At 37.9% G+C, this 117,966-nt stretch overlaps 4 protein-coding genes across 7 annotated transcripts; 3 read left to right on the top strand and 1 right to left on the bottom strand.

Moving 5' to 3' along the window:
* Positions 1 to 16,187: 16,187 nt before the first annotated feature.
* Positions 16,188 to 21,972, top strand: cd79a (CD79a molecule, immunoglobulin-associated alpha). The gene is made up of 5 exons (XM_036558516.1): positions 16,188 to 16,315; positions 19,157 to 19,516; positions 20,708 to 20,823; positions 21,198 to 21,257; positions 21,525 to 21,972. The coding sequence occupies exons 1-5, from the start codon at positions 16,276 to 16,278 to the stop codon at positions 21,642 to 21,644; spliced, it is 696 nt and encodes a 231-aa protein (XP_036414409.1). The 5' UTR covers positions 16,188 to 16,275; the 3' UTR covers positions 21,645 to 21,972.
* Positions 21,973 to 22,194: 222 nt separating this feature from the next.
* On the top strand, positions 22,195 to 63,413 carry lipeb (lipase, hormone-sensitive b). Of its 4 annotated transcripts, XM_036558273.1 has the most exons (15): positions 22,197 to 22,300; positions 23,797 to 23,864; positions 28,883 to 28,932; positions 35,730 to 35,971; positions 37,159 to 37,443; positions 39,574 to 39,664; positions 46,392 to 46,537; positions 46,748 to 46,933; positions 47,407 to 47,559; positions 48,918 to 49,062; positions 50,769 to 50,996; positions 51,534 to 51,680; positions 57,124 to 57,380; positions 57,900 to 58,160; positions 59,899 to 63,413. In XM_036558273.1, the coding sequence occupies exons 3-15, from the start codon at positions 28,908 to 28,910 to the stop codon at positions 60,223 to 60,225; spliced, it is 2,493 nt and encodes an 830-aa protein (XP_036414166.1). In that variant the 5' UTR covers positions 22,197 to 22,300; positions 23,797 to 23,864; positions 28,883 to 28,907; the 3' UTR covers positions 60,226 to 63,413. The 4 variants fall into 4 exon arrangements, with proteins under 4 accessions (XP_036414164.1, XP_036414163.1, XP_036414165.1 ...); XM_036558272.1 differs by lacking the exon at positions 23,797 to 23,864 and having other exon boundaries at positions 22,196 to 22,300; XM_036558271.1 differs by lacking the exons at positions 23,797 to 23,864; positions 28,883 to 28,932 and having other exon boundaries at positions 22,195 to 22,300; positions 57,130 to 57,380.
* A 1,094-nt stretch (positions 63,414 to 64,507) lies between these two features.
* tmem145 (transmembrane protein 145) lies at positions 64,508 to 110,953 on the top strand. Its single transcript, XM_036558892.1, has 15 exons — positions 64,508 to 64,709; positions 85,024 to 85,098; positions 86,248 to 86,325; positions 87,847 to 87,933; positions 88,220 to 88,321; positions 92,191 to 92,275; positions 92,652 to 92,723; positions 93,495 to 93,563; positions 93,884 to 93,964; positions 99,037 to 99,115; positions 100,736 to 100,829; positions 103,209 to 103,381; positions 103,660 to 103,780; positions 104,547 to 104,732; positions 109,368 to 110,953. The coding sequence occupies exons 1-15, from the start codon at positions 64,614 to 64,616 to the stop codon at positions 109,599 to 109,601; spliced, it is 1,632 nt and encodes a 543-aa protein (XP_036414785.1). The 5' UTR covers positions 64,508 to 64,613; the 3' UTR covers positions 109,602 to 110,953.
* A 4,246-nt stretch (positions 110,954 to 115,199) lies between these two features.
* mrpl17 (mitochondrial ribosomal protein L17) lies at positions 115,200 to 116,974 on the bottom strand. Its single transcript, XM_036558828.1, has 3 exons — positions 116,576 to 116,974; positions 115,899 to 115,967; positions 115,200 to 115,553 (listed from the first exon to the last, which is right to left on the bottom strand). Exons 1-3 carry the CDS (start codon positions 116,747 to 116,749, stop codon positions 115,296 to 115,298), a joined length of 501 nt encoding a protein of 166 aa, XP_036414721.1. The 5' UTR covers positions 116,750 to 116,974; the 3' UTR covers positions 115,200 to 115,295.
* Positions 116,975 to 117,966: the final 992 nt, after the last annotated feature.

The raw sequence follows: 117,966 nt of genomic DNA, 5'->3' as shown, positions 1-117,966 counted from the left end.
ATTTTACCCCTTCTAGACCTCTGCTCGAGGAAGCCTTGTATTACTTTTATCATCCAATACCTGGTTTATCTAATCAATACTTCATTATGTCAAATCAGGTTTGCTGATGGAATGTAATAAATCCATGTAATGGCTGGGGGCAACTAGGAGAAATCTGGAACCAAACTTAGCTCTTTAAAGTAGGTCACAAATAAGTAATTCTTGTTAGAAATTCTTTTTACTTTATTTGAGCTTATGACAATAACATGTGGTGTGGCATTTTCTGCTACCTAACACAGGTGTAATAGAAGATTGTAGATGGCAGCAGTCTGTAGTCTTTCCTCTCTTTGCTGTCTTTCCTGTTAAGCCACTTGGAACTAGCATATCGCTGCTGTCGGAACAAAACCCATTTTTGTCTTTTTTCAGTTTTTGACATAACTTGAAAATGCCTGTTGCCCTTTGCGTTGTGTGTGACTTTCACAATGAATGGAGCTAAAGAAACGGCCCAAAATGACTTGGAAAAAAATCTGGTTCCACTGACTTACATTAAAAGTAAAATATGTTTTTGCTTCTCCTGTAAAGTTACGGGGTTTTGTTTCCAACAGCAGCGATATGCACAAGTGGCGTGTTAACATTAGCCAGGCAGAACATTAATGACCCTGCTCCACTGAAAATATCTGCGTTCTATTAAGGTTATGGTCACAACTAAGGAGTTTGCTTACTGGTAGAACCAGTCAGGCAATGGTGAACAAACTCTATAACCTGGGGGGGAAGGACTCGGCTAGCAGCGAGCAAACTCTGTAGCTGTGAGGGGAAAATCTTCCTCAGTCAGTGGAGGAAGCCCTTGCCACCATTCGTGTAATCAGCCAAGTGAGAGGAGATGTGTTTCATTTGATTTGTATTCAGTTTCCCAGAATTCCTAAAGTGTTGCAGAACTTGAGGACTCATTGAGCCTTGCAAGATCATCTGAGATTGACTCCAAGTGCATATTTTTACCACATCAGCATCTCCAGCAAAATAAAAATGTTGCATAATTCTAGCTATTGCTCGCTATGACTAGCGTGTAACACAGTGGCTAGAAACTCCGGTAAATAACTTTGACTCAGAATCATTCATTTTGGCAATAAGAGTGTTTTTGCTTGTAAAAAAAGAAAGTGTATATCATTAGAACAAATAAAAATAAGCTAATACCATAAAAAAGTAGTGAATATTTTGTGAAGAATAAAATTTGGTCCCAGGTCTCAAGCTTCCAGCAATCGCATACATTTATTGAGCTCCATTAACTTTTTAAACCTAAATTTCTCAGGTGTCTAAAACTTGTACTGTATATATTTTTGAAAAAAAAATACACACACACACACACACACACAAATACCTGCTTCTGTAACATTTCAACCCCCATTTTTCTTATACTTAATATAAATACACCTACCACTAGAAGCCCAAAAAGTTCAGGGAAATAATTCAGTAAATATGTTAAGATTAGATTTGGCCCATCATTTCATCAGGAGAGAAAATAAGGGGGTGGCATCCTGACCTGGGGGCTTCTTTCCCCAAACTTCCATAATTGTGAATTATTTAAATTATTTTGTAGATTACAAACATAGGATTGGCTGAAGGGAAAGATCTGAAAACAACAACATGGAGTGGGATAGAAATGCTGCTAAGAAACTGGCAAAGGAGGTCAACAGGAAAGGGGTGAATGGGAAAATGTCTTTCCAGTCCTTGTTGATGCGGGCCCATTGTCAACAGTAAGTAGTAAAATTGTTAAATAGGTAATCTTTAACATTTTGATGGAGCATAATCACATTATTTGTTCAAGTAAAATGAAAAAAAAGTTGGTGCATAGGACCACCACTGCTCAGATATTTTATATGGTTGTGGATCATTCTTAGCACAGCAGTGCGTTGCACTGATATAACAGTGTTTCTGAAGGTTTTACACACTATACACTTACTGGCTACTTATTACATACCTGCATCGTTGGTACAGTGTGTAGCTGTACAGTTAGAAACTATAGTTTAGCAGTTTCTGATCACAGGACCACCATTGGCCGGATAGTTTAGGGTACTGGGCATGTCTCACCCTAGCAGTGATGCCTCAGCAATGCTGCTGTGCCTGATACACTTGTACCAGCGTCGCACACACTACCATATCACTACAAAGCATGTAAATTTTAAAGACACTTAAATTTATTCGGTAATTATTATGAATGTTATTTGTATTTTAACACTTGAATAACAATGTGTTTTTTATTCTAAATTTTGCAGAGAACTGATCTATATATAAAGCTTTATGTTCATCTAGCCTAGTTCTAGTTGTATTTTTGCTGATTTTGGCACTGTTGGCTGTCTTCTGGGAAAGACATGGGGAAATGATGGTGCCTCTGCGAGTTTCGGCTCAGTTCTGGTCTGTAGTCGACTACCTTCTGGCTCACTTTTGGCTGCAGGCATCTCAGGGCTGGAAAAACTGCAGGAATCACAGAACTTATTTGCTAGGTGGGTAGGGGGTCATGGACCCCTCAGGACACCCTCTATTTCCCCTCCACTGATGCAACAATCGTCCCCTTCTTTACCCCAGAAAACTCCAGTAGTGCAAAGGATCAGCATTCCCTATTTTCTACAGATATTCATAATCACTCACAGCTGTCACACCTGGTTAAAAAAAGAGCAGCCCTCTTTTCAAATGGACACAAAACACAAACACAGATGACACAACGCAACAAGTGTTGTATGACTTGGAGCCTGGATCAGAATGGGCAACGCTTAGTGGACATCAGTAATGGTACAACGACTATTTTCTTACTCCTAGAGTAAAATGACATTTATCCCTGTTCACTTGAGGCAAGTAGTTGCTTTTCAGTATTTGCTAAAAGAAGTGACAAGTTTATACCTTTCTGTCACTCAGCTGAATTACATTTTTTCACTTAGATTTGTTTTTGTAAGTGCACTGAGATGATTGTGATTTGAAGAATTTGTATAAAAACAAATTTATGTCACATAAAAATAACTGTAGCATCAAATCGATAATTTATTCCATTCCATCATTGCATTGATCATTTATGTTATTTGTGAAGGTAAATATCTCAGTCAGAAGTAGTAGTAGAGAATAGGCAAAATGTGTAATTGAAACAATTTTAAACATTACTTCATAAAATATGTTGCATCTTTTAGATTGAATTCCTATGTTTTGGCTGTTCAGAGCATTGCTGTGTCCATACTGCTGTCATCCTACTGCTCTTATGTGTTTACTCAAGTTTGTTGACAGCGGTGCGGAGGGACACAGACATCTTAGGGAGCCCTTATATCTATGTTACCTTCTGGCTCTCCCTTTTAGTTAGACTGTAAAAGCTAGACCTGCCTGAGTCTTTGCTGAACTCTGTTCACACTGTATACTGTAATCAGTCTCTTGACAGAATAAACTGTGTGTTTCTTTGCCGAGCTGAACAACTGCCCATCCTGTGTGGTCTGATGCTGTTGCTTGATATGCCTTGATCAGGTGCCCACTGTTCACCTACCCTCTGGACCACCATGGAGCTTCCCACTGTACAACACTGTGCAAACCTCACCTACATGCCAAATATAGCCATTGCTTCACCTGCTTTTCCCCTTTTCTGTATTTTTATATTTTATACTTATGGTAAAAACCTAATTCTCTGTTCATATTGCTCTTGTGTTATTGTTTCACTATCTGTTGTCGACCAGAGGAGGATGGATTCCCCTTTTGAGTCTTGGTGCCTCTCAAGGTTTCTTCCTCTTGATCTTAGAGAGTTTTCCTTGCCACTGTTGCAATTGGCGATGCTCATGGGGGCTTGGACTCGGATTTTTCTGTAAAGCTGCTTTGTGACAACACCTGTTCTCAAAAGCACTATATAAATAAACTTTGACTTGACTTGACTTGATATAGTTAGAATTAGTTAAGATATGTCTTTGAACTTTATGTGTACAAGGCTATACGTAATGAATAAATACATAATACAAGTACCAAGTACCAGTCTACATATACATATATGACCAAGAGCAGTGACCATACAAGCACATGAAAAACTGATGTTAACTGTGGGTTTACATGATCCATCTTAGATCACCTCATTTTGCCAGGATACTTCACCAGTTAAGCAGAAATTATACATGCAAACATTCTGTAAAGTAATTGACATGTTGATCAGAAGGACACAGTTAGAACACAAGTTACATTCCTCTCGCTTCACTCCAGTCATTACATGGATTTGTTAAATCTCGCTGACAGCACCTGATTTAATTTACTGAAGCATTTTATGAATTCAGCGATTTGAAGTTGCTCTTGGTGCTTCTGCTCATTTAGAAAAAGCAGAGCCTCTAGACTTAGCGGCCCTGTGTTGCATACCGGCAAAGTTTACTTCAGTGAGTCAAGACGGATAATCGCCAAGCTGAAGCTTGTTTGAGCTTGTTTTTTTGGACGGACCCCCATCTTGGCTGCTTTCCAAACACACTTGAATGCCTGCCCTCCCTTGCTGACCTTAGGAACCTTTACAGGTTTATGCTGATGACCTCATAACTTTGTGGCTGAAAGCTTTTTCCCCCAGTATGGCCCAGAGGTGCAGAGTTATGACATTTTTTACCATTTTATGACTGGGCAGTCACAGTGTCACACTAAAAGGGGAAGCTTGGTGTGAACAAGTGTCATACCAAGGAGATGGTGGGTCCAAGCATCTACTGCTTTGGCTGAGGCTCTCTTCTTTTAAGCATGCTGCAGTGCTGTGTCCCTTGTTGTCTGAATGGTTTAGGTCCATAAAACTACTCAATTGTCATTCTATCGTGCTTTTCTTGTGATGAGAAAGAGAAGTGGAAATGGCTGCAGTTGATAAGGTAAGTTACCGTTCTTAAACAAGTGAAGAAAAAAAATTCATGCCAGTGGCAGAAGCCAAACTGGCCCTTTGTGGATATCTTTGAGATAGGCTATGGGTTTTATGGGGTGTTTCTTACTATGAGCCCACGTCTTCATGTTCTGGTCGTCGGTCTTGTTGTTTAGACAAGGGCTGACAAAGATAGCTAGCTAGCTAAGGCCAGCTATCTTCACCTCAGCTGAGCAGCGAAAAGTGAAACACAAAGAAGTGGGTTCATAGCAAGAAACACCATAAAACCCATAGCCTATATCAAGGGTGTCCACAGGGCAAGTTTGGCTTCTGCCAGGGGGTGATGAACATCAGAACATTAGGACCAAATTTTAAGAACTGTTACTTACCTTATTAACTGCAGTCATTTCTTCTTTCTCATCTCAAGGAAAGTGGTAGAATGCCAATGGGACAAAAAGAGAAAAAATCCTCCAAGGCATGCCTTAAATAAAAATGTTTAAAAGTATTAGAATGACAGAGCCCTGTATGTAGAGTATTTTTTGGACACAGCACTGCAACATGATGAAAAGACGAAAGTGTTAGTCAATGCAGAGGCTTGGACCTAGACGCTGGAAGGTTGGTGCATCACATCTTAACAAACGGTTTGGAGTTAAAAAAATAGACCCTTTTTAATCCTAAATGGTGCCTTACTAAAGAATTAAGTGATCGTGAAAAGTTTCACAGGCTCCACCATTGTTTGCTTTTGGGATCTGAAACAGTGTTTGGACACGGAAACAGCTATTATGTCACGGGTGGCGTCAGACTTAATAAGCGGATTGCTGACCTCAAAACAGAACTGCATGACTTGAGACGCATCTGAAATACACTGGGTGTCGTTAGGGTACTGCCCAGGGAATCAGACATTTTCTAAGGTATCTCATTTTAAGAATTGTTCAAGTGCAGTGGAACTTTCGTTCACTGATAGTTACCATGATGGGCTACAAAAATCAGTGAGCATCAATTGTTCACTATGCTCCCTAACCGCAAATAGCACAACGTCTCCAGCTCAACTTTTGGAAAGTTATTTCACTTGCCTCTTTGTCTGAAAAGTATTAAATGTGTATATTTCACACTTGCGAATAAAAAATGCTGACCAACAATAAGGGTTTTGGTCTAGCAAGACACTTTGTGACAGTTTATCATTCATTATCAGTTTTCTGCTAACTGAACCTCTTAGCTACTTAGCTAACCAGTTACAGTGTACTTATACGATTTAATATTAATGTTTGCCACTAACTACTTAAACTACCTACAAAATAATATCATATACTGCATCAAGCATGAGAACACAATAGAATACATTGTATTTTACAAGCATTGCCCTTTATTTGTTCATTAAAGTACCCTGACTTACTAACAGGCCCTTTTGCAAGTATTTAGGAACAGACTTTAGATCTTAACTGAAAAGATCAGATGTAATGTCTGTTTAGTCATCAGTTGACTGTGTTTTAGCTACAGCTGCTATGAATTGCTTAGGTGAACTATGGTTAGCTTGCTGCTAGCGATGCTAAAAGGAATTAGCATTTACACTAGCAGAGTTAGTTGACTCTAGAAATGCTTGGTTGCATTAGACATTGCTGAGTGTGGTGTACACACTGTTGTATCTGGTTCTCACTCGTTCTCATGAAATGACTGAAATATTCCATTTAAAAATGACAGCATGGCTAAGCACAGCGAATGAGCTTCCCAGTCAATGTTGCTGGTACTCTGTCATTACATACTGTTTTCACATCTGTGTCACACGAAACTGAGTCATCACTGTTCCAATGTTTCCATCTCCAGGGGCCTAACCAGTGCCTGAATTTGTATTTACTATGTATTGATTCACTGCATACTGAGTTCGAGAGGGAATCAAAACACAATCACTGACAGTAGACTGGATCGTCTCACAGAGCAGTTTGCTGACTTTCAGTGGGGGGCTACGAGACAGTACTCACCCTGTACTCCAAGTACTGCAATCACCCATGTTTGCCCAAGTGGATATCAGAGCAAGACAGCCTTCATCACTGCAGCAGCGTAAACTGCTGCGTCACCTCTTCACATGCTCATAACAAGGAGCGACAACCTCTCCATGATGAATTCTCAACACCTCTGTGTCGATCTTCATCATCTGACTAGACTCTCACTCTGCTTATCAATATTTCACCTTCTATGACACCCCATGTCAGGTATCACCATGACAAGTACTCTACAGGTACTCTGACAGGTTCATCAGCCCTCTTACACATCCCATACCTCTAAGCCCCATAGTGCCTGGTCCTTGTCACCTGCTCTTGGTGCCTCAAGTGTGTTTCTTACATGGGCACCCTTCTGCAGGAAATTATGGTTTGGCTAAAACAATGGACAGGGCTCTATATGTCCTTGATCATCTCTAATTATTGCCAACATTGCTGTGTGTCAATCATGGCATTCCCTAGTGCCCCATCCCCAGGCCCTACTGGACCCAATTTTGAACCCTTTGAAATTGTGGCCGCTGATATCACAGAGCTTCTACTATCAACTAAAAGCAACCATTGGTTCTGATGGACCTGTACCTGAAATTTATCAACCTCTTTTCACTGCAGACTCAAACAGCTGTTTCAATGGCATGTTCCATCTTTGAACAATACATTCCTCAGCATGGTGTCACAGACGCTCTACACTTTGATTGGCGAAGGCAATTGGAGTCAGAACTCATAAAGCACTTTTGTAATCTGAAGTCACTTCACAAGCTTTGGACATTGGCCTACTACGCTCAATGTTATGAAGCAGTGGAGCATTAAAATTGTAAACTTAAAGAGGAGCTAGCCAAATATCTATTTAACTTGGGCCAAGAGTGAAATGATCATCTGCCGCAAGCCGCATGGTTTACGCCAGTACAGGATTTACTCTTTTCTGCTTAGTTCTTGGGTGGGAGGCTCATGTCCTAGCGGTCATTCTGTTCACCCCAGATTCTGACTCATCAGGGACAGCTGCATTTTGTGAGCTGTCTTGGCCAGGTTAAATAAAAAAAAAACTCCAGCTGCTTCACGCTTCCCTACTTCTCTATACACATGGCTTAGGATGGCCTATAAATCAGCTAAGGCTTTCAGGGACAAAGTCCAGTTATGCCAGCGAAAGTACTGTAATCGCAGTCTCAACTTCGCCCCCACACATCTGGTAACTTGGCTTAGATGGATGACCCAGCCCACTACTATAATAAGCTCGCCCCTCATTGGCTTCGCCCATATGAGGCGTTGGGCCCTGTAGTACCAGCGGGTCATCCCTAATTTGTAGACTTTCAGGTTTGTGACTTGGCCTTCAATTCAATAGCCTCAAACCTTTCGTTCCTGGCCCCCACAGCACAACTGTCCCAGCCCTGCTGCCCAATCCTAAAGCCCTTAACACCTCTTTGATTGATTCCTTATGGCCTGTCCTACCTGTAGCTCCAGAGCTAGCCCATCCTCCTGCAGTCCTACTAAACATGTTCCAATCTTTTGACCACAGGGACCACACAACCGCTTTACCCCTGCCTCTTAACACTTTCACTGGCCTAAAAGTCATGGAGCTCAGGTGGCGATCTATAAATAAACTTATTGCACTTCATATTTATCTGAAAAAATGTGAGTCTGTGCAGATCATCATTAGGTTCTCAAAATTCACCTTTCAGGAAAAATAAGAGTTAATTGAAATATTTTCACAAATGCATTTCCATTTAACTTTTATACAGTTAACAAGAAATCTTAAGACTACGATGTGGATCAAACCTAGATTGTGCCCTTTTAACTAATTTTCAAATAATTTCAAAAAAGCAATAGTTCTTCTTGTTTTTTTTTTTCAGGTGTGTACTTTGTCAGGTGTGAAACAGTATTTTTCTTTCAGTATTTTTTAAAATTTAGTTTCATGAAAGTTTCTTTAATCAGTTTGTGATGTACTGGTCATAGCTGCTTTCATGTAACTGTGATGGGCTGGAGAAGTCTATCTTTCCTTCAGATGCGGGTTAAACTGGTTAAACCTGGTGTTTGCTTCATACAGAGGACACTGTAGACAGAGAGAGAGAGAGAGAGAGAGAGAGAGAGAGAGAGATAATATCCAGCAGACTGCTAAGTGTTGCCGTAAGGTTCTAAAACACACCAACGAAGAGGTGAATGGAGAAGTATTTTATTTACCATGATTATTTTTCACTGTCTAAATGTCACTATTTAATTCAAATGTTAAGTGCTGTTTCAGAAACCAAAAAAAGGTGTAGCAATGCCATAGCCCTCAACCAGAGTGGTACTTCCTACTTCCCTCGGACCACACACCAGCTACTCTACTGTAGTTACATTCTTACTCCATCATGCTTCGAACAACACCACTGGAGAAGTTGTGAAGATTTCAATAAAGAATTACGTGGCATTTATTTGTCATATTCTTTTCATATTTTTTCTTTGGCTTTTGCCACAGCCTTGAATATTTACCTAGTTATTTTCTGTAATTACCCACTCACGCAATCAATTAAAAGGTTCATACTTTGCAGTTTCAATAAGTAAATGTATATAATGTATCTCAACATAATGTATCAAACATATTTGACGTCCTTTGTCGCATAATTCTTAATTTCCTCCGTTCTTCTATTTGTTGATTCTTTACTCTTTGTTCCCTCACCTAACTCATATATCATAACTCTTTTTTTTCCCTTAGTTGTTGTTAGACTTTAAAAGACTACCAGCGCAGGTTGGATACTTCAGGACTGAAGCCCAGCAATGAGCTCTACCTTGAGTATAAGGTAAGACAACTGTGTCTCATGTCTTCTGTCAGAATGTAAATGTAGATAAGTGAACTTAAGTGATCTGTCACTTTCTTTTAGAATTTTGACCTTACCACAAAGAGCATGCTTTACGAGGGGCCACTGACCTGGAGAGTGACTAAAGAAAAATCTATAGGTAACTTCTATCAGTGCTAGCTTATTTAAACAAAAGTATGCAGTACTATTAAGTGAAAGACACACTGTCATCTTTTTAAATGTTCCAAATAGTGTTCAATTTTACTATAACTTTTCAGTCAACTAAAAAAAATACCTGCAGGGATTTTGTTAACGTGTTACTTTAAACATCTTACAGCATTCAGCTTCATGTTCATTACTGTCTTTCTCTGAATAAAGACTAGATTTTGCCTGTATGTTGATTTGAATGTTTGCAGATAAATACTGACATCAAAATGAAGGGGGATCAAGCAATGGGGTCTGCCACTTTTGGAAGTCGTACCTTCAGTTTTATCAGTTTTGCTAAAACAAAGATGCACACTGTCATTGATATAAAGCACTCAAAAACTACTGTTTGACTCTTAATGGCACCCATTTTGACAAATGTAGGTTGTTAGTTAGGTCAGTAGGTAGTTACAACTCAGGTCCAAAATGGCAAGATCTAAACTAGAGCCTGACCAATATATCAGTTGGCTGAAAACCTAGCCAATTTAGATCTCCAGACAACAGGGCAAAATCTTAAACAGCTGTGCCACTATATGACAATTATTTGACATTAACACAGGCTGATATGGTGAATTTGAGCAGAGTTTCAGACTGAAATGTTTTTCCCTCTATATCAGATCGCAAAGCCTTCTATGTTATCTTCACCTGGGACAGTGGAGCACAGATATATGAACTCGTGGCCCAGTCTGTGAGGGAGAGGAAAGTGTGAGTGTACAGTCTTAAAAAGATAGTTCAACATAAATTTTAATTCACACAGTTTTTACTTAAGCCTAATATAGTCAATAAGCCGAGACATTTTTGGATTCTGAGTTTTTTTGTATGTACAACAAGTAGCATTGTGCAAGTTGCATGCCTTAATCATCACAGCTTGTCCCAGTCCATGTTGTTGTTCAGTAATGGGCATAAATGGACAAAATTATGGATAATGTTAAGCTTGCTACATCTAGTTTTAGCTATACAACATGCCTTTGTCCATTTTTATAGTTTGAGAGCTTAAAAATGCAAATCCTACAGTGCTTAACTAAAGAAGCAAACTTTGGACGTCAAGCATCTCATATCAGCATATTTTGATTGATCAGCTACTTTGTGGTATATTGTAATATATATGAAAATTGGCAACTGGCCAAAGTCAAACTCAACTTCTATGCCTTGTAGTTGGATAGAGAAGATAAAGTCAGCAATGAACGAGTTAAAGAAGAGTAGATGTTCCACCCTGGATACAACGAGGCCTGGCAGCATGCCAGCAGGAAGCACCGCAATGCATCATTGCTCCTCATACGTTTGTGCTCATTAGAGCCATTCAAGTTAACATCATAATTTTCCATGTTTTTATGAATTCAGTTTGTTCAGTATAGTTTATTTTAGTCACATTCAAATTTAATCAGTTAAACAACATCTAATTATAGTTTTATGGAAAAATAGGGTGCTTGGCAGTCATTTTTGTCATGGCCACTTTTGCTACCTCACATTTTTATCTATGAATAATAAATATTTATCACAATGTTTTTTGAAAGAATACACATTAAGCAAAGAGCACTGTTTGCATTCAGCCTTTACACCACATTTCCATTACTTTGTAAATATGATGCCAGCCACACCTAAATTTCTAAGCTCATTAACAGTTAATTTCATTCACATTTCACTTCTTTCTCTCCTCTAGGCCAGAACCCCCTCTCAGCTCCTCTAAAAATGAACAGGACCCACTAAAGAACAATATTGGTATGAATGTGTTCATTTTTAAGCATTTAAACAAGTGTCTGTACTTTATAGGTTTTTGTGACTTTTACTTTCACTGCTCTACATTTCAAAGTAAAATATTCCACTGTTTTCTGCAGCATGTGTCATAATCATTTTTCTAAACTGAAAGAAAACTATTTTCTGAAATATCTCAAAGAATATGATGCACTTTCAAATTGAAGCAAACTAGTCATAGGGCACCTTTCACTAAATTCTGCCCCTAAATATTGGTTGTACAGTTGTAGCTTAGCCACATAGAAATCACACAGTAGGCAGGCTAACTAGGTTTGGCAAAACAGGACACAGAAACAGATGGAAGTCAGTCATTGGATACTACCTGCATTATACTCAGTATAACGCGGTAGCTGTGAAGCCCATTCACACTACATGTTTTGTTTTGTTTTTACACAATTTTGCTCAATTTATTTAATTCTTTATTCTTAATCCTGTGTGTTATGTGAGACCAGAAAAAGAAAGTATCCAAATTAGATACAAAATGAAAATAAAAGACTATTAGTAGTATCATGAGAATGTTGATTATTTAATTGGGGAATACATATGGGTGCTTGAATATTGGAGTGGGACTTGGGCAGAGGAAGTTAGCATCAGGCAAGAACACAAGAAAACCTAAAAGGAGCCCTGTTTCACATTCCCATTTCTAGATCATCATGGCAAATCATGAAGGGCTAAAAGATATTATGGGTACATTCCCAAATGATCTTGGACTTAGATTTTGTTTAGACACTGAATTTGTCAGGAATGCTAATGCTGTTGATATCCAACACCAGTTAATATCAGTAATCTCCCTCACTGAATACCTTTTCTTAAAAGAGGGTTCCAGCAATTGTTTCTCCACTAGTCCTTTCACACAAGAGTATGAAAGAGGTCTGCAGGAATCTGGATAAGCTAGAAGACAAACTGAAGAAACCACAGGTGAAACTGAGTCAAGAATAGGTCAAGATGGAGTAAATTAAAAGAGAATTGGAGTCAGGCTATTTGAACCGCTGTCTTTATATTTGTCTTATTAAAAATTAAACTCATCAAGTGTAATTATGTCAATTATGTTTTTACAGAATGTTGAGGAGGAGTAACACAGGCTGCAGGAAGGCCTTACTAAATTCACCATGCAAAGAAGCAGCTACAACTGAGCATCATCCCTGCTGGTCAACAGGTGACATTACATGTGGTACTGTATGAGAATGACTCATTATAACCAGGGCCATCACTATATGTGTATATAATCAATTAATCTACCATTTTATTATCAAGCGATCAGAGCTTTCTTTTTTTTAATAAAAATGGACTGAACAGTAACAGATCATATCCTTTGAAATATATTTTATTGGAAAAACAATGAAACATTTAAAGACTTTTTGCCCATTTGTTACTTTGAGAGATCTGAAGAAAAATATAATATATACAGTACCACCATGCAAACTGCCAACTAGTCATTGCCAATTCATCAAGAAAGTACATTTTAATTGATGTTTTTTTTTCTTCCTTTTTTCATAATCAATTACTGACTTTAGAGTAACGAACACATGCAGGTGTTATTTATTTGATGTATAGCAGTTACACATGCTCCACGTTTGGTGGTCACATGGTCACTGAAGTTACATTCGCTCATGAGAGGGTCCAGTCGTTAACATTCTGTGGAGTGCTGTTTGGAATAAACAAAAAATGTTTGAGAGGTTATTTATTTACTTATTTATTAAATGCTATTTATACATGTTCTGTCAGGTCAGAGACAAAGATTGTATGGTCTTTCACATATCATGTTATTTATCTCGCTTATTGATTCGTTATTTTCAGGATGATGATAATTCTTTTATTGTTTTCAGATGATTTACTTTTAAGGGGTAGCCATAGATATTTTGACAGAAACTGGAAACTGTTTTAGGCACAAACAGGGTTTTTCGCCAGCAATCAGTAAAGCTTGTCTAGCTTCACAAGAGTAGCTACCAAAGAGTGCATTTGTAGGCGGAGCATGACTAGATCAGTTGTTAAACAGGAACATAGACCATAGACCATAGTTCTGCAAACTGTAACGAGAACACAAGCATCAGAGTTTGGGAGCAGAAATCTGTAGGCTGTTTTAGCCAGTACTGATGATCTTAATGATCACATACGAATATACAGTTGCATTGCAAAGTTTCATGGAAAACACTTTTTACAGAGTATACTATGCATTATGGATCGTGTAAAAGGGAGCAAAAAAGAAAGAAATTATGCTCCAGACAAACACAGACCACACAAAGAATAGCTGACTTATGTAAGAATGGTCTTATTGAGGCTATTTAAGTATAATATGCATTTTCATGTTACTACTTAAAGTATTAACAGGGAATTCTACCAATTTTTCATTTTTTCATATTGCAATTCCATAGTTGCAATGTAAGTCATTTGGAGTGGTTTGATGTAAAATGGTTAATTGTAGAGAAAGTTATAGACTCAGATTTCTTTACAGTGGTGGTGATAGGTCATAGGTAATGATGGTAAAGTAGTGGTAATGAAAATATAAGTTTTCTTTGGGGATTATTTTGCCTCACAACACCCTGCGCGTATCCCTCTACTGTGAATGGATTAAAATAAATAAATTAGCAAGATGTTTTAGGCCAAAGCTTTATCACAAAGCTATCGTAAAACATTGTCTCAGGCATCAGGCAGCGTATTCATAACCATTTTGTGTAATAACTTTCTGTGAGGAACTTTTAGAGGCGTTAAACTTTTCAGACGTTTGGTTGCTATCACCACCACTGTGAACAACTCTGACTTGGTAAGTTTCTCTAGAATGAAGCCACTCTGAATGACTACATTTTAAAACTTTAAATATACAGAAATTTTGAAAAATTGGTGAGTTCCTTTTAAGACCTTTTAAGACTTTTTTTTTAAGACAAAACAGTAGTTTTAGTGACATATCTTTCTCTCTTACTCTACATTGTGAGCTTTTATGATATTTATCGAATAAAGACACAGGCTCACAACATATTGGTAAGTATCAGTGGCGGCTGGTGAAAATAATTCTAGGTGGGGCTGTTTGTGCCATATTCAGTCAGTTTCAGCAACCATCCCAATACTATTTAACACAAACTGCAGGATACCAGCTCTTTGTGAAATAGTCAGTAATTATTTAATTTTTATTTAAAAAAAATTAGCAGACTGATACTTAACAGAAATTATCATTATTTGCAGTGCTAATGTGCTCAGGCTGGGTGATATTTCTATGGCCCTAGAAGAGAGAGGGAATGAAGAAGAAGTTCATTTCCCCCAATACAGTTTTATATGTTACACATGATGGTATAACCCAGGATGGCTTGTGCTAATGATTTAGTGTTCTATTTTTCATTCTTCCTCTTTTTCTCACCAGCAGATGAAAAGCAAATGTGGCTGTTTCACTTCCACATCAACAGGCTGTATTGCCCATCACACAACACACCCATGTACATATATATATATATGTGTGTGTGTGTGTGTGTGTGTGTATACACACCAATCAGATCAGGCATAACATTATGACCACCTCCTTGTTTCTACGCTCATTGTCCATTTTGTCAGCTCCACTTACTATATAGGTGCACTTTGTAGTTCTACAATTACAGACTGTAGTTCATCTGTTTCTCTGCATACTTTGTTAGCCCCCTTTTACCCTGTTCTTCAGTGGTCAGGACCCCCATGGACCCTCACAGAGCAGGTACTATTTGGGTGGTGGATCATTCTCAACACTGCAGTAACACTGACGTGAGTTGATTAAGCAAGAGTCTTGTTACAAAAATGATAATAGGACATCAGAGTCATAATTAATCTTTAATGCTTTTACTTTCAATACTTAGGTACATTTGAAGGCAAATACTTTTGTACTTTTACTCAAGTGGAGGTCTAAAGGGACTTCCACTTTTACTGGAGTAATATTTTACCATGGATATCTCTACTTTAACTCAAGTACATGATTTGTGTAGTTCATCCACCACTGCTATATACTAAGGGGAGCTTATAAAATGGACAATGAGCGTAGAAACAAGGAGGTGGTCATAATGTTATGCCTGATTGGTATATATAATATATATATATATATATATAATATATATATATAATATATATACATATATATACACCAACACATCCAAAGTGTTAATAAGGCGTGTCTTGAAAGGCTTCTTGTTTGTCACATTTTTATTAATTCTTCAAATTGATAAAATTTTTCAAATCAATAAATGCTTCACTTTCATTGTTCCTGTAATCCTGAAAAACATTTTCCTTAACATAATTCATCATAACCATGTTAATGAAATGCTTACAAAATGCAACAAGCATGCCTATTGGCTCACAGATTCCAAAACCGACTACTTGACTGTATAGAATGACACAGAATCTTTGTATACTCTGTAGTATTGAGGTAATTTGGCCAGCATCATAAAAGTATTGATTTCAATATCCAACCCTAATTTGGAATCATTTGTTTTGTTTTTTATTTTTGTTTGAAAAAAAATGAAGAAATGGTGCCATATTTTATTAGATATTACTATAATTGATTATATTGGTTCTAACATTCCAAAACTGATGCAGCTGGGATTGACACATCAAACTGCATCAATGGGTTTCTACACCCCTGTCTATTAGAGAGAGGAGAGTAGTGGGTGGGGGGAAAACAAATGAGTAGGAGTGAACGGAAAATGTCATCATATCAAAGTGCGAACATCTGAGGAAGAGGCATTATTTTAGAGTCTGTATTTTGGCACCTGTGTGAGAAGTATAATCAAAGATGGAGGCAAGAATGGTCTTTCTATTCTGTTTTTTGGCAGGTAAGTATGCACAGAAACTCAAAATATGTTAATCGGTTTTTGTTTTATAATGATCATGGAACAATTGCATTGATTGTGGTTGTGCAACTTGCACTGGATTGGCTTATTACCCAAACATATTGAAATACAATGCTATGCTAATAGTGCTAAAGTTCAAAGATAGAAAGATTGCTTTTCAAAGCTCGTTTATGCTTTCATAGACTAATGCATTCTTCAACAAGTTATAACTCAATCTAGTCTGTTATATTTACTTTGCTCTCATTTGCCACAGTCCAGAGACTCTAGTTCCTGTCTTGCTCCAGTGGAGCTCATCTCCTGCTAAAACAGGTGTTAGATGGCCTTAGACTTGTACAATCATATTTCAGTTTTTTTAATCTTTTTTTAACAAAGGTGCATAATGTGCTCTTCAGTGTGGTTTAATAAAGAGACTTTTGTATAGTTTGTAAAACTTAAAAATTACGGTTAGTGATTTGGCAAAAATATAACAAATAGACTTTCATGATACGTGTTTGTTAGCACAAATGCACATTTTAAACTGCTTTTTTTATTCAACAGTAGCAAAAACAAATAAGATAGAGGCATAGCAGGCTGATATCAGCTAACTGATCAGCGAATTGGTCTAAATCTTTTTTATGCCTTATTTTATAAAATACAAACTGAAATGCTTCTTAAAAGCATTGCGTCTCGGCTGTCAAAACTACTGTATAGATTACAACCTTGTTTCCAAAATAAGAACAGAACACAATGATGTGCAAATCATTTAAACCCTATATTTAATTGAAAATAGTACCAAGACAACATATCAAATGTTGAAACTGAGTCATTTAATTATTTCATGAAACATATGTGCCCATTTTGAATTTGATGCCAGCAACAAATTTAAAAAAATTTGGGACGGGGGAATGTTTACCATGTGTTACATCACCTTTAACAACACTCTATAAGCATTTGGGAACTGAAACCAATTGCTGTAGTTCTGGAAATTGCTTGCTTGATCTAGGATTTCAGCTGCGCAACTGTTTTAGGGTCTACTTTGTTGTATTTTTTGTTTCATAATGCAGAGGTTTTAATGGGTGACAGGTCTGGATTGCATGCAAGCCAGTTTAGCACCCAGAATCTTCTGCTACAGAGCTGCTACATGCTGTTGTCATACATTCAGAATGTAGTTTAGCAATGTCTTGCTGAAATAGGCAAGACCTTTCCTGAAAAAGACGTCATCTGGATGGCAGCATAAGTTGCCAAAACCTGTATATGTCATTTAACATTAATGGTGCCTTCACAAATATACAAGTCGCCCTTGCAATGTGCACTATTTCACCCCCATACCATCACAGATGCTGGCTTTTAAACTGTGCCCTGATAACAAGCTGGATGGCCCCTCTCTTCTTTGATGCGGCGTCCATGATTTCCAAAAAGAATTTCAAATTTTCATTCGTTGGACCACAGGACACTTTTCCTTTTTCTTCCATCTTAAATGTGCTCAGGCCCAGAAAAGTGTTTCTGGATCCTGTTTATGTATGGTTTCTTGTTTGCCTGTTAGAGTTTCAACTTGCTTTTTTTGGATGCAGAAACAAACTGTGTTCACAGACAATGGTTTTTGGAAGTGTTCCTGAGGCCATGCAGTGATGTCCACTATAAAATCATATCTGTTTTTAATGCAGTGCTTCTTAAATGTCTGAAGATCAAGGTCAGCCAAAATTGGTTTTTGGCCTTGTCCCTTGCATTCAGAGATTTCTCTGGATTCTCTGAATCTTTTCAATGACATGATTTTATGTAGATAATGAAATCCCCAAGTTCTTGCTATGTCCAAGCTATTTTACACCACACAGAGTGGTGAACCCCTCCCCATCTTTATTTCTGTAAGACTCAGCCTCTTTGCGTTGCTCCTTTTATACCCAATCATGCTGACCTGTTGCCAATTAAACTAACCCGTGGTGAGATTTTTTTTTAGCATAATACAACTTTCAAGTCTTTTGTTGTCACTGTCCCAACTTTTTTTAACTGTGTTGCTGGCATCAAATTCAAATTGGGCACATCTTTTTCAGATATCGAACCTGAATATTCTGAATATTGCCTGAATTCTCTGAATATTGTCTTTACTTTTGTCCAGTTCCACAGATATCTTATGTTATATATCATATAGTGTCTAATATCTTATAGTATAAAATACCTTATAGTATCACATATCTTACAGTGTCTAATTAAGATTATAACTATAAGATTAACTATAAGAACTATAAAATTATAGTTCTGGTCCTAAAATCTGATTGGCTGTGTTCGAATTAAATAATTATCTAAAACATCGTGTATTTTAATATATTTTATGTTGGCTGCCGTTTCATAAAAGCAATAAGCCACTCAAGGCACTGAGTTTTTATCTCAGGGAAGGGAGTTTTAGGCACTCCGCTTCACATCATGCCAAAGAACACCCTTCCCCATGATATAATCGCAGTAACCCACAGCCTCTTATAGTATAAAAATACTACTGTAATAATTAAATAATAAAGCAATAAGCCTATTGCTTTTTTATTTAATTATTGCAGCGGTATTATTATTACAATATTATAGATTATTACAGTATATACCTTACAGTGTCTAATATCTTAGACACTTATCTCTTATAGTGTCTAATTGAGATTATTTAACAATTCAACACAGTTTATGACAAATGTGTGATGCTAATTGGTGTACATAAGCTTTCACTGCTTATTAGCTACATTAGCCAAGTAGCTTCAGTGTAAAAATAAGGAAGAACACTTTGGACACCAAACCTGCCTTCTTGGCTGATTGATTACAGTTCAACTGAGGGGAAAACTGTGTGTATTTGATTTTTCTCATTAGTTGATGACAGTGCTGCACAAGCGAAAACAAGCCTGATGGATGACCAGCCCTCCTTACGGATCCCTGTCTCAGAGACAGCCACTATGCAGTGCTGTTACAAAGGCACACCTAGCCAGGTCACATGGTCCCTGACAGTTATGACTTCCCACGGTAACAGTACGAGTAACCAGATCACCCTGCCTAATGAACGAATGAAAGTATCAAATACTTTCATAAAAGAGACGGAAAAGGATGTCAAATGCAGTTCTCTGGAGCTAAAAAATGTCAGCAAGACTGATATTGGCCTGTATTCGTGCACCCTAAACCTCACTCAGCCGCCCTACATTCTTACTACGCCCGGCACCTTCCTGCAGGTGTTTGGTGAGTTTTAAACGATTTAAAGGTTTTTGTTTTTTATGCATGCAATTGGGCTCTTTCTTTACATTACCTACTTTTATGTTACTATTGCTTGATGGTTAGGACTACAATAAAGAAAAAATCATATTCACTGTCCACTTCATTGGAAACACCTACCTTACATTCCAGCTCCATCTTGCTGGTGTGCAGTTAGAGTCTGTAGCCAAGCTGTTCACGTACAATTTCGGTTAGCTGTCTTCTTGTACTTCCTTAATGGTCACTTTCTGACCACAGAGCCACAGGGCTAGATATTTAGGACTGGTGGACCACTCTCAACCTATGAGTGACAGTGTTGTGTTTAAAAATCCCTTTTAACACGCTGTGCATGGGGCACTCATACCAGCACCAATGCATAGCTATCATGCCACTACCATGTCATTGTTGCTGTTGAGTTGAAAATGGCCCACCACCCAAATAATATGTGGTCAAAAGCAGTGCTGACAACAAATTGTGCCTGACAGATGGGCTACAGTCTGTAATTGTACACCGGTAGCCAGTGAGTTAAAGCAACATGTAAGTGTAATGGCTTGTGAATTAACAACATAAAAAACAATATTATCAACTGGAATAATGTAGTTTCTGATGCATATTAATTTTTTGCAGGTTTTGTTCCATTGTTTGTAATTAAAATACAATTAAATACACAAATAATCTTTGTCTGATCTGCATATTGCAATAAATATTTTAGAAAATATGTTGACAATGGTAAACGTGACAAGACATGAGAAGTTTATAAGTTAAATAAAAGCAAGAATAGCTGCTTCAAGTGGCCAATCTTTTCAGACAGGTAGGTGGTAGAGATTTGCAGTTACACACAGCCATAGACTGTTTTACCTACAGGTTTGTGTGAATGCAGTCATTGTGTTTTGGCTTAGTGACAGCGCCATATTGTTGGTGTGGTTGATTATGGAAAAGTTAAAAACATGCCATCAGCAATATAGACTATGCACATTTTGTGACAGTCATCCCAAGTGTTTTAACTGACAAAACTGTATTGCTTCAGTCATGAAAATTCTCAGAGACTCTCTTTTTTCTCTTCTTCTAACAGTTCTTTTTCTCTAACAGTTGATGGAGTTTATGTAGTAGTGCAGTATAAAATGGATTAATTTTCTATCATGTACAATGAGATATTCCCTGCTTTATGCCCCTCATTAGAGCCCATTCGCAAGACACTGAACATCAGCGAGACGACTAAAAACAGCATCATCACTGTTCAAGGTGTTTTTCTGCTGTTTTGCGTGCTCATTCCTGGCACCATGCTCATCTGCAAGGTCTCACGCACACACATACACACACACATGAACACACATACACACACATACATATTTATATATATATATATACACACATATGTATATATATATATATATACACATATGTATATATATATATATATATATATATATATATATATATATATATATATATATGGTAACTCTTACCAGAAAAGAAGAATAGAAGAATTTAAAATGTGCATCATTATACAAATTGTCTACTAATCACTGCAGATTCACCCATAGCATAATCCATATTCAAACTCAAAGCAATGCTATATTATCGATCATCAGTCAGTTGATTTAGTGATGATAAGTGATCACATTTGGTTACTCTCACATAAATGTGTTATCCTAACTTTTTTATACAGTCAAGGGGACTTCATGAGCTGGAGAAGAGAAAGGGCAAGGAGGAAGAAAATATTTATGAGGTTTGTCTTCTCTTTCTGCATCCTGACTGCTAGCATTTCTTGTATATACTATGTTATTTCTAAAATGTTTTTCTTAGTTGCATGTGTCTACATCATTTTCCTGCACAGGGAAGGGGGGAGGGTGGTGTAATTGCTTGCAATGTTAGATATACTCTACATTAGATCATAACAGCAATTGTTCAGTTGAGGTATTATTAAGCTGTAATAACATAATGGTTAATGATTAGAACATAAACAAGATTAACCAACACCCATTCATGCCTTTAGGGTCTAAATCTGGACGATTGCACCTCAACCTATCATCAGATCCAACGCTCTCAAGTACAAGGTCCTTACCAGGATGTGGTCAATACTGTGGAAGATGACATTCTGCTGGAGAAGCCCTGAATAGGTGGCAATGGAGAGGCTGAAAGTAAAAAGAGTGGATTAGGTTGCTGTCTTTATAAGGGTGGAAAGGGGAAATGACATGGAATCATATTTTAAAGCTATTAAAGAAAACATAAATGTGTCTTTATATATATTTTTTTCTTTATCTGTGGATTTTTATCTGTTTGTCTGTGCCTTTGTATCGTTAAAAGTGGTCTACTAACAAAGCCTATGTGAGTTTCTGCATCACTGTTGAAATAAAACAATATAAAAAAAACATCGCCAATTATATATATGAGTACAAAACCATACACAAAACCAGAAAGAGAAAAAAAGAAATGAATAAAGAAACTGTGGTAGTTTTTAAACTGTTGCTGTTGTTTATGTCTAATTCATTGTTGAGAAGCAACCGTTACAAACCCTGAGACACAAATGGGCAGCTGACTAGAAAAAAATTCTAACAGGATTTGATAGGTTCAATAGACATCATCTGATCCGTGATTGGTTAGGATTTTGGATATGGGCGTGGCTCAATGACAGGTATGAACTGGCAGGAACAGAGGGGGCGGTAATGATTCACATCAGAAACATGGCGTCGCGGAGGAAGTCTGGAAGCGGTGTTCTTGAAAAAGGTGCAAATGGAAGACGGTCTTCAAAACTTAAAGATGGGCCCATAGGTAACGTTGTCCTGTACATTTCAACTCTTGTCGTGAAGCATTTTGAACTTCACATCGTGTCGGACATCTTTTTCGCCGCTTATCCCAGCATTACAGAGCTGTAAACAAGATTAGGCACAGAGTCCTAATAGCCTGACAGCTAACAGTAGAATATTACATTGCTTAATCCTTTAGTTACGTGGTTTAAGAATGTTTATGTTTAATGTGATAAATTATTTCCCAGATTATGAAATAGGTTACGGTCAGCCCTTGGAGTCAGTTGTGCTTGCTAAGCTTCTGTGTTGTAGCTAACGTGTCCTTCAGATCAAAAGAGTTGATGGTATGCCGTACTCAAATCCGTATCAGTCTCAGGCCAACGTTACTGGCTACTTTATAGTCTGGCACATATGCAGGCGGCCGTTTTTCCGTCTCGGTGTTCTTGCGTCTACCTGTCACCGGATGGCAAAAAGTGCACTTGCGAAATAGCTAATACGATTCTCGATTCTCGTCGTTATTTGTGATTTAAATGATTAGGCTTCTCGGTTTCTTTGTAGGCTTACCAGCACACATTCACGATGGATGGATAGGCTCTAGATTATGGTGTGTGGGAATGGACTACTAATGGCTGTCTTGGCATCAATGCAGTCTGCTGAAAAATAAAGTTAGTCTGAGACCAGAGGGATTTTCTTTTGTGTTTCAGGAGGTAGCAGAGAGATTAAGGGTCACTGCTTTCTGTTTCCAAACGAAGATTTACTTCATTGCGTCGGCTTCGTTGCGCCTGTACGAAATGAATGGTATTTTTGTAATCCTTATAATCTCCAGTCATCCTCAATGAATGGTATTTTTGTAAGCCTCATAATCTCTCCAGTTAGACTGGGCACAGGTTAAACATTTGAAAAGGCGCATAGAATACGAGAAATATATCACAAAAAAATCGTGTGAAAGACTTTGAACACATTAAAACAACCCTTTACAATTCCCTTCGTGCAACTTGAATAATAAACATAAACAGAGCAGATAGTACTTGGCCTTGTAGGTATGCTGGTATTGGTCACGAAACAATACTGATGGTTATGTTTACTGTTATCACTGTATAATTAACAAAACACATAACTGCAGTATAGCCTATATAGTTTGCTGCAGTTTGAAAGAATACAGACAGTTTCCTTTTAGGAAATGTGGATTCTGTCTGGTGAACATTTACACCCCTGTGTAAAGTTCCTTTTGGTGTAATATTAAGAGAAGAAGATGGGACAAACATCAAAACCAACTGTGTGAGGTCCAAGCCCTCAGGAAACGTGAGATAATAACTCTTGAAATTTCAAGAAATATTTATAAATGTGTCAAATGTGGTGCTAGTTTAATGTTCTGCTGAAACACCTCTTCACAGGAAACACGAAATCCTGATGGAAACATTGAAACCAAAAACAGTGGTGTCTACCAGGGTGTTTTGTCTGGCAGACAACTAGACAAGCCAGAACTGTAAACTCTCTCTTTTCACATATTCTTCCTTGTAGTTAAGCCTACTGAAGGACCTTGCAGTACGTGGATGGTGAATGAAAAATGTGAAACCAAACAGTAAATGGCAAGTGCTTCTTGGAATGTACTGTATATCTGAATTGTTGTGCATGCTGCCAGTTGTCTGTAGTGCTTCCTATAGTGTAATGTGCAGGTGTGAACATTGTAGAGCGTTATAGAGAGCTTTTGTTCTTAAATAGGCCAGAATGCCTGCAGAGTGCAGTATACCTTGAGTAAAAACTATGGAGACTAATACGTACTAAAGCTACAATGACTGGCTAGTGTAACACTCTCACCTCACACTTTCCTGTCCAGAGTCTGTGAACAAGACAACCACCATTCTTATCTCTCTGAATAAGAGTGTCTGCTACAGTGGTTTGTGGCTATTGGAAATTGTTACTATGCCACAGCAGAGAAAAATACATTTAGATATATGATATATGCAGCACGTCAAACCAGAGGACTACTAATGAGATTTGAGGCTGTGTCACTGGCATATTCAACAAATCGGACTGTAATGTCTTTATTCAGCACAAAGTGGATATCAGAGACAAATTTGAACTCTTTCAGCAGGAGAAAGGCGCCAAACTGAGGTAAGATATCTAGATAGCTAGCTGTCCAAATTTAGCTTTTAGCTTCTTGTTCTCCTCCTTTGGTGACTCATTTCTCTCACCCAAGTAATCTGTTATCCTAATTGTATTGCTTTAAACACAGTTTTACCACAGTTAAACAGTTGTGTGCAAGATATTTGGCTTCCTGGCAGTAACATTAGCTATCTGGCTTCATTCTGCATTTGTCAGGTAACTAAAAAGAAAATTGCATGCCTTCATATAGTTAAAATACTAAATAATATGTTTGCTTTCTGAAGATGTGATTTGTGTCTGGTAATGTTTACAATACTGTGTAAGGTTCCCTTAGGGGTCATTTTAAGAGAAGCAGAACAGAACTAAACGTCTGTTCAAAACAAGCTGTGTCAAGTTTGTAAGATATTCTTCTAGCATATAGTACTAGTCCTTAGGAAGCATGGATTTGTTATTTTATGTATTTATTTATAATAAGTAAGCATACAGTGTAAACAGCAATAGAGATGTACAACATACTTAAAATCTAATAATTAAGCTAAGAAATGTGGGTGAAATTGTGTATATGTAGTTTTAAGATTTGAAGTAGTTTTTGTTTTTGTGGTTGGTGGTGTGGATGATAAGGAAAGGAAACTCATCATTACATGGATCCTGCAAGGCATTGTTAACAGCTTCCTCTCGAACTTTGTGTGGAGTAATATGGGGCTAATATCTGTCTCATTGTTCCCTTTCAGTAACAAAACATGTAGCCAGACACTTGGCACAGGGCTTGAACCAGAAAAAAATAGTTTGTAGTATACTAATGTGAAGATTTTGAACTTAAAATAGAACATCTACTCTAACCTTAAAAAAATATGTTGCTAGACTCATATATTAGGTACATAACGGTAGCTAATACATATCATTCTGTGCCAGGAAAGCAGTACTTGACAGTTACTGCAAAATAATTAATGAAACCTATGGCATTTGAAGCTGCATTTAAAACGGAGAATCAGGGCCATCTATATTTGGCAGAACTGACACGTAGATTTACCATACCCTGTCTTTATCCAATAAACCTTTATTTATAGCACTGTTAAACAAGATTATACAGGGTCCAACTGCCAAAGTTATTTTTTACTGTCTAATGAAGAACAAAACTGATTTATTGTAAACTCATTTGGCAGCTTTTGTGCAGTTTTAGCTAGTGCTCACTCACTGCAGTTGACTCTAAAGGCACAGCAGTCCCTTTGCAGGCATGTGTTGTTCTCTGAGGCCATGGAGTGCTTCCAAAAGATGCACTTTGATATGGTGAGAATTTGGTTATGTGTTTGGGTGTCAGGTTCATAGGTGAAGCATTTATACATGGGCAAAATGCATTGTATGATAACTAGGTTTGGGCAGTATCCCCTTTGTAATGCATTGTCTCCAAATATTATTGTAGTGTATTTCATGCAACAAATGTCAACACATCTATCTAACAGGTAATGCATGTTAAAGAGTGATGCTTCCTAGCAGAGAGGAGCTGGTTAGTTAGTATCTTTGCTGGTAGTGTTGTACTCAAGACCACTAAAGCTGAGTCTGGTTCAAGACCAAGACCTAGACACATGGAGCCTGAGTCAGGACCAAGACTTTGTAGTAGTTGAGTCAAAAAACAGTTTGCAGCTTTTCTCTTATCACCCTGATATCCAGTACTCTGTAGCTGTCAAAGCAGACTAGCTATCTAATTAGGTGAGTCAGACAACATTACCTGATCGGTTACATTTGGACCGCAGAAGCTTGTGATCGTTTGTGTGGTCTGTGAGTTGCAAAAGGTTGGGAATCCCTGTTATAGAAAAGGGCAGTTTTTTGTTGTCTGAATGTATTGTTGATACTGTATAATATACAAAAAAAAAACTGTACAGTGTATAAAAAAACTTTTCTTACCGTGAGACTGAGACAAGGCGGAGTCTAACTGATACAGAGACCATGAATTTATGGTCTTGAACATGCATGGTTTTAAAGGAGTGCCTTGTTGCTTTTAGACACTTCCTATCAGCTAAAATTAAACCTGTTCTGGGGTGAGTGCAGCTCTTAGCTGTTGCTGAGCTGCTATCATGCTTGTTTTTCTGAGGTTTTTTGAGGCTCTGATTTTTTCACTCTTTCTAACCATGCCATCAAAATGTGAGCTCCCACACCACCAATCATTGAGCCCCTCTTAAAAAATATAAATGAATGAAATCTGTTTATTTGGCCTTTTCAGACATGGAATAGAAATTTGACAGTATAATTTTGAAATGCTGTCATCACTTTTTTCACCGTGGTATACCGTAATACCTCATAATAATACTGTATTTAAAATTAGAGAATAATTTTTAGGCCATCTTGGATTGGTATCCATACTGTAACCAGGTTTACATTCTGCTAAAACAAGGATGAAAGTGTATCCTGAATTGCCCGGTTGCAGGGGAATAGCATGTCCTGTAAATTTCATGTTTAGCAAAATAATAAGAATAATAGTAGTATAAAAACCTAAAAAATAAATAAGCAACTGCATTATTAGTAAGCTTAAAGGGAACATTTTAAAGCTAAAAGGGACATTTAATGTCGTTTTTGTTGTTTGTTAGCCTAAAGGTATGTGAATGTGTCATTTGTGCTATTCTGTGTCGGGGGTGTGATTGTTTTGTGTTTGGGCTCACGGGGTGGAAGCCTATGGTTAATGGTTTAGTGCTTTGTATGTACCTTTTTGCCTTGGTGGTTAATTAAGTGCACTTTCTGTTCAGTTTAACAAAGTAAAGTCAGCATATACAGACTGTAGTACTGCAAATGTTGACTTTTTTTAACCTCCGTTTTGGTAGCCATGTGTCTCCACCCGTGTTGGGGAAGTGATTGTGGATGTGTGTGGTTAAAAATGTGCTAAAATCATACAGTGTATGTCAAGCGGGAATCTGCCAAGTCAGACGCAGATGTTTAAAGTGACCTGCAACTTTCTATTGAACTGCCACCGCGTAAGAAACTTGTGAGTAGACTCTCGTTCACAGCCAACTTGAGTCGTTTGTTCATTTGCGCGGTAGCGTAGACTAGACTTACTTCACATGGTATCTGGTGATATCGGATGTTAGTATCGATGCATATTTTATGAGTAAGTTAGCATGGTATTGGCTGATACCCAATACCAGTATCAGTATTGTTGCATCCCTAGTTATCATACTAATGACACAAGACCTGGCAGGCCAAAGGAGTGCTGGAGTGAGTTGTTGCTTGGTGCTGATTGTTTACAAACTGGTGTTTAAACAATACAGTTGCATTAGATGGCAGAAATAATAGGATGTCAATTCTCCACCGTGTATTGTAACGTTTGCTTTGCAGTATCACAGTGTCACAATGCATCGTTACACTTCTACTTGACAGACTTTAGATTAGTATGGCAAATGTGTCGTAGTGTGTTTCTGAAAGATTTTATTTTTTTTTTTATTTTTTTTCCACTTTGTCATTCAAATGTAAACACTTGTCACTGCAACTGGCCCGAATAAATTGAATAGTCGAGTATTCAGTCATCACGTTGATTTTCATCAATTCTTTTGCAGCAACACAGTGCGTGAGCAGATGGGCTTCAGTATGACTACTTAATATACTTGCTGCCATAACAAATATGCTTAAAAGTATGGTGTATTATTGTTTTATTTTGAGAATGAATCTTTGAATACTTGTTCGGAAATACAACTGTGCATTTGAAGCCTGTAACATGCTTTTCAGACCTTGGAAGACCTAAAAGTTAAAATAATAATAATAATAATAATAATCATAATCAAGCAGTGAAATGTGCAGTTTCAGTATTCAAACACTTTGACTGGTGGATGCCTTTTGTTTATTAACCCTGTAAATGTATTGCGTTTAGGAATTCGCTATGCAGATTTTAAAATTTCAAAGTAGCACTCATGCTAAATGTTTGAGTTTCATTGCTGTTTCAGTAGATGTTCCTTTGTCTGTAGCCATTCTGACACACATACACACCCACACAGACAGATTGGCTGCTTTCCCTAGCACTGAAGCTTCCAGTTATTGTGCTTGTCATTGGCAGCCTCCATATGGAATAGCCAATAGCAACGAATGTTAATGAGGCAACTTGTGGCTGGCCGCCTAGAGGGGCATGAAGGCAGAGGGCATTGGGTATTAGGGCACTGTTAGTTTAGAAAAAAAAAAAAACGTATTACCTTGATATGTGATTTTTGTGATTTAGTGGGTAATACGACACATTAGCAGAGCTGGTAATGCATTTGGTATGTGTGTGAAATCACCATGCCATGCCCTTGAGGGTGGGTGGGTGCCTGTGTGTGTGAGTGGTGGGAGGTGTAAATAGAAAAGGAGCGGATTAGTACGAGGTGACCGAAGAAGAAAAAAACAGACAGTAGAAGAGAAGTTAGAGGGTGTGGATATCCCCAGGGAGGGGAGAAGAGAGACAGGGTCCAGTCATAGCACCCCATAATAACTTTCTTTCTCTAATAGTTTCACCCTCCACACATTTTATTTCTTCTCTGGCTTTCAGGCTGAGCTTCTACTGAGTGGGCAGGATGGACAGCATGAGTTCAGACAAGGGTAAAACCATGGCTCCTCTGCCTAAATCCTGTGTGTGCATGTGTGTGTCTTCTCTGTAATGCATGCAGAAATGCTGTTGTTAGCTTGCCGTGTTTTTTATGTTTCATCTCTATAAAGTCTGTCAGTGTTTGCAGTAAATCTTGAGTTATTTAGTTTGTTATATTGAAAGCTTTACTCATGTATCATCACTGCATAAGAAAAGCACCTATGTTTCCTTTTACTAGGGCATATTATTGGCATAATAATTGATTATTATTATTATTACTTGCAGTTGTTTTCGTAATCTTTAATATCATTAGGACTGACCCCAAAATATGAAGCCATGAATAACATTGAGTATGCAGAGATTAAAATACATTTCTCTGTTTACCTTTAACTTATGATCATGAATGTGATTATGTTCAACCTAAAGAAATTACACAGTTTTTTACACAATTTGCATTTAATTCTCATTATCCAAATAGATGGACTCAAGTTTACCTTGTGTGAATGTATTTTGTCATGTTTCTGTGCTAGGTCATTAATTGAGTAATGGGATCAGGTGATGGCCTAAGCTGTATAATTACTTATGGCTGGATGCAATAGTGTTTCCGTAATGAAAGATTTAGATAAGCCTCAAGTGGTTTTGTAACAAGAGCAGTACTGCCTTCTACAGTCCTCCAAGTCTTACCCTTTTCTTGCATTTTTTTCCAGACGGGTCTTATGTGCGTCATACCATTTTTGCTTTGATCCTCTATAATGCTCTTCATGTATTTTTGGCATTGCTTTTGGTTGACTATGTGAATGAAATGGACTGATAGCCAGTTTTGATGCCACTACACCAGAATGCCACATACCCTGTTTTAAGGCCTTTACACACCGAGCATGATTTACTCGTGATTTTTTTGGCCATTAGTACACATCTATAACTGATGATGTCTTCCACACTGAATGCGATTGCGGAAAATTAATATGCCATTCTGTTACGTTTTTGTGACCTGCTCGCACTCAATTGCTATCTCTAGTATCAGCAGTGTTCCAGCAAATGTCACATGTGGTGCTAGCATCTCCAAAAGCAGCTTATACTGGTCTACGGACATCTAAGATATGCACAAAAGCACTCCTAAAATTTCAGCTAATTATTGAGGCTACACTAATTCTTGTGGCATTCATGGTATAATAGCCTTTAGTTGCTCAAGGCAGAAATAATGTATAGAGTCAATCATCAATTTGCTAGAATTCAGAAAAAAAAACTTTCTGACTGCAAAATTCAGATTTGCGGAATACTTACGGTTTGTATTGTGCACAACTTGACTCATACCTTTTTAAATTTCATACAGATACAAAGGCTTTAAACAGTGGTTATGGCCTTCATTGTTAGAAGGCCGCATTGTGGACCTGACTTGTAACTCACTCACCCACTCTCATATAGCAGGCTGAAGATTCGCCACAAGACTGTGCTGTTAGCAAGGAAATTGCATTTGATGCATCATAAGAGTGGTGCTTTGCATCAATGATATGTCCTTGTGTATTTGAGAGCCAAAGAAAATGGTTTTTCATTTTAACTGTCGATGCTTGTTGTGTATTCCAGATCACTAATGGCTCGCAAACTCCTCCCAAAAGTATTTTGATAGTGCTCAATCAGTCTAGTGACCTGACCCACAGCCCAGTTCCAGGGAGGTTTATACCCCTTTAGCTGATACTTGGGATTGGACTAAGGCCATGTGAAAGTATTCAGTCCTGGTGGGCCACAGCTCTGCAGACTTCAGTGTTCTGCCTAGGTTTGCACAAATCATACTGTTACTGGCACTTGAACACAGTGTTGTTATCAGCAATAGAGAGTTTCTATAACATGTAGCAATTTCTGTACACCAGTACATGAAACTTACCTGGAACAAGGGACACATTTGCACTGTGGCAGTAGTATTGGGTGATATGCCATTTGTAATTATTCCTTAGGTGTTAGTTTCACCAGTACTGCAACAAATGAGCTAGATAATGCAACATAAAAACAGTGCAACTTAAACAATGGTAGCCCTTTACCTGAATCCTTCATCTCCTACTGTTTAGACTGTTACGCCCTCAGGTAATGTTAGTCCAAGTTCTTATTGAGGACGCAGACATTGGAGAGAATAATGGAAGGAATGACTGGTGTCATGGCGTAAAAATAGCTTTTAGCCTAAGTTTATCCTTTAGCATAGCAGCCCACTAGCCGGGTTAGTGGTGTGCCTTGGTCAGTCAGTTGCTTCATGCAACAGCATGGTTTCAAGTAAATGTTATTCATTTAAGCTTGATATGTTTTGTTAGTGACAAGGAGCATAGCTTTTACCAAACTACTTAAAAAATCAAACTGCATAAATATCAGGACTTATAAGCTAGTTAGGTAAATAGAGTTAGTATTGGTATCCGTACTATGTATCAGCCAAAACTCAAGGATCAGGTATCGGTATTGGAAGGGAAATAGTGGTATTGGTGCATCCCTGCCTTAAAGTAGCTGGATTCACTAATTAGAGGGGGTTGTCTTGGATACCTCTGGACGTACATGTTTAAGAGATTCTCAGAGATTTAGAGCCTCCTAAACTGTTCTTCAGGGCCCCCAGATGGTCCACATTTTTGCTCAAATCAACTGTCAAATCAAATCAAAATAAAAAAAAACTGTCTTAAAGAGCCTGAGGTCTGGTTTGAGATCCACTGTTTTAGACTGACGAGGAGGATGCATATGAGTCGGATGCATGTTTCATCCCACATCTGACATTACATTTTCTCCTCTGATGTTACAAGGTAGATAAATATAAGTTATATGTAAAATGTCAAGTATGTATTTTGTCTGCTTTTGTCATCTCATATGCATTCTTTTGAGCTTCATTGCTTTTGAGATTTAGTTGCTGCAAAATTTTGTTTGTGTGGACAGTTGGCACATGTCTGCATATGGTAGAAGAACATATTGTTGTACACATTTTGACATTTTAGCCTATCGATTCAAATCACAAGCATTACAATGTTCTGGCATCTATCTTTAGCTTAGAGACCTTGCCAGCAGTTTCTAGCTGTGTTTTGAAATGATCCACTTGTCATGAAGATGTCAGTGTCTGGGGCTGTGTTGTTATGTGTTTGTGACTCAAACATTGAAAGGGGTTTGCGTCACTTTTTTGCTCTGTACTGAGGACATCAATAATTCATTTGTGCTTGTTATTAATGGTTCAGTCTGGTCTGTGACCGCTATATTCAGTATTGACCAGTGAACTGAACAGCTGAATAGACTACACTAGACTTTTCACAATTAGCAGCTTAGCCACTCAGTAAACTTCTATTGCGAATCTGTTACTAGATATTTATTGCTAGTCAAATAAATAGTTAAAATGCATTGGTGTTGAGAGCACAGATCGCTGTCTATTTTATCATACTATCCCATTATCAATTTTTTTGGCTTATGTCTGGTCCACACTGTAGGTTCATTGGGCTGAGTAAGAGGCAGATTTGCCCTTGAGGACGATTGAAAAAAGTGTCCCAATTTCAATTATTTTTCCAGATTGTCCTGTGGTGTGGAGTGTACATAATCCAATATTTGTCCCTCTGATCTATTCTCAGCTGTGGCCACCTCAAATTCAAATCATTAATATTAAATATGTTCAATATTTTTGACTCAGCATTCTGTACGGTGGATGAAACCCATTCTCTTAAATGAAACACAACATTGACGTCATGCGTGACAGACCGTTAACCAGCGAGAGCCAAGCTGGAAGGATAAATGTTATTTTGTCTTAATCAACACTGTGAAAAAGAAATAAAATATACTGCTGTCCAAAGAAAAAACTATATCTCGAAAATAGTAACTTTCTAGGAGAAGGCCAAAATGTTCTTACCTTTTAATGTGAGTTAATTTTAAGAAGTTTTATTCTAGGTGATTTTTGGGGATTTTTTCAACTGGTCCATTCATCATATATATCTACTATATATCTGTATTATTTAAATGTGTTATACATTTTTATGCTGCTAAATGCACACATGACTTGCTGTGTCACGACTGCCATGTTTGATTTGCTCTAAACACCTTTCTAGTATAGTGTAACACCACACTTTTACACTACACAGAGAAGTTTACAGAGCAGGAGACAGTTTGACCAAGTTTGTGAGGAGAGAATATTGCAGCATCTTGGAGAAAATGGAAACATGCAATACCTCACAGAGGGGAATGGAGTATTGGGAAGGACTCCGTCAGACTTCATGAGAATTGGGAAAGACATGAAAAGCGGCTTCAGTGGTGTAATAAAGGGACTATTTAGGGCAAAGAGCAAAAAACAAAGGCAAGAAAAAAGCTTTTGGTGAAAAAAGCTTGGAACAAACCTTGACCAATAAACAGAGGTGTTCTTAGAGTTTAATCCAATTTTGAGATTTTATGTGAAAGGGCAGCTTTTGACAATTTGGCAAGCTGTGGTAAATGCTTGATTAGACAGTTTCTGAGCAGGTATTGCATATATTCAGAACTGAGTTTAGATCATAACAAACTTAACTTTGATATCAAACACATTATTACTCTAATTGAATAAAATGTAAGTGAAATATGTGTAATTATTTGCTGTGCATTTGTTTGCTTTGTCACAATGATACAGAAATCTAAACCAGTTTTGGCCCATGAGATAGTTCTTTTAATATCACCATAGGTGCAACAATATAGTTTAGAGTAGCACTGTTGATATGCCAATACTTCTATAATGATAATAAACCTACAATTATGATTTTCATTTATTGTATTACAAACTTGACTGCCTGAAACCCAATTCAACAGAATTTTTCTGCTGAAAAATGTAATGAAAGAATATTGTGACATAGTTTGTCATAATAGTAAAATATTGTCATATTGCCCATCTCTAGTTTAGAGATTGTTAATTAATGAGAAGAGAATTTTAAAAATACAGTGTAGCCATTCTTTGCCTCTGCATCAATAGGTTACTTATTCCCAACTAAGATAGTTATGAGTTACAGAGTTAGAATTTGATGTTTAAAGCCCCAGGGAATGTGTTTTCTAAGTGTTTCTAAGTACATTCATCTGGTCTTGTGGGATCACACCATAGATCCCATGTGTCAAACACAAGGCCTGCAGGCCAGATTAGGCCCGCCATGCAATCCTATCCGGCCCACAAAAGTATTTTAAGTTTCTATTAATATTAGCCTGTTTCACAACATGCTGCACTACAGTCCCCAGCATTCACTGCAACGTACTGTGCGCTGACTCTCCTATCCCAACAACAATCTACGGGACAGGGGTTACACCTCAATTCTACACAATTCCGCACCAGTCGCATTGCCAAAATGCATTTCAGCTGCAGTTCAACCAATATAAACACTTAATGACAACTCAACAGCTCGGAAATTGAGCCCAAGTCTTAATGAACTTGCAGCTAAGAAAGGATGCCAGGTGTCTACTTCAAACAATAAATTACATTTTGAATATTTCAAGTGTCTATGTAATATTTCAAGGTCTGCTACAAGTGTCTGTATTTTACTGCTAAAGTTTTTGCATATTTTGAACAAACAATGGCCAGTCCGGGTTACAGCACAACATTAATTAAAAATAAAATAAAAACATTTTTTCCTCTGGCCCACAGACTTTGAGATTTTTTTAATATGGCCCTTTTACTGGTTGAGTTTGACACCCTGGCCATAGATGTTCAAAGTATGGCCTAAGAATAACTTTCCAGTGTCTACTAAATGGCTAATGAATTAAGCCAAAATTCTCCCCATAAACTGGGCAGTACCTTTATCAACCACAAATGTCCTGTGATAATGCTCAGTTTGAAAGGTGCAGAATTTATAAAGGAACAATGCATAAGTAAATTTTACATGGCAGCTTAAGTATTATTATGGAGGTAGTATGATTCTAAGAACCATTGCAATTCAAATTATTTCTCCTCTGATGATAAAGATCATTAATAGTTTAGTGTATATAAAAAGATTATTAAAAGAAAAAAGTTTGTGTGGTCAGTAACTCCATGTAATCAAGCCTAATATTGTAGAGCACACAGTAACAGTCTGGTCCTCAGCCATGTTAGACACACAGTACCAAAGGCACACTCAGTCCACGTGAAACAGAGATAACCATGCAAAATTAAGTGAGCTTTAGCATGTAAATTTTAATGATCTGTGCAGTTTAGACCAAAATGCAGCTCATCCCTTCAGCCTATGGTGTTTTGTTTTGCTAAACCAAAACAGAAATTGCTGAAAAGCACAGAACCTCATGCTGTTTTTAACCTTTGACAGAGGTTTTGCTATGGTTTCAGTAGTTAAAAACCATGCTGAGCTTTTGCCATTTTCTGCCATGAATGTCTTTTCTCTCTGATGCTAACACATGGCAATCATGCTGTCATGTTGGGTGAGCTCGGTTTTACACATATCTTACTGGAAACCATCTTTTTAGATTATGTTAAAGTGAAATGTTCCCATTTTTATTTACTTTTTTGGATCATGCTTAGCCCTGCACTGATAAGATTCGTTGCCAACCATTTTTTTTATATAATCAGCATTTGCAATTTTTTTTTATTAGTTGTTGTAGCCCTAGTTCCCTGGGACTCATAGATATTTCAGAATCACTTCAAAAAAGAGTAGTGTACAACATTTGCAAATGGTAGCAAACTGCTGTAAATTCCTGTAGATCCCTTATTGTGGCTTTTGTCAGAATGTTGCATTACTGCTACTTAGATAAGCCTTGTGTTTTCTAGCCTAACCTGTATATGTTAACTGATGAGAAGATATTTTGTTAGGATGTTTAATCTCAACCTCATCTGAAGCCCTGAACCTCTGTGTTTGTTTTTTTTTCCCAGTGATGGACACTAAGGCGGTGTTTACAGCCCTGTATGAAGTATGTGAGGAGAATGCTACCTTCTTTTCTGGAGGCCCAAAGGGGCCAACGGGAGATGCTGCACAGAGACTAGTAGATGCTATGCTGACCATCCAGAAACATGCTCGCAGTTTGGAGCCTGTTATCTCTGGCTTTGCTGCCATCTATCACCACTTTGACTTTGACCCTCACATTCCTGCCAATGGATATCGCTCACTAGTGAAGGTACAAGTATTGATCAGATTATTGTTATTGCAAAACATTTATTCCATATGGCCAAAAATAATTTCAATTTAAATCATTGTAATTGGTGGGTTTGGCTGGATCAGCTCCACCCATTGCTTACAAGTTCAAAGCTGTGGCAGTAGAATGAGTCGTGCTAAAGAGCTCATTGACTTCCATAAGCACCATCATAGGATGCCATCTTTCCAGCAGTTTGTCAATCTTCTGCCCTGCTAGAGCTGCCCAGGTCAGTCGTAAGTGCTGTTATAATAAAGTGAAAATCATCAATGAACAACAACAGCAATGCTGTAAAGAAAAAGGCCACCAAATCTCACAGAATGCAACCGCCATGCGCAGAAGCAAGTAGAGTGTAAAAATTGTCTGTCCTCTGTTACAACACTCACTTCCAACCCGTCCCTTGAAGCAACATCAGCACAAGAACTGTTCATCTTGAGGTTAATGAATTGGGTTTCCATGGCCGAGGAGCTTACCATGCGCAGTGCTAGGAGCTCTCTATAGTGGTGTCAGTAGTTTCTGGAGCAGTGGACAGCTGTTCTCCATTGTGATGAAGCAGACAGATGAATCAGTCTGATGAAAAAACCTGGGTTTGATGGATGGAGAACACTACCTTCCTGAATGCAGACTGCTAAATATAAAGTTTGAGGGAGGAGGAATAATGGTCTAGGGATGTTTTCATGGTTTGGGCTGGGCCCCTTACTTGGAGAGTTGTGGTCTTCCAACTTTGTGCCAACACTTTGAAGCATGATTAATCCCTCCAGACAAATTTTTACTGCTCTAGAGGGCAATGGTAGTGTGCTTGTACATCATTTCAGCCGGCTTCCATATACTTTTGGCCATGTAGTGTATATGATTCTAGTATTCCTGATAATTGCTGATAATTGTTGATAAGGCGGGTGCATTCTTTCATGACCGTATCTTATTCTTCCCACTTGATCTGACCTCTAGATATTTAAATAATCGATGTATCAAGAATGTTCTGTAGAGGGAGCTCACTTTTTTCTGTAGATTTCTGAAGATTTTGAGGGTTAGGTAGTGGTGGTGGTGGTAGACCAGGCAAACACATGAATGTATATCTTAAGTCTTTTTTGGATGCCTTTCTGCTGTACATCATACTTTAGAACTCTGCTCTGTAACTTAATTGTAATGACTTCTCTCTGGATTTCTATCAGGTGGTGCGCTGCTGTCTCCTCCACATTATCCACAAGGGGCGCTACATTGCATCCAACAGACGGAGCATCTTTTTCCGCGCTGCCCATAATGCTGGAGAGATGGAGGCGTATTGCAGTGCTTTGTGTCAGCTTAGGGCTCTGCTCTACCTGGCGCAACGGCTGCTCCACGATAACAGCCATGGCAACCTCTTCTTCCAGGAGGAGACAGGTCTCAGCCAGAGCTTTCTTCGAGAGTATGCGTCCATGCACAAGGGCTGTTTCTATGGCCGCTGTGTCGGTTTCCAGGTGCGTATGCATTAACTGGTCTCTGTATTTAGTTTCTGTATTTGTTAGGGCTGCACAATGTACACAAAGGCCCAATCCCATTTCACCCTTTGCCCCTACCACTTAGCCCTACCCCTCAGTTTTGCGTTCACGCCTGGGGGAGAATATCTCCATTTTTGTTGCGATAGAGGGGTAGGGCGAAGTGTTAGGGCTACAGAGCCCTCAAATGGAGGTTTTTCAGAGGCACACTCCAAACAGAGTGATATGAGAAAAACAGAAAAACGGCAAGATGGCTGCGCAAGTGACGAAAGAAACCCACAAATGTGTGTATTTTCTCTGTTAAAAATGTCAATAACCATTTTGTTATCTTAATTTGATGTCATTTCAATGTATTACAGTCCTTTTCTTCATAACAAGCACAAAAAATCGCTAGTAGTATGCTGATGTCTTAGTAGCTAGCTAGCTGCATATCCCGTTCCACTTTAAATGGTGCAGCAGTTAGGTTCTGGCGCCTCAGGCTCAGAACTGCCGCACCATTTAAGGTGAAACGGGAAAATTCAAAAAAGAAGCTGGTGAATAGTTGACTTCAGCTTCATATCAGTGAAGAATTAGGGGTAGGTGATAAATAATTATTATATCCCCCCTCTTTGAAGGCATATGATTCCCTAAATGTAACTAAAGCCCAGCAGTGAGGTTGCTGAACTTTACCCTCCTCTGCTGTCACTGCAGACTGGCAGGGTCGCCTCCAAGCACCGTTAGCAGCCTGTTAATGAAGTAATGTTCTTTTATATTTGAGGGTCCCATTTTGTAAGGGAAGATTTCATCCACTACAACCTGCATTATTTTGACAAAAATGATTTATATTTTTTAGATCATGTGAATACTGTGATTTGGTTAAACACCTAGTGATCTATGACTGGGCAGAATACTAGGTTTGGACCAAATATTTAGTGCATTCTTTTTTTCTGCATGCATTCAGCTTTCAGCAGCATAACTTTTTTATCTATGCCAGAAGCCGTAAGGTGTGGCCTGCACACATTTCCGCAATGCTTTTGTTCTACACCATTTGCAAGTACAAAATGCTGTGAGAGTATTTTGCATATGTTTCTAGTGGCGTGACACTTGCAAAAGCAAAATACACTGAAAACATTAAACATGTAAGCTTGACTGCTGTAACAGTCTCTACCCATTGAAATATTTGTTGCACTTGACTTGTTAGATTCCAGGCTTCATTATTTATATTACTTGTAGCTAATTTAAAACATGATTGTGTTTCAGTGGTTGCCATGACCATAGGAAGCAGAAACTAGCTAATCATACTTTTGTTTCCAGAAATTTGTTGCCCATTCTACAATTACATGTGCAATGTATTTATTTATATATTTATAACACATTTATTTTTGATAAAAGATTAGTTTTTAAATTGTTCAGGAATTGGGACCAGTTTGAGAAATCAGTGGTATCGGCTTTTGTATGTCTCAAACAATACCCAGTCCTGCTCACATTACACAATAAAACATTTAGTGATTGGTCAGAGGCTCATTTGCATATTACTGAGTTTTGTGAAGGTCTGTATTGGCAAATTATATATTGTGCAGCCCTAATATTTGTTCTTGTCTCTGTATAATAGCGCAAAGGGTATTGGCAGAGTCTGTGTGTGCGCATTTGTGCGCATGTGTGTTATGATTGGTTTTCATGCTTTTCTGTGATGTTGGTCAGATGTATGAACACGAAAAAAGGAAAACAAAATCATGTGGGACACATTTTATCTAAAATGATCCTAAATGGCTGTAGGGTTCAAATGACTGCAGTGGTCAAATCATGTGGTGTTTTGAGCCTTATATTATAGTACAGTTTATCATGGTTTACTTGTTCTAAATAAATGTTGTCACATCCAAATACAGTTGCGTGCAGTTCCCTTTGGTTCCTGATAATCTGCTGGGACTTTCCCTAAAACAGCATGTATTTTATTTATTATACTCCAAGTTCCCTTATTCTCTGTTATTCTTTGTAGTTTTGTTGCATTTTAAAAAGATGGGATCTTTGTGTGTTGTTTTCCTGCTTACTCAACGGATTTGTTTTCTTGCATTTTAAAACGAAGATATTTGTGTGTTGTTCATTAACCTTCCTTTTCTCATTTGTTATCCATAGTTTACTCCATCAATCCGTCCATGCTTGCAGAGTATTGCTATAGGCCTGGTGTCCTTTGGAGAGAACTACAAGAAACATCAATCTGGGATAGGTCAGTGACTTTAAAATTCATTCTCAATGTCCATGAATATCTGCTTTTTCATTGACTGCTTAATAAATAAATACAGTATAGGGTATAGTATAACTGTGCAGATTACAACAGCTTGTGTGTGTTGTTGGGTTATATATTAGTGATTAAAACCACAATAAAAAACATACACCTCTCTAAATTAAATTGGGCACACGCTTTTGCCAGGTGTTCTAACGTTGTGTCTTGTACTCACTGCTGCACTCTAGTGGAGTCAGGAGCTATTACATCATATGGTGAGTCCACACACCCTCTTTTCAGCTTCTGAGACAAGCTGAAACCCTTTGTGTTCTGTCTCGTCCCTGCTGTCACAATATTCCTTAAGTACTCAGACACCATCTCACTGGCTTAAATAATGTGAAGAAAAAATAAAGAGCTTACAGAGGTGCAATATTTGAATATTGCACATAAAAAAATATAGACCCTAACTATATGAGACATACATAATGTGTCCTGATCTAATGACAGAAAAATATGGTCCATATGTGTTCAGTACATATAAAAGTAAACCCAGTGCAATCTGCAGGTTATCCATGTTTTTTTTCCCCTAGTGGTTCCATGTTTTCTAGTGATTTGCTAAAAATAAATCAAAAGTATTTAAAGGGAAACCTTGTGTCCTAATAGTGTGAGAAAATCTGCAGCAACTGTAGTATCTGAAGTGAGTATTTGTAGTGAATTGTCATTATTATACTGAGTAAATTGTAAAGTAGACTTTTGTCCTCATGTTCCTCCTGTATCTTAGTTTAGTGTGCAGGGGTGAAGTTGAGCAGTGAAGACAGAGCTCAAAGCAATCAGATAGTGGGTGATGGATTACATGTGTCTAATTTGCCTGCATTATTTACTGTCCGGTGTACTTGCGGTAGGTATGGAGTCTAGGGCTTTTGGACAGCCTTATAAAGGTATCAGTAGTTCTTAGATGTGCAGCTATTAAATATTTTTATTTTTGCCTGTTCTACTATATATGTTGTCTAGATTTGAGAAGCACTAAATCATTATTAATATAGTGTGATGGACTGGATGTCAAATCAAGTCAAACCAAGTCAAATTTGATTTATAAAGCACTTTTTACAGCAGCTGTCGTCACAAGTACAGGCAGTTTTTTTTGGATACAGATATCTGACTAACCTCTCTTTAAAACAAATAGCAAAATACAAAATTACAAAAGCACCATTCACTATAATGCAAAATAAAAAAGATGAAGTACTAACAGGTATTTACATCAGAACTGCAAGCATATTTCTCTGTGCACTGGAAGGCTGAAAAACATTCAGCGTCAGTAAATATGTTTGCTGATAGTAGCCATTACTGCTTCACACACTTAAAACTGGGTGTGAGAACAGTCTTAATGTTTGATGCATTTTTACAGTTTTAGTTGTGCGCTGCTCTTCAGCCTAATGATTAAATTACTTCTCCCCCACCTGAAGCAGGGTTTAAACCTTGCTTAGAGAGGCTTTCATTAGGCTGCTAACAGTTTGTGCAGCTTATGTAATGATGTCTATGAGTGTATGAGGTTATTTGATTTGTTCTGTCATCATAGTTCATAATGATGAAAACTCATAAGGCGATAACAATAAAAAATATGATTTATCATGCAGCCCTGGTCTAACGTCTGAATATTCAGTCTGTGCATACAGTACTGTTCAAAACTGAAAAAAACACCTCTTATTTCTTAAAATTTCAGTCAAAAAGTCATTTTTAGGCAATATTTCTGAGGAGGTTAGAAATAAGAAAAAAAATCAAAGGTAAATACATGAAAAAAACAGGAGTTTTCAAAACTAGAGTAAAAAATATCATAAGATACAGAGAAAATTGGACTCCTAACACCCATGCAAGACCTGGCAGACCACCTTAGTCGCCATAAGAAACTGCACCTAAAGCAGTTCAGTATTTGTAAAGAATATTACAGAAAGAAGGGTTGGCAAAGACATCAATCCAAAAAAGAAAAGAGGATGCAGATGGGGTAAAAGCAAGTCTCTTCTGATCAAGACCAGACTGTGGTAGACCTCAGTTCACCTATATGAACACACTTAGTTTCCTATATGGGAAGAGAACACATTTAAATGTACATAAAATGAAGACAATTTTGAGCACGGAAGGATATGCATTCTTTTCTAAAGGCTGAACTAAACATCATGGTGGAGGGAGAGAGTTGTACATCAAAGTGTGTATTCCAGCATTTCTCCTTACTTGTATAAAAGTCCCAGGCCATCTGTAATGTTTGTGAGTGAAGGTACGACCTCAAAGACTACCAAGACATATTTCTCCTGTTGCAGTGTGTGGTGTACTCACCACCACAGGCACCACATCAAAATGAATTAATTGAGCATTTAACAATCTCGTCTGACTTGTTTCATACAAAATGCCCAGATATTTGAGTTGGTCATTTTTGTAGATTTAAATTGGTTAAACATCCTTGACATTTGCCTTGGCAATAAACTTTGTCACATTGTTCAAAATAACACCAGAGGTGAAGCCATCTTGAAAATGATCATCACCTACATGAAATTTTTACATATGAGGCCCAAATCCTCCCTCCAGTCAGCTCGAGTGATCATAATTGAGTTCTTTGGAGACCTGTTGTTCTAGAAAGATCTCCACAGTGCACCAAGCAGGTGATGGGACCCATAAAGTAGCCAGGTTTGAGTTAATTTAGTAGGTGGATTACTAGTTGCTTGTGGCATGAAGTGCTGATGAAAAAGCCAAGGCCTTTTATGATACCATCATGCCCAAGACTGACAAGCATTTCCCAACAAAGACAATACAGTTCTTTTATTCTGACAAGCCATGGATCACCCCTAAGATTAAAAGTTTGATCCACTTAAGACAACAGGCCTTTAGGGCTGGAAAAGTTAGTGTCTGGGCAAAGTATTACAAAACAGTGTACAAAAGGAAATCTGCAAAGCAAATAAAAAATACAAGATATACAGAAAACAAATTCCAAAGTTAGGCACAGTAAAGTTAAGTCAATGTGTAATTTGGGGAAAAAAAAGGTGAAAGTAATTAACATTCCTGGCCTTAATTCTCTGGATAGGACATCCTTTGCTAACAAGATTAACAAATAGGTTGTCAAAGGTTCCCAATCCCTTCTGCCATTTTTGCCAGCCCTCCTGTTATCCTACATTCCAGTGTGGGAGGTGTGTAATAAATTCTATTATTCATTTCTACAAATCGCAATGACCAGACATGATTCCATCTAAAATAAAAGGGTTTGCTTGTGAAATTAGCTTCCCACACTGTGACATCATTAATAGATCTTTTAAAGATGGGAAAGTTCCAATACGCTGGAAGACGGCTGTTGTGGTACCTATACCTAAATGTACACCTCTGAGCACTGATGAGCTGAGGCCAAAATAATTACACCCCGCTTGCTTATGCAAACTGCATTTTAAGTGATATCATGCCAGATCTCAGTGACATGCAGTTTGCCAGCAGAGTGAACCATTCCACAACACATTGTCTTGTTAGTTTAATGGATTTTATGTACAAAGTTTCTGAGGCTTAATGCAGTGTGTACCTTGAATACAACTAATATTGCCAAGGCCTTCAATTCTGTCAACCACACAACAGCAGTTTGTTGTCTTCTAGATCTTGGAGTAAGACTAGGTCGGGTCCAGTGGATCTGCAGCTTTGTGACTGATCATTGCCAGAAAGTGTGTTACCATAACCATTTTTCTGAGTGGCAATATCCAAGCTGTGGAGTTGCGCAAGGAGTTCTACTGGGCCCCACTATTGTTCCAGTGCTAATTAATGATGGCCTTTTGAGTAAAGCAAATCACTGTAAACATATGGATGATGGAGTCTGGCCCAGAGATGGACCTCTAGGACATATTGTACTCTCCAGCAAACAGTAACTGGACTTGTGGGTCATTGACTACAAAATAAACCCAAATTGGGTCAATAACCACAAAATTGAACCCAAAATTAAAGAAACACAAAGAAGTGTAAGGTTCTACATGTAACACATTTAAAGCATCCACCTGTACTACCAACCTTGTCTATCAGAACACCTTTAAAATCTGTCAGGCTATAAAAGGTTTGACGATCACCATTCAGGATGACAGTCAGGTGGATCACATCATGTCTTTGGAGACCTGCTACCTTCCCCTCAGACAGACGGTTACAGGCTGACAAGCAAGGAATTCAAACAAGTTAGGCATTCCAAGTTGCCGGACTGAGAGAGAGATCTCCAATACCTTGTATGTGCAGTCTCCTGAATGATAATAAAATTTAGATAGTAGAATTAAGTAAGATTTTTATACTTCATTGTAACAGCAAAATAATTCAGTGTTTTAATAACATGGCATTTTTAAAAACCACAATGAATTGTGAATAAAAGAAAGGAAGTGTAGTTGTGGACAGTAAGTTGCACAAACAGAATGGAAGTAATAAAGCCAAGGTTGGACAAGCTAAATACTGAAAAATGTGATATGACTTTTATTTAAAGGCTGTAATAAAGGAAGGGTGGTCTCTGAGTTTTGCACAGTACTAGATGAGAGGAGCTCAAAAAACACATTTTACTAACATAATTTATGTTCTCACCTCTTGGCTTATATTCTGACTAACATAGTTGATTCTAACTACAAACAAAAGCTCAGCAGGTACATCAGTTAACAAATATGGAGTATACTCCCATTCCAGTTTGCAATTTACTAAATAGTTGTTGAAACACAAAGTTGTGCACAGTACAAGACAGACCTTTTGTTAACTTGCAAACTTCATTTACTTTTGCCTTTGTCTTCCAAAATACACTATGAGAGCAATCCAGACACACATGATTTACCATGGTTAGAAGCTTTACTGGCTTGCAACCGGACTCTCTGGCTCTGTTTTGTATTAACTGGAGAGGCCAAGTACTTGCTTGCAGCTGTTGTAGTAGCTGCCTGTAGCCTTCCATTAGAGGTCATCCATCTGAGAAGGCAATAATTTATGCATGGTACAAACAATACCTCAGAGACTGTTGCTTTAAATTCTGGCTTTAAAATTCGCTTTTAAGCCATAGTTCATAAGGCAGAGGACAGCTACCCTCAAAAAGTCATAAATAGTGTCGCTGGACAATGCCAGGACAAGAGTATTGAATTTACTGGAAGCTTTGCTAAGCAGTCTTCATGGAAAGATGCTGGTCAGCATTTTCGTTTTTAAAGTTCTGCAGCTGGGTACTACATGACTCACTGTAACCCAGTTGTGTAGGATCAGATAAAACGCTAGACTGGATAAAAACCTGAGATTATTGTCCAGGCATTTGCGATATTCACAGGTGATCTTGCCCCAAGTATCAAGTTATCAACCATAAAGCACCACTGGTCCCTCTACCTGATCACCTTCAGAATTAGACTAAAATAAGTGGACACAGCTGATGTCTTATTTGTTTCAGTGTATTATGCACCACAGTATCATGAAACAGTGCTTTTCCAGGAATGCAAACATTCCTGTTTTTGGACGCATTGTTTCAGAATCCTCATTGGATTCCCAAATTAGATTCAGATGACAAGCACTGAGCATTTCAGATTTCAGTACTGTTTCGAGAGGTTCTCAGCATGCCTCGGATCTAATTAGTGGAAGCTTTGCGGATGGTATAAGTGAAAACAAATGTGAAATTCGCACTGAACTGCAGGGTCAGTCTATGTCAGAATACTGGTGCTCAAGATCAGCAATCACTGATATTGACTATCTGCACTGGAAGGTGAACAGCAATGTGCAAAGCATTTGTTTCGCGTTAAATATCTGTTTTTTTCACAAAACAAGTTTCTCCTCTTGACACAACACCTTGTTTTGCTCTCAAAAGAAGTTAATTCTCAGGTGAAGTCACTGACTCTGCGGCAAGCAGAGATGGGGGTAAGCTGGGTGGAGATTTTTGGGTGATTTTATTATTTATGTATTTATATATTTTTTGGGGGATGAACCTTATAGCTACACAGAAACCAAACAACTGAAATGGAATTTTCTGTCTGATCTCAGTTTGGCTCCTGGTTTTAAGGTCTGCATGGACATGCCAAAGCCTCTATCCTGTCAAACTCGCAGTGGATCAGAATATTCAGGGTGATTGAAAAAGATTCATCCGTTTTCAAAGCGCCATATTTTTACAACCGTGAGGCGCCTAGGAACCAATCACATACCAATTGAAAGAGGGGGTCATAGAGTTTCTGTCACCTGAAGATGGCTCCCTTCAGTCTGCAAGGAGATGGCGACCCCTGAGCAGAAAGCATTTTGCGTTCTCCACTTCAATTAAAGTGAACCAGTTGTAACTGTGCAGCGTGATTTTTGTCAGCAGTGAACCTCCAACAGCTCAGAGCGTTCGTTGTTGGTTCCACAACACTGGATGATCTCTGAAATCACATTGAAAAAGCCGTGGGTACAGCGACACTCGACATGCTCAATAGAGCATGGGATGAATTTGACTATCACATTGATGTTGTCTGTACAGCTGGAGGAGGTCATATTGAGCACTTGTAAAATTACATAATAAACTTTTTGCTCACTTAAACCATTTACAGTTTACTGCATTGTTCTGTAATGATTTGCAAGTGAAATAAATCATTTTGAAATTGGATGAATCTTTTTGAATCACCCTGTGTTATAATAACTTGTCTTTCCATCACTATGTTTTATGGATATGCTTATAGAATTCTGTTATATCATATTAGAATAGTAATTCATGCTGTTTCTCCTGTCATTTCACTTTGTCAACTCTCAGGTGTTGCTGCTAGTTCTTTTTTCACCTCTGGAAAGTTTGCCATTGATCCGGAGCTGAGGGGTCAGGAGTATGAGCGCATCACTCAGAACTTGGACGTTCATTTCTGGAAGACATTCTGGAACGTTACTGAAACTGAAGTTCTTGCAGTCAGTATAAACATTTACCACGTTTTGCATATAAAATTGTGTCAACATGTCCTCAAAATAAACTTGGATTTTAAATCTTAATATCTACATGTCTCTACTTAAATTATGTATTGATTTTCTTGGTGGCTTTTTGGTTCAGCACACCATGCAAAAAAAAAAACTGCGCTCTCTTGTCCCAGTGATGGGCACTCAGTCAACTCTCTCTTTCAGGGTTTGGCCAGTATGACATCTGCTCAAGTGAAGGTGAATCGTGCCCTCTCTGTGCCACCTGTGTCCTTTGACCTCCCGCTGGCAGCTGATCCAACACACACAGTCACAATCTCCCCTCCAGTTGCCCATATTGGCCCTGGCCCAGTCCAGATGAGACTCATCTCTAACGAACTGAGGGAAGGACAGGTAATGTACTTCACACCTGTTTCAGCAATGTGTTTCACTCTCATAACTGGTTAAAAACAAAACTATTGCTTTTATGCGACTTAAAACACTGCATTGAAAACCAAGAGAAAGGATGCATGAGAGAGAAAGGAGAACATGCGTGTTGCAGTGATATGATATCAAACTGAATCATAATAAATGTTAAACATACTATAAAATTGTCGTTTTGAAAGACACAGTCCAAAAACAAAACTTAACATTTCAGATTGTGGCATTATGCACATAGTAGAAAAGAATGTGATTTTTACAGAGGTGTTAAATAGCAGAGTAGCATAACCTAAAATGTGTATCGAAACAAATCAGTATTGGCTTTTACTCAACATTTTAAGCTGCTTTAATCGGATTGGGAGACAAAAAACTGGATGAGTTTTTTCGATGGATGCTGTACTTTGATACAGTTGTTGTTATTGTTGTACTTGTTATTTTCTCACCAGGACAGTGAGAAATTGTTGGCAATGGCTCGTTCTGAGGGTGGTCCTATCTCTCTCTCTCTGGGTCTGAAGCCTAAGAGGAGCCCCCCATCGCCTTGGCTCGTGGTACACTACCATGGAGGAGGCTTTGTAGCACAGACTTCCAAATCACATGAGGTACAATCTTTCAGTCTGTCTGTCTGTCTGTCTCTGTCTGTGCCTTTTTTCTGCAATAATTCTTTATCAGCTCCACATATCATATAGGTGCACTTAGACCACCTGTTTTCCTGCATATTTTGTTAGCTCCCTTTCACCCTGTTCTATAATGGGACCCTCACAGGACCACCACAGAGCAGGTATTATTTGGGTGGTGGATCATTCTCAGCACTACAGTGACACTGACGTGGTGGTGGCATGTTAGTATATGTTGTGCTGGTACGAGTGGATCAGACACAGCAGTGCTGCTGGAGTTTATAAACACCTCAGTGTCACTGCTGGACTGTCCACCAACCAAAAAGATCCAGCCAACAGTTTCCTGTGGGCAGCGTCCTGTGACCACTGATGAAGAGCTAGAGGGTACCTAACAAACTGTGCAGAAACAGATGAGCTTTTGTGTCTCACTTTACATCTACAAGGTAGACCAACAATGTAAGTGCGTTTTAATATAGTGGACAGTGAGTGGACACAGTGTTTAAACACTTCAACAGCGCTGCTGTGTCTGATCCACTCATACCAGCGCAGTACACACTAACTAATGAAATGCTGAGAATGATCCACCATCCAAATTATACCGGCTGTCCTATCTATCTATCTATATATATAACTACTCTGCACTGCTCTGGCTGAGTATCATTCTATACCACGCAGTAGACAGAAGAAGTAATTACTGTCTCAGGGCATGAACTGATGTTGCTTTTCTCAATGACTCATTGATCCAGGCAGAGGATAATGGATGAGCTTGATTTAATCACTCCACCACGCAGATACAGGCCTTAGTGTGCTCTCGGAGAAATCTGTGGAGCATGTGGCCTATATTTTCAAGCAGGTTTATTTGTTTTATTATGTAAAGAAAGCTAAAGCTTAGACCAAAAGGGTAATCTAGAAATAGCATTGATTTATATAGGGCCTTCTACACAGATTGTGCATAGTAAAGTACTTACAGGCTGCTGCTGCTGATGATGATGATGATGATGATGATGATGATAAGACTTAATAAGACACTTAAAAGCAAAAGTAGCAGGTAATCAAATAATTTCAAAATTTGAAATTAATTCAGAAGAGATTATACTACAATAAAATACAATGAAATGTTACAATAAAAGAAGCAGATTGTTTTCTACGATAAAAGGAAAAAATATCTCCTGGTAGTTTCTTTATAATTCCCATGCAGCAAGGCTGCCACAACTGTGAGCTGTGAAGAGTAAATTTACATGCGATTGAGAAACCTTAAAACGCAATATGATTCTTTTAGTGTGAAATAAAGCAAGTAATTAATTAGTCTTCCCATGCTGACTGTGGTTTCCCACCCCTCCTAGCCCTATCTGAAGAGCTGGTCTCAGGACCTGAATGCTCCAGTCCTGTCTGTAGATTACTCTCTTGCCCCAGAGGCCCCGTTCCCAAGGGCTCTGGAGGAATGTTTCTATGCCTACTGCTGGGCCATTAAGAACCACAACCTTCTGGGTAAGTAAAGCTGAGCTCTGTTAACAAAATTTACTACAGGATTTACTACATGTTTTGGAGTGTTATAACAATCATGAAAATTACTAATACAGGGGTCAGCATCCCAAATATTAAGAAGAGCCATTTTGTCCTCTGAACTTTTTATATTCATTTTACCATCTTGGCTGTAAATATGTCTCAGTATGTGCTCATATACTAGTATAGGCTAAAAATATAATAAAACGCAGATTACTTTGCTCTGCTTTAAGGTTTAATACAAAGTCAGGGTTTTCTCACATCTCCGATAGGAAACAAAAGTAGAATAGTTACTTGTAAAAAGTCTCTTAATGTATGACTTTTTACGAAGCTGAAGTCAGCTCCTCATTCGCCAGCTTTATGCTCCAATTTATCTGTTCCACCTTAAAAGGTGCCTGAGCAACCAAAATGTAACTGCTACACCATTTAAGGTGGAATGGGAGAATTTGAACAAAAAGCCGGCGAATGAGAATCTGATTTCAGCTTCACAGTGTTTTTAGTGTTTGACAGTTTCTCGTTCCAGATTAAACATATCAGGAAAGCAGCGGGAGTGCTTCTAAATGCAAATAAGTCAATTCATCACCAAATTATCAATGTCCGTCTAAACCTAAAAATTTAATTCTGCTGTGGAGCTGCAACAGGACTGTTAAAGAGCCGCATGTGCCGACCCCTGTCGTAGTATATGTGAATGGAAACACATAACAATAAATACACAGAGAATCATCCTACCAATATCTAATTCTGTTTAAAACAGAAATAATTATAATATTTTATTAGAATCACCAAGCAAACATTCAAAACACAGATGGAAAATTATAAATGATCTGTAAGCAAAGTAAAGAAGTAAAAATACTAAGACATTGAGATGAAATGGGTTATAAAATCTGTATTCTATATAAAAAAAAAAATAGCCTGTGACTAAAGCATAGATTGTCAGCATTTTGTTTCTGGGTGATGTTTTCCATACAAGATGAACCATATTGTTTTTGTCATTTGTCATTGTGTGAAATCTGAGCATATGTTTTGGGACAAATAAATAACAGGTTATTTTGCCTGCTCAAGTGTTCCATGTTCCTGTAATTATAAACACATCGACTCTAAGATATGCAAAATATGGGCCAAAATGAGTCTTTCAAAGCCCTTCACTGCAATTGTAGACAGTGCAACTAGTCTGTAGTCACAAAGATAAGCCACTGTGATTTGCTATAAAAGGAACAAACTTAAATTTCTATTTATATTTATTTCCTTAGCACAGGCCATATTTTTGTTATATTTTCTTCAAATATATCAAATTCAGCAAATAAACAGTAATTGTGTATTTAAAAAGTACAGAGTACTTATTTTCACTTAGAACATTTATAAAGCATGTAATTTAACCAGGGTCTGGTAACTTATTGTATATGCCTATATAACAAAAATAACTAATTTCCATGGTCCCAGTATTTTTGCTTCTTAATTTAATAGCGTCAGATGTTCCACACAGTCACAACTCTTCCTTAATTCCATTCTGTGTAAATCAATATTTGTTTCACTTCACAATAAGAGTAGAGTAGAATAGAATAAGAAAAGAGTTTTCATGAAATTTTGGTTCAAATAGTTAATGTAATTGAAAGATGTTTTAAGAAATGTAATCCATGTTTCTTTGTCCATCTGCTCTTTTTCTTCTTTCTCCATCTTTCTCACATTTTCAGGTTGGACTGGTGAGCGTGTGTGCTTGGCTGGTGATAGTGCAGGAGGTAACCTATGTGTGACCGTGTCAATGAGGGCTGTGGCCCATGGAGTGCGCTTGCCGGATGGTATTATGGCCGCCTATCCTGCCACCTTGCTCACCGCCTATGCCTCTCCATCTCGTCTGCTCAGCCTTATGGATCCTCTTTTGCCTCTTAGCGTGCTGTCCCGCTGCCTCAGTGCTTATGCAGGTCAGAGACAGAAATATATATTTTTCCATATAATTACGGGCTGGGTGACGCCAGAACTTTCCGCACGAAATTGTCCATTAGTTGTGCCTTAACTTTAAAAAACATAATCATTATGTATTGTGTCTTCAAATAACATAATTAAAATGAACATAATTGGGAAGTAATTATTGATCATTTGTTTTATTATTATTATACATTGTGTCTGTATTTAACACTGCATGAAATAATCAACAGATATTTAGCGGTCAGCATGGGTCTAACAGTGCATCGTGACATTGCAATCAACACCAATCAGCTCACTCCTCCAACACTCTTCCTGCCTCCCAGCCCTTGTGTCTTCATTAAGTTGTGCAACAACACAATTATAGTTTAGATTATTCCTGATCTAGAATAAATTATTTCATGAATTTATTGTGAATAGAATCTGATCTTAGTATATGTTGCACCCCTTATGGTCAGGCTGTATGACTTTCTTCATATGTTTTTCATCCCCTTTTCTTCTGATTCACACTCTTCCCTCCATTGTTGCTGGCATAGGTATGGACTTGCAGGTGGAGAAGCAGGTAGAGAAGGTCAGCACTCTGAGCATGGTAAAAAGAGACACTGCCCTGCTCTTAAGAGACTTTAGACAAGGAGCCTCCAACTGGATCCACTCTCTTCTGGACCCCAACAGAGCAAATGCAGGTATATGGTTTGATTCCCAGTGAAATATAGCACATTAAATGTGTGCATTTTAGCTTGCAGTAAAGGAAAATTCCAATGCAGAATATATATAAATGCATGTGTTTTATATGCAAAAGTATTTCGTGACCTGTTTACTGTCAAAAATGCTTCTGTGGCATTTGCTGCTGAACCTTGAACCTGTTCTCTTCAGATTCGGTTCAGATATATTTGTATGGCACTTTTTACAGTGCACATTGTCACAAAGCAGCTTTACAGAAATCTGGGTCCAAGCCCTTAAGGAACAAACTGAGGGGCAGCAGTGGCTGGAAAACTCCCTGAGGGCATGAGGAGAAACATTTAGGAAAACTAATTCTCAAAAGGGGAACTCATTCCCAAAAAAACAATAAACAAATGAGAATTATTAGACTTATGATTAAGTAATGAACCTAAACACTAAAGCATCAGAATCAAACAGAGGGCAGATTCATGAGACTACCGATAACTAACGTTAGAAATATATATAATAGCAGAAAAAGACGGTTAGAGCTGTTAGGTCTGGTGGACTAGTATTTGAGTTCACAATAATAAGTGATAGAACTGAAAACATGTTGATTCATGTTTTCATAGCTAACAGGGCAGATAAAGTTCATGCGGGGATCTGCAGTCGTCAGCCTAAATATGGATAGTAACAGGAGTTCAAGTGAGAAGTGATGATGGACTAATCATTAAAGTATTTTGGTCCATGGTCAAATTAAAAACATACTGGCTATCTATGCAGTTTTGTGACCTTTCACATATCACTGAAAATAGCAGGGGCAGATTCTTCTGTGGACCCAGCTTGGATGGTGTGCAACTAGAGCTCAAGTCTGAGTGAACTCCAACAGACAGTTTCATTGTATGTATTTTCTGAAGAAGCTGACATTGTGTTGTGTTCAGACTATAAGCGCCAGTCTTTAGAGTGGCAAGCCGCTGTCAGCATCTGGGGACATATTCAAAAAGGCAACCACGTCTTCAGTTAAAGCTTTCTTATCAGAAACAAACAGGACCACCACATTATATCAGCAAAGACTGACATTCCACACAGAAACTGATCTGTTCTTGCAAGCCAGAAATTAGAACTATATCTAAGATGACTTGCTAGGTTTGTGTCATGTTAGCAATGATAGATTAATCAGTTTAAAGTTACTAAACTTTGTCCTTTCTATCATGAATTCCACAAGATACTTCCATAAGATACTCTTAATTTGGAATCAAGTCTAGTCCAACTGACAGGGCCTGAGTGCCTGCACTAATGTAATTTCTACCAGGAGTTGTGATGTCTACAACACACATGCAGCCGTTTTATTTACTATCCTAAACCGTCAGTGAATGTACTTGTTTGTTTCTTTCTATTTGTATGCAGTGTTGATTGGGCACTATTTTGCCTCACAATGCCCGGCACGTACCTCTCTACCATATATGAATTTCAAAAATACATTGTAGTCTGAAATATCATAATACAATGTCTCAGTCATGCTGCAGCATATTTATCACCATTTCACCTAATAACTTTCTGTGAAGGAGCTTTTGGAGGCATTAAACTCTTTATGTCTTTTCCTGTCACTACCACTGTACCACTGTGAACAGTTCTGACATCAGACCACTCTGCATGACTTTGTTTATGTCTTAACCTTTTAATTATGCTCAAATTTAGAAAAAAAAAATGGTGAGATTCCACTTCAAAAAGATAAAATTTGGAACGCCATGTGTGTCTCCAAGGCTATTTTCCAGTGGCCCCACATAATCCCTTTTCTCCGAGCACGATCACCAAATGACTCAGCAGCTGTTCAGTGATTCAGTGAATGATCGTCTTTTGAGACTTGTTGACCTGAATTGTGGACATGTTCTCTCTCAGTGCATTGCATGAGTCTGCTGAGCCAGTAGGGTTTTGGGCCCACGCCATTGCATTTCTGCATTGTATGGCCTCACTTGTAAACACTAACAAACACAGAACATACTAACAAACTGTAAATTCCCAAATCAATTTTTTGTTTATATTTTTGTAGTAATTTTAGTAGGTATAATGCTGGCCCCTTCTTCTGCAGCCCTGTATGTCAATAAATGGCTTTCTTAGAGTGGATTAGGCTATTTAAACTCAGTGCCGGCCCTCCAGATGAATCTGAGGTTTGTTGGCACAGGAGATAGCATTCTGTAGTGCGCAAGAGTTTTTACATTGCACAGCCAACTTCATACATGAGTCATGTGAGGATACACAACATCAGCATAAAGTAAAAATACTTTTGTTAAAATACAGTTACAAGTTGAGGTCGGTTTGTGTGCATCAAGCAACCAGTCCCACTCCCGCCCTGGTTTTGCACTGCAACTCCTTGTGATTTTTAATACCTTTTTAAGGCATCAGCACATCAAAAATAACATTTCCACTGCATGATAATACATACAGTCACTGTCACACTGTCTTTTCCAGTGTGTTTGACTTTATCAGTTCTGCTGTCCTCAAGTCCTTCATCTTCGGTCAGTTTAAATAACACAAGACTGCTTTTGGCTGAATATTTTTGTTGGGGGAATATTCTGGATTAGTTTAATATACAAGGTGGCTCAGTTTTGAACATGGTGGTTTGACATCATCTACCAATTTAATTAGGGATATTCCAAATCATGGTTGTTAATTTATTTATTTTTTTTGTTTTGTTTTTTTTGCCCCCCGATCTAGTCTGAGTCGATAAATAATCGATCATGAGTCACAGGTGAAAACTATTACAGGAGTGCATTTAGTTCATGCAGATATGACACATTTTAAGCTTTCTCTTAAAACAATTGAACACTGCAGTTTAAACCACCTTATTACCTTCTGAAAATGCGCCTTACTTGTAAAGATTGTGGATAATATTCTATTATTATTATTATTCTCATTTCTTACTTACTGTGCAATACGTTTATGGTGATGATAATCCTCCTACTTTATTGATCCCTAGAAAAGATCGATATAATGGACTGTCATCTTAATAATATTGTCATTACAACAACAATGGCAACAAAATAACAAGAACAACAAAAGACAGGCTTGCATGAACTATTAAATATTACTAATAAAGTAATTACAATTACAGTGTAAAAACACTGATGCAAACTTTGTTGTAATCCAAAATGAATGGAACCTTATGAAATCATTTTTTTTTCACCATGGTCTTGAAGACATGGGTTTAGGAGCATTTACTGTGGCACAGTCTCTGCAAGGCACCTTGATCACCACTGAATAAGCAGGCTTAGCAAAAGCTAATCATTGTGAACTTTGGTCATGTGTAGAAGACAACAGTGTGCCTTGGAGGCCCTCTACAGTCCTCACTGAGCTTTACAAAATATCAAATCCACAGATGGCTTTCATAGAGTGGATTAGCCTGTTTAATCTCACCACTGGCCTTGCAGATGAATCTGAGGTGTGTTGGCACACCAAATAATGCGCAGTAGATTTTGCATTGCAAAGCCAGCTTCATAGGTGCATCATGTGAGGATGAACAAACTTTATCAATACCACATTGATATTCTGTGTAATTTCCTAAATGGATTAGTCTTGGTCCCTTTGAATAGTCTTCTTACAGTACCCACCTTCAGTCTTTGTGACTTTTACATTACATGTATTAGAACAATAGCTAGAGCCAAATAATACATTGTTTTAATTGTTATCGTCATATTGCCCTTTGTGATACTGATATCAAAAAAGGAAACAACGTGCAAATGAGCCCTCATAAATTTTCATTGTAGTGGGGAGCATTTTAGATTCATTTCGATGGCAATTTTGATAACCAAAGGTATTAATGTGATCCGACAAATGTAGATAATTTTGTACAAAATAATGCAGGTCAGTCTTAAAAGAATAATTTGGTGAGAAATCTAATTGACATGATTTATCGCTTTACCCCAGATGCCTTTGATCAGCCAAGACATGTTTGATAGCTGTTGGGTGCTTCTGTAGTTTACAACAGGAGATGCTAGGCTAATATTGCTAACAAACACTGATCTTAGACTGTCATCAATCTCATCTCAGTAATTACATGCCAAAATCTTAATTTATTTGCTTCACAATTTAAAAGCTACGTAAACAAGCTTAAAATCCAGTTTAGTACAATGGTTAGACTTCATTTAAACATTTAAGCTAAAATTAGAACTGCATCGTCAGTTGCAAATGCTTTGCAGTACTGTTCCACTTCAAACTGCACTGCAAGGGGCGTGTTGTACGTCAAAACATCTACACAGATATATTTTTTTGTTAGCATAGCTAAGGCTTCATAACATGTTATTTGGTCTAGCAGTGATCAGGTGCTTCCTTCAGTTTTTCTTAGGAATATGGAAAACTCCTAAAACCCCAGAGCAGCAGTATTTATAAGAGGTGAAAATCTTCAGTGCCAGTTTGCTTAAGTGCTGGCATCAATAGCTCCAATTCCCCACAGCAGAGACACTCCCTGATTAGTCGCAGGTATTGAATAATCCTCTTCTGAGACTTGTTGACCTGAAATTTGGACATGTTCTCTCTCAGTGCATTGTAATCAGAGTCCACTGGGCCAGTAGGGTTTTGGGCCCACACCATTGCATTTCTGCATTGTATGGCCTCACTTGTAAACACTAACAAACACAGAACATACTAACAAACTGTAAATTCCCAAATCATTTTTTGTTTATATTTTTGTAGTAATTTTAGTAGGTATAATGCTGGCCCCTCCTTCTGCAGCCCTGTATGTCAATTTTTTTTGTCAATTTTTTTTTCTGGAATGATACCACATAGTGTGTTGAGGTAAAAGTGGTTCCAGTTACTCAAAATGGCTGCCACACCATTCATCTCTGCAGAGAAGTTTATATATTTTTGTTTTTATATATGACATCTTTGAAACTACATTGATATGTCTGCGAGAAAGAAATAAAGATCTGGTTGTGTTTGGGTAGGTTGAGAGACATTTTTGGGCATGTATTTACAAAGATGAGATTGGACTTAAACGATCACCAATCTTTGTTAGCCTTCCATTTCCTATTGTAAACTAAAGAAGCAAACTTTGGCTACCGAACAAGTCTTAGCTAATCGATTGCATCTAGGGTAAGAGTGCACAACTCCAGCACAGTTTGGTGATTTTTCTGCTCAAACACACCTGAATCAACTGAGTTGTTAATTGTCAGGTTTAATGGGTGTGTTTAAGTAGAGACACTACCAAACTGCTGGACACTGGACCTCCAGGACCAGAGTTGTGCACCCCTGACCTAGGTTACTGATAAATTATGTTAATTTCATTTTTCGCCAAACTATTCCTTTAAATAATGGCACATCAAAGGTTCACCAGTATGCTGCATATTGTGTATAGCCATTGCGGTATGCTGCATTATAATCACAATATGATATTTTAATTTTATGATTTTATGATAATACTAATAAACTCATCCTCTCTTCTTCTTTTTCTGTTCTCCACCTTTTTTTCCCCAGATACAGTGAGGAAGAGTGTCTCTGACGGCACTCTGACTTCTCCACACTCCGACCCTTCGGTTCCAGTGGCATCGTCTGACTTCTCAGGGGTGAGAGAGTCCCTGAAAAGTCAAACTTGTCAGAACCTGACCACCCACACCGAGGGCACATCCACCAGCAGCAGCCACAATAAAGCCAACCCTGCTAGCACCCACACCACCACCCTCACTGACCACCATAATCCCATCCTCAATACCACATCACTCCCTGAGAGCAAGGTACACATGGAGCCATACTTACTTCTGCATGGAGAGTTACTGTCAGTATGCTTGAATATTTTTCCACTGTGTGACATCTGAACAATTCTTTTTGGGGGTTATCATAATAAAGAATACTTTGTCATTATTTACTTTTTTTTTGTCTTTGCTGACGGGATGCCAGTTGCTTCAAAGTCCAAGCAGTGTTTTTCTTAGCACAGATTCAAAGACTTGAGGGTTGAGTCCAGCAGGGAGAGAGAGAGTTCAAGTGGCTAAATTAAGGAATGTTTCTTGATCGTATAGATGTTCATTTGTTCTCCATGTTGCTTAAATGCATGGGTTAGAAATATTGCTTTGCTATTTGCTGATTTCCTTTATTTATATAACTCAATTAAACTCAAAGAAAGAAATCATTGATTGATAATAAATTTGGCTTTTGTTTAAAAAATATTTATTTAAAATGTTATTTAAAAAAACACTTAACCATCAGAATGCTAATTAATTTTTATTAAACAATTCTCTTTTCGTTTTTTTTTCCAGCCAGAGGATGTCAGCTTCTTCCTATCCAACGAAGTAGATCCCTCTGTGTCAAGTTCGATCTCCGCCGTAGCTGTACCTCCCCCAGAAGGAGAGGAAGACTCTGAAAACCCAAGAGAGTTTCCTGAGGGCTTTGAGCCTCTGCGCTCTGAGCAGCTTGCTGAGATGAAGGTGGACTCTTCCCCCATCTTCAGAAACCCTTACATGTCTCCGCTTCTGGCTCCAGACAACATGCTAATAGGACTTCCTCCTATACACATAGTGGTAAGAGACTGTCAATTATTGCCAGATTGGGTGGTTTCCCAAACAGCTATTTGAGCTATTTTAAAATGATGTGCATAGAAAAATGTCATTGGGTGGGATTTTGAAGACATCCCATGTGTTCATCAATTGCCTAAGGCTGGGGCACCGAATCAGCACTGATGGGATTCTATTTTAAGTTTGAGAGACTGGAGACATGAGCCAAATGGCCCACTTTCAGAAGACACCAAGGTGACTTAATGAAAAAATCAACATTCAAACACATTTAGAAAGTGTTCAAGCCTAAATGTCGTCATGTATGTTAACACTATAAAACTATTTGGTTTTGGCTGTTATTCATTTATACACAAGTTTGCTTTCCATGCTCAGGAGTCTAAATGTGGTTGTGACAAAAAAGCCTCTAATGTATAGCTTTTAGAGTGCTTTAGACTACCATGATCAAGGATGGGTATTGTTAGAATTTTATTAAAACTAGTCTTACAGATGTTTCTTATTGATTCAGTTCTTTATCAGTACTATTATTGGTTCTCTGAAAAAAAGAAGTCATTAAGGACAGAACCAGCATAGCTTTATTGTTACATGTCACAAAATTGTCTTTCATCAGAGTATTTTAAGGGGGCTGAGAAGGGCTGCACGAGTCCCTTTAGATTTCAGGATTGTTTCACTGCTGGAAATAGTTAAAATATATATAGTTTTACATAGTATGGTATAAAGAGCTATGAGTACTTGTTTTAGGGTGAAGCTATATTATTACTTTGTGATTTATAAATATATTTTTAAAATCTGGAGTAGTCATGATTTGTTTACGATTATGCTGCGTTTTCATTACAGTGAGCCAAATCGCTTCCCTCACCAGCTGTTGGTTGAGAGTGTGTTACAAGTTTAGATGGCCAGAGTTAAATTGTGTGCAGTTTTGGGCTGTTTTTTTTTTTTTTCCTGTTCTGAGTGACCAGGGAGTCTCCATTAGCATCCATTGTTGTACCAGTTAGGTGTAGTTTTACCTCGTTTACCTCTGATCTAAGCTAATGCTACTCATCCAGATGTTGTTCACCTGACAAGAAGACCTGCCCTCTTTCTTTGGCTATTTTTGAATAATAAAGCTACCTCTGTGTGATGCATATTTTTTGTGCAACACCATCACTGTCACCTAAAAATGTAAACCACAGCTCTACATTAATTTTAGCCAAAATCCATCTTTTCTTTTTTGGTATTGTTTTTTCATTCTCTGGATATCCGTTCATGAGCTCTTATGGATATTCCTCCAGTTTTTACTCTTTTGTAACCCATTCTCATTCAGAACTGGGTATTGGGGTCATCCCAATACTACGAAACTATGATGAAATTATATACCAACATTAGATTCACCATGCCGTGCTGAATATACCGTGAGTTTGTTAGTATTTGCTTTGTATTTTGCTATCCTCATTAGAATGCTAAACAAGGATGACAGTTCACTTTTAAGTCGATGAAATTCTGTTAAGATATGAATGCAAACTTGAGTGACCTCAGTTGACTCAGTTATCTGCAATATAGATTTACCTTGACTTTCTCTGATCTACTGAAACCAGCTACCTTCACTCAGAGTATGTGGAACTTTAATGAGAAAATGTTGAGGCTAGCATTCAAGGAAAAGGTCTAATATGCATTGGATATGTGAAAAATGCTTTACTTGCTGAATTCAGCATAAAATTCCTACCAGCCTCATTAATTAATGCCTTCTTTCCTCTGCGCCTTTCCTTAGGCCTGTGCTCTGGATCCCATGCTAGACGACTCTGTTATGTTTGCCAAACGACTGCGGTACGTTGAGCAGCCTGTGACACTGTGTGTGGTGGATGACCTCCCACACGGGTTCCTTAGCCTGTCCCAGCTCTCCAAGGAGACCCGTGAGGCCTCCAATGTCTGCATGGAACGCATCAAAGAGGTCTTCACCATGAAAGACCCGCCTCCAGAGATGCGTAAACATCGCAAGCTTGAAAGGACCAATCATGGGGCTTCGGCTGCCAAGGGAGCCTCATCCAAGCTCTTTCAGCGGACCACTAGCAAAGATGGGGGAGGGGCCATAGTTTGAAGAGCTTTTTAGTGTAAGAAAATTAAATGAATAGAGAAACCAAGAGAAAGATAGGTCTGTTTTGATAAGGAGAATGAAAAACTGGAATCACTATGCAACAATACAGATAATTAATGAGGAGTCAAATGCAGTAATGTCTCATGAAAGCAGTTCATTCTGTTTATACTTTAGTGAGGCACCACTAAGTGGATGGAAGGAGAGAAGGAAGGAGATATTTTAGGTATACAATGAGCTCCACTTTCCCCACTGCTGCATTATTTTTGTGCTCAAAATGACTACAGAAAGTTTTAACACAAGCGCACATGCACATACACTCATGCTTTTATATAAAAAAAATAACGCCACTTTGCCTTTTTGTTACTGCTTCGCTTGGCTGAAATACTGAGCTTATGAAGCAACTACAGTCACCAGCACAGAAAGAGATGCTTCCTGCCTTCTATAGGTCTGAATTTGCTTTACTCTAATTCTGTCAATGCATTGCTTGAAGGTCATTTCCAACCTTCCTGCTAATTTCATAATTTATTTTTAATAAGTCAGCCAAATCAAATATCAAACTGTGATTTATAAGTCCTAGCTCTCTGTTGTTTCTTTTATCAGCGTTTTTGAGGGTGGTAGTTCTGCTGAAAATCTTGATGATATTGAGAAAGGTAAACATTTACAATTGCTTTATGCATAAGAATTCACAAAATGGATTTAATAAATAGATCAATCAGTTAATCCATCAGTTGATTTATTAGCCAAGTGCGTAGTTTAAGCACAAAGAATATTATTCTGGTTTTCAGTACGTCTCACAAGCGTACAACCGAGGCAGCCATCCACGGTGGTGATTTTAAAGATTTAAGGGGTTTATTCGTTGCTTAGTTGTGTTTTCGTAATTGTTCATTAGAGAAAGTCTTGCAAATGCTGCTTCACCTGCAGAACGTCCACTGAATTACATAATGCTCATCAGATCTTATAGCAAAGGTGCGAAACTATGTTTGGTTTAGTGTTAGCCACTGTGCCTAGTCTACCCACACTGTAGACCATGCACTGCCAATTTGAGCATATAGCACTTTCTCTTTCTCATTCTTCTTGTTTTTTTTTGTTTTTTGTTTTTTTTTGCTGCCCTGTCTTGCGCCATGTTTTCCTAGGCATCTCTTAAGACCCCCTGCACACTGACCCATTTCTAGCACCCATCTCATGCAGGAGATATTTTAAGCCAAATCCCTCAACAACCTTGAACCAGTGAGCTGTTTCAACTAGCACAAGTCCCAGCACTCTTCCTCTGTATGTCAGTAGGAGTGCCTAGAATCAGGTCATCACTTTTCTATCGGTGTTTCAAAAACAGTGTCACTCTGTTCAGTTGCACAGTGAAGCCTTGCAGAACTGGAAGCAAGACTATGTTGCTGATGAAATCATATTTGTGCTATTTTCCAAAATGCTTACTCAAAGGTTTAAAGCTTGGCTTTACAAGCGTTTCCACTACTGGAAATTCTGTGTACTATTAGGCAAGACATTGCTACCTCATGCCAACATGTACAACTAGCTGTGTAGGCAATTTGTGTGGACAGCTGCTAAATTCCTTTAAAGCAATATACTTAGAGAGTTCAGTCTCCCAGAGGGCAAAACCCAGTAAGGAATTTTTTGTAGTGACCTCAAGACAGAGACTTGGTAATACCACTCCATATAAGACCAGCATGTTGTACATAAAAGCTATTTTCTCTCTTCTTTCTGTCCCCCCATCCTCAAAGACAGACCATGCCCTTGTATTTTTTCCCCTGTAAAAAGTGTGTTTAGACAGCATTTCTCACTACATTCCTCATCAACTCTATTAATGCTCCTTTTTCATGTGCAAATCAACCAGTTCCTGAGGTGGTCTTTCAATCAGATGACTACCCCAAAGTGAATTTGTACAAATTCACTAAACTAGTATTCTCATAAAGTCCTTTGTCTGGAATGGGGCAAGTCATTATGGATGAATTGTGGTCTTAGATGTTCTTGAAATGAATAGATCATAAGTCTTGCACAGTAACCCATCTTTTGTTTCTTCGTACTATGTGTGCATTTGTGCGTTTAATACTGCCAATCAAACTTTGCACAGTCGCTCAGTCACAATCATTAGGATGTTCCTTGCTTATTATTCCATGTCAGAAGACAAGCACTTTATGGCTAGGAATGCATTGGTGTATCTCCTCACAAGCTCTTTAATGAACTGAAACTTGTATTTAAGAATTTTAGATGTTTTTTTCCTCTGTTAAAAACACCATAAGTGCAAATCTATGTAAACTGTGTGTGTATGCATAAAATGATTTTGTGTTTAGACAGTATTTTACTTTTAAAGATTATATAATGATTTAAATCATGCAAGTTTTATCCAGGAATGATTGAAGTATTATTTTTATTTTTTAAATTGGTGCTTTTTTTGAGTTTTGCTGTGAAAAGTAGTAGAAATAGCAATACCTCAAAGCTTTTAATGTGCAGTAATGTGCAAAAGTAAGAGACCACCCTTCATTTATTTAATTTCCAGTCAAAACAGGCATCAAGTACAAGTTATATTCTGAGATATTCTACCTCTGTCTAATTTTCTTTTAAGTGTTTTTGGCTTTTTTCCTGATTCTTAAAAATGAATAACTTTTATCTAATGGCCATCTTGACAGGAAATTGGGCAAATAAAGGGTGGTCTCTGTCTTTTGCACAGTACTGTATGTATGGAGAAAGGTCAAAAACCATGATGGCAAATTCATGATGTTCAAAACATGGTCGCAAACCCTAGTTCAGTGCTCTCTGAGCTAACCTGAACTAAAACTGCTTAATAAAACTGATGTTTGTATTAGCAATCTATTTGTAAAAAATTCAGAGTCTGTTCTATTTAGTACAAATCCTGTTCTCATAATATGTTTTTAAATATGAGTACTGACCTTGACTCAGTTCTAGCCATGCAGAGAGATTATTTGTATTTACTTTCTTCCTTTGGAAGTACGTATAAAACCCAAATGATTCACTGTCATCTATGGCAGCTACCAACTTGAACATAATACATCCTTTCCTAATTGCGACAACAGCAAAAAAAGAACTCTAGTAGCCAGGTTCAAAATGCAGTTCAAATCTATTACTGATATATCCAAAGTACTCGCTGTTTCCGTTCATTTGATCATTATATTTTCCCTGTGTTTATTGCTATTGGAATAAAGTTAATCATTTTAACCTCATTTTATGTGCCTCTGTCCTTTCCTGTCCTGCCCTGTCTATTTTATTTTTGTATTGTTGTGACAACCAACAGTTGTTAGTAAAATTAATAAAGGAGGGGATGTTTTGCATTTCAAAACAAATCACATTAGCATGAAAACACTTGCGTGTAAACGGTAATTATGTTTGACAGTTCTTTGCAGAGAATGTATCCTTTTATGTGCCACTATTAGTTAGTGCTGTCTGGCGGTAGTGCTGTATGTCATTGGTTGGTTTTTGCAGTATTGTTTCGAATAATAAACCTAAACTAAATGTTAGTGCACCTCAGGCCTTATTATGCCATAAACTGAGTACAAATTCAGTTTTAAGTGAGTTCATTAGAAGAACAACAGATTCACAAACGGATATTATCCATTCCAGATAAGTGAGAGTCTGTAAAGAGTGGTCCATCCCATAAAAATTCAGCCCAAAGATTTGCACCTATCTTTTGTCACGATCATTATGTACTCCATTCATTCCATGGTTTCTTGGGCATTACAGGTTTTCAGTAGGCTTTTGGTCAGAGGACGAGGGATGACCACTGCAAAAGCTAAGTTTTATGGTCAGTGAACCATTTTGTATAGAATTTGTGTGGATTGTTCTTTTGGACGATCCAACTAGGATGTCAGTATGTTTAGACACCATTTACATGCCATCAAACTATCTGAAAGGCTGGCCAGCAGTAAACCTTTGCTGTCTTCTAACTACAAACGTAAGTGCCTAGGGTCATTAACATCACTGGACCTTTGATTGATTGATTATATGGTCAGATGGTGAGCTTTTGTTAGCAACAATGCTGTGGTGGGTTAGACATAAAAAAAGCCAAGGCCTACAGAAAATTAGTATACACTATGGTAGTGTGAGCTGAGACTGATCTCTCTTCGAATTAGGCTGCAGATGGTGACTTACAGCAGCTTGAATTCAAATTCCAATCAAGCCACGTTTAGCAGGTGCAATCGCAGCCCGATTTTCAGTGCATTTCTTGCAGCCTTGCAGCGGCGTCCCCCTTTTCTCCCCCCAACCCGTGCGAAAGCGCGCTCTGGTCACACATGCATCAGCAGGGCTGCTGACGGGAGCGCGCACGCTGTCTCCGCGCGAGCCAGATCTATCGCCCCGTCCCTAAGGTTACCTGCACACTCACACAGAGGAAAGGGGAGCAGCTCGCAGCGAGCGTAGGTCAGAAAATGGACAGAGTTTTAGGATTTGCCGTGGTGTCGAGCGTTTTATGCGTTGGATCTGTGTTGGGAAAATACGTCAGAGGCATCGTCAACACCAAAGAGGTGAGATGTTTACTGCGTGCCTCTGTTTTCGGTGCAAAGTCTCAGTCGGTCAGCTTCGCATGCGACCCTTTAGCATTAATGAGCTAATTCCAACAAGCGTAATGCATTATCTGAGTAGATTCTTTCTTAGGCGTGCATTCATTTGCGCTTTTGCTTTGTTCCACATCTGGCAACAGCCTCGTTTGGTCTCCAAAGCTACCAGCATGATGGTCTTGCTGAAAAAGACACGGACTTTTTAAATGAACGCATCGTACTAGTCGCTGACGTTTTCAGCGATGACTGATCGAGTCCTGCTTTTTACTCGAAGGCCGTTACAGGTGTGCGCTGACCTAAATGTCCTTATTGATGCTAATTCAGTGTTGGTTCTACCAGTTTCACATACTGTAGCCCACTATGCGTACTAACCATACCTTTGTGTGTTTAGACTCTGTACACTCATGTTTGAACGTCTGATTAGAATTGCGATTTTAAATCAGCTCTGAACTCTGCGAACACACACAGACAGCTCTAACTCCGGCAGCAAACCTCCGGACCAAAATGTGGACAGCCTGTTATTTAGGTGATGTGTGTGTGCACTTCCACTCCTTTATGTTTGTCCAAGTCCTTTCAATGTAGCCTAAAGGCCTGTGTACAAAGCTTTGGACTGAAACAGTGAACCTTAACTTTAACATGGAACATGTAGATCACTTGGTTTCTCATTGAGGAGGCTTCTACATGCTTTCTCAAGGACACAGATGCCACATGGCAGTCGCTGAGACTTAAGCCTAAATGGCACCTCTGCACTGCTACACGATGACTTGAGAAGGTAATGGAGAAACATAAAGGTGGGAGGTTTTTATAATATGTAATATCTCTGTATTATGTGTACTATAAGTTGTGTGTATTGCAAATTGTTTGCAACCATTTATGTTTGCAGTAAGTGTTTTGCTTGTCAAAGCATCACACATCATTAGAATAAATGCAAATAAACATTAATGCAGTAAAGAGTATCAAAAATTTCTAGTTTTCAGGTTGAAGAACACAGGCTTGGTAGCGGATTTTAACCATCCGTCGGCCATCATCAATAAAGCACCAATTATGCTTCATTTTCGCTACCATTGGAATAGTTACAAATAAGTCATAAGTGTCTGACGACGCTGCCTTTAATAGTGTATCTATTAGGTACATTTGTGGAGGTGCACTGGGACCATTCCACAGTGCTGCTCTGTATGCTACAATATAAAGTAGGCTGTGTGATGGTAAGATTAGTTTAAACCTACTAATTAATTACTTTTTACTCTTAAACACGTGCATAGTTTTCCTCATACAGGGCTGTCTGGCTAGCTTTCTAATCATTAGACCCATGGATAAACTGTATCGGGGCAGTCTTTTCATAACTTCTATGACCAGTCTATATGAATATTTTTTTATGAATGTTAACATTGTGAACTGAATAAAAGTGAGAATGCATTTAATTTACTTGATGCAAATACATAATTTCCCTAGGCGTGACTAAAATATGTTACATAATCACAGTTTTGTACTTGATGCAATATATTAAATACTTGATGCAATATATTACTCGTGAAAATAATGGAGAGATTTAAGTTTTTACAGAGAAAAAACAATGCATCACTTCCTATGTCATTTTAATGCAGTAAGACTTTAATTTAGTTTTTTTCTTGGCAGTGTGCCACCCTAATGAAAACTCTGGGTCTCACCTGGCAAACCCATTCTAAAAGTTCCACCTGGCTGTTGCATGGATTTGTTTACAACTCAAATCATTTTCTAAAAAAGTTGAGATACTGTCGAAAATGTAAATACAAACAAAATGCAATTATGTGCAAATCATTTAAACCCTAAATTTAATTAAAATAGTACAAAGACAATGTATCACAGGTCAAAACTGAGAAATTTTTATGGTTTTTGAAAAATACATGCCCGTTTAGAATTTGATGCCAACAACACATTCCTAAAGAGTTGGGACTGGGGCAACAAAAGGCTGATAAAGTTGTGTAATGCTAAAAAAAAAACACCTGGCAGTTGATTGGCCACAAGTCAGTAACATGATGTGGGTATAGAAAAGCATCCCAGAGAGGCTGAGTCTGTCATAAGTAGAGATGAGGAGGTGCTCATCACTCTGTGAAAGACTGCACGATCAAATAATGCAACAATTCAAGAATAATGTTTCTCAACATAAAATAGCTAATAACTTTTGCTTTTCATCATCTGCGGTACATAATAACATTAAAAGATTCAGAGAATCTGGAGACATCTCTGTATGTCAGGGACAAGGCCAAAAACCAGTATTTGCTGGCCGTGATCTTTGGGCCCTCAAGCGGCACTGCATTAAGAACAGACATGATTCTGTAGTGGAAATCAATGCATGGGCTCAGAAACACTTCTGAAAACCACTGTCTGTGAAAACAGTTTGTCGCTGCATCCACAAATGCAAGTTGATACTCTAAAACGCAAAGAAGAAACTGTACATAAACAGGAACCAGAAATGCTGCCACCTTCTCTGGGCCTGGGCTCATTTAAAATGGACTGAGCGAAAGTGGAAAAGTGTTCTGTGGTCCGACAAATCAACATTTGATTTTTTTTTTTGGAAATCATAAACACTTGTGTCCTCTGGGCTAAAGACCACACAGCTTGTTATCAGTGCACAGTTCAAAAGCCAGTATTCATGATGGTACAGGGGTGCATTAGTGCCTATGGCATGGGTGATGTGCACATCTGTGAAGGCATCATTAATGCTGAATGATATATTCATGTTTTGGCAACATATGCTGCCATTCAGATAATGTCTTTTTCAGGAAAGGCCTTATTTATTTCAGCAAGGCAATGTCAAACCACATTCTGCATGTATTACAACAGCATTGCTTCATATTAAAAGAGTCCAGGTGCTAAACTGGCCTGCCTGCAGTCCAGACATGTCATCCACTGATAACATTTGGATCCTGAACTTTTGAGCAGCTGAAATCCTTACGAGTGATGTTAAAAGAAGAGGTGATGAAAGACAGTGGTAAACATGCCCCCGTCCCAACTTTTTGGGATTGTGTTGTTGGCATCAAATTCAAAATGGGCTTATATTTAAAAAAAAAACAATAAAATGTCTCAGTTTCAACATTTGATATGTTGTCTTTGTAGTATATTCCTTTAAAAATATGCTTTACATGATTAGCATATCACTGCATTCTATTTTCATTTATATTCTGCACAGTGTCCCAACTTTTTTGGAAATGGGGTTGTAATTCCACACCTGATTTAATTTAAGAAAGGACTGATTTGTCAAACTAGATATTGGATGACATCTACAAATAGTACTTAGCTTCATCAAGGAGAGGCTTAGGAATTGTTATACAAACAATGAACACGTTGGTAGACATAAAATCACTATGCGTGTTTGCTGTATTCATGTTATTTGTATTTACTCATAGTGTTTTTCTGAGCCAGTTAACGCTTATAAGCTTCATGCATTGTTTCTAAGCTGGGCTGTGTTTCTCTTAAATATTCAGTGCCAGTGTGTGCCTTTGGCTTATATCCTATGTTTAAACAGCACTATAGGCCTGCCCTATTAAATTAACCCTGCCGTTTCAAGATGTCTCTTTTAGTTGGCAACAATGGCACACTCGACTGTTTGCAGTGCTGTGAAAAAATTAATAGAGGTAGTATCTTTTTATAGGACCCAGAATTGCCATTATGAAGATCTGTTCCAACTATAGCATAGACATTGAACTAAACATGCATTAATTAATATTTAGTGCTGTTCTTATAAACACATGAAATCAGACTAATGTCTTGTTCAGCGTGCCATTATAATTTGAATTTATTAGACGTAAAAGCAAAGAAGCTTCACTCTGTATATTTCCAAAAGATTTTTTGATATTTGATCATGTTTTGTCTTGAGATTATTTTATGTACATCATGGTTTATTGCATCAAAACTACACTGAGTTGCCAAGTTAATATGTATATTAGGTACCTTATAGCTACAACTAACTGACCATTTTTTCAGGTAGATCTACCGTAGGTGCACCTTGCTGGTATACAGTTACTGACTGTAGCATTTCTGTTTTTACACTATTTATCAGCCCCTTCTGTACCCTGTCCATCAATGGAAAAAGACCACCACTGACCAGACACTTACATGATAGTGTCGTAGTAGTAATAGTGTGTGTGCGTAGTAGTGTTGCTGGGGTTTAAACACTTTAATGTGACTGGTGGTTTGAGAATAGCCTACCAACCAAAAATATCCAGCCAACAGTGTCCTATGGTCAGAAACTGACCACCGGTGAAGGACTAGAGAGTGACTGACACTAATTGTGCCTGGAGGAAGATGGGCTACAGTTTCTAACTGTACACCTACAAGTAGCATCAGCAAGGTTGGTGTGTCTAGTAAAGTGGACAGTTTATGTCATTACATAGTTCCTGTAAAAAGTGAAATGCCATATTAGGGAGGGTTTAAGGGTAACTTGGGGGAAGAAGGCCCCCAGAGTAGCATGTCCCCCACCCCCTAATTCTCTCTCCTGATCAAATTATGGGGCCAAATCCAATGATGACACACTTGCTGAATGTCTGACTAATTCTGATGACCACATTCCTGGGATTTAATTTTTGGCGCCAATTTTGGAATCAAAATTGGAGTTGTTTTTGTGTCATTTCACAATAGTGATGTATGCACATATAATAAATTGTATGTGCAATTGCCCCCCCCCATATACGGAGTATAAGAATTCATTCCATGCCAAAAACAGGAGCTCGTGTTCAGCTGTACTGCAGGACAGGACAAAGAAAAGTGCAGAGCTTGCTATAATGAAGTTCAGAGCATATGGGGATTGCAGTACAGGGCTGTTTGCAGGCTTCAGTTCAGGTAGTGATTTTAAGAAAGATTGAAAGAGTATGATATAGCTTTATCTTATCTTTTTCAAGCTTACGAAGTTACTCATCTCTCCTCTCACACTGCAAATAGTGTCCTATGTGTCATCACTATTCTCTTCTCTGTGTTAACGGATACTGAATATAGGTGCTGAAGCCTGGACAAGAATGGTGTTTCAGCACACCATTAATCTTTGTTGTTTCCCTTGGCAATAGCAAAGACACCCAGTTATTCTCTTGCTAACTCAGTCAACCACTCGCTCACTCCGTGGGTTGATCTGCTCAACTACTTATTCACTCTAACATTCACTGACACTTTGGCTGCTTGGCCCAAAACTGACCTCATGATATAAAGGAAAGCAGCTCAGGCATAACTAACTTTGCTCTCACTAACTGGCAAGAACAGGGTTGCTCTCACCTCCTTGGTGTAAGTAAGGTGCCAGACAATCTGGATGGCTGGTAGAGGTACACTTTTTTCATGCATATTGATGTTGCAGCTTGGACAGCAGTTTTACAGGCTTCTGACTAGAGATGTAATGAAGTCTAAAGAAGGGATTATAATAGAGGTGGGTGATATGGTAAAAATGCAATAACGTGATTTCTTGAATAACTTCAAGAACTTTGCATGATACATGGTTTGTCATGATATTTATTTTTTCAGCGATCTGATAAGTTGTAACAAAAAATAGAACCAGTAGTTCTACATTTAAAAAACTATGAATACAATGATTTTTATTCAATATCTTACATACTGTGTTGCACTACATCCAGTTAAAGGGGACCGATTTTGCTCTTTTTATAATGAAACATTGTGAAGAGTTGTTCAGTGTTCTGTAAGCTGACGATATACACAATATGCTCAGAAAAGCATATTGTATTGTGACCAAATTCATCACGATAACGTTACATGTTGTCATATTGCCAGGACCTAGATTATAATGTGAAATAGCTGTTAATAAGTTGAACGTAGCTAGCACATAGCAATGTAATAGCATAGCAATGAAACCTTTAGCTAGTTACATAATGTCAATGAGAATCAGAGCTTATAGACCATTTTTATTCTGTAGTGTCACATATGTCAACGTGAAACTTGTTATTAGGGAGGGTCTCTGAACTAGCTAAGCATTTCACTCAGTGATGCTGAATACTAAATGTTTTTTTTCCATTTAGTACATCCTTAGCATTCATTTAATGTCTCTAGCATTTATTTTGCAAAATGTTCTATTAATATTCATTACAGAACAAATTTATTTCCAACATACAAAACCACTTGCTTCTGAAGAAAGGCATACAATAACTTTTAATCTACTAGACTGGTGGCGACAAAGAAATGTCTGCAAAAACAGGACTGGGTGCTGTTAGTCTTGTAAGCCAGACTTCTAGGTATAACTACAGAGTCTGGTAGTTTTCATAGCTCAGTGGCCAGGAACTGCCTACTTTGACAGGAAGGGGCCTAGGGGTGGGCAGTATGATGATAATTTATCATGATGGTGATCATTTTTGTTATCCTGATACACAATACCCACCAGCGAGTTTTGTTACACACTTCTATAACCCAAGAATAGCTCAGCCAGCTTGCATTGAAGTCCCTGTACTGAATAATATGCCTAAGTATATAATAAGCCTGGGATTTTAAGGGGTTAAAGAACACTGACCAACTGAATGCTTCTTTACCAAGAGAGCAAACTTAGTCCTGTTTAACTGGATTTAGTGCAGTTTAGTATGTGAAATGTTGTATAACAATTATTGTATTTATAGGTTTTTATTGCAGATTTTAAATGTGACACTACTAGCATATTTAGTCTGTGTGTCAAAAGATTGGCCGCGTAGCATAAAAATTAATTAACACGATAAACTATTTTTTCCATATCGCCCACCCCTAGGGGCCATTTGACTGAAATGCAAACCGACAGACCACAGACTTGTAGGAGGCCTGTGTGAAACAATGTGGATTACAATGGCTGAGACACCACCAGCCATTGTGTTGGTGACAACAAAGAAAATGTTGGAATATGTATGACTTTGTATAGTTTATGTCTTGCTGAAAGAATCATTGTTGTCATGGCAATATCACAGTATACACCAGATGGTCTGATGAACTCTGTGGGCGGAGCCTCTGAGGCTGAGAAAAGGTTACAATTAAACTGGAGGGTCTGTTGAAGATTTGAAAAGAACATGTGTGATCAGTTGAGCAGGGATTATGAATGTATACACACATTTTTGAACACAGACATCCAAAAGCGAAAAAATAAAAAAAGACGAGTAAGTAAAGTCGAGAGAATGCCAAGCGTGAAGTATGATTTGTGTCACTTTTTTGCTTTCTCCACACTTTTATCCTTCCATCCCTTATTCCCTTTGACAGAGGTTTGTCATTGCCTTCTCTCTCCGCAGAGAACGCTCTGACTGTACTAACTTCCTACTGGATTCTCTTTCAGTTGTTGTGAGAGGTTTGCAGTTTGTGAAATTATTGTTCTGCAAACAGCAGATCTTTCTGCTCTGTAGGTTCTTCTTCTTCTTCTTCTTCTTCTTCAGCTTTCTGATGTTTCAGTACTCTGATCTGTGACTGATGTTTTCCTCAGCTGATTGTAACCTTACCACAAGAGATTTGCAGCCATTCAGCCATTCAGCCATTCAGTCACAAGCTTCAAATTCTTGACAAAAGTCATATATAACTCGAATATTACAGGATTCACACAAACCACTTTTTCCTGCTCACGATTTTAGAAGTGACTAGACAGGACACTCTATGTTTTTGTCCACCCTTTATATGGACATAGAACTCACATAAACCTATAAATGACAAATGCTAAATGAGATCTAATCTCACTAATTCATATTAATTCACAAAAGGTGAGCTTCTGTAATTCTGGCATAGATGTTTTAGTCACTAAACCAAATGTCTTGAATGTGCAGCAAAACTGTGTAGTATGTTTGTGTTTGTGTGTGAATGTGAGTGAGCATGCAAGTGTATTTATATGCTGTCTATTGTGCAGCCACAGTAATGAATTATTTACAGCCACAGCGGAGTTAAGGTGACACGAGTAGCTGATTAGTAATTAATTCTTAATGAGGCTTAGCGAGTAGATATAGAGCGTAAGAGCAGGTGAAACTGCCTCTGATTGGCCAGATACAGCAGCTGGGTGGAGTGTTGAGTAACGTGGTTTCTTGAATTAACATGCGCATGATAACCGGATAACTCATCACTTTTTTTTGTTTAAGAAAAAGTACCATGTAATGCGGTTTCACTCTGTAAAAGGTTTGGTTCTTAGAGGTTAGCTTCACAAGCTTCTTGTTTGAATTTTTTCATTCCACGTTAAATTGTGCCTGTGGGGGCAGAATGTAATTGCTGCACCATTTAAGGTGGAACAGGAAAATTCGAACAAGAAGCTGGTGAATGAGAAACTGAATTCAGCTTTGCGACATTTTAGTGTTTGACAATTTCTCATTGCAGATTAAACGTATCAGGAAACCAGGTGAGAGCTTATGATTATAAATGCAAATAAGTCCATTCGTCTCCAAATCGTCAATGTTAGTCTTAACGTTGAGCATTGCTAGGCAAGTCAGTTGTCTGCATTGCTATGGTGACCAGCAGTCTGCGTGCCAGCCTTCAGAGTTTAAGGTTGGTGGATTAGCAGTCGTACATTAACTCCAGCGTTTAAGACCATTTATTGTTAAAACTGTGTTAGAACAATCAGCAGAGCTTTATTTTACTGCAAATGAAGACTATTTTGTTTTTACCTAAACATCTAATTCTGCTGTGGAGCCCCAACAGGGCAGCAAAAGAGCTGAGTTGTTGCTGGCCCTGCCATAGGAGATACTCGAGTTAGTGTAGGAGTTTGCTGACTGGAGCCATCGTGTATAGTCTGTCTAGCCTCGCAGCCTCTAAATATATTTATGTGCATCAGGCTGATGTTAAGGCTGGGAGCACGAGTGACTGCTGGATATTAGCTTAGGAGCTAATGAAGTTACCTTAAGAACCAGTTTTGTTTCTAAGCCTTTAACATTGCTGTAAATATGTAAATATCTTCTATACTGGGTGATTGACACTTACTAAATGACTGAGAGCACTTATACTTCCTGGAACGTGTGTGTGACATTCCTTAAAGGGGAACCCAAAGCTTCTTTCCTGCTTGTAGCCTCACACTACTGGTGACATCATGTCACTACATATGGTAACAGTGCACCACAACACAAAAACATAGCAGCGTAGGTACATTTAACCTCCATTTATGAAACACTTTTTCCATGTTTTTTCTTTACTTATCTATGATTGGAAACATCACTATCATATCAAAACCTCAAACATGACAGCTGCCCTTTTTTTCCTTCTTCTATAATGTTTCAGTTTTAGAGATACGAGTTTTTGTCATGACGGCAACAAAATACATAAAGAGCACTTTCATTTTATTGGTCCTGTCGTTGGGAAATTAGATGTTCAATGTCCAGTGATGCCACATCTAATTGTGGCCAGGGGTCCAAGGGAGTGTAACATTGCTGTTCAAAAAAAATATGTTTCCATACATCATTTAAACACGGCAGCAGTCTATTACGTCATATGAAAATTTCATGATGAATGGACCAATACAAATGCTCCAAAATCACTTGGAGCAAAGCCTCTTCACATTCAGAATCAGAATCGGAATACTTCATTTCGTCAAGTGTGTTACACATACAAGGAATTTGTCTTAGTAAGTGCACACACGTATGTCATGTAACATACTAAACAGACCAGACAACACATTGACTATTAACAGTACTGAGCTAAGGGAAAAGTAAACTAAAATACAATATGTAGAATATAGAATAAAGAGTTTTACCTTTACATTTGTAAAGGTTTACTTGTACAGTAGTGCAAGTAAGCATTATGCTACAGGAGGAGTGATATTGTAATAGTGTAAGGAAGGTTTGTTGGTTCAGTTTAAGTTTAAAGTGTGAGGTATGAGCGCTATAGCTCTTGGGTAAAAGGTGTGAGCATGTCTGGTTGTGCTGGTTTTGATGGCCTGAAACTTCTAGCAGAGGGATGTGGCTGGAAGAGTTGATGTCTAGGATGAGAGGGGTCAGCTGTTATTTTGGCAGCGTGCTTCGTCACTGTTATTCACTGGAGTTGAGCTCATTCCACCAAACCAGATGGTTATGGAATTCATTTAAATTAAATACAGTAAAAGTTAAGGGCATGTTTGCTTATGGACGGAGATGATAACTGGCCTCGCTAACTCTGGGTGGGTAGGATGGCCTTCCCTCTCCCCTCATCACTCAGGCTAATGCAGGTGTCTGTCAGCTCACATAAAAGAACAGGTAGTTAGCATTCTCCTCAAAGTGTGCTGAGCTGTCCATTGGCCTCGTGTTAGCAGCACTTTCATGTGGTTCGGAGGAAGCACATGCTAACCCTAACCCTCACAGCTTGGAAGCATCATGTGATAGGAAGAGACCTTGTTGGCAGGTGGAACTGACTAAATTTAGGAGTAAAAATTTTGTAGAAATCCAAAAATAAAAAGTGTAGCTCTAGATAAATAGAAGGCTTCCTTAGGACCACTTAAATGAAAAGGAAGTCTGTTATTCTCTCTTGAGGTCTCTGTTGAAACCGACCCTTTATTCTGCTGACTATCAGCTTCCCACACCAAAGGAACCATTATAGAGATGGCATGATGTTTTGAAGTCAAGCCATCGCTTTCTGTCAGATCTGATCAGAAACAGGACACTCTGTGGATTGTTTCCAGCAAATGCAACACAGAAAGCCAAACAGATACTCTGATCTTCAGAATAAAGTTATTTACAGTGTCATGGTTTATTCTTGTCCTAAGTTGCAGCTTACTTCAGCTTGCTTTACAAAAAGGTGTGAAAGACAAGAGGCTGCTTGTACACAATTTTGCTGTTCATTTCACAGTGACCCTTTGGGAGTTCTGAACATGCCTCTGTGTCCTCCTCATGTTGTTAGCAGAAGCTAAAGAGTGCTAAAAAGTGCTGTTCAGACATAGCAAGAACTCGCAGTGTGCTTGGATATGTCAATTAGTATATAAAACACTTGGAGTGAGTGACCTAAAAGCATATACAGAAGTGGTCACATCAAATGTCAGCTACTGTTTGAACAGACGTGTTTCCACTGGGAAAATATGGTTATACCTGACTCAGAAGTCCAGACATTTGCTCCAAACTAGGTCTGATTTGGTGCAAAGGTCTGGACCATAGAGAAAACAATCTACCAGAATTCCGTCTGCAGCTTGATATTGAATTTCCTCATGGGGAGGCAACAGTTGGTGAAAATTGGCAGTTTGTCCTCTAAAGTGATCTTGTTAAACAGGGGGGGTTGCCCAAGGCTGCTGTCTCAGGCTGTATAGTCAGCTACACTCAATGGCCACTTTTGAAGAGACACCGACCCTGAAGGCCCACCTTGCTGGTGTTCAGTTAGAGACTGTAGCCCAGTGATTTCCAACCTCGATCCTGGAGATCTACCTTCCTGTGGAGTGTAGTTCTAGCTACTGTCTGCCACACATACTCCAGTAAATTAACTACTTTAGGAGTGCTTGACTGGCTGGTTGAGATGCATTAATGTTAAAGTTGAGAACAGTATGTTAAATGCAGGTTGCAGCTAAACTGTGCAAGAAGGCAGATCTCCTGGAGGAGAGTTGGTGACCACTACTGTAGTCCATTCTTTCTCATGTGCATTTTGTGTAACTTTCTGTGTGACTGACAACAGATGGGCTGCAGTCTGTATTTGTACATCTGGACAATGCACCTATAAGGTAGGGGGACTCCAAAGAGAAACCAGTGAGTTTTAGTACAAGGTAGATGAGTTTATGGCCACATTAATGAAACTAGATCAATAAATGACAACAGATGAGTCTAAATACCCAAGAACCAACAACAATAATAATAATATTAATTTGATTTGTATGGCACCTTTCTCAAACCGCAAGTCACTTCACAACAGCAATGCCCACACAGGAATACATAGATCAACAGTAGGCAAAACACATAATACACACTGAGACTAATTAACTCATTGTGGACTTCAGGACACCCAAAGAGAGCCCCAATTAGCCTTAATGACACAGCAATATAAACAATCCACTGCTTAAGCTTTTGGGATCTATATCTGACTTTTCCTGGGGTCACAATAGTATAGTGATTCCAAAAATGGCAGGAAAGCTCTTGAACTTTCTGTGGTTCTGACAGGAATGTGGTGGTGGCACCTCAAAAACCTTTATCACAGGACCGTAGAAAGTGTCCTCAGATGTGATGCAGTAGTGTGTCAGCAATACATGAGAGTTTCACTACATAGGTTTGTGGTAATAGCAAAGGGACTATAGTATATGACCTACTTTCAGTCGATGAGATCCACACCATCCACTGTCGTGGTAAAGCTCAATCTATTATTTAAGATTCCAACCACCCTGGCCACAGACAGTTCTCTCCTCTGAACTCCTGTAAGAGATATTGTGCTGTTAAAGCACAGACTACCAGACTCATTAATGTTTTGAGAAACTGGTCAGTGTAAGTGTAAAAGTTTTGAATTTGTTTAATAGAAAAGCTTCTTGCAGCAATTTACACTCAAAAACAGCTTTGATCACACTTTTAAATGGCTAAGTGTAGTTAACATTTCTGCGTATTTGATGATATTGATCAGTATATTCAGTATATATCAGTAAATTCTGTCACGTTTTGTCACAGTGTGCTTTTCTGAGCATTTCGTGGATATTGTTGATTTAAGAACACCTACCAGCTACTTTCCATTGTGTAGAGAGTGTAATTAGTCATTTTAATTGTATTTAATGCAGTGCAGTGTTTGAAACAATGAATAAAAATCACTGCAGTTATGATTTTGATAGCATTGTCAAACTGCGTATTAAAGAATTAAAACTGAACATTGTGAGGCATATTGTGTATCGTTAATATGTCTTGAATATCATTTTTTTAATGTTCTTAATGCCTGTTTTGTACATACTATGCATGTCTCAGATAGCAGTGCAATTCCAGTGCATATGTACATACAGCCATAAATTAACTTCTCTGTTGCTTGAACATGTACCTTATGCACAACTTCCATACACAAACTGGAAGTAGCTTTATGTAGATACAATACCAGTTTATCAGTTTTTATCCAAAAGTAATTGATTTTTGATAAGAGCACACTATACAGATTTCATCATTGTCCTACCCTACATGGAAACATAACAGTAGCTATGCTGTTACGACGAATGAATCATCTTTGTTTGGAGTGATACTAAGACTTATTGACTTGTTTATTCACAGTGATTCTCTCAGTCAAAACAAAACAAAATTTCCAAGCCATTAGAGGCAGAGTTATTGCTGATGGAGATTCTGTGCTTGACAGCTTCTAGGGGAAACCTACAATCTGGCACACACTGGCATTAAAGTGATAGTTTGATAAACTGATTTTTTAACACAATTTCCCTCTTATCCCAAATTTAGTTGATCAGCCAAGGAATGTTTGGTGTTGCTTCTTTAGTTTTGCACTGGATCTGTTTGGAAGTAATGGAAGCTTATACCCACCAATTAGCATTGTGCTAACTGCTATACACTTGCATAGTGCTAACTGGTGGCTATAATATTCTGTAGCATGTTAGCTAGCCAGATTAGCTTATTATGCCTAACCAAGCCACAGTTTGGACACTATGTCGTGGCCATATGTGGGGAAAATTGTGTACATTTTATTATTTTTTTTTTTAATTGTGTTAAGGCCTTCAAATTACACATGGATTGTCGCTTCTGCACTGATCCTGCAGTGCAGTGAATTATGATGAGATAACCAATTAGATGAATGCATTTTGTTATTTACTTTTTACATTTGTCAATGAGAATGAAGAAAAAGGCTAAAGAAGCCGGACATTTATTATACGTACAGGAAGAACATGTAAAGAAGAGCATGAAAACAGCACCAGGAAAGTAATGCTCTGTGGTCTTGTATTAAAGTGAATTGTTTTGGGGAAGAACTGCTGCTCTGATACTAAACAGAAAGAGGGAGAGATAAAAGTAGTGCCTTAAACAAGACATAATAAGAGTTGGACCTCTGTTGGTTTCCATGGCAGCTGCAAAGTTCAGCATGTAGCTGTTGCTATGACAGTGGCAAGAAATTGAGTTTTGTCCTTAGTGTGGGTGGGAATTTGTCTGATTGCTGACTAAGGCTGACTGACCTCAGTATGTGTGCGTGTGTGTGTGTGTGTGTGTGTGTGTGTAACATTACCCTTATCCACTACTCTGATCTGTTTGAACTGAGTTTTTGGTCAGAGAGGCTACTTTTGTCAAGAAGCCTTGAGGAGTCCTATAGTGTCGTCATAGATACCATCAACAATGGTATGAATGTCAATGTGAGCAAAGAGCCTGAAAGACACAATTATCTGAAGCATAAAAACGTACAGACTGTGGGCCTCATTCACCAACCATTCAACGGACTCTCAAGAGCACAAAAGTGCAAAAAATGTTGCGGTTTAAGAACACGTATGAATCTGACGTAGACTTTTCTCAAGAACAAATTTAAGAAAAACTTTAGGAAGATATTAGTGAATAAGGTCCCGTGTTATCAGGAGAGAGATGTCTAAACTGGTGCATGTTTTGAGTAGGCATGTAGAGGTAAAGGAGATGGTATAAAAAGTCCTCTTTTGGAGGTATTAATAGACATTCTAATGTGTTGAATGGAACTATTAGTATTTAGTAGAATTATGGTCAGTGCTGGGAAAAGCAATGCACTGGATTTACTTGATTTAAATGTGTGCGTCATGTACACATGAATAAAAAAATAAAGTAAAATTTTGCTGATTTACTTTTGATTTACATTTGAAACAAGTACAATTAACATGTTCTTTTTTTCAGTGTAACTGGGCCACTTAAACAAGTATATTTTTCTCTCTTTTTAAGTTGCTCCAGTGTAGCTCTGGCCAAGTGCTTTGGAATGCCTTCCTGTTGAAAGACACATTTCTTCCTCAAGTTTCTGTTTTCTGGCTGAGGGTTGCAGGTTTTTGCCAGGGATTTCCGTGGTGTGGATTTGAGCACTGTTGACCTTAAATAATGGAGACTGCAGACACACACAGAATTTTTAATTGCCAGCTTATTGTGTGGAGAATAAACACCTAAACAGAATTTTTTAAATAACTTGGTGGTGGCATTCAGAGCTAGGGAAGAAAGTAGAGAGATGTAGTCCATAGGAGGTGCCTTATTTTAGCTACATCTTGGCAGTTACATCCCATTTTTTTTAAGTAAAAGTGTCCCAACAGTAAATAAATGTTTTTGTGTTTTGAATGAAAAATATAATGAGTGTGCACAACTGTTCAGAGCTGTGCTTGGTAGTTATGTACTGGCTAGTGTTTTTGATTTACCCTCAAAAATAGCTAATATTTCTGAATGTTTCAGTAGTGTTATAATTGTTTTGGTAGTGACAAAATAGACTGTTTGGTCATTTGCTTTAATAAAAAAACAAAAATAAGATATAAGGCCATTCAAAGCAAAATGATTCAATGATTCAAAGTCCAATTCAAATAAACTCTGAAACAGGTTTGGAAATCTGATTTTGAACCAGTTCAGTAGAATGATCCATATATATCCTGCTTTTGATGCTTGTGACTGTTCACTTTTTGTTTGATCTTTTAAAATCCTAGATTTATCACATACTAAGGCTTATTATTCAGTAACTACAGCAACTTCACTGCAAACTGGCTGAGCTATTCTTAGGTTATAGAAGTGTATAATAAAACTTAAGTGGGCTCTGGCCATTTAAGGGGTTAATTCTTCTTTTGGGGTGTTTGTAAACTGTTGAAACTGTTTGAGAAATAGGTCAATCTAAGTGTAATAGTTTGGAATTTCTAAATAGAAAAACACTTTTAAATGAATTTTAACTCTTTTCACCAGCAATGCTCTTTATTAACTAGGAACAGAGTCATTCTTCCCATTCAGTGAGAGCAGTGGCAGTTTTGCTTTTGTGGCCTCCTGGCGATGGATAGCTGGGATGGCATTGCTGGGAATAAAACTTGGTAATAGAACCAAGTGAGCAACTCAGGAGACCAAATTTCCTCTTCTGAAAGTGTAATTTCACTCCAAATTCTTCACTTTTAATAGCATCAGGCGTAGCCAAGTGAGAACCAACAGCACTCCTAACAAACAGATTCATGTTGTTTCATGCTGTTTTGCCACATATCCACTGTGTCTTTCAGGTCATATTTTCAGAACTCCTTGCAGGCAAGGGTATGTTTTTGCCAGTCTCCAGTAAAAGCCAAATGAAAGTGTCTTGGAAAAAGTAAACAACACCTTCAGGCAAAACCACTGACCTCACTCACAGTAGCTCACAGTGCGCTCACAGTGTTTAAAGGGGAACTCTGATCTAGACTAGTGTTACCCCACACTGGTCCTGGATGCACTCTGTCCTGCATTCCCTGCTCTAACACACTAACATCAACTCTGTACAGGGTCTCCGGGAACATGTTTGGGAAACACTTATCTAGACAATGGCTGAGTCTTGAGTCTTGAGATTTTTCCTATTTTTGTACAGTACGGTTCTCTGAACCAGGGACTGTCCATGTCTTTGAAATGCTTTTCTCAGGTTTTTGTTTCATTAAACCCCTAAAACTTTATTATTAATTGATTAATTAAGACTTAATATTCAAGCTTACATAGAATTCTTTGAAAAGTTTTCCAAAATCCTGTTTTTTCTGAAAATATCTGGCTTTTCTGAATGGATATCTGACCAGTCAGATATTTAGTGCTATCAACCCCTAAATTCCAGCATGTGAAAATATAACTTTTTTTGTACTTTTTCTGTACTGTTTCTTTAACAGTCTTATTGATTTGAAGTTAAATTGAAAGATTTTGATTTATCCTGAGTTTAATTTTTCAGTTGTCAAAGATTCTGCTGACTTGGCTGCTACTTCCTTCTCCTGTTTAATCATTACGGGTATGGAACATCCTTTATTCATTAAAACCTCAAAACTGTTTTTTTTTATCCGTGAGCGGCTCATTTGTTCTGACTTGTTACATAAATTAAAAAAAAAGAATGATGTCCCACGTTTTCACGTCATTACTGCAATACAGAGAGATTTAGCCCATAGGTGGTGCCTTATTTTAACCATACCCCTGCATTTTAGAGCAGGAAGTAAGACTGCATCCCTGTCAGCAGAATGGTTTGATATGTTTTGTGTCCTTGATGGTATTTTGTGGTTTAGACTGTATGGCCTTACCCTATACACTTTATATGGTAGCATTTTCAATATCAGCAGCACAAGGCTAGCTCTAGATTTGTTGTTACCTTCTCCACCTTCCCTTCTCTATTCTCTGTCCTGTTTTAGTGTTATCAGTATAGACCTATAATATAACTGACTCCGTATTCCTGTGAATGTGCATTTAAATCAATCATATCCAAATTGTAATTCCATGAAGTTAGGAAGTAGCAGTAGATTGTAAATCTAAAAAGACAGCAAGAGAGAGTTCTTGAATTTAGACCACTGGGGATCAACACCAGAATTGCACCCTGGGGCCCAGAGTTATCATTGCCTAGAGGGCAAATGGATCTGGCAGTGATGTGGCCCACTGAGCAAAGTGTTCCCAGAAATGACTTGTCAGTGCCACAGGGCAGATTTGAGCATCAAAACATCCAAGAAGTATACCTCAGAGTGTGATAAGTCATCGGATGCAGAGAGCAGCAGGACGGCCTACAACGAGGGCTTGCTGGTTTCATTTTGCGACTTAGTGGCTTGGATGTGTAATAAACCACAGAAGCCTTCAGTCCAGTGAAGGGATTTGTTTAAGCCTGTATGAAATCATCCAGCCCAATTTAAAAGCACATAACATATGACTGTAGGAGTGTTCTAAAGACAGCAGGCTTGACTTGCAGCTAATTTTAGTGGGAGTAGAATTAAGACACTGGAGAGAACCAGCGGCTAGCTTCAGGCTAGGAATAGTTAAGGCTAGTGGGAGGGAAAGTGGAGTTAACTCCAGTTATTGCAGTCTTGTCTACAAAATCCAAGAGACAAATGCAAAAACGATCTAAGGATACCAAAAGGAAAAAGAAAAGGAAGCAAAAAGAGGACACCTGAGCGTGATACTTGCAGTATGTTCAACAACCAACAACTAATCATGCCAGAAAAAGTCAGTGGAAGATGAACCTTTTTGAATCCTCTTATTCAGTTCTTAACGTTACTGTGACTGATTTATTTATGATCTAATTTCTAAGTTATGTAGTTATGAGAGCAAGAAGCTGATGTTTGGGGACATATACTGGCCTTTAGGGTTTAAGGGATTAGTGAATATGGATTAAGAAAAGAAATGAGCCTGTCATTGAACAGACGTATTTACAGCAGCAAAAATATGCAAACCCTTTGGAATAAACTAGTTTTCTGCATTGATTGGTCCTAAAATGTGATCTGATCTTTATCTAAATAATGACTACAGACAAAAAAACTATCTGCTAAAGCTAACAACACACAAACAATTACAATCTACCATGTCTTTGTTGTGCACACCAATTAAACATTCACAGTGCTGGTAGAAGTGAATAACTCCACCTCAAGCAAGTGCTTCTGGAGCTGCGAATCAGACTTGCACCGCGTTCAGGAGGAATCACCCAGCTTCTAGTAAACTTCAGCGGACAGCCACTCATGATTCTGTAGGATACCTTTATAAATTTGGGAATTCAGTTTTTCCTCAATGGTAGCAGTCAGTTTGGGCCCAGAGGCAGCAAAGAAGCCGTATGCTCCCTCCACCATACTTTACTGAACTCTTGAACAGAGGTGTTAACCAGTTCCAATCATTCCTTCAAAGCTGTTACTTTAGGGTTCTTTTCAACTTCAATGTGCATTCTGTGTTGTGTCTTTGAAGCAATCTTGGCTGGGCGCACACTTCTAAGCAGAGTAGACACAGTACTAACAGCACTCGTCTCCATTTATCGATAATTTGTACACTGATGAATACCTAAACTATTTGAGGTCAATTTGTAACCCTTTCCAGCTTTGGGCAAATCAACATCAGCAGATGCTTTTTGTGAATCCTGAACTCAAAATGATTTGTCGGACTTGCTCTAACCCACACCTAGTCTCATTTCTTTGGACTCAAGGTTTGCTAACTCCAGTTAGCTTTTGCTGAAGTCATTAGCCTAGGGGTTCACTACTTTTTCTGTGAATTCAGATGTAATTAGTATGGACAAGAACAATATATTATTTGTTATGTTATTAGTTGAAACAGATTTTGTTTGTTTTTTATTGTAACTTACATGAAGCCCAGACCATATTTTAAAAAGACTTTATACATAAATGCAACTACTTCCAAAGGGTTCTCATACTTTTTCTTGCCACTGTAGATTAACTAATGATAACTGATAACTACTGTAACTGCTGTGGCCTATCAGAGTAACTAATGAGAAACAGATCTGTGAAAACCAGTGACTACTGTTAGAAGTGTGTCATAGTGAAAATGAGACTTGAAAACCATTTATTACTGTTGGAAGCCTGCCATGACATGTTAATATGAATACATGAAGAACTCAGCGTGAGGCAGATGAACAATGTCTAGGACTGAATAGTTCTACAAACCCAATTCCAAAAGAATTGGAACAGTATGTGAAATGATTTTTTTGCCCTATATTAAATAGAAAACAGTACAAAACCCAAATTTTTTATGTTTTACCTTATAAACTTTATTGTGCTTTTGTAAATATATGCTCATTCCAAATTTGAGGCATGCAACGTGTTCCAAAAAGGTTGGGAAAGGAGCATGTTTACCACTGTGTTACATCTTTTTCCCTTTTAACAATATGTAATAATCGTTTGGGGACTGAAGACACAAACCATTTTTGCCATTCTTCTTGTTATACAAGTCTTCATGAGACCTTTGTTTTTGCATTTCATAATGTGCCAGACATTTTCAGTGGGAGAAAATTCTAGACTGCAAACAGGCCAATCTAGCATCTGCACTCTTTGGCCTCTTTTCCACTGTTGAGCCAAATGGCTCTCAGGGCTGTACTGTGCCATTCCGCACTGATGCAGACTCGTGAGGCTGGTTACGATTTCTTTTTCCATCTGTTGTGCCATTCTGTAAGTCATTCGAATGTGCGCTCAGATATGAATCTTTGTCCTTTCAGCATTGGTTAGCTGAAAATCAGTCTGTACTGTGGTGTGAGTAAAGCTTTTGCTAGTCAGATTCAAATCTTTTCTGAGCAGAATAAGCAGAGTAAGCTAATGCTAACCAGCTACTCCCTCCTTGTTACCAGCGTCGTTTACCATTTAGACATTGGTGTTAGGTTGAAGCTTTGATGTTTATTAAAAGGTGGATTTAAAATTGTTGGTGTCCCTTAAAAACACATCATCTAGATGGTAGCATATGTTGCTCTAAAAGGTGATCAGCGTTATTGGTGCCTTCACAGATATGGAAGTTACCAGTGCAACATCTCAGTTTATCATTTGTCCATGAACCCCTAGGTGTATTTTACCTTCTCACTATTTCATTTTTTTCCTCCCTTACAGGACTGGGTGTTTCTGACGAGGTTTTGCTTCCTCACTGATTCTGGCAGACTGGACTTTAAGTTCCGCTATCCTAAGGTAAGACTGCAGGCAATACAGATGGAGGAACATCTAACTGTCTTTATATGTCCTTTGTCTTTTATTGCTATGTCAGCAAATTACTGTTATTCGATTACTGTTATTATATATAGCAGTGACACAGAGGTAAAGTAATAGTCATGCTGACAAGACACTAGAAATAGTCTTGGTGGTTTAAATCCCTGGGTGATACATCAGACTTCCTGTTGTCTCGCTGAGCAGAGATCAAGGTAGAATTGACCTATTCATGCTCTGCTCACAAATGTGTTCTGTCATTGCAACAGTTGCGAGGTTGGACAATTTCAAGTTCTATTTATTTTGAATGCATATGAAGGGTATAAGCTAATGTTAGCATGATTCATTGTTGTTTTGGTACGCTACATAGTTCAGCTCAGTAGTACAGCACTTTGAGCTGGAAACTCAGCATTAAGGAGCAAATCTAAGTTCCAACTCTACATTACAGAAGTTTAATGGGACGTTTTCCAACGTTTTGTAAAGCGTGTCGAATCCCTCAACAGTTGCTACAAAAACGTATTCGCAGGCCGAAAATGAAAAGTTCAATTGACCAGATTTCATCAAATTAATATCGTGCCCAATGATGCTAATGTAACTAGCAATTAATGGAAGCTGCGCTTATTAAAAAATGGTGCCACGAAGGGACGGTTGAGAGATGTCAAATGAAAACAAAACACTTGGTTTCCTAAAGAACCATGTTTAAAAAAGAAATTTTGTGAGTGTGAGGAACTTTTTAAAGGTTTAAAGAACCTTCAGGTGATGAATATTCTTCACCAAGTTTTTTTTCCTAAAAACTAAAAGTGGTTCTTCTACTGCATCACTCAAAGAACCTTCATTTTTAGGAGTATAGCAGGGTGACCTGGGAACAAACAAGTTATTCACGCTACCTTTCTAATAAATTAGCGCTTACCGCTACCATATGGAGCAAAATAGCTGTTCGTTTATACCCTGTTTCTAGTTTAGTTCTCTTTTGTTGACTCATTCCACTAGCAACCGTTTAAACAAGAGTCAGTCCCTCAAGTCTTTCTCATTCACTTTCACCTCCTGTCTTATGTACTTGATGAGACTGGGTAGGAGAGATCATTTGTGAAGTGTCTGTCTCTCACTTTCACTCTCTCTCTCTTTCTCTCTCAGTCACGCTGCTGTCAGAACATATTGCTCTACTTTGATGAGAGCTCACAGTGGCCAGCTGTATACAAGAGACCAGAGAAGGTGAGGCAGACACTGAGTGTGCTGTGTATTTGTGTGAGTGTGTGGAGGGGGCAAGTGAGGGTGTTTGTGTGCGGGAGAGGGAGTGAGAGAGTGATGCGGAGGACACTCAAGCTTAGATGAGAAGTATCTGCAGTGCTATGCTGGTCTGTGGATTACACACTCAGCTGTAGTCTCCAAAAGGCCAGAGTGTTGCTTGCATGAGTGATTGTGTTTAATGTGGCCATCTTTTTTCTTCTTCCAAGGACATTCTCATCCATTTTGAACCAGAGGCAAGCAGCACTTCACCGTACAAAGAAGGGTTATCAGGATATCTGAATTTTTACCTTGATACTGATACCATTTGTAGTGTGACATTGCATGATAGCAAATGATGTTACGTGAAAAAAATCAGAAATACTTGTCATTATTGAAAAATATTCAAGTTGCTACAGATGAATTAATATCGCAGATTTTGAAATTCAGTCACTTCAGTACAAAACTCTTCCAGTGGTAGGGCTGAGTGAGGAGTAGTGGTAAAAATTACCAGACATAGGCGCCAACTTCAGGGGGTCATTTAGTTGTTGGGCCCCAAAGAAGGGAAGGCAACAACCCCCCCTAGCACAAAGCTCGAGAAAAGCCATGGTGTGGTAGTGAAACAGCACAGAACAGTCTAAAAACAGCTGCTATAGTGAAACTGCAGTTAACGGTAGGGATTTGAAACTGCTGGGTTAAAATTTAAAATTATTATTTAAAAATATTTTCACTTTATAACGATACAGATTAACATTATGAGCAGATCAACATTCATATCATATTCATAATATTAAGAGACAACAGCAACTTTATCACAAGAGTGAAGAGTGAAAAGTGTAAAGTACAATAAATTATTAATAATTCACATGTATTCACCAATGACTTCTACACTAACTTTAGTTGAACTAGAATCGGAACATATCCTGTAGTCAGCAGAGCTGTTGTCATGCTAGCTAAGCTAATGCTAACAATCTCCTCTCTCCTAGTTAGCGTCACTCTTTTAACATTTAGCAATAGTCAGATAAATGGTGTGACATTCATTGAATGGTGGCTTGAAAATACTGCAGAAATATTTGGAGATGTTTTGAAGGTACGGAGATGTTTGTGGATACTGTCCAACCCGATGAAATGTTCAGTAAATCAAATAAGTACCTATATTTAAACACAGCTTCATTCAGCATGTTGTGATGGAGAAATGATGTTCTGAATGAAAAATGACATACAATATAGCCTAATATTCATCAGACTGTGTTTAAAAGAAAATGAGTTATAGCTTATGTTGGTTGTTTCTATGAACATAAGGTGGCGTATTGTACTGAATAAAACTCTTCACCACTGTGTTTTAGATGTGCTAATGGATGCATCTGTGCCCATCCACAGTTTGATTTACCTACAGCCGTCAATGTAGTTTTAGACACCTGCTCTCTCTCCATTTTACCTGCTTCGTTTAAGCACACGAGAGGCTAAAGCCAAACTTATGTTGAGAGGATATTTGTGTATGTACCACAGGACTGCTACCAGAAGGAGGCGGTCCTGAGGCCCGAAAACAACCAAGTCATCAACCTCACCACCCGCTACACCTGGTCCGGATGTGTTGTAAGTAGTGGTCTGATCGTTTGAATCGTGATTCAACTGATTACATTAATATTTAAGAATTAATCTACTCATATCCACTCACTGCATTTACATAAAAGTGGAAAAAACTATCCTGACAAAATAATCAAATCACGCTTCAATTTGAGATTTTGCACCAAATTGAGAATTATAATCCAATCAAATTGAAATTTACACCCTAGTGGGGAGATTTAAAAGATTCATACCTTGTTTAGTTTGCGAGATGATGACAGATGTTGAGATGTGAGTGTAATTCTTCACGCCTCAGGTTGAAGGAGAAGGAGATGAAGAAATTCTGAGCTGTGTCGGGGGGCGCAGTTTTCGTTCAGTTAGAGAGAGATGGTGGTACATCGCCCTCAGCAAATGTGGGGTGAGTAGTGAATCAAACTACAGATACTGTTAATGCGAAACATTAAATATTTAATATTATATTATTAAACATTCACCTAATATCTATACTCATTGGCCATTTCATCAAGTATACTTACCATATGACTGTATCCCATCTTGCTATCCCTTTCAAATGTGTCAGCGTACTGGCTGCTCGGTTGTTTCTTTGTCAGCTGTGTTTTTTGCATCATTAGTTCATGCACAAGAGAGAGCTAACAAAAGCTGATTTTATTTCGATCTACAGTCTGTTGCTGATGTCTGTCCACGTGAGGAGAAAACAAGTAATAGTGCCTGGGAAGCAGGCCATCAAAGCAGGCTGAAAAATCAGAATAAATTAATCAGAGACAAAACCAGCTGTTTGCCGCACAGTTAAGATGCAAGAGTGTGCTGATGAGTTTAGCAGTGAGAACACTGGTAGATCTCTGAAAATACTTTAAATCATGAAGAAAAACTCAAGAATACTCTCCAGTCTGTAGACTGAGCAAGAAGAACACACAATAACCTCAAAAGAGGCATACCACTGTTAAACATCCTGAATTGATAGGCCAGATTATACTGGTTAAAAGTACATTAAAAATCCTGTACAGTGCTTGGACAAATCCTATGGACAGATGCAACAAACATTATCTTATACCTTAAAAAAATGAAGCGGAACACCTCTTCTCTAACATGGGCTGTGATAATGTATGACTGCAGTGGAACCGGATTACTTGTCTGTACTGATGCTGTGTCTGCAGAAAGCAGCACCAGTATGAATTCTGAAGTGTACAGAGGCATCTTACCTGCTTAGATCTAATCAAAAACTTGCTGCGCTTGAGCTTGCAGTAGTACAGTGACCCCAAAGATGCACCTAAAGCAATTATGTAGTTTTCAAGACCAGAAAGTGATATATTCTTGACTAGCCAAATAAATTAAGTGACCTGGATCCCATTGAGAATGTATTTCACTTACTGAAAGCAGGACTAGAGGCAAAGACTGTCCTCAAAAGAAGCAGAACTGAAAAAGTAGCAAACATGCCAATTAATCAGATAAACTATTGATCCTATTGAATGGAACTTTCACTCTAACAAACATTAAGAATGGGAATGAAAGTTTGTTCTGGATAGGTCTGTGTAATATGGACAAAATATCATCTAGCAATTATATTGCTCCAGGTTGTGATTGCAATACTCAAAACACCTTGCAGTATATTGAAAACACATTAGTGATCTGGTTAAAGATTAGCCTGTATTATTTAGACCAAAAATGATTCATATATGTAGGATGATTTGAATGCCTTAATTCTTCCAGCCTCCTAAATAAGACTTGTGATCATAAGATGCAATAAAACATTCAGTGATTAGTTAGATTGGTCCTCTAGGTCTATATCAGCATTGCAAAGGCCTATGTCATTATAAAGCTCAACAAACAATGCAAAGTGCTGTCCTGCTGTGGATAATTATGTATGATGTATTGGTTGGCTGATAATATCGGCTGATGTTTTCGGCTGATAATATGATCCATGGTTTTATCGGTATTAGTGAAAATATCCCAAATAATGTGCTGGTAATTACTGACTTTCTTGGTTGTGGAACTGCTGAGATTTGAACTCGCAATCTACCAACGATAAAATCTCTGTCTTTGGAAATAATGTGTTGAAGTGCCACCACATTATCGTTACAGTATCAGTGCAACCCTTATTTCCGTACATAGAAGGGGGATTCACCACACACTGAATTTGACCCAGGAAGAAGCGGCAGTTTTAAGTGAAGTGCCAGTTAAATCTGCCAATCTGAACAATCCGAACCTCCTACAACAGAAGAAGAAGGTTTGCCCTGCTGCTCCATCCAAACAGATCAAAATGTGTCTTTTAAATATTTTGGATAATCAGCTGAGTGTGACCAAACGTTTTTGGGAATATTGTAGAAAATATAATTTAATCCACATTGGCTTCTTAATGTCAGAGTGGTTTATCCGTTAATTTTTTGCGGTATTGTGCCGTTTTATGAATCGATACTGCCATATTAAGGAAATGTGCCACCATGACTCACATTGCGCAAGTGGTAAAACACACTGGTGAGCCTTGTTGATGAATGAGCAAACATCTTGCCGACTGGCTATTTGCTCATAACGTCACCGTAAATCTGCCGCTGTATGTTATGAATCTGGCCCAAAAAGATGCTTAATTGCAAAGAACATATGTTTAAGTAGGGACAGTTTTTAAAGATCACTTTCACTGATTTTCAGACTTTGGGACACATTTACTTCAAAACAATAAGATCTAATTGCTCACTATGTGGCCATGAGGCACAGGGATGCAGTCTCACTTCCTGCTCTAAAATGCAGGGGTGTGGCTAAAATAAAGCTCCGCCTATGGACTTAAACTTTTCTAAACTCTTTTTTTTTCGGTAGCGACATGAAAATGAAGGACAGCAAGTCTTTTTTTATTATTTAAAAAAAAATGAACTCATGATAAACGGAAAAGGAAAAACCTACTTTACTTTTATTGTAAGTCAATGGAACCAGACTTTTTTCCAAGTCATTTTGGGCCGTTTCTTTCAGTCCATTCATCATGAAATTTACACACAATGTAAATGGCAACATGCATTTTCAAATTATCTCAAAAACTGAAAAATGACAAAAATGAAGATACAAGGTTTTTCTTCCGACAGCAGTGATATATTCAGCTTATTACTGTCTCAACTAATGCCTTGGATTTAAGTAGATAATAACATAAATATCTAATGTTCGAATACTTAACTGTTTTTTAATTTATTTATTTTTTACTGTTGGATCGCATTTCAAACTAATTAGGTAGAATGGTCCACCTATGCCATTTATAAAGTGGGTGTTGTCATATTATTTGAGCTATTCATTGTTTCGTGGCAGGTGGCACGTTGGGCGCAGAGGGTAGCGCAGTCGCCTCACAGCAAAAAGGTCCTGGGTTCTGCATGTTTTCCCTGTGTCTGTGTGAGTTTCCTCCTGCAGTCAGGCCAATTGGACATGCTAAATTGCCCCTAAGTGTGTGTGTATGTCTGCCTGTCTGCCCTGCTACGGACTGGCAATCTGTCCAGGCTGTATCCTGCCTTCTCCCTAATGATGAATGGGTTCCAGCTCCCCTCCACGACCCAGAAGGATAAGCGGCTTAGAAATGTGAAATTAATTTGCAGCTTTTCTTTACACCCTCATGTGTTGTCCTGCTCCCTCCCACATTGGGTTGGTTAACCACCCGCTTCCCACACATAACACTAAAACATTAGCCCTGTGCCACAAGATATTGTGGTGGGTCTTGCGGGCAGACATCTAAAGTGTTAAAATTTACCCATCTCTAATAGACCTGAGGTCAAGGCTTTTGTATCTATGGGAAGTGTTTACTGATGCTTGTTCTTTTCTTATGCGCGTGAGCATCAGAGACTATAAGAGATCTGATTACTTTTTCTGTTTTGTACCCCTTTGTTTCTTCACAAATCCTGTCATGTGTTCCAGCCTTTGATTCCTTACCCCTCCTTTCTCACTTACTCTCTCTCTTCACTCTCTCTTCGCTTGCTCTCTCTCTCTCTCTCATCCCTTCCCTCCTCTAGCCTCACTCCATCTCTGGCTACATTGATTTTGTGACAGTGTATGCTTCATGCTCTTCACCCTTTTGATGAAGAGAGGAGTTTTCCTGCCAAATGCAATCAAAGCGTAACTTCTTTTTTCAAACCCTTCTCAAATCCTCTCAACAACTGGAAGGTCTGGTGCTTTGAAGTCCTTTATAGATAATCTCTTTGTGTGCGCAGTGTTTGTCTGTCTCTCACTCTCTCCCTCTTGCTCTCTCTCACTCTGACATATGTACACACCAAACACACATATAAACACGTACTCACACAGGGAGGAGGGCTGCAGTTGGAGTATGAGATGAAACTTACCAACGGGCAGTCTTTCTGGACACAGCATTTCTCTGCAGATGAGTTTGGTGAGTTACAGTCATGTTAAACTGAAGCAGGGTGTATGTAACTTTTGAAAACCTTGTATCTCTGAAACACTAATAGAAAAAACCTAAAGTTATCTTCTTAACTAACTAAGGTTAGTTTGTGCTAATGTTATATTCTAAATATTTTGCATCATTTCTATTGGTTCATTTGTTATCAAATGAACATCAAATGTTTTCAAATGGCATTAAAAAAAAGGTGAAGTTTTTGTATGAAAATGAGAATTAACTGCACACTTACTCATGTGTGGGCCACATGTGTTATTTGTTTCTATACCATTTTTATGCTGTTAATTACAGTATATGCTCTAATTGCTGATTGGACATTTCTTTCTCCCTGTCTTGCTTTTGTCTGTGTCAGGAATTTTGGAAACGGACATCACTTTCTTAGTGATATTTGCCACAGTGTTCACTCTCTCCTGCTACTTTGCATGTAAGTTTGTTTCCTTAATGAGTTAATTAGTTAATTCAATGCAACCCAATTTTTTGCAGATTTAAAATAAACCACACCATCTTTATAGGAATGGTTACATGAAATATCAAATATACACAGTTTCTACTTCTTAACCAAAACCAAATCTTAACAAAAAGAAACAGTAGCAATCACAAACATAATCTGTGGCATCTATACTGAGTGATGTGCATGTGAGGAGAGTCTGATTTTTGCGCAACACATATTGTCTACAATGGCTGCCAACAGCAATCAGCTACACGGTGTAGTTTTGTTCATTTTTATAATTCATAGTAAATCATATTGTGCCTTAAACCACACTGACAAGTCTGTGTGACCTTGATGCAGACCTGGATGTGGTTGGAGCGAGTTAAGAAAAGTACTGTATTTATGGAAAAGATTTGAGTCACTATTGATTTCTAGTGTTTGTTTGCAACATTAGCCTCATAGCTATAGTGCTAAACTAAAGAAACAAAATGTGGACAGCAAAGGTCTTGGCTGATTGACCACATTTGGAGTAAGTGTAAAATTGTGTAAATTACTTTTTTTAACTATTGCTTTAATCTACAAATCTGATAAATTTTTTACTCTACCTGTCAGAAAAAAAATGAAGACAATTTTGCAAAAAACTCAAAAATACAACAATATACAGGACATTTTTTTGAATGAATGTACTTTTAAGAAGTCTCTCTCTCTCTCTCTCTCTCTCTCTCTCTCTCTCTCTCTCTCTCTCTCTCTCTGTAATTCTTTTAGATAATCTGAAGGGAAGACAGCTGCTCCATACAACCTATAAGATGTTTATGACTGCAGCTGGAGTCGAGGGTGAGAAAAGGAGAACTGTAACTTAACACTGCTGCGCTGCCGCACACCCACACACGCACACACACTTGAGGAGACTGTTTCTTTCTCATTGTCTTTTTAGAAAGACTAAAACAAATGATGCACATATAATGTAGAGGTTGCAGCACTAAAAATATCTTTATTTAATCAAATCTAGCTTCTGATTTTTTGTCCCCTTGTCTTTTATCCAGTCACTCTATTCATCCACCTTTATCCTCTCCCCGTATTGTGATCTTATTCACCTGTCAGTATTTATTGCTTTGTCTTTCATTGTAGTTCTTTGGGTTTTTTTTTGTCCCCAGTTCTCAGTCTGCTCTTCTTTTGTATCTATTGGGGCCTGTATGCCAGAGATGGAGTGGGGAATGGAAGTCTAAAGATACTTGGTGAGTGAAGCAATATTGATGTGTTCACAAGTTCACATATTCATACACAAGTATTCACAAGTTCACATATTCTTATGGTTACTTAGAGGCAGAATAAGAGACAATGCTATAGCAATTGTGGCTTGCTGTCCACATAGAAAGAAACATTACCAGACCCAGCCTGACTCAGGCCTCTCATTCCCCAGCAGGGCTTAATTTGTCCTGATCACGTACTTGCCAGATTTTATTTTGGGGGATGCTGCATCATGTTCACATAAAAAATAAAGTTATATGATGATCTGTGAACATATTTCATTAAAAAAAAATATACAAATTGTAACTGTCGTATAACAAATGTTACAAATTTTACTGAAAGGTATCTAGCTATAAGGTTTGTACATGTATACATGTCACATCATGCCACAGCACACATGCATGCAGAGTCTAGTTCATGTACCGCTACTCTTTGGACAGAGCCTGTGTTTAGGCATGCATCACATGACAAATGTAGCTGATGCTTATTTTTTTCACTCGCGAATACGTCCACTGCTGAAGTGACTGTTCAGCATAATCATCCCTCAACAGAGCTTAGCAAAGTTTAGTAAAACAGCTGCTCCATGATATTGATTAAATTGGCTCAAATTAGCAGCAACACACTTTGAAAAGAAGCATTTAATGAGTGTGTTTTGGGGAAAACCCACAGACAAGAGAACATTTGTTGCCTAAGAACCTTGTTAACGCACACGTTAATCCTACAAACCAACATGTTTGGAAAACTGAGGTGTATTTCTAACTTCCCTTCTTAATCCTTCTGCCCTGCCTCACTGATCAGCTGGTTCAGCCGCTACCTGTGTTCATTTACAAATAAACGCTGGAATGAATTTCAAAATGGCAAAATATTACACATTTTTTTTCATTGTCATAAGACCCATGGGTAGGGAACTGAGCGTCTGAGGTGATTTTCCTGCTCAAACACAGCAACTGAACCTGGAAATAAAATCATGATTTGAATCGAATTTGTTTGAGCAGGAAAGTCACCACACTGTACTGGACACAAGTTCCCAACCCCTGGGTCATTGGTTTGAACACTTCAAATTGACCAGATTGGTACAGCCTTATCTAATTTGAAAATTCAGGGTCTTTTATTATCAGTACAAAATGCAGAAATCAAAATAGTAACAAGAAAAATCAAAACTGGTCTCATTCAACAAGTTCTGAAGGGAATATAAACTGTGAGACAAGGACATACAGTATAGAACTGAAAAGTACTGAAATTTAGAGTATTTCGTTGTTTATAGCATTTAAAAAGCACTGAACTTTTGATACAATATGCAAGACTATCCTAAGTTTTAATTATGCAGTGTGATGCAATAAGCTAAGTAGGTTGAATCTTATCTGTGGGACCTGAATTAAGTTCTCTGTAATGCCTCAGCCAATTGATAGTGCCTCCCTCCCTCCATCTAAAGTGACGCTAAGCAATCAGTGCCACCTCTTAGATCACGAACACAACTGAGCAGTTAGAACTCTCCTTTCAGTTCGTTTAGCTGACCATCAATACTGATCACCTACATATGCCATTAAATAATGATCTTCTAATCTCTGTGTCCTAGCAGGACTGCATGCTTAAAAACAGGTTTCTAAATGGGTCTTGTTTTGGATGATTTTAGGAAAAAAAAGTTGTGGAGATTATTTAAACATTAAAAAAGATTTTTCAAAATTGCACATCTCATTTCTTTAAAGAGCCTCCCACTGCTCCCACTCTTTAGGGAACCAGAAGTGGTTCTTCTGTGGCATTGCTCAAAAGAACACTTTTTTGCAGCCTTGTTATTTTTATGAGTGTGAGTGTGAAAATTCAGTTCCCAAACTAGGTGTTGAAGTGCGAACTAACAAAGCATAGAGAGGTGTTCTGTTTCTTGCGGCTGGTAGAAATGCTGAGCTGTGGCCTGTGGCTTTGTGAAGAAAGATGTTTTAGTTCCTGATTACAAATCAGATGCTACCTTTCTGTGTAAACGTCTAATCAGAGAGACCTAGCTGTATGCCATACTGGACTGCACCTCAAATTATACAACCCCAATTCCAAAAAAGTTGGGACGCTGTGTAAAATTTAAATAAATCAGAATGCAATGATTTGCACATCTCATAGACCTATATTTTATTCACAATAGAACATAGAACACATGTGAGATGTTGAAAGTGAAACATTTTACCACTTCATGAAAAACATTAACTCATTTAACCTGATGGCAGCAACAGAATCCAAAAAAGTTGGGACAGGGGCATGTTTACCACTATGTTTCATCACTTCCTCTTTTAACAACACAGCGTTTGGGAACTGAGGAGACCAGTTGCTGTAGTTTTGACAGTGAAATGTTTTACTGTTCTTGTTTGATATTGGATTTTAGCTGCTAAACAGTTCAGGGTCTCCTTTCTCGTATTTTTCATTTCATAATGTGCCAGATGTTTTCAGTGGTGACAGGTCTGGACTGCAGGCAGGCCGGATTAGCACCCGGTCTTTTTTCAAACGGACCAATGTTGTTGTAATATATGCAGAATGTGGTTTTACATTGTCTTGCTGAAATAAGCAAGGCCTTCCCTGAAAAAGATGTCGTCTGGATGGCAGTATATGTTGCCAAAACATGTATATATCATTCAGCATTAATGGTGCATAGTTGTGCACGTAACCCACGCCATGTGCACTAATGCCCCCCCCATCAGGAATACTGGCTTTTGAACTGTGCACTGATAACAAGCTGAGTGGTTTTTAGACTGGAGGACACAATGTCCATGATTTCCAAAAAGAATTTCAAATGTTGATTCGTCAGACCACAGGACATTTTTCCACTTTCCCTTGGTTCATTTTAAATGAGCTCAGGCCCAGAGAAGGTGGCAGCATTTCTGGATCCTGTTTATATTTGGTTTCTTCTTTGCATTTTAGAGTTTTAACTTGTATTTGTGGATGCAGTGCCGAACTGTTTTCACAGACAGTGGTTTTCAGAAGTGTTTCTGAGCATATGCAGTGATTTCCTCTACAGAATCATGTCTGTTATTAATGCAGTGTTGCCTGAAGGCCCAAAGGTCATGGCCAGCAAATACTGTTTTTTGGCCTTGTCCCTTACATACAGAGATTTCTCCAGATTCTCTGAATCTTTTAATGATATTATGTACTGTAGATGATGAAAAGCAAAAGTTCTTTGCTATTTTACATTCAGAAACATTATTCTTGAATTGTTGTACTATTTGTCTTTCACAGACTAGTGAACCCCTCTTCATCTTTACTTCTGAAAGCCTCTCTGGGATGCTCTTTTTATACCCAGTCATGTAACTGACCTGTTGCCAGTCAACTACCAAGTGTTTTTTTTAGCATTACACAACTTTACCAGCCTTTTGTTGCCCCATCTGAACTTTTTTGGAAAGTGTTTTTGGCATCAAATTCTAAATGAGCATATATTTTTCAAAAAACAATTAAATTTCTTAGTTTCAACATTTGATATGTTGTCTTTGTACTAGTTTCAGTGAAACATAGGGTTTAAATGATTTGCACATCATTGCATTCGGTTTATATTTACATTTCACAGAGCGTCCCTACTTTTTTGGAAATGGGGTTGTAATTATAACAGTATTTTACCCCTCATTTACATACTTTTACATCCAAATTTGGGTTATAAGTAGAGGCTACATAATGTGCGCATAGAAATGGAACCTTACTCCATACCTCAGTTAGCCTGTTGCTAAATATGCGCTGACTAATAAAGGACAAAAGGTAAAAACCTTTAATGTGGCTCATGGCTCCTATTGTCAGTTCTATTGTCATGATAAACATTTATGCCAGATCTTTACTCTGTTTGAATGAATGCACAGAATAACCGGAAACTGATTGACCCAGGCAATTTGAAAGACGTCTACAATTTCAAAAAAGTGAGTCAGAGTTTTTGTTGTGAATTGTAGCTTTTATGCTACAGCATAGTATTGTGCCAATTTTTGTTGACAAAGCAGGTTTTGAAAACGTCATGAAGGGTAATGTAGGGAGACAGATGAGCAGTGCATTCTGTCTACCTCTCATCCAGTCAAGAAGAATTAAAGGTGGGGTCAGTTTTGGAGGATGTCAGTTGATGCTAGCTGTTTTTAAACTCAACAGCCAAATTCAGGCCCTACTTTCAGTGTCTCTCTTAAAGCCTCATTCTCTCGCTCTTTAGACTAGAAAGCCTCTATGCTGGTGCTCAGTTTGAAATTCTCGCAAAAAAATAATGACACAAGCAGACATGAACACAGCTAACTGGCTAGCTAACAGTAGCTAACATGAGCTTGCCCGCTAGTTAGTATTACTGTGCTTCCAGGGGTGCTCATACTCTCTGACTGCAGTGTTTATAAGCCAAAAATAAAAAGTATATATTCAAATAAAGAAGGGAGGTTTGAGAGTTTTAAGAATACAAATTCAAGAGAAAAAAAGAATTCACTAAATTACATGTAGCATAAATGTGTTTGTTCACTCCTTGAGTGAGGGGATGGAGTAAAGGTCAAATCAAACATACTCACAGGCAACATTTTGGGTAGCCCTGCTCTAGTCCATCAAAGCCCAGAGGCCACTTTGTTAGTTTGAAACACACTATGCAAAATTATTACCTATCTACCTGTAAGTTTAGGCTACAGCTATTGGTATTTTTCTTTGGACATGCAGCATAACTGTCCTGATTGGTTGAATTTTGCTCATCTACCTGGCTTGTTTTTTCTCCCATTTACAGAGACTTGGCCATGAAAAGAAACTATTTTTCCCCTATAAGCGTATGTTTTATTGATAAGCACCGGAATGTGAGGAGACTTTTGCTGAATATTACTGACTTAAAAATCGATGACCCTGACACAGAAAAGCAGGCATTCGAAAAGTGTCCAATAACAGTGGTTCAGTCAAAGAAATATTCTTTTTCTATTTTCTCATCTACAAATATATTTATTTGCTGCCACAGATCTGCAGATTGCAGAGGTAGCTGCCGATATATACAATTTATTTTTAGTTTTCGTTTTACTAAGATGTTTTCAAGAAACCACTAAAATCTTCATTTGTGTTTTGGTTTCTTGCCTACCTCCTATCATTCTAGGGAAACTGCTCTTCTCTGTTAGTTTCCTGGTCTTCCTTCTGATGTTGATTCTCTTGGGGAAAGGCTTCACTGTCACTAGGTAAGATTGGTTTTTCCCAAGTATTTATGAGCATAAATTACACCATCAGCAGAGAAATGCTAAATAACACAAATTATGCATGGAAAAAGATGAGCTATAGTTTGTAACTGTACTTATACATTATGTACCCTCAAGATTACAGAATGGAAGCAGCATAGTAGTGAGTGTTAGGCTGGTGTGAGTGATTCAGGTGGAGCAGCAATGGGATTTGTAAACACTACTAACTGGGAGTCATTGCTGTGTTCGGAATGGTCCACTGGTGGTCAGCAGTGGTCCTGTGGTCCTGTTGAATAAAAAATTTGGGTAAAAAAAAAAAAAATCTGAATCAGCAGCAGTTGGGCAGCATAGCGACAGAGGGGCTATGGTCAGTAATCGTATACCTACAAACAGAATTGGGCTAAATACTTACTATAACTATTACTACTATAAAGTAGTAAAGGCTAAATACTGAATACACTGTCTCCTATTACAGTACATAAAGAGTCCACTCTTGCTTCCTACAATCCCAGTACAGTACAACACCGATGCTAAGCTTATTACTGTTATTAAGCTTATCACGATTACTAAGGATATTATTTGTTTAATCATCCCTCTAAAGAGCTCAGTAAAGCTAAGATAAATAACTGGCTCATCACATTGGTTTATCAGTCTACTCAGGCTTTAGCCGAAACTTCTGTGTTTGTAAAGAAGCCGATAGTTAAGGTCCTCTTTAGAGTCTGTCTGACGAGCATTTTTGCTACACATGCCATGCACTGATTTTAAAGTTAATAAACAAGCACTGGTTGTGTTTTTTGAAGATTGTATGTTTTTTATTTAGTGTATTCTACTAAAAATGTAAAAAGTAAATGTGTTCTGAATACTGCCTTTCCAAAATGTAACTCAGACTCAATACAGATACTTTAGATAATTCTAGATAATTCTAAATATGTATTGATGGAAAAAATACTTGTGTTACTTACATTTCATGACATCCCAACCCTGCCTACAAAGTGCTCCTATATGGTATGCATACGTAATAAAATATACTTAATCCCTAAAATAAGTAAGTAAGTAAGTAGGAAAATGAAAAAAATGGACAAATAAGCCCTTCAGTAAATAGCACAGGCCTACTACATCCTAAACCTTATTATTTGGTAAATACAAAGACAACCGGCTGAATTATTCTTAAGTTATACAAGTGAGGACTGGAAGCCTGGACCCACTAGAGATCCTGGACATTTAAAGGGTTAATAAACTGGTGACTCAATGTAGACTCAGTTTATGCTATACAAGTTTGACCATGGCATTATACTTATGGCCAATAATACCACACCAATCAGTAAAAATAAGAAGTAAATACAGATTGCAAATTTATAGTTTGTTGTGTTGGTTGTTGTTTATCAAGGGCATCTTGCATTTTTGTGTATGCCTGTTTTTGTAACTACGGTTGATCTGTGGAAGATGCTAATGATATTATTTTGTTTGACTGACTTATTGTTTGATTTTATATTGTAATGGTACACTTTTGCTCTCAAGACAAAGTCTGTAAAATACTAGACAAAATAACCTCAAATTCATAATTTTCCATCTCCTTAACAAGTATGAGATCATATACTTATTAACACAATTTCTGTCTTTCAGAGCAAGAATAAGTCACAGTGGTTCTATCAAGCTATCCATCTATATGACTGTCTACACAATTACCTACATTATCCTCTTTATATATGAAGCAGAGGTAAGAAATATTTACAGTATTCTTCAATCCAGCGCTAATGATCCCTAACTGACATTATAGGATTTACATACAATCATTTTCTGATTTCAACAGTTAGCAGATTATACAGGTGGTCAAGTAAACAGCATAATAGAATATTAAGATACCTGGATTTTAGCCCAATAAATTGTTTTTTCAGTGCGTATATACTACTAACCTGATATCTTTGGTCTTTGTACATCTGTGCATCAGCGCAAACAAAAATGGCTTGCAAAGAGCTAGTAAAGCAAAATAAATACCATATTTCATTACTCCTCCTGCAACAAACACAGAAACAGAAATAACAATAAGTATTAAACAGTGATGCTATAATTACTATGTTTATATTAAATTTAAAACTACATCTGCACTAACACATTACATCCTTCTTCATCAGTGGGTTTATTTGCGGGAAGCAGATTATTTTGAAGATATGAAAGTGCTCAGTGACCAGTGCAGAGGTATACAGTCATATTGTATACAGTCACAAAGTTGTGTCCTCAGAAAGAGAGAGCCCATAGTAGGATGTGGCATTTCTTTGATTTTCTTAGGACAAGTAGCATGTTGTATGCTCTGAGATTCTGTAAACTGATTCAGTTTATATTAGTACATTATATAGTACATTAAGTGAATTGCACGCTTTATTGGATTGAAATAGTTTTTTTTTTTTTTCTGTCCTTTTCTTTAATGAGTATAATCCAAACTGTTTATTTGCTTTGACCAAGGTCTTTACCATGGTTCTGTTCTGAATTCTGTTCTTATAGATTTATAGAATGCCTACGCACTGTCTCGACAGATACACACTGAATGCAGATTCTAGATATTGTTATTGTGATGTAAAATACACATACATAACATTTAACCTCATATTCTTCCCTAAAATGTCACATTATGGAGTATACAGTAAATAAAATGGACTTTGCTGTCTTAATACTACAAGTTTGGTACTTCAATATGCTGTGCAGTATTTGCTGTGTTCGACCACTTACTTTCTTACATTTTGTGCAATATTGCATTTTATTATTAAAAAGACAAATGTCATTTGTTGGTATCACAAAACCTTATGCAAATAAGGCTGCATTTCAATTAAGTCTGGTTTCATGGTGATTCAGTTCAACATTTGCTGTTTCCATTAAGTCTATTTATTTGTTACCATAATAAGCATAAGATATACTGATGGAAACCTAGCTACTGTTAGAAACAATATACACAGATAAGCCAAAACATTACAACCATATACTGTTGGTCCCCTGTGTGCCGCCAAAACAGCCCCGACCTGCCAAGACCTCTGAAGGTGCCCTGTGGTATCTGGCAACAAGACGCTAGGAGCAGATCCCTTAAATACCTTGAACTCTTCGTCATGTTTCTCAAACCCCATTCCCAAACAATGTGTGCAGTTATGCAGGGCACATTGTCCTGCTGAAAGTGCCCATTGTCACTGGGGAATACCATTGCCATGAAAGGATGCACCTGATCTTTAACGTTATAGCAAGTGGCATTTTTTCAAACTGACGTCCACATAAATGCCCAAACCAAGGGATTCCCTGCAGAACATTGCCCAGAGCATCACATTGTCTCCACAGGTTTGTCTTCTTCCCACAGTGGATCCTTGTGCCATCTCTTTCCCAGGCAGATGGCGCACACATACCCGGCCAGCCACATGATGTAAAAGAAAATGGGACTCATCGGACCAGGCAACCTTCTTCCATTGCTCCAAGGTCCAGTTCCCATACTTGTGTACCCAGTGGGTAAACATAGCCACTCTGGCTGGCCTGTGGCTACACAGCCTCGTACACTGTAGGCTCCGATGCACTGTGTGATGTGACACATTCCTCCTATAACCATCATTAAAAATTTCTGAGACCTGTGCTGCAGAAGCCATTTCTTCGGTCTGGACCAAACTGGATAGCTTTTGTTGCCCTTGTGCTTCTGTGAGCCTTGGGCGCCCAACATCCTGTCACTGGTTCTTGGTTTGTTCCTCCTCAGACCACTGCTAACAGGGAGCACCCCACAAGCCTTGCTGCTTCTGAGATGCGCCGACCGGTTGGCTTTAAATAACAATTGTCTTTACACCTGCCTATTTTTCCAGCATTCAACATGTTGACTAAGAGAACCAACTGTTTGCGTACCATCTAATAAATCCCAGGCCTTGACTTGTGCTGTTATTATGAGATAATATGAGCTTTTCTCTTCATCTGTGTGTGCTTATAATGTTTTGGCTAATAATTTCTTATACATTTCTTGTAATGATACCCAGAATTTATAAGAAAGAGTCTAGTAAAAAGAATCTAAAATCTATAAGAAGTATCCACAGAGTCTACTGAATCTGACTGAATTTGCAGTATATATTTGTGTGTGCAGTTCTTTGACCCAGGTGAGGTGCTGTATGCCTATGACAGTCCTGCTGGGTATGGCCTGATGGGCCTGCAGCTGCTGGCATATGTGTGGTTTTGCTATGCTGTGCTGGTGTCTCTCAAACATTACCCGGAGAAACAGCCATTCTACATCCCCTTCTTTGCTGCGTACACTCTTTGGTGAGTTTAACTGAAACTCCTTGAAATCAGTGCTATACTCCTTTCTTAAGCCTTCTTGGGCCAGAGCTATAGAGAATTGGAGTTGGGCTATAGTTGTGAAGGGATAGAGTGAGAACACTTACTTTCTAACACCACTGTATTTAATGTAGATATATAATAAGCTATTTCTGTGCTTATGGTATGTTTTAGTTCATCCTAATAACAGTCTTCTAGAAATATTAGAAATATGAATTGTTAATACTGTTAATGTGTTTCACACTGTTCAATTTCTCCGTTAGGTTTTTCGCTGTGCCAGTCATGGCCCTGATCGCCAACTTTGGTATATCTCGCTGGGCCAGGGAAAAGATTGTCAATGGCATTCAGCTCGGCATCCACCTCTATGCCCATGTAGTCTTTCTAGTAAGTTTCCTTTTGCATATATTATAGCTTTGATGATACAATTGCATAGTAGGAAAAATTTACAACTTTAAAATTCACATGCCCATTAAATGCACAGTGCACAAAAAATGCATCAAGATGATCTGGAAAAACATATAGGTTCCGTTTAGAATTACTACGTAATCGTGTTATGCTTAATTGCACAGTTGTTTTTATTTTATCTGTGATCCACATGACTAATACTTAGGTTTTAATGAATTCTATTATTATTATTATTATTTCTCAAATATTGGTGAAAATAAGAAGTGATCAGTGGCTTCAGCTATGCTCTGCTTTGAGACAGTAGCATCAATATAAGAAATATAAGTTAATGTAGTAAGATTCAAAGGACAGATGGCATTTTCAGATGATGTAAACAAAAAAAATGAGATACCAGGTTTTACCTGACAGTGACGGTATGCGTAATTATACTACGTATAATTTTATTTTATATTTTATATTATCATGACATCAATGTCAGACATCTGTCCACTTGTTCTCTTTCTGTTGAACACTGTTGCAACCTTCACTTCAGGTTTTCTTTGGTTGCCTGCAGCAGTTTATTTAAACATTTGTTGGATGTGTTCAGTATTCATAACACACTCATATCAGAGACAGCACACATATACAACAGACAACAGTCCTAATGCAGGATATTGCACATCCTGTTGAAATCTGCAAAGTGCAGTTTGTTCCTTTTTACATGTCCTTCTTTCTCTCCTTTTCTTTCAATAAATTTTTCTTGAAGGCCATCACACGTCCATCAGCGGCCAATAAGAATTTTCCTTACCATGTACGGACGTCTCAGATTGGTATCCTTCTGTCCAGCCCTAAAGAAATGGGGACAGAAAGCTTCCCTCATCATGCCTACGGAAACAGCTCTTTCCTGGGAGACTCACAGCCCAACTTCACAGAACTTTTCTCCATCCACTCAGTGAGTAAGAGCAAGAGGTGATGTTACATCCACATGACACCATGATATATTCGTTTTCTTATTTTTATCAAGAAAATAGCGAAATCAGAGAAAATGTACTAGAAGTCAGAAGCGCTTATATAGAATAACTGTAGTTATAATAACTAATATATTTAGGGGTAGCAAAATAACAGAAACACTACACTGAAAAGGTCTTAAACTTTGACGTTTCTAATTACATTAAAAATGAACAAAACTGCAGTCTCAAAAATAACACAAAATTGAGTCAGTGCCTCTGTGACTTATTCTCAGCTGACACTTTTATAAGCTTCATAAGGCTGGAAACCACTTGTATCCAAACCAAATACACAAAGTCACATAGTGTACCTGGTGTAAGTAGTATAATAACTGGACTTCTGAGCATTTAAAAAAGTAATATGGTTTAATTAATGATGTTTCATACTTTTCCTACATCTGGCATGTTTAGAGAAAGCCAAAGGATGCCTTCAGTTCTCAGTGTCTGTTGCCTACTGTCATGCCCTATGCCGCTACACCTGCAACTCCACCGCCTTGCACAGCCTCTGCAGAATGTTAGGATCATCTGCTCATCAATTTTCCAGTCATCTCAGACTACAAATATGCCTGCTCATTCATTTACCCTGTGTTTCGATTTGGGCACTGTGCTCTATACAAAGTACAAACTCGGTACAAACTTCTTCTTAAAGCTGTGGTTGTAGTATAGTGTCCTCTTTAATTTGGCCAATTGGCCAATAATTAACCTGGTAAGAAAGAACAGAATTGTGAATGCCACACAAACTTTACCATCTTAGAGTTTCTGACTGCTTAGCTTAGCCCTTTGCGTTCTTTTGTGAACCCTGAGGCTGATAAACAACAGCTGAGACATGTTTTACAGTACGGAACATTTTAACCAGCACAGCTGCATTTCTAGGTTAATCTTATCGATATTAGGTACAATAAATATGGTACTAATGTAGGATATCACATCACCCCAAGTTCAGATATGTTTACGTGTGAAAATACTACTGTTAGCACAATGACTTGATTAACCATTACCAGACACAGGCCTAGTGCTGTGTTAAATGTTCCACACTCACCAATTTTTCGGTGGTTCTAGTGCATTAAGTGTTACCAGTGCACTAGCTCTTTTTTCATTTCCCGACGTGAAATGAATGAACTGGACTGAAAGTGGCATGAGACACAGGGTCTATGTTTGAGAAGTGTTGCTTTTTGGGCCATCCATCCTGTTTGCTTTTTTTTAATTTGCTAGTTTGTTGTGTTATCCTGGTCTGGCTTTGCGCTTGTGTTCTGTGTGGATTTGTTCTCTGTTCTCATGTGTTTGGAGTGTATATTCATCACTACTCACCAGTAAACTCCATGTCATACTTGAATCTCACCTGTGTCTCTGGAGTCCTCGTTTGTGGCACCTGCTGTAGAACAAAAGTATAGACAACCATCTGATGGGAAAGATTAGTTCCAAAAACGGACACTTGCCTGAGACAACAAAATGTAAGAAAGTACATTTTGTGAAAATTTTACAGGGCCAGATGCATCCAGCGACAAGCACTGTTCCCTCAAGATGTTCCTGAATTCCAATATGATAATGCCCCCACATAAATCAAATATATTAATAATAATGATAATAGGAGTTTCATGATCATCAGCAACACCACTGTCCCTGAAGAGAGTTCAGATATCTTGTAGGTATTAGCTATAACATCATTAGTTATGTTGAAAATGTTTCTGAAGAAAAGAAAGTATTAACCTAACCTGTATGGTGTAACTTACTTGCTAAAATGTCTAAGGTGTAGACAATTACACTGTAATACAGGGTCAGAAATGTTGCTAGTTGCTTGTTCCGATATCAGCACTATAACTACTTTCTAGTTAATATTATTATTACTATTTCATAATCTCCATAATGTTGCCCTCCCCAGGTTAAATGCACTGAGAAACATACTTTAGTTAGCACATTTACAGGAGTTTGTTTTCTTCTTTCCCTTATTTTCACATTAAGAGTACAGCAAGGCAGTGTTCGACATGTTATATAGTATTTACTTCAATAAGGAAATTTTATATTCGAGGGACTCGTTTCCATAAGCAGGAATATCCAGTCACGAATGGCTCACAAAGGCTGAAGACCCCTGTTTTTAGGTATCTATTGTGTTTGACAAACCAAGCCTCCTGCTCTAATGAGAGCCAGTTTTACTCTTATGGACTAACACACAATCATGGATCTGTTATTGCTGGGTTCAAAACTAGGTACTGATGTTGGAGACCAACTTTATTGTCCTCCAATTTTGCTCTGATGGACACCCTACAGAAAAAAAACAACCAAATAAAAAACTAAGGAAAGTAAGCATTTTTCCCTTGGGTCAGTACTTTTTGAAGTACAACTTGCAGGTATTACAACCATTTGTCTTTTTGCGCATCACAGAGCACTACTTGCCTGTTCCAAAACTAATCAACCCAGTGTCAGGGGGACTGGGGAACAGCAGTGCACAGCAATTTTAAGGTCTTGCCTCAGGCTTTGGAAGGATTAACACTAGACCTTAGAGTGGTCTATTTAAGGACACCTGTCTGAGACAACAAATTCTAAGAAAGTATACTTTTACAGATATGTTATACGTCACTGTGTCTACCAAGTAATACACTTGTGAGTGCACTGTTAGATTTTGGAAGAATTTTTAAAATCTTTTTGAACATATGGGTCCTTGGAGCAAGCCTACTATATAAGCATCAAGCCCAGATATTCTCTATGGGCAAGAATTGAAATCCTTGTAAAGATTCCGTATCTTATTAAAACAATAGTTTGTTTTAGTATATTTATATCCCAAGAATTCCTTATTCAGTTCTCTTAAGGTTGTAACATGGTCATTGCACTGGAAAATCCTCTCTTTGTAAAGTAGGCAAAAATTAGCTTTAATATGACTTATTTAATGACAATGTGATGCCTCTTTTCAGTGATACTTCTCTGAATTCTTTATCTGAGCCGAAGTAGAATGAGTTAGTCTTGGCTCTCTGACCGTCAGTAGATACAAGCTACTGCATTTCAGTGCTACTACAAGTTCTGAGTTAATTACAAGACAAACAATTTAGATGAAATATCTTCATACCACATGATTGGCTATATCAGCTAATGTTGCATACTAAGTTGTATATCCTTTTGCATGTTAATGAATTATGGAAGTGAATGGAAAGATTATTTACAGTGCTGGATGTCTGAACTTGGGACCAACCTTTTCAGAGAGCTGTCTTTACAATTAATCATTGGTTACTCCTTACTTCCTTTTACTATGGGGACACATGAAGTCATTATTACTATTAAACAAGTACTCAATGGTCAATGATAAGGAAACCAGTGTAAAATATAAAGACGCTCTGAACATAGTAAGGCAATTGAATATGTATAAGTCGAGATGCAAGATATGTACAGTTAGGTCCATAAATATTTAGATGTACACAAAATTATTGTTATTTTAGCTGTCTACATCATATTGTAGTTGAAATTAAATAATGTATATGAGCTCAATAATTGAAGCTCATATACATTGGAGTTACAACGATTTTTATACATAGCCCCTAGTACATGGTCAAGTGATTCACTTGTCTATTGCAGAACATTTCACTTCTTTCCCTTAAAAAAAATCTTGGGCTGCTTTTGCAGTATGCATGGGGTAAATGTCCATCTGCACTGTGAAGTCCCCTATACACTGCAGAATTCATCTCGCTGCTTTTGCCTGCAGTCACATGATCAATAAGTAAATAAAAGGAAATCAGTTTAATTGGAATCCATTAATGTTCATGCTGTAATACTACCTCTAGATGAGGTGGTATGCTTTGGATCATAAGCAGTTCTCTCACTTGTCCAAACTTTTCTCTTCCCATCATTCTGGTTAAAAAGGGGAGGCTATGTATAAATTCCTATGTAATTCCTACACTGTTCACCCAATTCAGATAAAGACAGCTAAAATAACAATAACCAGGGGTGTTACCTGGCCTGGGCTTCTGGGCTATAGCCCCAAATATTTTTTTAACCGCCCCCAAACCTTATAACCTTGACATATCACATGTTTTTACTCTCATTATACATGATTTTATTCAGGGACACATTGCTCCACTCCTCTAACTGAGAGAGAGAGAAACAGAGACAGAGAGAGAAAGAGCAAGTACAGGGGTGTTGGCTGGGCATGTAAAGATCAGAGGTTCAGCCCAGTTCGTTAGGACATCATACCCCAGATTTTTAATAATTAACCTGTAAAATGTGCAATTGGTACTTTTTATGTAATATGTGGATTTCTACATCATTTGGCAATGCTGACTAGAATTTCTTATAAACAAAATCTCAAGAGGTCTCAAGAAAACAACATTCCTTGTGTCGTGATCATGATATAGATAGCTTTGGATATCGGGAAAACAAATGAAAATAACTTAGAGAAAAAAAGGAGTTAAAAAAAATCCATCCTTTAGGGCTCTCTGCGTTCTGCTGTCGTAGTAAGTATTAATGACATTAATCGGTATTTCTGATCGTTTTCATTGCATTCTCCTTAATGAATATTAATGATGTCAATATATATTTTTCATATTCTACAGTGTGTTCACTGCTTTCTGCTTTTTTTAATTGTGTTTGTTCGTCAGGCTCCTTTGAAGACCATAGATGAGGCAGTGGGGTGGAAGGGGCAGGAAGTGGCTCAGAACAGCGATCAAAAGATCATCACCACGACAGCTGACTTGTCGTCCACTTTTAGCCCGCCTCCTCCGCCCATCCCGCCACGCAGCTCTGCCCTCTCTCCACCCCCTCCCAGACTAGCCTCTCACTTTACAGAATATTTCAGCATGCAAGGGGGAGCAGGGATGGGCTCTAAAGCATAGTGCAGGAGACAGAGGGGCTTGGGATTTGGAGAAAAGATCAAGTGAGAGCGTCCAGGTCTGGTTTCGGATATCATGTTTCAACATTATTTGCGATAAAGATACCAACAGAGCACGACGTTCGGTTTCCTGCAGTGAAAGTTTTGCTACAGGATTTGCAGAAGAGGCGCTGTAATGGGTTGAGGAGTGCTACGATCATAAAAGAATAAAAAAGCAATAAATATTTCAGCTAGATGATGGAGATTTTGGATGTAGGCAGCACAGTGTATCAAGAGCAGATGGTAACTAATATACAAAATTTCAACATACAAAGATTTTATGTGGAAATAGGACAGTGATGTGTAAATAATAATGAAGAACATTTAGAGTATCTTAGCAGTTTTTAAAAGTTTTTTTTCTTTTCCTAGTGGTGCTGTTTTCATGCCATTACCTTGAACCAGAGCAGTGTATTCATCTCCCTTAAAAGACAAGGCCAACATTCTGGCAAACAGTCTCCTGTTTCATTTGTCCTGCATTATTATAGGGATGTAGCTTTTTGAGAGCCAATAGAATTGTGTCTCTGCTTGCAAATATTTTTCCCCATCAATACTTTGGGGAACAATACATTTCTCATCCAAATCCTAATGCTATCCATCAGTATATCATAGCAGACTTCATGAAAGCAGTACAACAGCATTTCATTTGTTTAATATGATTCAAATATTTCCACAAGAGTTTTTTGTGTGTTTTGAAATCATAGATGATGATCCTTCTGCATCATACGCACATCAGACAAGTGAAACTTGAGGCTATTGGTCAAAATGGGGGAGCTGTCTTTTAACTGATGCCACATCACATTTTTTATGTTTTACAACAGGTTTTGATTTAAAAAAAAATAAATAAATAAACAAAAAAATAGATGTATCTTGTCTACATAGTTTAAATACTCCAAGTTTATATTTTTCTTCACAATGAATGCACTTAGGGAAACCATATGCTGATGTTTAAATGTGCAATGGCAAGCTAACTGTGGACACTGAGGCAGTATTTGTACACCATGCATGTTTGTGCTGTGTCTACACATTCTATCCAGTGTATACATTTGTGCCTAGTTTGCAGAGCTAGCAGTCTCCTTTTATGCAGCACGCGTTGTATAGTTTTAAAAGGGAAAAACTCTCTCACTGTTTTAGATGACGAGTGAGCCACTGTTCCTCTCCATCTTTCCTTAATCTCTGCAGTGCAATAGAAGTCTCTTCTCACTTCTCGAGTGTGAATGGGTATTATTTTTTGTGGATTTTCTTCTTTTACTGTTGCATTTTTTGTTCTTTTTGGATATGTTGGACACATTTTTTTCATTACAGTACAGTTTCATTACATGTAGGTTGTTTTGCACTCATGTTTTCTGGGAGGACATTTAGTGGAAGGTATCACAGTAACTAGATTGCAGGATGTCCATTTAAACTTTTTAAGTACACCTTGTTGCTGCTGTAACAAAACTTTATCTCTGAAATGGTTACTTTATTGGAAAAAAAAACATTGTTAACAAGGTTATATTTTATTTTCTCTTGGTCCATTCATCATGAAATGTTCACACATTGTGAAAGGAGTGAGTGGGGCACAACCTAAAACATTTTTTTGCAAGATCATTTTAAAAGCACTTCAGCAAGATCAATAATTGTTTGTACAAGCAACCTACACATCTCTATTACAAATGAAAATGAAAAAATAATTTGTGATTGATTTAGGGGTGGCTGGTAGCATGGTGGTAGGAGAGGTGAGCTAGCAACCAGAAGGTCATGGGCTCAAACCTCAGGACTGCCCCAGGTAGTGCTGCTCCTAGATTGGATGTAGACAGCAAAATGACACATTTCCCTTGTAGAAGTAACGAAGTACATGACGTCTATAGTTTTTGATGAATCTGTGCCTTAGAAATAAACTGTTTTGAATTTATATGGGAACTCTCACTGTTTCCCTTAAGGCCCTGACATACCAAGTTGACTGACTGCCGTTGGTGAGCGTTGGTGGATGACCATTGCCCATAGTTTGCGCAGCGTGTCCTGCGCTGTCGGCCCTAACCAGCACTGTTTTGGCCGCTTGAACATGCTAAATCGGCACCAGTGGTCGGCTGTGAGATAGCTCACAAGGAGAAAAATGAAAGAGCAAAGTAAGCGTACGACATTCTCAAAGATAGCCTAATATTTCAACATCTGTGTAAGTACCAAAGCTTTATCACCTATGATGAGCATTTTATCTATTTTTTGCTATTTGAGTGTTCAAATTTTTAAAACAAGTAGTATTTGAATTAGTCAAAAATAGTATTAGTTTTTTATTCTAGGTTGGGTTAAACACATATGTAAAACTCGTAAGGCACTATTCAGACAGTATTAGTTTTACATGGAGACATAGAAGGGTAATGTCATTTGTACTGACGTTTCACAGTGATTTTAGTGCCATCCAAATTTGCCAGGTCAGTAAAGAAACAAGTCTGTATTTTTACAGGACGCGAGAGGCGATGGTGCACTGATCATCAGTGGCCTTACTTGGCGCTAGTTCTTCCTCATCAGGTTGGTGTGTCTGGGCCCTTAGGTGGCTTCGTTAGACCATGGTAAAACTACCTCCACCATGTGGAGGTTGTATTTTAGCCTGGCTATGTTTCGCTGTGAGTTCACATGCTTCAAAATAGTGTTTCAAAATGTTACAGCCAGCAAGAGGGTAATTAAAACAGTCTAGGAGTGAATTCTGTGACTTGTACACTTAACTCAGTAAGTTACTTTTATGTTTTTTTTTATACTTTAATGGTTGTCTGTGCAAGTGCTCACAGATGACGATGCTATGGGAATACTAGAAGATCACCAAAAGCACATTCTTCTTGAACCTTTAAAAAGTTCTTCTACTCAAAAATCCCATTTTGAAACATGATTCTTCAATGACCCAAAAGGGGTTCTTCTGGGGGAATTGCTTAAAGAACGCTTTGTGGCTAATAGGTTGTGTCCAGCTCTCCTTTCACAAGTGTTTTGATACGGTTTAAAAAATAAAAAAAGGGAAATTTAAGAGCTATGAGGTTGTGAGAGGCCAGCAATGTGAAAAAAGTTACAACCTTGTGCATTTTATTGTGTGTACATGACTATCAAATGAAAACTATTGAGGCAAAGACATTCTTTGTTTAATTTGCATGGAACACTGGACCGTTTCATCATGTAACCATGATTTGAATACAGTGGCTACTTGCATTTTTATTTTAAGGACTGTTCTGTAGATGTCATCAGCATTTTCCTGAAGTAGATTGGTACATAATATGTACATAATAACATTTATAAGCAGAGTTATTATTTAGTAGGCTATGTTTTTTTTAGAAAGTAATCATACTTGAATTACAGTCTTAAGTACCAGTGATTCAGCCATTTCAATTGTTTGTTTGATGCTTAACTGAGTTGTTAAGGTTAACAGAAGGCAACTTAAGATTATGAAAGTTTTTGAGCATGTGTCAATATTTATATTACTTTGATCAATTTAGAAGACACAGAAAAGGCAACCTGAAGCAGATGCCCACATGGGCTCAAAGCTGTAAATTCTATTCTAAATAGCTGTAAGGAACATGAGTGTAATTAACATAGGACATCATCAAGCAGCCCTTCTAAGTTTACCACAACAATATAAACATTGCATAGATGCTCAACGTGATATCTTTTTAAAGCTACAACTAAGATGTTTTATAAAGCACACACTTAAAGGTGCGATGTCATAGAAGAACCACTTCTGGTTCACTAAAGAACCTTTTAATTTAGTGTGAAAGGTCCTTTAAGAAACCAAAATTAGTTGTTCTGTAGCATGTGCACATATACACCTTAGGCACCTAAGCACGTTATTTACCATTTTGTTGTCAAGAAATATGTAAAAACAACGTATTTGAATGAATGCAGCTAAACATAAATTCAACAAAAAAGTTTATTTCAGAAAAAGTAATTGATATTTTGTGAACTAGTTTGACAAATCAAGTTTGGTTCTAGATTTCTACTTAATGCCCCCAATCATTGCATAGATTTGTCCATCAGCAGCACAGCTGATAGAACTTAATGAAGCATGAAAAAATGAAGAAACTAGTTATTGGACGACAGCCACTAATAATACTGGGGTTCCTCAAGGAAATGGTTTGGAAATGGTCAAACGAAACTCTGACACCCCCAAAACCACTACTTATATTATGGATTGTATTTATTCTAATGTCAGTGTTTTTCTGAAAAAATTAATTTAAAAAATTAAATCTATTTTGAGGGGCCTGAAATTATTATGCTTACTGATTATTTGTGATGAATGAAATGGATCTTCCATGAAAAGAAACTCCAAATTAGTCTGTGGTTGAATAACGGTCTTCCTAAAATCTATTTGGACCATACAGATTAAAGATGGCAGTGCATCTTCTATATGAAATTCATCATGTTTACAGTAAATTCAATATCCCATAAATCGGTGCACTCTTAAAACATCCTGGCTGTAGCTTTAAATTCTGATGGCGTGACACATCTCTCTCTTAGCCGAGAGGCTGAGCTACTGATAGATGGGAACACTTTAAAAGCAAAGGCAGGGACAGAGATTACAGAGAACTTTTTGAATTTATGACTGAAGACAGCACAGCCCACCTGGGAGCACAGAAGACAGATCCAGTAAAGAGCACATTTGTTGCACTGTTCAAATGCATTTTAATAGTGTTCAAAGAAAAAAATGACAAATCTGCTGTACATACTCTTTTTGCCAAATTAAATTAGTCTGGTTTAATAACACGGCTCATGTGTCTGAATTGTTTGCACACAGGGACAATTGTACAATTACTCAGAGTTTTATTCATTGTTCCTTTCAATGGCGGAATTTTTAAAGAACGATTTTGCAAGTGAGTTGTGCAAGTGTGGAAAAAACTTATGTTGAAAGAACCTCCAAAAAATATACTTTGAAATGAAAAATAGTGGTATCAAACTGATTGTAATGGCTCCCTTAACTTTTCTTTCTGCACTAATCCCACATAACCAATACAACCTTCTAGATGTAACTAATACAATCAGAGCAATTGCTTTTGAAAGAGATACATTTGCTCTGTTACATGCATTTTAGTACAACATTTAATGTTTTTTTATTTTTTCTTCAAATTATAACACGACTTCTAGTAGTTTATACTTGTGGAAAGGAATCTCCTTTTTACTCAGTTTGACTTTTAGCTATTCACATTGACTACTAGGTTCCTTTTTGGGTTTTATGTCTTTGTTTTGTTGGTTCGGCACCTAGGCTGCTTTCTTCTCACTTCTAAACTCTAGTATTTTATTTTAGACCAAAACATTTGAAAACGCACTTCCTATGCTGATAGATGCATGACATACAAAGAAGTTAGATGTACCACAGCAGTTCTACAGGGAACTTGGATTCTTAGTATTTCTTGATATACATTCTGTAACAAAAAGGACTTCTAATTCTTATCATCGGGCCTGAAACTCCAACCATCCTCAACATTTTTGATACATGGTGTAACAAAGATACTTAACAATAAGCAACACGATGTACTGCTATTCATGCTGCAAGTGAATGCACAAGTCAGTCAGTTTCAGCACTTCACATACCCAAAGTATCTGGGCAATCAAGAGATACACATAAGAGGTTTATTTAGTTTATTAACAATTTTGTGTAAACTTTTTTTTTTTTACAAACATAAATAATGATGTACAAGTGAACCTACTATGAATTATTTTCAGCGGTCAGCTGGGCTTTCTCTTCTCTGTAGCCTTTTAGAAGTTGGTTAACCAAGTTCAGTTCATTTTTCTTCTTAACAGGAAACAGAGGTGGGAAAGGGTTGCCTTTATACTCAATAACAGCCATAGCAGCACGGTCCAGATTTTCTCTGTTTGGTAGACGGGCCATCCGTGTATATCCACTTGACTGGTTTTCAAACCTTGGAGCGAGAACTTTGAAAAGCTTTGGAATCAAGTCTTTCTCCTGAAAGACAAAGAGGTATATTAAACGGTTTCTTTAAGCAACATTGTTGTGCTCTCCATCATCCATAATACATTGAACAGCCATAATATTAAAACCACCTCCTTGTTTCTATACTCGTTGTCCATTTTATCAACTTATGTTCTGTGGTGGTCCTGACCATTGAAGAACAGGGTAAAGCAGATGGACTACAGTCTGTAATTGTAGAACTAGAAAGTGCTCCTATATGGTAAGGGAAGCTGACAATATGGACAATGAGTGTAAAACCAAGTGGCTGACTGGTGTATATATATATTGATTACTTCTTTGTGTATATGAGTGTATGTATATAGCACAAGCACTACCTACCGTGAGCCAAAAATCAGCCATTTTCATCGACTTTTCATTAGTGTCTCCTTTTTTGGCATAGTCAATCAACTGGCAAAACGAAGTGGAAAGAACACAAAATTCATTCAATTCACTTCTACTTAGCATTTCATGAGAACTGCACAGGACTGATGCTTCAAATGCGTAGAACAAATCTTTTGATTTACAACTAGCGTTTCAGAAGCCAAAGACAGAAAATAATTCAACAATATGTAACTCAAACACTGGCTTAAGGATGAGCCGACTCTGTATCCCAAAGGGTTGTTCTTAACATAAGTTGCGTTGAATAAACAGATATAAAATTGGTTTTATACTCCCTTGACTTTAATCAAAAAAAATTGACCCCATCACTGTATTTCATGCTTGTAGTCTTTCAGAAGTGTTTTACAATAACTAACGCTAAACGTCCATCTACGGCCGAGCTACAATGTGAGCGAGCAAGGATGATACTGCCCTCATCCGGCTCACCTTGAAAACTCGATATTATTAGAAATGCTATTTTGACCAAACCACATTAATCACTTAGACTTCACATTTACACATCCAGTGCAGTAGGTCCTTGAATATAAACATTTTATATTGCTGTTTTTTTTTGGCAGCCAAGAAATCTGCTTTTGAACGCACAAACGAGCAGCTGCCTCAGTCACATTAGCTCTCACCTTTTCCGCGTAGAATCGAACCTCGTCAGCTCGAGCTCGGGTGGTCTCTATCCTCTCGTGTCGAACCAAACCCGTGAGGATGTTCCGAAGCATATTAATTCGGGACTCGGGGCCAAGACCCATTCGACGGGCCATCCGTCCATGAGATATCAAAGCTCGAAGTGTGAGATGCATTTCTCTGGAAGTTCGTGAGGGCCACTTTCTCACTGAATTCGCAATAAACACACCCTCTACTTTTAGGTATAAATTTCTCGGAAGAAAAAAATTTTTCCCCAGATATCAACGTTAAAATTAGGCTTATCTTAAAAGCTACACTGCTGCAAACCAGTCATGTGGGCTACCAAGCAGCTGAAGTAACCTTACTGTCACTAGCAGCGGAGACATCCGGTCACAGTCGGCCATGTATTTCAAAATAAAAGTTCTGCTTAAACTTCTTTTTTAAATAATATGAACATACTACGCAACGTCTCAAAACTCGTGTCGTGTTTGTTTAAATTAGTAAAATGATATTTGTTATGATACCTTCAGAAAGAAATAGGTATGTTGACAAATGACTTTTTCATTTATACTACTCCTACCAAATGTATATGCTGCATGGTTTAAGCACCGTTTTAGAACAGAACATTTTGAGGAGGTAGAACATTATCAGGAAAAAGGGCCCTAAGCAAAAAGACTCGTGGGTAGAATAGGGGTTCCTATTTTCCTATGTGGTTTTAAATTAGTTTTATTAATTTTTATTTTGTCTTTTGGCTTTTTCTGGCCAGGTAGAGGACAATTCCCTCAGTGTATTTTCTTGCAATTCACATGTCCTAAAATTAGTTTTTAGCTTAATGTTTATATTAGATGTAATTTAAATAATATTTCTAATGGGAATTTTGTATGTTTAAAAGATTGCATTTATTAATGATAGCAACATTCATATACTACAAAAGCCCTAAATGACAGTGAATTTGCACGTTTTTTTAAAGTCTGCTTTTCCATGATTACTATAGTTATTTTAATTTGTTTTCTCAAGATGTTGAGTTATATCATTATTATGTCATTATATCATTATATCATTATCATTACACAACAAATGTTGTTTTCACTAGATCTTGAGATATTTTATGGCAAAATAACAAAAATTTTTGATAAAATAATGTCTGTTAGGTCATGATAATTGAATCAGTCGAGATCTTAAGAAAATAACATAGTTTTGCCGTGAAAATGACACATATCACAAAATCTTGAGAAAACAAATGAAAATATTAAACATAAAAATACAGTTAAGTGTTTTTATTTTAAAGAAACTGCAAATAAAACAAGAAAAAAACAAAAAACAGCGATGTTTTGGAGTGGATAACAATAAATCTAGGAAACACATTTGAAACAACAATTATGTTGTATATTGT

This window comes from Colossoma macropomum, unplaced genomic scaffold, assembly GCF_904425465.1.
Source record: "Colossoma macropomum unplaced genomic scaffold, Colossoma_macropomum, whole genome shotgun sequence".
Taxonomy (NCBI): Eukaryota; Metazoa; Chordata; class Actinopteri; order Characiformes; family Serrasalmidae; genus Colossoma; species Colossoma macropomum.
Note: the sequence above shows the minus strand (reverse complement) of the source record. Positions and strands in the feature narration are given on the sequence as shown.

Excerpts from the sequence above, each read along its gene's own strand:
- cd79a (XM_036558516.1), top strand. The coding sequence starts at position 16,276 with ATGGAGGCAAGAATGGTCTTTCTATTCTGTTTTTTGGCAG. Across the intron at positions 19,517-20,707 it reads CACCTTCCTGCAGGTGTTTG|AGCCCATTCGCAAGACACTG; the intron begins GTGAGTTTTAAA and ends GCCCCTCATTAG. Across the intron at positions 20,824-21,197 it reads GCACCATGCTCATCTGCAAG|TCAAGGGGACTTCATGAGCT; the intron begins GTCTCACGCACA and ends TTTTTTATACAG.
- lipeb (XM_036558270.1), top strand. The coding sequence starts at position 22,195 with ATGATTCACATCAGAAACATGGCGTCGCGGAGGAAGTCTGGAAGCGGT. Across the intron at positions 39,665-46,391 it reads GAAACATCAATCTGGGATAG|GTGTTGCTGCTAGTTCTTTT; the intron begins GTCAGTGACTTT and ends GTCAACTCTCAG. Across the intron at positions 49,063-50,768 it reads TAAGAACCACAACCTTCTGG|GTTGGACTGGTGAGCGTGTG; the intron begins GTAAGTAAAGCT and ends TCACATTTTCAG.
- tmem145 (XM_036558892.1), top strand. The coding sequence starts at position 64,614 with ATGGACAGAGTTTTAGGATTTGCCGTGGTGTCGAGCGTTTTATGCGTT. Across the intron at positions 103,382-103,659 it reads TTTGCTGCGTACACTCTTTG|GTTTTTCGCTGTGCCAGTCA; the intron begins GTGAGTTTAACT and ends TTTCTCCGTTAG. Across the intron at positions 104,733-109,367 it reads AACTTTTCTCCATCCACTCA|GCTCCTTTGAAGACCATAGA; the intron begins GTGAGTAAGAGC and ends TTTGTTCGTCAG.
- mrpl17 (XM_036558828.1), bottom strand. The coding sequence starts at position 116,749 with ATGCATCTCACACTTCGAGCTTTGATATCTCATGGACGGATGGCCCGT. Across the intron at positions 115,968-116,575 it reads TTCGATTCTACGCGGAAAAG|TTGATTGACTATGCCAAAAA; the intron begins GTGAGAGCTAAT and ends TCGTTTTGCCAG. Across the intron at positions 115,554-115,898 it reads TGGCTGATTTTTGGCTCACG|GAGAAAGACTTGATTCCAAA; the intron begins GTAGGTAGTGCT and ends TTTGTCTTTCAG.